Source organism: Myotis myotis, unplaced genomic scaffold (genome assembly GCF_014108235.1).
Source record: "Myotis myotis isolate mMyoMyo1 unplaced genomic scaffold, mMyoMyo1.p scaffold_m19_p_18, whole genome shotgun sequence".
NCBI classification, from domain to species: domain Eukaryota; kingdom Metazoa; phylum Chordata; class Mammalia; order Chiroptera; family Vespertilionidae; genus Myotis; species Myotis myotis.
In genome coordinates this window covers 32298033-32434959 of record NW_023416322.1, presented here as the reverse complement: position 1 = coordinate 32434959, position 136927 = coordinate 32298033, and the positions used below count along the sequence as shown (strand labels likewise).

The following is a 136927-nucleotide window of genomic DNA, read 5'->3' as shown; positions in this document are numbered from 1 at the left end:
TTTTTGAAAAACATTATCTCCTGTGAGGCAATTAAGAGTGGCGCTTTCTCAGTTCCCTTTGGCCAAATAGTAACATACATGTATAGGAAAGGCTATCATGGATGTGCCTGGGATGGGCCAAACTGACTAGCACCCAAGTAGGTGGAGATTCTGTAATGATCTCATTAGTACCCACACAAACCCACTGAGCTAACCAGTCATCATAGCTTGCAGCGGGGCAGCTAAAAAAAAGCTATGGGTGGGGGAGTGGGGTGGGAGGTAACAAGGAAGTCATCCTCAGCTGAACGCATCCCCCTCTCTATGCTTTCCTAGCCTGAAGTGGTGAGGCAGACAGAAAGGATGTTGGTTCTGGAAGTTGGGCAGGAGGAGATATGACCCAATGGAAGAAGGAATCTGAACAGAGATTTCCCTGCCCCTGGACCGCTACTGTCCTTTCACTCGGAGACAAGCACTGCCCAAAGTGGTGCCTGCACATGAAATTTTTCTTCAGTTTCCAGGTCAAGTCTTCCCCTTCACCATACTCTAAGATGAGGGATCGGTGTACCCAGCAATATGCAAGACATTGTGTATAACGAAAATAATAACATTGAGTGTCTGATCTATATATATATAATAGCCTAAGCGACCGGTGGACCGGTCGACCGGCCGATAGCTATGATGTGCAATGACCACCAGGGGACAGACACTCTGACCAGTAGCTATGACGTACACTGACCACCAGGGGCAGATGTTCAATACAGGAGCTGCTGAGCTTCGGTGACTTGGCAGCTTCGGTTCTCAGGTGACGCACCCAGAAGCAGAGAGGAGGGAGCCCAATTCCAGGTGCCTCACCCGGAGAACCACCCTCTTACAATCCAGGACCCCTCAGGGGATGTCAGAGAGCTGGTTTCAGTCCAATCCTCGAAGGCCAGGCTGAGGCACCCCACCAATGCACGAATCTGTGCACTGGGCCTCTAGTCTCAGTATATTATAGTTTAGTCAGGAAGACAAAACTTAAGCCTATATATATATATATATATATATATATATATATATATATATATTTGATTTTTTTACAGAGAGGAAGGGAGAGGAATAGAGAGTTAGAAACATCAATGAGAGAGAAACATCACAAGGTACATGCCCTTGACTGGAATCGAACCTGGGACCCTTCAGTCTGCAGGCCAATGCTCTATCCACTGAGCCAAACCGGTTAGGGCAAAACTTAGGCCCTTTTAAAACATGGTCAGTCCCTCACAATCTAGCAAAAATAGTCTTGCTTTGGAGGACACATTCACTCAGAAGTGGATCATGGAGGGGTTTTTTAACTAAATTAAGTATCCAATCCTTTTCGTACTCCTTTGCTTTATCCTTCTCAAACAATCTGTCCATTCATTCTACAAATATTGATCGAGGGCTGTCTGTTATGAGTAAGGCACTATGTTGGGCACGGGGGAAAACTTGGTAAACATAACACATCAAAAAGTATTAATACTGATCAATAATACCCCATGCAAAAAACATGATTCATCTTGAAGCATTCTAAACAAATGATTTGTTCCAATTTGGTCATTATCTTCCTTTTTCCTTCCTGACGTGCCTTTTCCTTTTCCATCCTACTATAAAGTACTGACAATATTTTGGTGGTGTGAGGCACGAAAAAAAACAAGTGTGTGTTGTAAAATAAATGGCACCGGCACTCTCTTCTGCCCCTGGAAATACGAGGACTCTGCTTGCTCTGGGGGTTCCTGTTCCTTAGGAAGCCCTCAGCTGGTCTTTAGCAGCAATGATGACATAAAGGAAAATTACATTCTGATGCAGAATTCAGCCCCTTCATCTTTCTCCTGTCTCTACAGCATGAGCCGGGGGCCCATAGAGGATCTAATATCAAAAGGAAGAGGGTAATACCACTACATGAAGAAAAAAAATAATTACCAAATTTCCTGAATAGTAAACAGCTTAGAAAAAAAGAAGAAGCTGAACCCTTTGATAGCTTGGCCCTCGGTCTGCCCGTGAATGCCTTAAGGATGATATCACCAGACTGACTCCAGCAGCCCGCGCGCGCTATTGTTTCAGAGGAGGAAACACGAAGGGGGCTGGGGGCAGAGGAAGAACGGGGTGGCTGGGAGCAGGTCCGCACCTTGGGGAGAGGAGAGTTTGATTTTGAAAAGGCAGTTATTACACGTCAATGGCAGTGCGGCTAGGAAGACAAATTGAACCATTTCTCAGCGTCTGTGGGAAGGAGCCATTACTCCTTTTCTCCAGAGATTAATGTAAACGTTAGGATTCAATAACGTCTACCACAGATGACATTGGCTCAAAAGGGAGAGAGAGAAAGAGACGGGAAGTTGCCCGCAAATGTTATTGCCGAAAACCATCACCTGGGGGCAGTCTTGTGACTGTTAAGTGTCCCATGCCTCATTCTGGTCCGGATTTTACTACTTTTTTCCCCCCTGGACGTGCCCAGTTTCTTTATCGGAGGTTAAGGTGTGAGAAAAAGTGCAAAGGGGGAAGGCGGTTTAGGAACCGAGCCGTACACCTCCTGTCAGCCGGGAGGGGAAGCCGCGAGACTGTGCAGGATTGTGAAGAGTCACCAAAGTCCTTTGGGTCTTTGAAAGGGAAGCCTCGGAAGCTGAGAGGCGGCGGGTGGGGGCCGCAGACTCGGGTCCTGAGATACTGTCGACCTCCGCGTGGATGGCGAGGCCGGGATTCTCCGCATTCCGGGAATTTACGGAGCCCCCACCCCTCGCCCCCCTGCGCCCCCGCCTCCCTGAGCTGCGGCGCGCGGCCAGCCCCACGGTTTCTAGACGCCCTGCTCCCGCCCACGGCCGCGCGGGGACTTCAGCACAGGGAGGCCGGGGACGTGGGCCCTGCAGGGCGCTCCCCGACTCCAGCCGGGGAGACGCGGGCTCCATCGGGCTCCCAGGCCTGGAAGGCGCTGCGGCCACAGTTCTGGGCTCTGGTTCCCAGGCGCGCGCTCCTTGGTTCGCTCTAGGGGGTACAGGGGTGCGAGGTGGGGTCCAGGCTCACTGGCTGCACCCCTCGCAGCCAGCCCGTGAGACTGCCCGCACCTTCGTGCTCTTTCCCACCCAAAGGGTAATGTCTTAGCAACGGGGACCCCAAGACCTTCCTGTGCTGTCGGGTAAAGCCCAGGAAATAGAAGGCTCCCGCGGCCTCCCCGGACCCGTGGGCGGCAGCGCTGCGTCCGGAAGGGTTTGTTCCCGCGTGTGCCCATGTCCTTAGTGTGAGCGCGTCCCTTCATGCGCACGTGCGCCGCGCGGCCCGAGAGCAGGCGGAGCGCGCGTGCAGCCCGACGGGCCAGCTTGGGGGGGGGGGGGCGGTAAAGCAAACCCAGCGACACGGAGCGCGCCCCAAACAAAGCCAGACCCTGGCTCCGCGAAACAGCCGCGGGGCTTCTCTCAGGCTTCACGAGGAATGACTCCCCAAGGCTTCGCCTCCTTCCCCACGGGCCGCCAAGCAGCAGAAGGGGCGCCGTCACGAACGAGGAGGAGGCTGTTTCCCCGCGGGGAACGTCGGGGGGTGAGGGGTGGGGGTAGGGGGTGGGGACGGACTTGGGGCAAATACGCGTTTGGAGGGCTCGGCCTTGGCTTTCACCACGAGCCCATTCGGAGGCCTCGGGCCCAGGGCCCCGCGCCGGGATGCCCGTGTGAACTGGCCGATTGGAGCGCAAGGCCAAGTTCCAGGGCATTCGGCGCGAGGGCCCATTTCTCCGGAAGTCGTGTCCTTCCGGGCAGGCCCTTGTTGAAAACGAGGGAGAGGTCGCTCAAAACGGCATTTTTTTTTCTCTCCAAGACGACGGAGAAGAGAACAATCCCCGGCTCAGGGTGGATGGCGAGCCCCTAGAAATAAAGGCGAGGGCCTTTGCCCGTCTCGGCTGCGGCTCACGCCCTTGCTCACGTGGGAATTCGCGGGGGGGGGGGGGGTGGCGCTTGGGAGTGGACTTGCCGGTAAAGCTCGCGAAGGGTCACGGGCGCCGGGAAGCCACGTGGAAGGCTCTCCCGTGGCCACGAACGTGTGAATCCGCGGGAAACGTCTCTTCCGAAGTCCGCGGGACCGGGAGGCGCATTTGGATGCAGAGCTGGCTTCCCAGGGGGTCCTGGCCCGAGCTCAGGCGCGAGGCCCTTTTTTAAAAAACGCCCCCCACTCCCCCTCCTCGCAGCCCCACGCGAGCTCCGCGCGGCGGTTCCCCGCCTGGGACAAAGGCAGCCGCCGGTCTCGCCTCTGAATATCGCGGACACGCGGGGTCGCGCACGGCGCTCCCGCGCTTCGCTGGTTGGGGACCGAGCCTGACCAAGAGGCCACCCCTCTCCTGCGCGACGGGCGGCCAGCGCAGAGCCGCGATGGGCGCGCTGGGCAGCGCCCGTTTCCTGCGCCGGAGCGGCGGGCGGCGGGGCTCCTTTCCCCTCCGGCTGCAGCGCGGGTGGGCGGCTCGGTCCTCGGCCACCGCCCGCTGCGGACCCGGCGGGAGGGGAGCTGAGCGATCCGGCGCTGCGGGGCGTGAGCTGGTCTCCCCCGCACAGGTGCAGTGGCCATGACTGCACGCGTTCCCGTCCGAGGCTACGTTTCCCAAGTCTACACGGGAAAATCAGAACGAAGTTCAGGAAAGGAAAAGCCGTTTGCTTCCCTGGTTCAAGGTGAAAGTGAAAATGTTTTCAGCTCGAGGGAGCGGGATGCTTTCCTCCGTTGTGCACGTCACTGGGCACAGCCCAGGTGAAGGGGCCTCGGGGAGGTCGTGTGCCGCTGCGCCGTCCTCTGAACGTAAAGGAAAGGCTCCGGGTTGCAGGGGCCTCGGCGTTGGGAGAATCGTACCCGCCTTGGCCGTTGGCCTGGGTGTGCCGGAGCGCGGCCGCCGCTGCCACCAGCACCGCATCTGGCAGAGTCGGCTGGCGTTCAATCCCCACCCCTGCTTTTGCCCCCGTCCCGACAGCGGCATTATTTTCCACTGCAGCTCTTCTCTCTTTGGGGTCGTTTTACCTTCCTCTCCATCGCTTTGTTACCCCTCCTCCAATTATACCCCCCACCCCAAGGCACTTATCCCACGGAATCCCTATATTGGTACCTCTCTGCTTGGCCTGGATCTTAGAATTCAAAGTCACTGCCCAGGAACATTCCTGTCCATGCAAATGCCTACACCAAGGCTGCTGAGCCCCAGTAGGTCTCAGAAGGTCTGAGCATTGATAGCAGGGAGTATAGATCTGATTTTAACCAACTGTGCCATGAAGCCACAGGCCACGCGATGATACACATCCAGGCTAGTGTCTGCTGAGCTGGGTCCATACTGATACAGCAGATAAGTTGGTAAGAGCACATGAAAATTGCTCTTAAAAAGCTGAGTGATGTTTTGAGTCTACTTATAGAGTGTCTTAATACAACCTCCTCCCATTCTACTTTTTTCTTGTAGGTATACTTACACTTGTAAATGAATTTGCACAGTAATGTGTGTAATCTGTGCATATGTGTCTGTGTGAGCATGATGTTGAAGTGCACACCTGGGGAAATCACCCTAAATCAATTCCTCTTCTCTGGCATATGCATTGAAAAGAAATCCTTTGGTTGCAGGGTTTGTGATTCCCAAGCTTCTCAGAAAGCTCCTGGAAGGGGAACAGACTTTAGGAATGGAAAGTATTATTTAAAAGGGTTTCAGCATACTCTGCTGCTCAGCAGTTCCCTTAAGGTAGTAGGACTGGACTTTGTGGCTCACGGCTGTCCCTCCCCTACTTCCGAGGAAAAGTGTGAACTCCTGCATACTCGTTACCACCTCTGGCCATGACCCAAAATGTGTATGCATCCTGAAGTCTAAGCCCCATCGCTCTGATTGTTCTACGCTGAAAGTCCCACAGACCTGCTATGAAGCCAAATCAGAGTTTGCTGGATGAATCTGTACTCAGGCACGCACGTGTTTGTTTGTTTTCTTTTACAAAGGAGAGCTTGGTAAAATGCCCTACATGTGGTGGACATTCAATGATTATTTGTTGAGAGAATGAATGAACTCATGTGTATATTTATTCAGTCCAAGGCAAGTTTTTTTCTCACTAAATAAGCTGGCACATGCATATGTAATATATATGTGACAATAAAACTGTGTGCTCAGAGTGTAGGGGAACTTTTGTTTCTGTATCTTTTTGACTTCAAGCTCTCCTGCGCAGCCTCCTCCCCCATGTCCCTGCCTGAGGCGCAGGTCTCTGCAAGTAGTTGGCAAACTTATCTAACCCCTACCAACGCCCATCAGTCAGCCAGTAAAAGCAAATGCTTCACTTTGGTCCTGTCCTTACTTCCCTCCCAGATCACACTCATGCTTCTATAAAGGTTCTTCAGCGGATTTCACCCTGCACACTCCCACTTTCCTTCATATTCTCTCTAGGTGGTACACTGCTTGGGTTCCATAGACCTCACAGACCTGCAAACAGGCAGGTCGCCCCTGTTAACTGACCTGCATTGGTCAGCATTTTCACTGAGTGGCCCCAGTTCTCAGGAAAGCTTGGGGTCTTGGTTTTGGAGAGGACTGCCAGTGCCAGGAAGGCTAGAAGACACTGTTCCCAATCTAGCTGAAGTTTTCTTTTACAAAAACATATTTAATCACAATAGAGTCTGACTTCAGAAATGACAAACCTCCAAGAAGAGAGTCCAGTGCCAGGACCTTGGAGCTCAGTGGGTCTCACTCTTGCCATCCAGTGGGTCCCCAAGTCCTCACCCCTTTGAAGGACTTGGAGGATCCTCTTCTGTGCCCCAGCCAGCTTGCAGCCACCTAGAGGATGCTGACACTCTGTTCCTCCCACCTCCCCAGACCCTTTCTGAGGGAAGGAGCAGCCCACCTGTCACTAATTCCTGCCCCCTCTGAACAGTCTGCTCAGCAATAAAGCTCCAGGAAAATAAGAACAAGGACTTTTTCCTTCTCCCTTTCCCTCTGTTTTCCCCTTCTTCATCTCCCATCTCTCCCCATCAAACTCCCCCTACCATTTGGGAGTCCGCAGGTCCATGAAGAGAGGTGTCTCTATGGCCTTCACTCCCAGGGCAGCTGCTTGCCTCATCAGGAAGGAGGGGCAGAGGCAGGAAAGGTACTTTAAAAGCTCCACTAAAGCCAAAGCTGCCAAAGAAACTTTGGGGCAACCTGGAAAGTTTCAGACCCCACTCTCCAGACCCCCAACCCTGGAAGGGCCAATATCCCTTCTTTAAATGAGATGAATTGTGATCAGGACTCTGAGTCAAGTGTGGGGTGGGGGCGGGGGTGGGAGGGGGTGGGAAGCAAACACCGCTGAGGTGGAGGGGAGTCTAACTTGTTTCTAACCTGAACAGCTAGTGTTAAACCGGTTTCCTCCGGGGCAGCTCCACGCTGGATAGGATCCAGGAACAGGCTTGACCCAGAGCGCAGTTCTCCTCGTGAGGCCTTGGATTTGGGACAGGACACCCATCGGGGATCCTCTGTTTTCTCACCTGTCTGCCCCACCTACATCAGAGGCTAAGGCCCACAGGGGCTTTGTGATTTGTTAGCGCTTTACAGTTTATAAAGAATGATAGTGGTGACAAGCCAAAGGCTAGTCTAACGCAGGGACCTCCACAGCCTGCTGACTGACGCCTTCTTTAAGTTCTCCGGGGGCTGCTTTCTGAATCACCTTAAAAAAATGAAACCAAGCTTTAACTCAACAGTGTTGAATCAGCTGTTCACTCTACCTAACCTGCCCCCATGTGATCTACAGCCGTGATTGCTAACGATCACCTGGGGACAAATTAAGGAATTGAAAATGCTGAGCTTGAGAAGCTGAATTCCTTACACTATCTGGGGTCGTTAATCACCCAGCAGAAACCAGTCCGGCAAGAAGGAAAAGTAGCTAAAGGGACAGAAAGCTGTGGGTCTGTGTGCTGGTGTTCAGGGGCTCAGGTGGCGGGACTCAAATGCAGATGCTCGTATGTGTAGGATGTGCTCAAATGGGCGCCGCAGATGACCCGTCCCAGGAACCATAAAGCTCCTCCTGGCTGCCCCAAACGCCCTAGTTCAATACATGAGAAATGTCGGCCTGGTAACCAAGAGACCTGTGCAAGGTTAGCTCATGACCCAAGACTCATCTCTCCCCCCCCCCCCACACACACACCCGTGAGTCGGGTCCACGCCAACATCCGGTTGCTTTCCAAGAGTAGGCTGCCGGGCATTTACCCAATGTGGTGAGAACAGAAGATTCTCGGTGAGAGAGTTCCCAGGTCTCGAGAATCCCTTCTAAGGGCAGGGTGGGGTGAAGGGCAGTGTAGGGAAGTGCGTGTTGGGCAAAGCCGGGTGCATGAAATTTGCAGGAGAGGAGAGCAAGTATCTGGGAGTGCAGGAGGGTCACTTCTTTGCAGACAAGGAAGGGAAGGCTTCACCACCAACAACCCCTGCAGGGTGGGGATCGCGGCAAATATTAGGAAACCTGGCGCTTGGGGTGGGTAGTCTGGCACCAGGTCTTCCACACCCTCGCTACCCAAGAGCCCGCCGCTGCCTGACTCCCGCCCCGTGCCCACCCGGAACCCAAGATGCCAGGCCTGGCCCGCCTCTTCCCCCGGCCTGGACCCGAGGTCTCCAGGGAGCACCCAGGCGCCGCGCTCTGCGCTCCCCGAGGCGCGGGGCTTCCGGTCACACTTCCCAGCGAGGAGGCTCCAGCCCCGGGCTCCTCGGGTACCCGCCGGGCCTGCGCTTCTCCCTAAACCGTGATCCGCTCTTCCCCGTAGCCCCACAGTTTAGGGACGATTTGTTTAGTGAAGCTCCGCAAACAATGGAAAGTTCGGAGGTTTCCTGGACGTGGTGTTGGGGAGGCGGGGCCGGGACCCGCTGACGGTGGCTTCCCCAACCCTGCTCCCCCCTCCTCTGCCCCCTCAGCCGCCGGCCGGGCAGCAGAAAGAGGCGGCCAGCCTTCTCCTGCCCTTCGGCCGGACGACCCGCGGCCGCCGCGCCCGCCCCCCTGCACCTGCCTCGCTCAGGTGAGATGCCCGGCGCGCCTCGAGAGCGCGGCGCCCCCTCCAGCCGCCGGGGCCGCGACCTCGTGCCACGGGCGGGAGGAGGGAGAGCGAGGAGGGGGGATCACCCCTGATGTGTAGGTGGCCCCGGGAAAAGCTCCTCACTTGGTTTCTCTGGGACCTAGGACCAGGCGAGGCCGTTTCAGGGATCTAGGTTTTCTTATGGAGAAAGGAGAACAGTCACACGTTGTCCGGCTCAGGGGGGTGACAGCTCTCGTCTGGGAGAGCCCCGCGGGCGGCTGGGCGGGGGGGGGGGGGGGGGGACCGCGGAATCCGGGGAGGAAACAGCGCCCTCGCTGCCGCGTTAACCCTTCCTGCCCGGGCGAGAAAACGTGAAATGAAAACCATCAGGAAGGGCCACTCGGGGACAACTCAGATCAAGCGCAGTGGAAGTGACTTGACGTGAGCACTGGGTCTTTCCAGGAAAAGGAATACCTCCGCGGGCAGGGAGAAGCCGGTCTTCTGGCTTCAGCCCCCTCCTCCGGGCCCGCCCCAAAGCGCGCAGGGAGCCCAGCAGGGACGTGGCGGTCCCTGACGCTCCCGGTTCTGGAGTGGCGGCCGCCAGGCTACGTGACAACCTCCGGGCGAAAGTGATGGGCGGCCGGCCCCTCCCCAGGACTCAGCCCAACCTGGATTCACGTCTTTGGCCGCAAAAACTCTAAGCCTGGCGAATGAGCGGCGCTCCCCTCGCGGCTGCGGGCGCCGGCGCCCCGGCCCATCTCCGAGCTCTCGGCTTGGCGGCTGCCAGCCCCAAACTCTGCTCAACGAAGCGCGTGGGGGCCCAGGGGGCGCCGGCCTCAGCCGCCGGGCCTGCAGAGCCGCCGGCGGGCTGTCACACTAAACCAGATCCGTCTCCCGGAGCCTCGCTACCCAATGCCTGGAAAGCCGGGGGCTGACCCGGGTCCCCCGAATCATCGGAATCCTAGCCTAGTCCCCAGTCCTGCGGGCGGAGCAGGAGTCACCTGGCAGCCTGGGCGCAGGGGAGGCTGGCAGGGAGCCTCGGGCAGGCACCTGAGGAAGAGCATAGCGACTTGGTGGCGTCTCCGCGGGTTGTTTGGGCATTTGGTGACTTGACGGTCCTGTCCTTTCCGCTCACCACGCCCCACCCCACCCCCCCGCACCGTCCAAAGTCAGGGTCTCAGCAGGAGCCTCGTGCTCTGGCCTAGCGCGGGCGCCTGGAGGTCAGGCCAGGCTGCCCTGCGCGCAAACGTCGGCTCTCCCCCACCACGCCCCCCGCGAAGCTGAAGGGAGAGAGAATTTAAAATCCACGGGCTAAAACGCACTCTTGAGAACACTTTGAAGTCGAGTAACTGTGACTGCGCCACTCTCCCCCTCTCCTCCCCCATCTCCCGCTCGGCCAGATGCACCAGAAAGCGGCACTTTGATCTTGCAAAGCAGCAATTTATATTTCTTTAAATTTTTTTTCTGTAAAAAGATGATTGGACCGGGGAGAAAATAATGTAATTCCGCGGACGCGGGGCTGAGGAGACGCTTTCTGGGCCGGACCAAGGGTGGGCCGGGGGCGCCAGGCACATCTGTTCGCCCGGGTTTGCAGCGCATTCCTCTTCGCTAGGGTTTTTCTTCTCCTTCCCTGGCGGACCGTCCTCGTGATTTACCCCCGGCAGGAAGCTGGGCATTATTTGTGCCTGACCTAGAGATGCTGGGAGGTGTGTGTGTGGGAGGGGGGGGGGAGTGCAGTAGGAAAAGCTAAGACTGAGGCTCCACGTTGGGTGAATTGAATTGGAAGACAGGGGAGGAGGAGCCCAGAGAGAAAAACCACCTCCCGCCTTCAAGCGGAGAACTCGCTACATCCCCCCTCCCGCCCCCCCTCCAGGAAAGGGGAGAGGGCAGCTGCAGACTTGGTGGGGGAGGGCGATATCCACCCGTTCCCATCGGTCTTTGCAGCCAGGGGACTTGCTGAAATAAAACCCACCGGTAACCTTTCCCAGCATTTGGACTAATAACCTCAAATTGGATTAAAATTTGGGAGAATATTAAACTCCTAGAGCGCCAAACTCCAGACTTTCCACCAACTCCTCCCACCCTCACACCCGGCTGAAAAGCTCTCCCTCCTCTGCCTGGGCGCCCTGGCCCAACTCCCGTCCCACTGGGCCTGAGCCCAGTCTCTGATTCCCTGAGGTCCTCAGCCCTTTCTCCTCAGAACTACGCTCTCTTTTCTGCTCTCTAACCGGAATCTCTTCCCTTTCCTCTCCCCAGACCCGGGGGTCCTATCCAACACCTCAGTGCTTGAGCAAGTGGTGCAGGAGACTTGCCCATCCCTGCCCTTCAGTCTGCAGGTCTGCAGGCTGGTCCGTCCAGGCCGTTGGGGTCTTTCTCTGCAGGAGTTGGTTTGTGCTAAGAACCGTTAGGTGAGGGCTGCAAACTCTAGGCGGTGGGCCATGGGGGGCTCTGCCGTGCTCAGAAGACCCATTCCAGGCCTCCTCCCTAAACCTCTGCTCTGACTCACCCCAATCCTACTGTGGGAAGATGGTTCAGAGTGGGGGCCCTGATTTTACACCCAGACCAGGAGTGGGGCTGGGTTTCAGGAATTGAAACAGTCCTAGCCTCTTTTCTTCTATTTTTCTTTCTCTTGGTTTTCTTTTCTATTTTTTAATTTTCCCTTTCTTTTCTTTACTTCTTCCTTAACATTTGTCTTTTTCTTCCTCCCTTCCCTTCCCTCTTATATTTCCCTAGCCCTTACTTTCTCCAACCTAGAGAGGGACTCGGTGGTCTTCCCAGCACGCCCTTTCCTCTTCTTTGCCTAACACCACCTCTCCCCACAGCCTTCCCCAAAAGACGCTTGTGAGCTCAACTTCCAATTATAACACGTAAGTCAGGAAAAGCAGATGGAAAGACAGCAAGTGGATGTCCAGGGCAGGTAGGAGAGAAGACTTGGTCAGCTGGCTGGGTGGAAAAATGCATCTGTGGCACTGAGGGGGAGGGACATGGATGGAGGTTACTAGTGAGAATGTGAGAAAGATCGAGGAACGCATGGATCTCAAGCCTGGGGCAACACCCCACTGCAGGCGTTTACTGTGGTGTTTGCGCAGAGCAAGTCTGCCAGTGAGACTGGATTTGCCATCAGGGGGAGAGAAAAAAATAGCCCGAGAAGAGAGGCTGTCAACATTCCACTGAGACACCAGCATGGCGAGAAGGGAGAGGGAGGCGAGAATGTCTTCTTCCATTTCATCTCTTTCAGGATCTCTCAGCTCCCTTAGCCATACAGCCCCAACTCCCCAGGCAAACCTTCCTGGGGTGGGAGGGCTGAGCTAGGCCTGCGACCTGGATGGAGGGAGGAGGCTGCAGCCACCCCTACAGGAAACAGGACCAAACTCAACTTGAGCCTCTCAGAGCCTGAAGGTGGCGTAGGACTTTGGGGCATCACTGCCTAGGGGCACCCTTTAAGAAATGGGGACACCGATGACAAGTGTGTGTCTCCTGTGCAGCCCCACTTCCCGGGCTGGCCTGTGGCTTCGCTAGAAGCTCTTCTTGGATCCTGGGACCTCTGCTTTACACCCTCTTCCCACCAAATTAAGCCCAAAGTGCACCCCCCCCCCCCCACGCACATACACACCAAGCCAAGGTTTTTCTTAGATGCTCCAGTTCTCCCTTCCCCAGGACCTGGGTATTTTCCCTCTCTACCCCCCCTTTTGCAACAAATCTGAGTTTGGAATCCTCAGCTGTTCTGAGGAATAAAAGTAAAGGACCCACAGATAGAAATCAGTGCTCCGGTCACAGGACCTGTTTTTTAGTGGCATGTCAAAGGAATCCGAGCTGTAGAACTAGAGATTACAACAGAGGAAGGACCTGGGAATCCAGCCCTGTGAATGTGTGTGCGGGTGAAGGAGGCAAGAGGGCAGGAGGGGAACTCCGTGTAAAGACATTGGAGGGCCATGGGGGGGGCGGGGGCGGGGCAGGCATCCGTGGATGCCGGGAGATGGCCCCCAGGCCTGATCGACACACCCTGCCCTCAGGAAGCTCCGAATGTGAGGGCGGAAATGGTCTGCCTGGCACTGACTACCTTCTGCGACCCCGAGGGCAAAAACCTCTGGAGGACAGGTGCTGCCAGCTGACCTGGATGGAATCGCTCATTTGCCAAGCGCACGTGTTGTGTGGAGGATTGGCAGCTTGGGGAGGGTGGGGGTGGAGAGAAATCAGGAAATATTCGTGAATAGACTGTTTGGGGGTTGAATCAATAATGGTTTGGAGCCCCGGAAAAAGCGCGCTTTACAACGAAGCAGCCCAAGCTGTGAGGGAGGGCCCGGCCGTGGCGAGTCCGAGGGGAGCGGCCAGCTAGAGGCGGGTGCCGCGGAGCCACGAGCCCAAAGGAGTTTTGCACCTAGATCTTAGTTGACAGTTGACGGAGCCCCCGCTAGGGACGACAGTTCCCTCCCCAGAAGCAACCCGAGTGGCTGGTAGCTTTCCCTCTTTCCTGCTTAGCGCCAGGCCACACCTTGCCCCGAGGCAAGACCATGGAACCGCTACAAATATGCCGCACTCACGCTGGGAACGTCTCCTGCGTGTGTGCATTTTACATGGAGGCAAACTGTTTTCTCCTGTATTAGACAATTCCATCAGTGCCCTCTCCCCAACTCCAGCCCCTCTGCTAGTAGCTTGTAGGCAGAGAGAGTGGGTTTGTGCCTAGAGCGACTGGAGGCATAGGGATGAAGAATTCTGGCTTTAGAGCTAGATGATCTGCATTAAAGAACTGTGAGACCCATATCAAATTCCATAACCCTTCTGTACCTCCGTTTTTCTCCTGTGTGAAATGGGACTGGGAACACTGGTTCTTGGTTCAAAGAACTTGAAGTGGGGGGAATGAGTTAGGGCATATAAAGCACTTGGCATGGGGCCTGGCACAGAGTATAGGCTTAATAATATTAGCTCCTCGTAAGTGGTGCCAACCAAAGAGAGAGGAGATACAGAATGGTCCTTGGTGGCAGGAGAGGAAGGTTGTGAAAAGAAACACTTATCTTTTCTCTCTCTGATCCTCCTGGAAGCAGGGGCCTCTGGATAGAACCGCCTTCTGCTGTCTTTTGAGGTGGATCAAAAGTTCTCATTTCCAGTGAAGGCAGCCAAGGAAAGCAATATTGGGGGCACATGTCCGTGGTACAGTTCCAGCCCACCGTGGTGCGCCTGCCCCACACCTTCCAGGCCCCTGTGCCGCAGACACCGCTGAGAATTAGGGGAATGGGGATTCACGCATTGTTCTGCCGAGGGAACGCCTTCATCTGCCTGGAGTTGTTGACTGTCCTATGAAGTCCTTGGAAAGTATGTGAAGTTAAGTGAATATTTTTCCTGATTAGGGATAGAGAGCTTTCCTCGCCCCTGGCTTTCTGGGGTACTTGGCTGTGGGCCAGAGCACAATGCCTTCTGCAGCTGTTTCAGTGAGACCAGTGTGGGGCTGCTCCCTTCCCCCACCTCTTCCGCAGCAGCGGGGCCCTGGAACTCGGCGATGTGGGCCTCTCCACAGAAACCCAGCATATGTCTTTGTTCTGAAAGACCCCGGTCAAGATATAAAGCTGAGATATATATGTTATATAATATTATATAATAGCTTTTTAATATATAAAAATAAATTTCGAGGGCTCATTTGTCCAGCCATCTGGGGCTCCCCTCTCCCCCATTAGTAATCTTCCTACCCCGTTAGTTTTGGTGTCCCTGGAAACGCCACACACTTCACCCAAGAGTTCTGGATTCTTTTTCACCCCCTTTCTTTGATTTGGTTTTGCCTAAGAAGGGTCAGAAAGGTGGCCTGTGAATTATGGATTGAAACTAACCAAAAGCCTCCCACAGCCCAGCTCACCTGCCCCTTGCCAGCTCCTCCCTCCCCAGTCCAAAGGCAAGTGACCAGCTACCCTAACCTCCACACACCAAGGATTTATTCCGAAGGCCCTCCTCAGAGCTGCTCGGTGGTTTCCACTCTCTTTGTATAATGGACAATTCGTTTCCACTCGTGGAGAGGGAGTGACTGATCCATAAGGAGGCTGTAAAAATCTACTTATTCTCGTTTGCAGCGGGCCTGGCCAGCTGGCATAGTTCTACCAAGGGCATTTTGCTCGTGGGTGGCCGATTTTTATTAGTGACAAGTGAAATCTAAACACTTCTGGAAAAAAAAAAAAGTCATCACATCAAGGCCCTATGCCTCAAATCATTTGACTTTAGTGGCTGGTCCTCGTGGCGACCCCAGAGCAGTGCTCTTTCCCCTGCCTAACCCCTACCAGCCCCTCCCCCGAACCTCAGGTACCCTGTTTAGGTGCCAGCTGGCTGTGTTAGACTTTGGGGCCTGGCTCTTCCTTCCCCCTGACCCCCAGAAACTTTAGATAATCCTTTCTCTCAAAACCAAAGAACTCTTAACCTTGTTCACCGAAGCACCTGCGAACCCAGCAGGAATGGGGAGATGGAGTCATGTTTAGGGGACAAACTTGGAGGACCTGGGACTCCCGGTGTCAAAGGAACTGAAAAGAATGCTCCGCCTAGATCTAGATCGAGATGTCTGGGTCCAGGGGTTTGGCTTTTTGGCTGGTGGCCTGCTGGCTGGAGGGTGGAAGGGGCTACATATGCTTAAAAACTAAAGGACACCAACCCCTGCTCGCTGCTCCTGCTTGGTGCCAGTATTTCTCGCTGTCCCGTCTGCCGGGCTTTGGAGGACAACCTGGTCTCCCTCAGGCACTGGATGGCTCTCCCAAGGGATGAGGTCTCAAAGCTGGGGGCTTAGCATGTTTCCTGTCTTTTGTCACCTAAGAGACCCTGACCTCACAGGTAGCTCTGTGCAGATGAAGGAGAGGAGGTTGGGGGACAGCCACATGGATTAAGTTTCAGGGGGCCAGGGAGAGCCCCAGGGAGCTGAGGAGTTGGGGAGATAGGAAGCAGGCTGTGGAATTCATTCGTGTACATTTCTGCAGGCTTTGGGCAGGTTGAGTGTGTGGCCAGGATGCTTCCCCATATGCTTGTGTGCACCTAGGTGTGTGTTGTTTCACTGTGCATGTTTGATTCTAGAAAGGTATGTGTGTGTACACAAGTGTAGCTGTACATGGTGTGTACATGCACGGGTGTGCAGCTGGATGGATATAACCATGGCTTTGTGCAGTCGGAAAAAATACATGCTGAACCCTGTGCTTACAAGCTTACTGTACAAGTACATAGTAGTTACTGATGTACGCACTTTTATTTCGGGAGGTGGGCACTTTGGTGGCTTCAAAAATCTGCTGACTTTGGGTTGAGTTGCCTGGGGCTGCCAAGCAACCCTGAGTTCCTGAGGGTGTGGAATGTCACCTTCCAGCCTAGCCAAACTGGCAAAGGAGAGAGGCGGAGGGCCTTCCTGGAAGCCCCCTCGCCTGGAGCCCAGGGCGACCTTTGCATAGCATCTGGGTGTCCAGAGCCAGGCTCCTCCCTTGCACTCAGTGGGCTCAGCGCAGGCTGGAGGTTTCGCTTCCTGCGAAAGCTGGCAGCGCCGGGCTGGCAGGGCTGGAGCTGGCTCCCAGCGGGGCAGGCGGACACTGAAGGCCACGGTCAGTCTGCCGGGTGGCAAGATTTGCCCAGGGGAGAGCAGCGGGGCCAGGGGGAACAGGATTTCCTTGCCTGCCGGCTGCACAGGCCCCCTTTGTGGAGGGCCCAGCTCCTGCGCAGACCCAAGTCAGCGAACAATAGCGCAATGTTGCTGCCCGCCGGGCCAGGCTCTCCCGGTTACACTGCGGCCCGCCGAAGGCGAGGAAACCGGGTGGCGCTTTTTTATAGTCGCAAATATAAAATTGGGGCTTTCTCCCCTTTCGCTGCCCCCTACTCCAACGCCGATAGAAAGCAGATAAATTTATGAAGGGCGAGCTAAGAGAATAATTACAGAGTGAAGGCCGTTAAATTTTATTTCCAGTCCCAAAGGCAAAACCTGCGATTTTATTGCAAACATCTGGAAGGACCGAGAGGAGGGCACGCTGCTGGTTTAAAATAAAAACAAAAGATTTTATTTCGCAAAAACAAAAAAACATCATTAATGACCCTTTTGCCCCCACGGACTTTTATTTTTGAAAAGTGTGAGGGGGTAGTTGAATAGTCAACGACTCACGGACCGCAGCCCCCCGCGACTGGAGATGCCATCTACAAAAGTGGGCCTGTGCCATCTCCGCATGACTGGCACTGGGCAGATGTTTCCAGAAATCGGCTCCCTCTCCAGTCCACCTAAAGACTCCAGGACACTTAAGCCACCCCATAACTGGGTGCCAATTTGGGATAAGAAGTGAAAAGTGGGTACTTGGCCTCACATTCCCGGAAGATTCAATTGCAACAATGATAAGATCCCGGGTCTGTCCAGTCTCCCACCCATTATCTTGCCTGCTTTGCTTGCTTATAAGGTATTTAAGGCCCCTTCCCCCGCCAACAGGGAGACTGAGGCACAAGCCATTAAGTGACTTACCTAAGGTCACAGCGTAGAGCTGAATGGGACCTGGCTGCTAGGCTCTGCTTGTCTTGGAGCCGCATGGTTCCCTCCCACACCATAGTCCTCTCAGTGTTTTATCCCTGCCCAGTCAGGCCGATTCACTGTAATTCCCAAGCTCCCTGCCCACGTGTTTAAGGGCAGCCTAACATGGCCAACTATTTTAAACTTTGTTTTCAATTACTCACTCAAAACTGCAAAAGCACAGTGTCTGGTGGCTCACCTTGAGGCATTAGCAGTGGTGGTATTTCGGGGATGTTTAGTGTGGAGAGAAATACAAAGCAAGGACAGGGGACAGGCATGGGGGGGGGACGGTTCAGGCTCCAGACTCTTGTCCCTGTGCTGTAGAATTCTGTCGGGGTTTCTTTGAAAACATTTCAAAGTGTTGGGACAGTGCCCGTTTTAGGTGAGCACTGTGCTGTCTTCCCTTTCTTGGTTTTCCTCCTATCAGGCTAGTCCTGGTTATCTATCCGGTGGGGGGCCGGAGTTCATCTTCCCCTCACCCCTCCCAGAACCCCCCCTAGATTTTTCAGAATGATTATCCTCTTTGGGGCCCTGCAGGGGGTAGGGTGGGGCATCCTGCTTGGTCCTTGTCAATGAGCTTCAGGCCTGAAATAGACCTGAACTGGATTCACCACCTACAGACTCTACTCAGGGCCCTAAATTGGAGCCTGTGGTTGGGAAACTCGAGGATTGCCTTGGGACATAGCCTCCTACATGGGGGGCTCCACTCTTATTCCTAAGAGTTAAAGGAGTGAGCAACTTGGATAACCAGAGGAGAATCTGAAAGCTCTTTGATGCAATTCGTGGAAGGAAAATGCATCCATTACTCCCAGATTTTTACATGTAATCTCCCAACCCTCTTTTTCTTCTCCCCAAGCACATAAATGTACACACCTAAGTCACAGACATTAAACCATCCTGCTTAATCTTTCTCCAGACTCTTCCCCATCAGCACAGGTCACACGCCGAGGGGTGCATGCCCCTGGGAAAAAAACTTAGATTGACCCCTATAGTCACAAAAAGAAAATGTCCCTGCCCCTTCCATTTAGCTAGAGCAGTGACTCTCAACCTTCCTAATGCCACGACCCTTTAATACAGTTCCTCATGTTGTGGTGACCCCCAACCATAAAATTATTTTCGTTGCTACCTCATAACTATAATTTTGCTACTGTTATGAATCGTAATGTAAATATCTGATATGCAGGATGTATTTTCATTGTTACAAATTGAACATAATTAAAGCATAGTGATTAATCACAAAAACAATATGTAATTATATATGTGTTTTCCGATGGTCTTAGGCGACCCCTGTGAAAGGGTCGTTGGACCTCCAAAGGGGTCGCGACCCACAGGTTGAGAACCACTGACCTAGAGGCAAACTCCTCTTTTCCTGATTGTTCCAAACCAGCCTGGCTTCATTACCATCTGATTTGTTTTCATGGCCTAACCTACTTTTAAGGACATGAGTGTACATAGAATGGGGTGGGGCGACCTATGTAACCTGAAGGATGCAGGGGCTCTTTCTGAACGCTCTCTGCTGAGTGAATGGTTTGGGGGTGAGGTGCTAACGCCTGCCCTTGAAGGCTGTGCTCATTTCTCTAGGTATGTCTCTGGGACATGTGTCTACGGACACCTACATTGAGCAGGCCTTCTGGACCTGTATGGAGGTGTGTGGATAACCCAAAATTCCTCTTTTTGAGAAGCTTTTACAGCCTCAGGGAGAGTGTGTGGCCTATGGTGCACCTACTTCTTAATTCAAATCAGGTCTGTGTGAGAAGGCCAAGGCAAGAGGCTGCCAGAGGGAGGAGATGTGAGGTACAGATGACGGGGACAACACAGGCCAGCCCTATGGCTACCCCACTGGGCCTGGTCCCACTGGGCAGTGGAGACCAGTAGCACAACCAGAATGTGGAACCCAAAGAGAGGTCGGAGCCTCAGGGGAACATAACTGAGAGCTCTCGGACTGTGTCGTCTCACTGAAGCCCAGGGGTGGTGAATGCTCTGTCACTTTAGGCAGCGGCTCCTGGAAGCAATGCCAGGTGGTGACTGAAGCGGGAGACACTGTGCCTAGCCACCCCCGCTCCTGGGGAGTTTGCTAGGCAGCGTGGCGGGAGACACTGAGGGGCTCAGCACCCAGCTTCTGCATCCCAGGGTTTTTAGAGAGCAAGTCAGAAACGCAGGCTCCTGGAAGGCCCGGGAGGCCAAGCCTGGATGAATCACACTCATCCAGTGGCTTTTCCATTATACTTTCTGCATTTGCTGTCCTGTTGGCTGATTCTCATCTGGGCTGAGGGGGCTCTGAAAGTGGCCTGTTTTGCTCTCCTGCGAAAAGGCCCAAGTACATTCAGGACACTAGGTTGTTCAGGACACCAGCTCCAGAGCACTTCCAAGTACAATAGCAACAAGGACTAGATTTCCCCAGCCCCTCCGCAGTCAGGAGGGGAATGTGGCTTTTCAGAGGACTTACAAGCCCTCCCTTCTCACCCAAGGGTGGGAGGATCAATGGGCACTCCTTCCAGGAGGGCCTATGACACGTCTGGGCCCCTCTGCCCTAGGCCTGCGTGTTCAGACCCTGCTCAAGGCCTGGCTGTCAGCATGAGTAGTCTGCTGGGCCTGAAGAGCCGTTATTCTCACACGGGGAGCTGACTCTTTCCTGCCCCTTCTTGGGGGGCATAGAAGTGTCTCCACCAGGGCTTTGGCACGGGAACATCAAGCTGTGGCGAGGTCGTCCTCTGGGAAACCCGAGACCCTTTTCCAGGTTGGTAAGATCAACTTCTGGACCCTGTGAATTTGCTCTGCGCTGGCCTGGGCCCGGGGTTTCCCTGTAGCCCTTGACCAGTAGCGCAACCTAGGAAGGGGTGTGGGAAATCAGAATAGCCAGAAGAATTGGACTTTAAGTTCCTTAGAAATCCCTAGCGACCGCACTGCCCTGAAATATTTTTTTTTTTTTGGTAAGGGTGGTGGGAGGATCAGGGGGGCGGGGAGAGCCGTACTCCCGAATGATCGGATTTGAAGGGAATTTTGAAAAAGTTCCTTCTCCGCTGTCCAAGTTCCCGGGCTGCACTCCTCCAGCCCCTCTCCGTGGGTTCTCCAGAACGAGCGCCCTGAGCGGGCGCAGCCCGGCTCAGCGTCCCGCGCCGAAGGCAAGAGGAGCCTTTGTTGCGTGCGGGCCCAGTCGGAATCCTCTGCAGAGCGCGCGGTAAGCCCGGCGCCCCAGCCGGCCTCCTGCTTTGAGGGGCCTACGTCTCTTTCTCCAACAGGTAGAGATTGAAGGAGGAAGCGGTCCTTAGATTTTCAACAAGATTCTGGATAGCCAAGGGGGGTTATAATTTGTTTCTTTCGTTTTGCGTTCACCAGCGTTGTTTAGAAATAGTTCAATCGGGAAATAAGAACCTGTGTGTCGAAATCCTTAGGAACCAGCGAATCTGCAAGCATCTATCTAGGCCCTAGATTCTAGGGGCAAGCGCGAGATTATTAGAGTCATTTTCTGGCGTTTTGGTCAGGTTGACATTTTGAGTCCCCAAATTCCAGATCTGTCATGAAAATGACTGCGGGCTTGCAGCATCTTTGAAACCTAGCAGATTTGGGAGGAAAAGGTACGGATTGGGGGCTGGCAGGAGTTTGTAACAGCACAAATCTGACCTCGACCTTCAGCTCCCCTTTCCCCCCCATGAGGAAGCCACGAGACACCGGGAAGCCAGGAGTTAAAGTCAGCCCTGGAGCATCTCAGGGACAGCGGGCGCTGAGCCCTGGCCCGAGCCTCAGTCTCTCCCCTCTGCTCATTGGCCCGCGTTCTCAGGGTTTCTCCTGTTCCCTCCTCGCCATTGGTCGGGGGCTGGCTTTCCCCCCCTACACAGTCTTTCTCTTCCTCCCCCCTCCCTCTCCCTCGCCCCAAGGACAGGAGCGCACAGCCTGCCCCCAGCTCCTCGGGAAGGGAGGAATTTAGAAAAAAAGTTTCCCAGAAGTTTGGAACAGAGGAAGGACGGGAAGACCGAGAGAGGAAGAGGGAGAGGGAGGAGAGAAAGGGAGAGGGAGGAGAGAGAGAGAGAATAAAAAAAAGATGAAGTCCAGTCTACACAGCCTGTGAGCGCCTGCCCGGGTGGGTGGGAAGCAGGACACGGGCGCTCATGCTGCGAGCGGGCGGCGCTCCGGGCGCTCGTGCGTAGCCGCTGGGGCAGCTAGGGGCGCCGGTCCCAGCCGGCGGCGGAAGGAGGGGGAGGGCACAGGGGGCGGGTGCCAAGTACCCGCGGAGCTGCCGCCTCTCCCGGGCCCGGCCCGGCGGGCGCTCGGAGCGTGAGGGCGCGGGCTGCTCCCTCAGTAGCGGGGGCGAGCGGGGGCCAGGGTGCGGGCGGCTAAGATGAGTGAAAGGAGAAGATCTGCAGTCGCCCTGAGCTCGCGAGCACATGCCTTCTCCGTTGAAGCCTTGATCGGCTCAAATAAAAAACGGAAACTGCGAGACTGGGAGGAGAAGGGGCTGGACCTGTCCATGGAGGCGCTGAGCCCCGCGGGCCCACTCGGAGACGCGGAGGACGCGGCCGCACACGGCCTGGAGCCTCACCCGGGTGAGTGCGTAGGGCCAGACCGCGGGAGGCGGGCGGCCAGCCGGCGGGCCGAGTGGTGAGGAGGGAGGCCCTGGCCGCGGCCGCCCTGCTCCAACGCGGCTTTCTGCTTCTTTGCACAAATGCCTTGAGCCTGCCCCAAATTCGCCGGAACCAACTTGGCAGAACTGGCCTAAGCTTTGCATTTCGTCGCCAACGTCAAGCAAGGAGGCCTCCTTGCTCGCATCCCCTTCTCCCGGAGCGGAGCGCAGCGTTCCTGGTGCCCGCAGCTAAGGGGCTTGCAGGGCCCTGGGGTGAGGAGGGGCGCCGTTGGCCGGCAACGACGGGAAAGGAGCGGGGCTGAGACTAACTTCTGAGATCGCGGAGGTCTTGGCCCGACATCCCCTCTTACGGAAATGCCCCGTTTATCCCATTTAGCTTTCAACCTCGGCCCTCGCCCTCCTCATTCCCCCACCAATTTTTCTAGGGCTTAAGTTGTCGAATTTCCCCTCCTCCAGTGACAAGGGAGCATAGTCATATTTCTACTTCGTTGACTTTTACCGAAAGAGGAATGTTAGACCCCTTACCCTGCGCCCTGGGTCATGCTTCAGGGTCCATATCTCCGTGTATTGGAGGGCATCGGTGCGATTGATTTGTATCTCGGATCCATACGCACACATCGCGTATAACACAGGGAGGAGGTTGATGTCAGTATTTAACACAATGGGGGGTAGGATGGGGTGGGGGAGACGACTTAACGTTTTGTATTAAGTGCCAAGATTTCAACTGTGCAAAACAGACGGGGGGAACAGCTGTTGTCAGAGGAATTTTGTGCGCGCACGCACACACGCACACACACACACACACCCGCTTGCAGCTGGGTTAGTGACTTCAGAAACTTTCCAGCCAGGACTTCTAAAACTATTCTGGAGGTGCTCCTTCTGACCAGCTAACGCTGGGAAGTGAACCTGGGTCAGCGCACAGGCCAGCGCGGGGGCGGGGAGAGGAGGAGGAGGCGGTGGCCTGCATAGGGATGGGGGAGGCCTTCGGCCCAGGAACTTGGGGGCTGGAAAACTGGCCGCCCCAAGGAGGGACAGCTGTCGCTTACATTTTCTCTTTCGGCAGTGACAGTTCAATTTCCATGCTCCCGGGGCTAATAATAACGCGATTAGCGGGTGACCTGCAGAGACAGAGTTTTATGAATTCTCCGTGTTCTTGTGGCCCGTTATGGTATTTGGGTTTAGTGTTGGGGAATTATTTTTATTAGTCGATGAAAAGAAAATTAAAAGGAGATTTATTTCATCCGCTCAAGTTTCCCCCTGTATCTGGATGCGGGTGCCTGCCTACGCGGATAACTGCGTGGGCAATCCAGAAAGAAATGCGCTGCTAATGTGTTTCCCATCTCTGGCCAGACTCACCACATTTATCTGTTGTCAAAATCTCGCTTGGGCCTTCACACAGTTTAGTGCAAGTTCTTTCAGGCCTTATGACAACGGACGATTTGGGGGGGTGGGTTTACTTTACTTTCCAAACGGTGGCAAAGGCACACTTTACTTAATTGCGCGTGGCAGATGCCCTTTCCCCGGGTACTTTTCTCTAGGGAGCAGGCCAGGTCCCCAGGAGCCAGCCTCAAGTCGCATGTTAAAAAAAGACCAACGTGCTGGGTCATATTCAGAGACTCAGCAGGAAATTTTCTTTCTTCCGGTCTTCTCAGCCATAAGCCAGGAGAAAATAGTGAGGGCATGGGCACGGAGATGCCAGTCCAGGGCCATGAACGCAGGGACCTGGTATCCAGAATGCTGTTCCCTCGCTGGAGCTGGATGGGAGTAGGTGGTGAGGACCCCACACCGAACTTTACATAACAGAGTTCAGTGGATCCGTTCTCATTACCTTTATCATTTTTTTAAAAAAGAAAAAAATAGGGCCTTTGGCTTAAAACAAAACGAAATATGTCTGTGGGGCAAAGTTCCGGGAGGAGGAAGAAACCGGAAACCAGAGCGCTGGCGGGCTTTCTGCCCAGTGAGCGGGCCTACCGGCGGGGCCTGGGCACATTGCGGGCTGAGGGGACTCCAACTTGGAGATCTCGAAACCCTTACAAATCTCCAATGTGGACAGTAGCCGAGATTTTCGCAGCAACCGGACAGAGGAGAAAAGGTCTCAGAAAAAGGGCGCGGTGGCGTGGAGACTCCGCAGTCAGGGGAGCAGAGGAGGCCGAGCTGTGGGCTCCGGTGCGCTGGGATGGTAGCAGAAGGCAGGGCCAGGGCTTGGGGTCCCCTGCAGGTCTTTTTTTTCTTTTTTGTCTCTAATTCAGCGCCCTAACAGTCGAACCCACAGGGCCTCATTTAAAGGAGTGTGTTTGGTGGTGGAGGTGAGAGATGTGGCCCTTGTGATTCCATTGTGCCCAGGGCCATGCCTCGGTCCAACCGGGCCTCACAATTCTGTTTTACCTCTCTTTTCCTAATTAGGACCGAGGGGAGGGGGTTTGGACCTGCTGCGTGGCTCGCCCCTCTGTCTTGATAAGAGCCTGGAACAGAAAACAAACAAAAACTACAAGAAAAACAAAACTGCCACGGGGCTGGGGAAGGATTAAACGCTGGATCGCGCACACACGCGCGCACACATACAGGACAATGACTTAGCGCAATTGTATTTGTCACTCTCTCCATCCCCTCTCTTTGACTGATACCATTCTTTCCTGCCCTCCCTTTCCGAGCCTCAAAAACCCGGGAACCTCAGGCAACCCACGGAGCAGATTTAATGTTTCACTTTTATTCAAAGACGTGGCCTTCGCTTTTTCGCAGCCCGTTTTTCTTTCCTTGTCTGGACAGAGCTGGCTTTAGTTGGCGCCGAGTGCCGGCAGCCTGAGGCGCCAACCTGCGGCAGCGGGGGACCAGCCCGGCCTGCGCACTGTAGGCACTCACACATCAGAGGGCACACAGTATGCATTTCAAAAATTTCCACCGAGCCTGGTGGTCCCGAGAACTCCCTGAGACCTCAGGGCTTTGGAGAAGGGCCTGCGAGGTGCTTTCACTATTACATCGGGGCCAGCACTCCGCGTCTTTTGGAGAAGCCGCCAGGCCTTGGCCGCCGCGATCTGGGGAGGGTCTCAAAACCCATCGTGGAGGAGCGTGACTCTCTAGAGCCTGCTCGCCCCCCCCCTTACGCCGCCCCCCCACCCCCAGGGCAACGGAGGAAACTTCTCCAGGAACAGCTGCTGGGGCTCCGTGGCCTTGGAAGTATATTCCAGGCACGTGGCGGCGCCAACGGCGCTCTTACCGCAACCCCGGCTCCCCTGTCTGAGTTTGGGCCTTTCCCGCCCAAATCCATAGCCAAGTGCGCTGAGGCCCGGTTTCCCGCGGAGCGAAATAATTTAAACCTTCTGCGGGGGCATTTCCCCGCTACAGAGCCCGCAGACTTGAGTCCTGGCGGTCTTAGGAGGTGGCGAAACATGCGGGTGGGCACACAGAACCGCACACGCGGGTGGGTCGGCACTTCGCGCATTTGCACACACGACAGGCGCCCGCGCTCGCTTTCTCCCACGCACCGGTCTACACAACCCTAGTGAACCAGACAAGAAAAGCCCTCGCGGGGCCCCAGAGCATTTTATTCTCTGGAATTATCAACTGGCCCCGAGAATTACTAGTAATATGCCAGTTTATGGCTTGTTTGCTCAGAGTAGAGCTCCAATATTTTAATTCTGACACCACCCCTCTACCTACCCCCAACCCCCAATAGGGAAACACTGACCCTTTACTGCCATTTAAGTAAGGGAGAGAAAGCGATCAACGAAAAGTCGGAAGCCAGTGGGGAGAATGTGCTTAAGCGGGGAAGCACTAGCCAGGTCCAGCTGGGACCGCAGTGCAAGGCTGCGCAGCGCGCGAGGTGAGCGGCGCAGGGTCTGCCTGGTGTACAGTCCCCCGATGGTGCGTGTGCCCCCGCACCCACGTAGGCCTCAGGGGTGCCTGGCCTGCGCCCCCAACGCGCCCAAGGCTCCTCCTGCTTGGTCCAATAAGCGGCCTTTCTCGGTGGCTGTCCCATTGGTAAGTAACCTTGCGTGAAGGGGAATGGGGGGAGGTTAGGCAAGATCTGAATTCTTCTTAGGTGAGGATGGTGGTTTGCTTGGGATGATGGCCAAATAATTTTTTCGTGCGCCCGTGGGATGGTGGCTAAATCAGATGCCCTCTGGCTGTGTGGGCCCTGGAGGACGCACCCCAGTGGCTTGCAGGCGTGGGGAGGGCTATGAAGACGGCCTGTGTAACAGTGCGGCCCTGGCGCTGTGGCACAATAGAAGTCACTAGGAAGGAGATAATTCTAACTTCTTCCATCCCACAGACGGAGCAAATTGTGGGAGACCGGTGGGGAGGACAGGGAATGGGGAGAACCTTGGTGCCCAGAATTTGGACTGCAATGGAAAGAAGGTGGTGTGTGCTATGGTTTGCACCACCTTAGGTCCCGGTTCCCCCAGCGGTGTTCAGAAATTCGTGTGATGGGTGTGAGGTTAACAAGGGAGTGTGTGTGTTTGTGGGGGGAAGTCTTCTGATTCTTGGCCAGAGCAGCCCCTGACCCCCCACTGACACCCACCTGGCCCCTGGGAGACCCGTCCAAGAGCACAAGCCTAATAGGCAACAAATGCTGTCCTAGACAGAGCAGCCCTCAGGCTAGGGACACAGCGATTCTGAATTTGTGACTCCATGGCCCACCCAACACTATTTCTCATTAAACATTTTTTTGGGGGGTTCAGAGTTGGCCACTTTGGGTTTCCCGATTTTATAGAAAAAACTCCCAGAAAGAAAAGTTCACGAGGTGACGCTCATGCAGACGGAAGGGGACTTCAATTTCTTACAGTGGAGTTTGGACTGAAATTATATTGACACGTACCCACTGTTGTTTTCCTGCCCCCCATATCAATTACTTCAAATGGTATCATAAACGTTTTTAATTATAAAAATTGGTTTAACGCCTCTTTAGTTAGCACACCCCGCACATGAGTGAGTGAAGAATGGTTTGAGATGCCTGACCTGGGAGCCAAAACTAAATGATGGGGACTGCTGGTTCGTATCCCTTACTGATTTGTATAATTTCCTTTGCGTGTGTGGACTAGAGTTTAATGGAAGCAAGTCCCTCATTATTAATCCTTCATATTAGGCCACAAGGAGAGAGGGACAAGTACGTTTTGGCTCCGAAGACTGAAACATTTTGTTCATCCAAGCCTCTCCAAGGGCATTGCTAGCATTATTGAGTGAAATATTCCAGGTCTGTCACAATCATTCTCTCTGTTGCCAAAAATATATTAAGGAGATGAGAACCCTTTTTGAGATCCTGATCATGGACTCTATTAAAAATTTATTTCTCGTACTAGGGAGGAAAATGATTGCAGCACTTCTTAAATCTAAGTTCCTTCTCTAGGTGACTGTAGGGTTGTTGTTTTTATTTTTTTTATTTTGTGTGTGTGTGTGTGTGTGTGTGTAAGAGCAAGGCTGAATTGTGCATATTCCACAGGGATAAAGAGCAGACTGGCATTTCACTTTCTGGAAATACAAACATCCATCCAATGATTATTCTGGGGTGTAGCTGGTTATTGCTTTCTTAGCCCCAAAAGACAAAGGCGTTCAGCAGGAGAGAATATTTAAGTGGTTTTTGAGTTTTGACCTTTTGGGGATACTTTTCCACAGAGAAAAGTAGGGAGCTGTTGGAATGTGGACTCTTTCCCCCTTCTTTCTCTCTTCCATGTGGTTTATTTTTGTTTTGCTTTTCCTGGTTTCTAGTGAGCTTTGAATTTTATATGTGCACGACTGGGATACTCAGGGGTCTGCACTGGGAAGGGCAATTAGCAAATTTATAAATTAGGGTCTGTTTACACTGCTTTGGGCAAGGATAATCATTAGTTAATTTAAGTGAGGCCCTGGCTCTAAGTGTCAGGGTGGAAAATGAGACTCAGTAGGGAGGACCGGAGGTGAAATGGGAAGAGGTGGGGAATTCAAGCGACTGGTGACGACAAATCAACATTTATTCATTGCCATTAATGGCCTCACTTTAAGGGAGGACATTTTGCTGACTACAAACTGATGAGGAGCTTTTGATACCAGAGTGAAAATAGGTCTTGAAATCATACATACGAGTATAAAGTGTATTAAAGCGTCTATACACAAATGTAATTGTTTATGCACAAATTTATGTGGGAATACCAAGTTCTGAATGGGACGTAGATAATATTTCAGAGAAAGAAACTGCCGTGTGTGTGTGTGTGTGTGTGTGTGTGTGTGTGTGTGTCCAGTTTAAAAAATTGGGAACACATAAAATTTGGAGGCGAATAATTTTTGTCATTTCTAGACATTCTTTGACAATTCGAGAAAATCCCAAATTTGAAAATTCCAGTTATTGGGAGAAAACAAGACTCTCATAGATGCAATTTAAAAGAACAGGGTGAGTGGGAGTTTTCCTACCTTCATCTGGCATTTAATTTTGTGTAGAATACCATCATCATTTCGGATGCATTCTGCTGAGCAATTAACTCACTGAGAGAAACTCGGATAATAATAATAATGGTTAATAGAAGTAACCAGTAAAACAATATGATTCGGGGAAAATAATTTTAGAACGTAGGCGACATATGCAAAAATATAGTTGCTGAGGCTCTAATGGGCTGTTTCCAAATTGTCACACACTTTAGCGGATTAAAAAAACAACCCCCTAATTCTGGATTGCACACGTAATAGCCTAATATAGTCTCCTTTTAAAAACCAACATACTAGAAATAACATTAGAGCTCCCTCGAAGGGATGACTAGAGGTCATTACCATACACCCAGCCTGCCTTGGAGTTTTAGCGCCTAGTTCACCGGGTGAATCGAAATTCTTATTCTATTCGGAACTCCTGCTGCCATTGTATTGCCAAAGCGGGGCCACGGAAAGCAGTTAGCCCCCCTTTTTCTTCGTCCCCCACCTTCTTCCCCTCATCTCGACATCCTGTTCCCTTCCCCCAACCTCCTATGCACACATTGAAAACGATTGAAAACACCCATATTTTCCCCCACTCTCAAAAAAGCGTCAGTGACATTTCACCGAGGAGAAGGAATCCGGATTACATCGTATCCCCCGAAACCGTGCTGGGGACAGCGGGTAGCTCAGGGGACCTTCACGAGTCAGGGCAACCGGCTGCCCGCGCCCGGGTCTGGCGGCGGGAGTGGTGGCCAGCCTTGGTGCGCACTGGCCCCGCGCTCCTGCCCCGCACAAGGGAATGGTGGGTGCCTTTCTCAGCCCTGGAGAAATGCGGGGACACAGGGGTAATCGGGAAGGCCTTGGCCCCCATTCCCCCTTCCCCCAAAAAAAGATCAGGGGAAAAACCCTCCAAGCAACCAAACACCAAGTGGAACCCGCGGGTCCTACACCTCGCGCCGGAGGGGAGTTTGAATTTTTTGCTTTCATCAGGCTGAACAAATTTTCGAGGAATCAGATTGACTTCAAACATTAGCAATTAGGAACCAAGAATCCCTCGGCCAAAGAACTTTTAATCCCTAACCATTTCCAAATGGGTAATTCTAGGGTCAGTAAATATCTTAGCCCGGCGTTAGAAAGGAAAGTCGCAGAGGTTCCCCGGGTGCTTAGGATCCGGAGAGGCAGAGGTGTCCCCGCCCAGAGACCCGCATCGCCAGCCGAGACAAAGGGACAGCAAACAGTTGCCCTCCATGTTCTTATGGAGATGAAAAACAATGAAGTGATTCACTTCTTAAAAAAAAAGGAAGAAAGGAAAAGAAAGAAAGAAAAAAAGAAAAAGAAAGAGAAAGAAACCACGCAACCTTGAAAGGAGATTGAGAAATGGCTAGTTCTGGAAGAAGCAGGGGGGACTGGCTGAACACTAGCAAAGAGGGGAGTGCAGCCTCGAGGCATCCTTGCTTCAAAAAGTCAGTCAACATCAGAATTGTAACCTAGGGGTTAGGTGATTTGGGTGGCTCAGGGCTTCTAAAAAGTACTTGATTTTCACAGTGGGGAGGGTCAGGCATTTGTGCCAATAAGTGTCTATGAACACTGCAGAGTTTTCTCTGGGTTTGACAAAACTTCCTTAACTCAGAAGCCTAATAATTTGATTTCTTTCTTCTTTCTCTTTCTTTCTTTCTTTCTTTCTTTCTTTCTTTCTTTCTTTCTTTCTTTCTTTCTTTCTTTCTTTCTTTCTTTCTTTCTTCTCTCTCTCTCTCTCTCTCTCTCTCTCTCTCTCTCTCTCTCTCTCTCTCTTTCTTTCTTTTGGCAGTGAGCTAGGGAAGGGCTGTATATAGGAGCCATACATCTATGAACAATTTAGAAAAAGAAGGTTTAGTTAGAAAACAAATAGTATAAGCAAGCTAACAAAGGAATACTGAATTGTAAAATATTTTGGAAACCGCAATTGCTCGTGTGTGTATCTATGAGACTTCACTATACTACAAAGCTTTCAAATTCTAGATTATATCCATGTATCCTGGTAAGAAGAGGGCTAGCCCTGCTTAAATTAGACTTAGATTGTAGCTTAGCCATTGATATTGGAACCAGGGATGTTTGTTTTAAAGGCAGACGTGTAAATGTTGAAAAAAAAAAGTTTTAAAGTTGCTGCATAGCCACTGATGGGGCCTCGATGCCTGGTTTGTGAAATGAGGGAGAGCGGCTCAAATGACACCTGAGGCCCCTTCGGCTATAAGAATCCGTGATTCTGTTAATTTCTTAAAAAACTACCATTTTCTTCTAATGCGCCTTGGCCATCACTTGGCTCATCTTTACTTTGTTGCAATGAGGAAAGCTTTGCTGCGGTTGTAGAAAGTAACAGTGCAGCAATACAAAGCCAAAAAAAAAAAAAAAAGGATTTTTACAGCTAGAATTAAGAGCTTTCATAAAGCTCTTGAAAAGTTTTTAGATTAATATCACATGTTCAGAAGTCCTGGATCTGTGATTCCGAGTCCTTTGTGTTTAATGTAACCTGTTGTTGCTTGTGTGAACGCCCAGGACCTTCTTGCCAAAAGAATTCCATGGCATTTGTGAATTTAAAGGAAATGTGCGTTATTTTATGCTCTCACCATTTTTTTGTGCCATTCCCAAGAAAGGCTGGAAAAATTCTGTGGATTTGAAAAGTGGACTGAGAAAAGCAAGTTCATCACTGGTAAATTGAATTGGTGGTATTTCTCCCCCACCCCCCCAAAAAATCAGTTGCCCCTCATTACTATTGGAGCCTAATGGAAAGCCCTCATAACTATTTTCCATGTCTAGTCTGCTAAGCCGAGACCTTGATCTGGCAGAGAGTGAGAATGCTAAAAGGATGACTTAGTAACAGGCAAAACGCTTGTCAACAAGATAGATCAGAAGACAGCTTAGCATTCAAGACCTCTATTCATAGCTGCTGAACTTGAAGGCAGGGTCAGACAGAAACACTGGGCCCAGCACTCACCTAGGAGGATTTCTCATGTTTTTATCTTGTGGGACTTTATTTCCTCACCGACTTCTACAGCTGGGCTTCAAACCCCAGTGACAGCTCCCCACCCTCAGTGGATGCCCCCCCTTCTCCGCAGCCTGCACCCCTGTGCAGGACCCTGTCAGCACGGAGCTTGTGGAATGACTGGTTGTCCAATCTCTCTACTGCCCTATGAACTGCTGTGGGGCAAGGACCTTGTCTCACTGCTTTTGTATCTCCAGAGCCTAGCACAAGTGGCTGGTATAAACACTTAGTAAATAATGAAAATATAAGGATCATACAACAAAAACAATGATAACTAGTAACATATATTGAACACTATGTGCCAGCCAGTGTACTGTTATATGTATATATAATGCTAATTATATATAGTGTTGTTATATATACTAGTATGTATATATATTAAAAATGTGTACACATATAACATATATCCTAAATACTAATATGTAACAATTATATATTTAAAATAATATGTAATTCCATGTATTTATATATATATTATATACTACATATCATTACTTATATATAATACATAAAATTCCAAGACACTCTAATGAGATAGATACTCTTATCATTTCTGTTTGGCACGATGCATGAAGGAGTGATATAGGATAGTGATTCAGGTTCAGGTTCTTGGGGTTAGACTGCTTGTGTCTGAGTCTGGGTTCCAACGTGTGCTAGTTGTATGACGTTGAGCAAGTTTCTAAATCTCTCCCAAGCCCAGTTTCTGCATCTGTGAAATTGTACTAGTAAACGTATTCATCAAAACATGGTCGTGAGGATTCAATGAGATAACGTACATGAAGGAACAAAGGATTGCGCACCGTGCCTATTATTCCTATACAGTCGAATCGACACTGATTACTCACCTCAGTGACTAACCTGGATAAGAAGCTGTTGCAGATTTCATGTCTAGTGGCACCGTCCATTCCTCCAGCCGTTTGCTTTCAAGGAGATGTTGGACTGTGAGTGGGATCACACCTGGTGTATAGCCTATGGTTAGAAACAGAACACAGAATCTGAGCACACGTGCTAATCAGGTGAAATAGGACGTTGAGAGCTGCTGCTATTCAGGGTTTCACTGAGGCAAAAAGCCAGTACCCGAGGGAGCACCTGAAGGAGGAAGAGAGGGCTCCCAAGGGTGGGGATCAGCCTCTGATATAAGGTAGGAAGAGGGGGCGGGCAGAGGGTGGGTCTGGGGAGCCCCAGCTTTACCAGCTCCCCAGCTTGGCTCTAGCAGAAGGCAGAAGGGCCTTTCTGAATGCAGGGAAGTAAAATAACACACCCATGTGTCTCTGTGAAACATGGTATTTCTACCTGAAGCCCAGAAATCCCCAAAACGTTAGGTTTAGGAAATAAGGAAGATTCATTTGTATAAGGCCATATGGACCCTAGGATTCTGGGCAAGATGAGCCAGGTGTATCAATTAGTTGGGGCTACAGTAAAGGATACGTAGGTGTTGCATGGTTGTTTTTTGTTGTTGTTTTTTTCCTAAGTGTACGGAAAACCTCTAACTAAGCCGACTGATTAGCTGGGAAGAAGAGGTTGGGAAGTCTTTTTAGGGAAATAGCAGAAGCCCAGCCATCGCGTTAGAATTAACATCTGGCCACACAGTTTTGTAGTTTTCTTCCAGAAAACAGAAGCTTGGATTTGATCATTTACTATTTTAAAAATAATAAAACCAGTTACACCCTAGATTTTGTTTAAATTGATTTCTCCATTTGGCAGTGGAGGACGAAGGTGCATTCCCAGGGGGAGAGGAACAGAGGAGGGGTCCTATCGAGGCCTCCCCCATTCAGGGAGCCCAGGGCCCGTCATCACAGTGCTCAGCCCTTGCCTGACCATCCAGAGGAGCAGGGAGCTGCTCGGCACTGGCTGGAATCCAGGCCTCAGTGTTCAAAACAGCCTCTCTGCCCCCCACTTTATTTTCAGGACATGTTTCTATACCTCCCCAGCATCATCTTATCTCAGTGCCCACAATGCCATCCAAAAGAACTTTCAAGGATTGAGGGTGCATGCTGTACCAGGCACGGCACTGATGTTTTTATTCACATTCTCTCATTGCATCCCCCCAATAGCCCTCAAAGCAAGGTCATTGTTTCCCCATTTTACAGAGGAGGAAATTGAAGCTCAAACATATTAAATAATTTGCCCCCACACACACAGCTCCAATCCACTTGAAGTGGACTGGCCAGAATTTAAACTCCAGAGTCAATGTCCTTAACCACTAGACTATATTGCCTCCCCCTGCAGATGGCTCTTCAGTGCTCCAGGGAGAACTATGAACTTGTGTAGATGGAACTTTATGCTTGCTGTTCATTCTGCCCTCACAAACAGAAATTTTTAAGTCATAAATGTGAGAGAGCTGGTTATAGTTTCTGGTCTCTATCTTCATTTCCTATTGTTATTTAAATGTATATACTTTTATTGATTTCAGAGAAGAAAGGAGAGGGAGAGAGAGAAAGAAACGTCACTGATGAGAGAGAATCATTGATCGGCTGCCTCCTGTGTGCCCCACACTGGGGATTGAGCCAGCAATCCGGGCATGTGCCCTGCCAGGGAGTGGAACCGTGACCTCCCGGTTGATAGGTTGACGCTCAACCACTGAGCCACTCGGGCCAGGCTCCTATTGTTATTAGTCTCTCCAGTCCTCAGGTGCCTTCTCCCTACCAGCTAGCAGAAGCTTCTGTGACAGTGATATAGGGTTGAGTTTCTAAGCCATGGCTTTGGATTGGCACATGCACAGCCTTCCCAACGTGACTTGCTTTTTCTCCAACTGTAATGCACAGAAATCTCAGTGTCTGAAATGCGGTGGCTACATATTGAATGTGATCTAAAACCTCCTCATCCTAAATCTCCCTGTGCAGTGAAATGCAGTGAGCTCTGTTTTACCCATTGCCTTCTCCATTCACAAGGGGATGGAAAGAATCTGATTGGTAATTGATTCAAAATGGAACAGCTTAGAAATGTATCAGTTGCAGTGACGAGCAATTCGTGCATTTCTAAGTATGGTTGATTTTTTTCAAACTCAGCAATCACAGCTGAAATCCCTTTGCCATGGATTGAATTTACAAAGGAAGAGATTCTGATTTCCACAGTGGCTTCTTTTTAATGCCCAAGGATTAAGAAACCGCCTCGAGGACCCACAGCAAGTACACCCGCTCTCAGAATTGTGGCTTTAACTTTAACCTCTGAGTGACTGCTCTGAGTCATTTATTTTGTAACAGCTCTATTTAGAGTGGCCTTGTTTGGTATGGGATCAGTTATTTGCAGAAATCTCTCATGCCATCAAACACTGACACCCCTTTGCTCTTCTGACATGGTAAGTGAACGTGAGCCCAGCAGTGAGTTTTAGGGAACTTAACATTGGTTTTCAGGGGTTCTTGGTCCACCTGTTCACTGTTTCTCCATCACTTTTCCTCCCACTCCCACTAAGCATCCTCTCTTAGGAAGTCTGGTGTCTCCAACAGGGATTTGGAGAAAAACTATACCCTCTGCTTTTGGTGGGCGGACTTCGTCATTAATGCACTTCTTGGCTGTCGGACTGTAAGGTCTATCATATTCCTGTTCGTTGTGCCCAGTGATAGAAAAGTGGCTTTTATAACTAAGGAGAGAAAGATGTAAAATCCATGTCTGTTTTAAATCTTTGCTTTCTCCTATTGCCCACCCCACTCTGCAGGCAACGATTGATGGGATTTGATAAGCTCTTGTAGCAACAGAAGCATATGAATCTCTGGGCCCATTTCCTTTCCCAAAGAACCCAGGTGGAGCCAAACTCTTGAAATATAGAGTGTGGCAGAGGATAAGGTGAATGCTGCAATTTTGGGTGATTTATTGGATCTTACCCAGGAGGTCCGTCCTATGAAAAGTGTATATTCTGCAAGATAGGAAACCAGCCAGGCCTGGGCCATTCGTTTTCCCTCCAGTGTTCAGAGCACTAGTTGCATGACCAGCAGTAATCCTGTGAGTGTTGGATCTCATCTGGTGCAAGAGCGAGTTACCCAGAGAGGTGACACATCTCTGATATTCTGATGGCCTGGTAGGGACTGCAGGAGGCGCTTCCTGAAGACACAGGACCACTTAACTGCTATAGGGGTGAGCAAATGGCAAACTAAGCTGTAGGGGTGAGCAAAAGGCAAACCAAGCCCAGGAGAGAGAGAGAGAAAGAGAAAGAGAAAGAGAGAGAGAGAGAGAGAGAGAGAGAGAGAGAGAGAGAGAGAGAGAAGGAAGGGGCGGGCTGGGGCAGAGGCCCCAGGCATGTTATGAAGGGCTGGGTGTAACGGTTCCCCAGCCTGCGTGGGTGAATTGGTTCCGGATGTTAACATTTTTTTGCTTGGGGCTTGAATACATTCTCCTTTTTCTTTGCCTGTTTTCCTGCCCAAACTGTTAGGCCTCCACAGCTGTGTGGCTCATTGCTGGCGAACGTTGAGAATGACAGATCTGGCTTTATTGCTGGGCCAGTTTGGGGGCATGTGTTTAGGTAGACTTTTGAGACGTTTTCACCCACCCACTTTCCTGAACTTTGAGGCTTTTTCTGTCCATTTAGTCGGCTGAGTACCAACTCTCTACTGCACTGGATGGCCTGTGCTAGGGAAGGAGTATGACATGTTATAGAAAGCAGATGGTCCTTCATATCCTAGAAGCAGAAGAAATGGCTGGTGTGGGGAACTAAGACAACAGAGAGCTTGGGGTCCGGGTCAGGGAGGCCTGACCCAAGCACATAGTTCTGGCTGTGACCTTGGATAAGTGACTTAATTCTGTGCCTCAGTCGTGTACATGTGAAACAAGAGTAACGATACCTCCTGCCAGGCTATGGTGAGAATTAAGTGCAAAATGCGTGGCATGGTGCCAGGCACAGAGAAAGTGCTCAGTATTAGCACCTGTCTACCTTGCTCATAATTAGGCTTTTGGTAAAGTGAGAAAATGCAGAAACTCTTCAGCGTTCTTATGAGAAACTGATCAGTGTCGGACACAGGATGGTCCAAAACTACCCTTCTTAGCTTATCCCACTGATGCCCTATTTATAGCACACAGTCTCTGTTTATAATTGACATGTACATTGTATAAGTTTAAGGTGTACAATGTATTGATTTGGTACACTTATATTTTGCCATATGATTACCACCTCTTATGGTGAGAACATTTAAAATGTAGTCTCTTGGCAACTTTAAGGTATTGTTGACTGTAACCCATAGGTTAGACCCACAGAACTTATTTAGCTTCTAACTGCAAGTTAGTATCCCTGGATCAACATCTCCCATTTCCCCACTCCCAGCCCATGGCAATCACAAGTCTACTCAATTTCTATTTCAGCTCTTTGAGATTCTATATGTAAGTGATAGCACACAGTATTTGTCTTTCTCTGTCTGACTTATTTCTCTTAGCACAATACCTTTGCGGTCCATTCATGTTATCACAAATGATAGGACTTCTTTCTTTCTCATGGCTGAATAATATTCCTGTGTGTGTGTGTGTGTGTGTGTGTGTGTGTGTGTGTGTGTGTGTGTATCTATCCATTTATTCATTGATGATCACTTAGGTAGTTCTTATATCTTGGCTATTTTGAATAATATGTAATAAACACGGGAGAGTGGATACCCTTTCAAGATCCTGTTTTCATTTCCTTTGGACACAGGCTGACTTTTTATCATCCTCCATGCAGTGCTCCTGCTCCTTTTCTGTTTGGAGTACTTTCTCCTTTTCCTCCCTTAAGTTCCTTCTGAAGAAATTTTAGCCTATTTTCAAGACCCAATTTAAGCACCTAATGTGTCAGAAATATTCCAAGATGAAAAAAGGGCGATTTGGTATAAATAGTAACTGATAGGATGTACAGATTCAAACACGTGATGACTTCAGAAGAAAACTGCCTATGTCTATGCAGAGCTCACAGACAGTCTGGGTATTGCCACGATGGAAGAAAGTCCTCAGTTGTCACCAACTTTATTTTCCCTTAGAGCCTGCTAGAGAGAGATCTTCTTTTAGGGGTCTATCTATGGTTTCCTAGCACTAATGGTGCTAGTGTGCTTCTGTGATTTTATAGTCCCAAGGGAGTCTCAGCTGGGTAACCTGCAATGCTGAAAGGTGTAGCCAAGATGGTAAAAATACAGGGGTCCTCCAATGGCGACCTTCATCAGAAAGCTCCTCTTGAGATGATGTCTTCCCTAAGTAGCCTGATTAGACTATTTCTGAGCAAGGCTCCTGTCCTTCCCTTAGCTTCATAGCGTTCCCACAGGCTTCATATTACCAGCAGTCCAGTAATTCCACGTTAGTCCTTTTTTTCCATGGCAGGAAATACACCTGTTCTCTTCTAGTTGTCTTATTGGATTGGCATTAATCTCTAGGCTCTTGGACAACGGATGCCTGTAGCCAAGGAGAAAGTGGCTTTGGCTGACTCTGTTCTGTGGCTCTCTTTGTGCACACGAACACACCCAGACATACTCACACAATGCTTTTGATTGACCTTTTCTACATTTTTAAAGTTGGTCACAGAAAAATGGGTTAAGTAGAAGCCTATACCAGTGTAGTACATTGTACCTTTCTTACATTCAACAATGAAATCTTTTTGGAGGGTGCATTTGTTTTATAAGTTGATGAGATAAGGGAGCCCTGGAGAGCATTGTGTCTTACTCATCTCAGAATCCCTGTTAGCACTCCGTGAACATTTGTTGAACTCAATTGGTATTTGTCAGAAGTTAGTGATGGGTTTTGTAGCCACTACAGCCACTTTACAGATGATTTGGCTTCAAGATGGTCCTGGAGGCCTGGTAGGAGGTGTCTGCCAGTTGCTTCTAGGTGTGATCTTGGATGTGTCAATTGATATCTTCATACTCTCAAGTCTCTATCTCTAATGGAGATAAGACCAGTGGGTTTTAGTAAGAAGGAAAGGATAGCAAATTATACTAATGACAAGGCATTTTTGTAGCTAGAAACTGCTGAATGCTCTCTGCCTGGAGTCTTATTTCAGAGCTCTCTTATGTCGAGGTATTAGCATTTAGAAATATAACGAGTCTGTGAGAATAACTGTACCGCATCTTTCCCTATTTGTTTCAGGTCTTATGTTCATGGCAGCCTCGGTTTTCTGCCCAGCAAGGAAGAAAAAGAAACAGAGTAGAGGCAGTTTGAAAATCCCCAGAGTTAAAGAGAAGTGCAAAAATATCTCTAAATGAAAGACAGATTGCCTGAGGTTGCCTAAGAACATGGAATTGGGTTAAGCTGAAGCAGAATGATAGAAATTCTTCTTGCCTTCCCATGAGCAGTGGGAAATATGCGAGTAAACTGATGGGGGTGGGGGTTCCCAGCTCCAGGCTCAGCCCCATAATGGGGGAGAAAGCATGTTGTCAGGAGAAAGCCCTCTGAAACACAGGTAATCTTTGAGCAACATGGTGGGCTGAGGGAGGCAAGACAGCTCCTCTATGGGAATGCATTCACAGCGACAAGTCAGGGATAGATGTACAAAGTGCCAGGTAATTTTTGGTATCCATCAAATTACTTATGAGATCCCTAGTACTGTCCTGGATCTGGCTCAGATGGTCAAGGAGAAGATGAGCCTCACTTTGCTATTTCCATGCATTCTTTGTCTTCTGACCTGCCTGCCTCCTGCTCTGTGTGGCTGGAACTTGCTTTGGAGGAAAAGGCTCTCCAAACTCGTTTGTGTGGGCTCTCAGCTACCATGTCCACATTTATACTTTTCAAAAAATCTGGAAGCACCTAAGATTGAGTTTGAAGCCGGGTGTCTTAATCTGATCAAATAGGGAAGCTCCCTGTGCCTGGCTCAGGGCCTGTGTTCATTGCAGACTGAAACCCAACACCCAATCACATGTTTCTCTATAGATGGGAAGTATGAACCACCAGCCCCCAAACAAATTTCCATGCTTAGAACATTTAGGTCTGTCCTTCTTAATTGGCATTAGGTAAACAAACCATCCTGTTTACCTACAAGTGCAAAATATTTTTACCATTACTTCTGATATCTGAGTAACCTATGTCAATAAATTTGTACTTAATTTTAACCAGTGGTAGGACTGTTAACATTTAGGTAGGTGCTGCTATACCTCATTTAAAAAAAAAAAAATATATATATATATATATATATATATATATATATATATATATATATTATTGATTTCAGAAAGGGAGGGAGAGGGAGAAGGAGATGGAAACACCAATGATGAGATCCCTAGTACTGTTCTGGGTCTGGCTCAGAGAATCATTGATTGGCTGCCTCCTGCATGCTCCCTACTGGGGATTGAGCCTACAACCTGGGCTTGTGCCCTGACTGGGAATCGAACTGTGACCTCCTGGTTCACAGGTCGATGCTCAACTATGGAGCCATGCCAGCCAGGCTATACCTCACTTTTTGGAGTGTACAGATTTTCACCAAATATGTACATTGACTCTTTGGGCGCTAAACTTACTTTTCACAGTACAAAGAGTATTTGCTGTTTTGGGGTGTTCCAGCATGAAATGCTATGAGAGAAAAAAAATCCATTGATAAAATGAAGACTAATTTTGTCAATGCCAGAGTTTCACATACCAAATTTGCTAAGATGAAGTTATGGCTTCCTGTATTTGTGTTGGGACTTGAAAGCAGACTTGTTTTGAACACTTGATGACTTGGATTTCATCTTCTGCATTGCCAAGCTCACCAATTCAATGTAATTCTAATTGAAAACCAAAGTGCCTAGTTTCAGGGAATTTCTTAAAGAAAAATTCAAAATACTTTATAGAGGTCAACTTCTAAGACATTGCTTAAGTCATGGCTCGGGAAAGGGCCCTGATTCCATTTGCAGAGTAGACTACTGAAAGGAAAGTCCTACAAGGGAAAATGTCAGGGGCTGCAAGTATCAGGTAACTGGCAATACAGGGCAATCCTCTACCCTCTCTGCATCCTTGTTTCTCATGGAAACGGACGAGAACACAGTCTTCCAACCAGCTATCTTTCAGAGGCAGTGGAAAATAGCCTTGAATGGCAGAGACAGGCTCTGGTTATTACTGTTTTTCTCTTTCAGACAATTAAAAAACATTTCATTATGAAAATTTTTCAACATGAAAACACCATGAACCCTGATGAGCCCCACCATCCACCTTTCAATACCATCTATATTTTTGCTGCACGTAGCATCTCTCTCTCTCTGTCTCGGGAGCACTTTACAACAAACCTCAAACTTTACATCATTTCACCACTGAGTACTTAGGGTCGTTTTGTGACCTACATACAATGCCATCATATATAACATGATTAATACTAATCCTTAGATAGCATCGTAGTCAATCATACAAATTTTCTGATTTGTTCAGAGCTGTTACGCCCTCATTGCTACCAACCTTTCTCCTCTGATTTGCTTATTTGTGTTTTTCTTTAAAATTGATTTTTAGAGAGAGGAAGGGAGGGGGGAGAGAGAGGGAGGGAGAGGGAGAGGGAGAGGGAGGGAGGGAGGGAGAGGGAGAGGGAGGGATGGAGGGAGGGAGGGAGAGAGAGAGAGAGAGAGAGAGAAACATCAATTGGCTGACTCCTGTACCCCCCTACCGGGGATCAAGCTTGCAACCTGGGCCTGTGCCCTAACCAGGAATCAAACCGGCAACTTTTCAGTGCATGGGACAATGCCCAATCAACTAAGCTGCACGGGCCAGGGCAGTTTTTTGTAAAGGATGCCTCACACCAAACAAGAGTCTCTACTAGGTTGACTGCCCAATGTACCTGAACAGTACTTTACCAGGATGGATTCTGGGGTCCCAACCTGGAGACCTGGACAGGGAGGAGGAGGTGAAGTCTGTGCTTTAGAAAAGTACTCAGATCATTTTGATGGGCAACCAGGTTTGGAAACCACTATTCTACATTGCTGTTTGTTTTTTTTTTCCATAGGGAAGTCTAGGAGACAAGGAACGAGTTAGTCCATGATTGGGGTATGATACTAGTAAGAGTGCTCTGGAGCTTGTATTTTAAAAATTATTATAATAGTTCTACCAGCACCTAAATAAATGCCACAACTGAGAACATTACTTACTGTAGCAAGGCCAGAAAATTACTTTTTGCTTTAATAGGAATGACTTGTGGCCACTGAAATAACGTGGGGGCAATAAGTAATATCTGATTCCTGGCTCTCTAGGCGAGTGAGGCTCAGGATGTTTCTCTGGTTGTGGCGAATACAACTTGTTATTTTATAGAGGTCACGGAAAATGAAACTCCTCTAGGGTTTTCCCATTCACAACAGAATACCATTCTGGAAGTGAATTAAATTAGAATGAAATTTAATTTTATGCAGGTTAACTCAGGGAGTTTTGCCTAACATTGGCGACTCAGAATGATATTTAGACATAAATGAAACACCATGTTGAACAAAACACAAGTTTAAAAGTGAAACATTTGGTTAACCTTTTCTTTTGCCTACATGGCTTTAAACCACTGTTTTGTCTATTTTATCTGTACTTATCCCTTTCTTTCATTTCATGGATGGATGTGATCCACCAAATCGGTGGAGAGCTGTTGTTTGGATGGAATACAGCTTATGTTTGTCTGGCACATTGAGGAATAAAACCCGAGCTTCATGCTGATGACATAATATTTGAAGTTATCTTAATTGAAATATTGCCTAATAATGCTGCCACATACAGGCCATTTAGTTAACTACCAGTGTTCATACCACTGTGAAATTTGAAATGACCACCAATAATGGGGACATTTTTGGTCCCTTAGATTTGAAATTGTTTCAATGAAAAGGTTGACTAAATCAAAACAATACTAAACAAATATATTGACTAATATGCTGTTACAAAAGATTACTAGGAATAACTTGCACATTTCCTTACAAAGAAATGTACAGTTTAGTAAGCATTTGTTATTAGTCTATATACACTGGTATTTGGGGAGACTGTATTTGAAGGTTGGTACTGATACTATAGGTATCACAGGGTCAACCCTATTGTTTTTCTCCTTGGCATTTTGCTGGTACCCCTAAGAGAGTACTGTAGGGATGATGTTCATGTGTCCCTTTGTCTAGACCAGACCTGGCATTCTCTATAGGGCAAGAGTCTGTCTTCTCTATCTCTGTATTTTCAATTCTCACACCACCCCTTGCTTTCAATAAGTGCTCAATAAATGTGTGTGGTAATTAATGACTTAATCCAAGATTGCGTTTGTGTTAGACTCTCAATATTACTGTTTTGACTGAACCAACTGACTGGACAATTTATTCAAATTGCTGAAAAGTTCACCTATATAATACTGCTCATATTTTACATTTGTACAGCAGTTTATTTTTTCAAAGCACTGTGTGCCTTAGGATGGAATATCATGTTGAAAATCTCATTCTTCTCTCAAAACCACACAAAATGGAGCCAACAGTCATCTTATTTTAGAAGTGGAAAAATAAATGAAGACAAATGGCCCAAGATCACAGCCAGGTATGAGCACTTGTGGACTTCCCATGTCTCAGTACACCCCACTTCCCTTACCCCGGGCAAATAATGTGGTGGTAGGTTGGAGGATGTGCTGGAGGAAGGCAGAATACTGTATTATTTATTTATTTATTTATTTTTAAAATATATTCTTTATTGATTTCAGAGAGGAACAGAGAGGGAGACAGAAACATCAATGATGAGAGTGAATCATTGATTGGTTGCCTCCTGCATACCCCCCACTAGGGATCGAGTCCACAACCTGGACATGTGCCCTGACTGGGAATTGAACCGTGACCTCCTAGTTCATACGTCGACGCTCAACTACCGAGCCACACCAGCCGGGACAGAATACTGTTAGATTCTGAGGGCTTCTGGTTGTGCAGTGGTTTTCCTTTAGTTCTTGAAGGATCTAACTGAGGGCTGGGCCAACAGGCAGGTGGTAGGAATGTGGAAGGTTTCCTTTACTTTTTTGGAGGAGCCAGTGGTTCTGGGCCCAGAATGTCTGCTGTGTGTTCCTCCAGCTCTGCCCAGCAGGCCCGGGAGCACTGCCCTGCACTGTTAGCTAAATCCTTGGTGAGTGATAGTGCTCCTTAGGTACCTCCTTTTGGGGATGGGCCTCTGGTTACCTCTACACCTGTTAAACCGCTGTCTGCTTGGCAAGTCATTTAGATTTTCCCTGAAAGACTGAATCATACCCTCTAAATCACAAGATGGGTTCTATGCTTTGTTTTTCCTTAAAGTACCAGGCCCACCTCTAAGACTCAGGTGATCATATTGATGTGCAAGATTCTGCCCTCTAATAGGCTCTGACAGTTGTTACTTAGTCTCCTCTTTTACTTACAGTTTTTAAAAAAGTCAGATAATTTGTACACATCCAAACAGTTCAAACAGCACCAAGAAATCGCTGAAAAGCATCAATTAAAAAGTAATCTCCCACCCGTAGTCTCCTAGTTATCATCCTGAGTCATTGTATGAGTGGTGTATATGAATCACTATGTATGTATACAAACATTAAAATTAAAAACATAAATTGTGGCATAATAAACAGTACTTTGGACTTTATGACTTCAATTTCAAACTGTTATACTGGAGATTGTTAAATAAACATACTTATAGGTTCCGCCTTCCTGCTGTTTTAAAAGAACCAAATATTCCATTGTGTGGATTTGTCATAATTTTTATTGAACCTATTTTAACAGACATGTAGGTTGTTTTTAATCATTTGCTTCTATAAATAAAGCTCCATGATTACTTTTGGACATGTTTGTGATAGCATTTATAGAATAAATTCTGGAAGTAGAGTTGTAGTGGAAGTTGTATCACTTAAAATTATGATGGAAGTTCCAAGTTTCCCCCCAAAAAACGTTGTTCAATTTACACTTCCACCCATAGGGTATGACAACCTATTTTCCTACCCACTTGCCATCAATATATTAGAAAATGTTTCCACCTTTGCTAATATCTTTGTCTTTGAAAAATGTTTGCAAAAGTGATCTTGTCATAAATCATCTTCAGCTCTGCCTCCACTTCCCTATGCTTTGCAAGTACAAAGCTCAAGTTTATAGGTCTGTGGGGCAATTCTTCCCTTTAAACAGGCATAGTGTTTTATTTAATCTCTCAGGCTTCTCTGCTCCTCCATTGATTACCAATCTATTTTAACTTAATTCTGTTAGGATCCCGGGGTGCAAGTCATCAGTGCCAGAGGCTTTCAAGGTATTGAGTAAATAAGATATGGCAGCAAACATTTCTTGTTAGTGAGGGAGAGAATAAAAGGCATGTCACTCAGGGTTTCTGGGTGCAACTTTGGTTCAATTATCTTCAGATGTTTAAAATCAAGGCTGTTTCCAGACCATTTCAAAGAACAGCAGGGCAACCTGCTGAGAACTGTGTGAAATGAACACCCTGTTACAACTAATTAGTGTTACTGTTTTCCTTGCAGTCGGGGGTGAGAGGAAATATATGAAGGGTGTTTATCCCTTCCTGTAGTAGGAAAGAATTGGAACCGCTGGAAAGGCCTGGAGGGGGACCTAGGGGAGGTTTGTTCCCATCTTTCTCCAAAGAATGGCTGAGAGCAGTTATGATCATGTTGCTGGTTTGATTCCAGTGCTCATGTTTTTTTTGGAGCCATACACCAGCTCTTCTGGTTGTTTTTACAACAAACCTAAGACAAATAGTTCCTTCAATGAAATCCAGTCACTACTCATTGAACACTTAAGAGTATGTAGATGAGTAAGGAATGAGCTCTTCCCTACGGTTTTTAAAATCTAGGCACAAAAAAATAAATGTGTAGGTAGGTATTTGAGCCCCTGTAAGATTGCGAGGAGAATAGTGGTCATGGGCTTAGACTGGATTTGAATTGTGACTTTGCCCCTTACTGGCTCTGAAAAGTTGGGCAGGTTGCTTAACTTCCCTTGACTTCAGTTTCCTAATCTCTAAAGGTTTGTTATAAGAATGGCATAAAAGTCATCCATAACTTGTGATTAATATTAGTAGGTGTTTTGTCATTAGGGCTATGCCTCAGGAAGATTCATGTGACAGTAGTAACTGAGATGATAGAGTTCATTTATTTTTAAAAATTGATGAGAGAGAGAGAGAGAGAGAGAGAGAGAGAGAGAGAGAGAGAGAGAGAGAGAGAGAGAGAAGAGAGAGAAAACATCGATTGTGCCAGACCAGGGATCAAACCTGCAACCTGAATATGTGCCCTGACCAGGAATTGAAAACACCACCTTTTTGGTGCATATGATGACACTTTAACCAATAGAGCCACACTGGCCAGGGTGGGAGATCACAGTTTAGTCAGGATAGGTTGTGCAGCTGTGACAAACATGTCCTGAGCAATGCTCCTTTGCTCCAGCAAAGATGGCCACCTCATCCCAACCAGTGTTGTGCAAACAAGGACTGCTCTCCAACATAGCAGTACCCTCTCCATTTCAGGGGAGGGACCGACTCACACTTTATCATGGCAGTAGTTAACTCACTCATTCCATAAGCGTTAACCTAGGCAGACAGGCTATTGGGTGCTGGGAGGCAGAGAGGTGAATAAAGAATCCCTGCTCTCAACAAGACAGATATGCACACAGGTAAAGGAAACACAGGGTGATGAGTGTCCCAACAGCGTATGCACAGCCTGGGGGAGCACAGGGCCAGGACACCTGGCCCAGCCTGGGTGAGGAAGGAGCCAGGAAGTCATTTTTAGTCTCCTGATTCCCACCAGGTTTCCCAGAAGCAGGGCCTGGATGAAGGAAGACCTGGCATTAATGTCCAGTCCCTGTGTGGTCACCCCTTCACTGCTGTCCCACAGCCCAGTACCTCTACCACTCCTTCTTCTGCTCTCAGCCTCGCCTGCTACTCCTGTCTGTGGGTCTCTGGCTATGGCTCCCCAGTGTCCATGACCACAGCAGTAACAAATTGTCCCTCCCTCACACCAAGAGGATGGGTTGGGCCAAGCCCAGGATGATTAAATTGCACCACGAGTCACTGCTGGGTTGACCAGACCTTGGTTCCTGCCCTCCTTCCTCTCCTCCTGACTTCAAAGCAATGAGTAGCAAAAATTCTGTCTGATTGAGTCAGAGTGGCCACTTGTCTCTATTTCCTCACACCCGCTTAGCTTCGGAACATGAAGGCACAATGCTGAGGGGAAGTCTGCCGGCTCGCACGCTAGCCTGCTTGCGAGGCTGTGTCATGTCCTATAAATGACAACCCTGTGCTTCCTGCCCTGACATGCATTCCCTCAGCCCTTCCCTTTATTCTCCAATATGGCTCCTGCTCACCAAAGCCCAGACTTGGGTGCTTCCTGGGACTGGCTCCCTCTTCTGGGGTCCTGAGAAGCTGGCAGCTGTGGACACAAAAGCCCAGAGATGCTCAGTTGTTGAATCTGGTAACTCAAGCTGGTCACTTCCAGGGTTAGATGGGGGAGCTGGTGACAAGTGCAGTGACAAGCTACAGATGTTCTCTAGGTCTGATTTGCACTGTTTCCATCTGATGGCAACAATGCATTGGGCTCTTGAAAGCAGAGCTTCCCAGTGTGAATCCATGAAACCTGAACTGTGTGGAAGGTGGTGTGTTTTCCAGAGCAAGCCCAATGAATGTACTTGGGTGGAAAGTCATGTTGGGCCTGTAAACACAGCGAGATGGACAGACTGCCCAAAGCAGGAGCAGAAATATCGGAGGGTCCCCCATCCTGTCTGCCTCTCCCTAACCCACCAGCTCCTGCCAGACATCCATCTCCCTTATTCCTTCTTTCTCACCCTTGTTTTTCTTTCTCTTTCAGCAGTTGTCTTGCCAATCTCTGAGTTGCTAGAGCTTTTCTTGGGGTGCAGGAAGACACAGGGAAGCTGTCTTCCCCAAGGGCGTCTCCTCCCTGGGAAGCCACAGGAAGCATGCATTCTCTGCTCCACCCCAAGGCAATATAGTCCAGGTATCTGGACAGGAGACGGCATTGGCTCCCAACTCAGATTATAATTAAGAGTGTTTTTGGATGTGTTGAATTTGCTGCAGATAGTTGTGCTTATTCTGGTTTTGAAGTCAGATTTCATCTTTTTCTCATTTGGTCTACAGGCAGCTCTCCTTGCACACTGAACTGAGTTCATTCTCTATTCTTCCCTAATGATGAACGGGGAGGCTGGAGCAGGACGGACACCGTTCTGGAGAACAAAGCTCAGTAATTTTGCTAGTGCTCCGAGTGTTAAGGAGACTTCGGGAAATGGGTAAAAAGCAATGGGAATGAAATAGGTACTGTACGCTGGCAGCTCCAGGGAGGCCTCAGCTCAGCTTGGCAGGGATGGTGTGATTTTTGCAGTTACAGAGAATGGAGCCCCTGCAGTGGTGACAGAGGTCGTGCACTGGCAATATCAAGGATCATCATCTTTTAGACACCAGCCCGAGACATTTTGTACATTTCATGTTCTGATGCAAAAGGCCTTGTACACCTGGCAGACCACAGCTTTCTGCCTTCCAACAGGGAGCACGGGTGGTCTCTCTTGCAGATGTCTGTAAATACATACTCTTATTCGCCTGAAAGCTTTCAGGTATCAGGCAGAGTGTACCCTCCATAGCCTGGCGCTGAGGTGGGAGGGTTCGGTGCGGTCATGTGGGAAGGAGCACCTAGCACAGGTCGAGGTGCAGAGCAGGCACATCATCACTGACCTTTCTTTCTCTATTCCACCTCCCTTTTCTTCCTTCTTCCTACCTTCTCCCTCAAGGAAAGTTACCAGAACATGCATTTAATTTCCCACTACATATATAATGGGAGATGTTATACTCTTTGCTGTCTGATAAGGCATCATCTCAGTCAGACTTCCCATGAAAGAGTATTGATAATACTGGGACACTAACCATGATCTACCATCCTTTATCAATTTGCCATCTCACTATTCTGATCTCTATCTTTGCCCCTCCCAGGGTAAAGACATCTGTTTAATATTTTCCTTCTTTGGAACCAGGCCATTGTAAAGCAGAAGAGGCAGAGCTGGCCAGGTGGAGTTGCCTAACGAGGCAAGACATTGCTAAAACGCAGACCAGAAACCATGGGAATGTGGCTACTTCGCTGTGGGAGTGTGGGCTGGTGGCGATATGTGAGGATATTGTGGTGGGAGCAGAAAGTAAGCCTTTGACTCTATTTCCTAGGGCGGGCCAGGACTAGGGTGAGGCAAAACTTCCTTACTAATCAAGATAGGTAATATTTAGGGCATTATTTTTATTTTTTAGCATTTATTTGAGAGAGTGGAAGGAAGGGAAGAGAGAAAGAAATATTGATGTGAGAGAGACACATGGGTTTTAGGGCAGTATTTAAAAAAAATTAAAGTTAATGTAAAAAATAATCTATGGTTAACTAAGTATAAGAAGTGCAGAGTAATACTGGCACCTGAGGCCAAAGGAGAAGTTAGCAATACTGATCTTGTCTGTATGAGTGGGCTTGGGCTGCCACAGAAAAATATGGTAGACTGGGTGGCTTCAACAGCAGAAACTTATTTAGCACAGTGTGGAGTCTGGGAAGTCCAAGATAAAAGTCCAGCAGAGTCGGTTTCTGGTGAGATCTCTTTTCTCAGCTTGCAGGTGACTGCCTTTTCACTGTGTCCTCATATAGTGGGGGTGGGGGTGAGAGAATTAATTCTCCAGTGTCTCTTCTTATAAGGGCACGAATCCCATCAGGAGAGCCCCATCCTCATGACCTCATCTATCCCTAATTATTTATCCCAGAGGCCCCATCTATAATAATAGAAGCATAATATGCTAATTAGACCAGACAGCCCAATGACCTTCTGGACATCCTTCCTGATGATCTTCCAGACAAAGCCAGGGCTTCGAGGACCAAGGCAAGCTGCTGCAGCTTCGAGGGCTGAGCCCCTTGCCCAAATTTCATGCACTGGGCCTCTAGTTTTCAAATAATATCACATGGCGGGGGGGCGGGGGGGGGGGAGACAAAGACATTCAGTACATAACACTGTCTTTATTTAATATTTTATCTTGAAATTTTTGGTGCCTCCTTAAATTTTGCACTCCAGGATAGTGCCTCACTCACTTCACATTAACCTTGGACCTGCCCTAGGGAAACCCCAACTCCTGGGTCTGGGGTTGGAGCACTGGGCCAAGGCATTACCATGAGCTAAAGGATCAAGGTCTGACCTCTCATTGGATTGGTCCAGTGCTGACCAAATCCTTTATTTCCTTTTCCTGGCTTGATTTTTGTCAAGTACTTGGTTGCATTTTCAACACTTAATTATTTTCATTGTTTCACAGTATTTTGCATTCCATCCAACACTGCAGTAGTCAACTATAATATTCCATAATCAAGTCTAATTTCCTAAATTTCTCATTTGAATGGAGATAGACAGGAAGTAGAGAATCCATCGGAAACTCCAGCTTTGTTAAGTAGACTTTTGTTAGGACTTCTGTAGTTTGGGTGTGCCAGCAGATTTCATCTAATCTAAAGAGTATGAATGTCTCTTCAGCTCTTTGATAATGTAGTGACATTTTTCAGTCTTTGATATTTTCTCCAAATTAAACATTTTTTAAACTTTTGGTTTTGATATAATATAGTGTTTATAAAAAAGTTATAGGAACTGTATAAGAAACTTCTGTCTGTATACCCCATACCAGTTTCACTTGTTTATATTTTGCTTTATTTGCTTTATGTATGTGTATGCTTATATGTATGCTTATATGCTGATATATATACTTATGCATGTACATATACACATAAGCATACATAAATAAGCATATACACATAAATGCTTATGCATGTGGGTATATATATCTTGCTTACGGGAGGAAACCCATTGATGTTTCTCTCTCACATTGAGTTTTCTCTCTCTCTCTCTCTCTCTCTCTCTCTCTCTCTCTCTCTCTCTCTCCCCCACTCCCCTCTGTCCCTCCCTCCCTTCTTCTCTTTCTAAAAATCTGTAAAAACATATCCTTGGGTGAGGATTAAAAAAAACCCTATGACTGTGTCCCCCTAGAGTTTTTAACTCTCAGATTTGTCCATGTGGAGCCTCAGCAATTCATCGGTTTCAGGTCAGGTTTTCCTACCTGGCTCTGGTGCCTGTGGGGCTCTGTGCTCATGGGTTTCTTCTCCAGTAAGTCATGATTCTCAGGACCCTGACTGTCTCTTCAATTTTTGAGAAAGTGGTTTGCTCTATGATCTCATTTCTCTGAGAAGAGTTGTTGATTTTCCAGTTTGTTTGGGTTTTTACTTGTTGCTAAGATGGAGTGATGACGTCTAAGCTCCTTACATACTGGACCAGAGACTGGAAGTCCATTGACGAGAATATTTTCATCTTCATCATCCCTTCTATATTTATTAGTTGACCGTCTACTTTAAGAGCTTTTATTTTTTTATTAATTAAAATATTTATGTATCTTTATTTACCTAAGTATCTATTTAAGTGAACCAAGGGACTCATGGAGTCAGATCTAGTTTATTTAATGGACTGTAATCTGTCCTTACTATTTATTTTGATACTCGTATCATTCCGATTAGCTTCTGACATGTTCTCAATACTTTGGAGCATTTTCTTACTTTCTGATGCAACAAGATGTTCCGGGCTGGCCTTGCATTTTTTCTGCCCCAGGGCTAAAACAATATGATTACATTTTAATTATTTTCCTTCTGGGGGAGGTTATTGTAGCGGAGGATGGAGTTTGGATGTGGAGTCCAAACTGGATGTTATTTGTTGTGTTCACTGTACTTGTAGCACATTCTCTGTGCGATGTCATCAGCATTTCCAGTGCAAAGGGGTCATCTGTTAGCCTTCTTTGAATCCCATTCTCCTTTGGTTTGACATTTCAAGCCTAGGTGTGATTCATACAGGTGCAATGCCTTATTATTTTGATTTAGGTGATTGATTTATTTGGGTACATTTGTTAAGAACTGCAATAAGTACCCTAGTTAACTCAATATGCTTCTTTCTAGTGCTCTGTGCTTAGACTTTGTTAATTCTGTAGAGCATAAAACATGGTCCCTGCCCTTGGTCACTGTGGCTAAGTGGTTGAACTTTGACCTATGAACCGGGAGGTCACAGTTCGATTCCAGGTCAGGGCACATGCCTGGGTTGCTGGCACGATCCCCAGTGTGGGGTGTGCAGGAGGCAGCTGATCAATGATTCTTTCTCATCATTGATGTTTCTATCTCTCTCCCCATCTCCCTTCTTCTCGAAATCAATAAAAATATTAACAAACAAACAAACAAACATGGTCCCTGCTCTCATGAAGTTTTATATACTAGCAGGGAAGACAAAAAGAGCATCCACTAAGCCATGGCAAATACCACACGAAAGTATGTAAATCATCACCATCTTCTATGGTGCCAACAATAAGTCTACTAATTCTAAGGAGGAGGTTATGGATGGGACAGAGAAGACAAGCAAGACCACACAGCTCATAACTGTCAGGCCAGGAGGTCTTTGCAGACCTAGGATGAACTCTGTGCACATTTACCTTGCCTGAAAAGACAGATTCTTTTCTAGGCCACCTTTTCACACCTGAGCTCTACATCTAATGGGATGCATATAAAGAGGAATGGGATGCTGCAACCAAGCCTTGGGTCTCACTAAATTTCCATACCTGAGCATTCCTTGCAGCCTAGAACAGGGTCGTGGAGAAACAGGAGAGCATAACCTTAAGAGATTCTCTTTTTTCACTCCCTGATGGGTCCCAGAGCAGGGAGCTCTTACTTTTTGTACAGTTGTTCTGCGAGCTGTGTTTCCTGATCCTCACAGAAAGAGTATCACATTGCAGAAAAGCATGCCAGGGTTTTTTTCTGGCCCAACAATTTTATATTTCCATGGTGTCTACAGTCTAGTTTGTAAATGCCTTGGAAGCAGGGCCCTGCATTGTACACATTAGCACCCACCCCTCCACTGTACGTACTCAGTGATAGATTTGTTCTCTGTAACAACCCTGGCTGCTTTGGGATGTGTGAGATGGGAGATAGATGATGAGATTTGTTAATTTGTATAAATACAAAGCGTCTGCGGTGTTAGCTTAACCTTATGGCCCTGGATGGCTCTAGACTTTCACTCGTAGAAGCAAAATCACTCTAGCAGATCCAGACCTCACTTTTCCTAAACATTTTTTTAAACCACATTGTTCCTTATTTAAAAAGCAGATGGCCTTTTTAAAAGAAGGGGGCTCCTATACATTGCAAAGTCTCTTTTAAATAAAAATAAAACCATACTCTAGATCAGCGGTCGCCAACCTTTTGGACCTCACGGACCACTGGTTGCCAACCGATGGTCTAGATGACTTCCAATGTGGAGTTGTAGGCAAACTTAGGGCAAGAGCAGTCTTCTTGGCAACACTAAAATGGCACCGTGTTGGTGACTTCTGTGCTGCCTATGAAGACCTCTTCTGGAAAGACTTCATTCTTCTGACTTGATGTTATATTGGGCCTTCCTCTTGGGCCTGATGATACCCCCGCAGCTTGGTTTTGAGTAATTCTTCCAGCCAAGGAGGTGCTGGAATTCTGTCCTCTTAATGGGAGGGGGCAGGGGTAGGTGCTGGTGGAGCTTGAAGGCTGTACTGGACCCGTTGGATCATGTGGTACTTTCCAACTGGGATGTTCGTGAGCATCACTTGTAAAAACCAACAGTTGGATTAAGGAAATCCCTCAACCTGAAATGAATATTGGTTTGAGTTATTAAGCCCAGAAATATTTCCTGTCTGAATTTGGTAGGCCAAGCTCGCCTTAGGTTAAGGGGTTGGATTTTCCCGTAAGCACTTGAGCTCTCTTGCTATTTTGGGTAATCACCTCTCTGCATACATATGCTTCATCAGGAGCCGGGGCACAGTGAGTTTTGTCGACTTTGTTCTGTGCTGCATTAGGGTCTCTTCCTTGGACGAGTGAATGCTCTCGATGAGTTTGTTCCCTTCCGTGAGCAGGTTGTAGGGTTTTGGATTAGACATTGTTGCGTGTAATCCATCCCATGTTAACAGGCGTTCCTCCAAGTGACGACAAGATCTGTCTCGTGGTGGATGACGGCTCTCCCCTGGGATCTGCTGGGGACAGACTGGTGCTTTTAGAACTGCCGTGCGCCTTGATCTTAATTTATCTGTTGTATTCAATATCATTGGAAGCCGGGAAAAGGCCACATACCTGACCTCTGTTCCAGGGCTGTGATATTGCACCCACTCCAAGCTCCCTTTGATTCCTTTGATCCTTGCCTTGGCAAGCTAAGTAGGGGAACTCCTTAGCTTTCTCTGGTCCCCAAAGATCCATCTGACTCTGTTGATTTGTGACATTTAGTCTTCAGATTAGAGTTTGATTTGACTGCAGGCTGCAGAGAAAGAAGGCTTTGACCCTATACTGGAAAGTAGCTGATCGGACTGAGGCTTTTCCTTGTGTCCCCATGAAGATCAGTATTTCTCTGTCATCGCCTGGCTGTCATGTGACAGTTCTTGAGGGAAAGGACACTGGGCTTTATTTGGGCTTCCTGGTTATGAGAGCTCAGAAGGGTGGGCAAGGGCGACTATAGGCAGCTTACAGTATTTATGTGAAGTCCGCTCCCATTCTAAATAAGGACGAGTCTTTGGCCCTGTTTATTTTAGAATGTTTATTTGGGATGAAATCAACTCTACTGAAATATTATCTACCTTTGTATGGGGGGAGAGCAAGAAAATACTCACTAAATATTTTCATGCAGTAGAGAGGAAAATTGTTGACTTTCTTGAGCATCAAGACCAATAAACTTGAAAAGAAAGAAGGAAAGGAAGAAAGAAGAAAGAAAAGAAACTTGAAACACCGTGTGTCAAATATTAGTGCTGGGTTAGGAGGACATGGGATTCAGATATAGTTCCCATATATGTAACATTATACATATTATAAGCACACAGCCTTTCTCATGTATTTTCCATTCCCATCTGAAATCTTATTATGTGAACTGTGAAATAATGAAAGCGCATTTTAAAATGTGTTTTATAATTAGAATCAGCGGCCTTAATGAATTTTACCACAAAATAAAGTCTTATAGAGAATATCTTCAGCTATCCCCAGGCCAGAAACAAGTCCATGACAATATAGAAAAAGGTCAGAATTTGGGTCTATATATTTTTTAAAAATACCCTCCTTTTCTCCAGCCTTCTTTCATGGCTGCTTTCTCAATTTCTACACTGCTTTAAGAGGCCTGAGCTGAGCTTAGATCTAAATATAGGATGCACCATTCCTTCAAGTGCCGAGGGCTTTTTCTTGGTGGTTTCCTGCACTTGGTTTCTGAGACATCAGCATTTCAAGTAAAAGAAGTACTTGACTTCTGTCTTTTATGGGCTCTAGTGAAGGTTCTTAGCCCAGAAAAAAAGTCTTTGTCAGGCTTCCCAGAGCAAAGAGTAGCTCTAATTCTTTTGCTGAGCCTCCTTTGGCTAGTCCACTGGGGAAGTTCAGCAATACTTCACGAAAATGCCGTCTGGACATTGGTGGGTGTTTAAAGTTATGTTAGGGCAGGTTGCCCAGGAGATGGAGGGATTAAATACCTGAAACTGATGGTTGGCTCCAGGATTGTAAAAAGTCTTATAGAAAGAGTGGGCCTAACACTGTTGCCTCTCAGTGAGGGCCTTGGGTAGGGAGAAAACTCACACTGAAAATAATTGAGAATGGAGTCTTGGTCTCAATCTGAAAACATGGTTGGCTTTAAGCACAGAAATTATTTTAAAAATTACACTGCTTGCTGTACACTCACACCATCTTCCACTCCGGTGCTACATTCCTGTAAGCTGAAGGCACTGCTAGAGTCACATTCCTATCCGTAATAGGGTGGGACAGGGTCCTCTCACATCTGTGGTAGGGATGGCAAAGGCGAGAGAACTTTGTAGGGGCCATCGGTCTGGAGAAGCAGTGAGGAGGGTGTAGGGACAGGGGACATCAGACGGGTGACCTTCGGAGTGAGTGCTGCAAACTGGCAGGGATGGGAGCAGATCAATGGTGCCCTTCAGGTCTCACCCCCTTCACCCCCCCAACCCCCGCCTCGGGGTCAGGAACAATGGGGTATTGCAACCAAGGCCAGGAGATGAAGCATAAATGGCCCCTGTGGCTGCAGCAGGTGAACTTTAATGACAGAGCTCAGGAGCCATTTGGAGACCTGCCAGGCAGAGGGAGGACCAGGGCCTGGGATTCCACATGTCTCCTGCCCTGGCTAGGAGCCAAGGACTGATGTTACTGTGAGTGAAAACCCCTCCAGGGCCTTTCTCCAGCAGGGAGAAGCAGACCAGCACAGCTCACCGCTGTTCCTTAGCAGCCACACGTCCCTGCTTCTCATTCTGCGCACTTGCTCCTTAGCAACGACTTGTGTGTGGCACAGCACAGAACCCAACGGAAGACTCGGCTAAGAATTTACAATACCACATCAACTGGGGACAGTGCCTCCTACTGTTGGGAGATTAAACTTCTTCCCCATTATTTTGTTACCCTTCTGATAGCTGGAACTTAGACATTCTAGACTTCGAGGAAGGAGAGGCAGAAAAGGTAGCACCTGCTTCTGTTGTGCTCAGATTCAAAGGCCTCAGCTGAGGGCCTCCCCACCAGGTCCCTGCCAAGGCCTTTTGCTTTCTTGAATGACTTGATAGCACACTGATGTTTCAAGGCTGGGTGCTCCCCAGCTGGAGCCCTGGAAATGCCTGCGTGGCACGCTAGAGAAAGGAACTAACTTGAAAGAAACTCCCATGAAGTAAATCACCAGGACCGGATGGTTTTCATCCAAGAGTGGAGGAAGGAAATGAAGTGTGAAATAGCACAGATACTGATGAAGACATTAGTTCTCCATTAGATCCACAGACGTGTCAGAGCAGAGGAAGTTCGCTAACATGGTGACCTATTGCTACAGGCCAGAGATCAGTGGCCCGTCTGCTGCCTCTGGAAAACCTGCCCCACCTGAAAAGAATGACACAAAATATAAACAACGACACAATAGCTTTTGTCACCTTAAAACAGGTAAGAGGTACGGCGTGGCTATTCATGCATGGCAGCATTTTAGTACAAAGCTTGGAAAGAGTAAGATAGTGAGTATATGACATGTGGGGTGCTATCCCCTCATCCTGTGCCCATGGCAGACATCACTAATCAATCCCATACTCTCCTCTCTAAGCTTGGATCAGTCTTCATACTTTTTAATTTTGTGCTCTCAACTGCCACCATCCAATGACCAGAGTTGACATATATGTTAAAACTCACTCACCATTCTTGCCTAAGAGGATGTATTTTATCATGGACCATATTGGCTTCTAATTAAATTGTAAATAATGGCACAAAGGAAGCCCTTCACAGGTAGTTTGGTTTAGGAGCATGACAAGAAACACGCCACATTCTTTCTTCTAAAGGCCGAGTTAGCAGAACATCTATCTCCAGGGACAGCAGTTTTGTGAGAACTGAATCCAGATGTGTAATCTCCGCCCCAAACCAGGGGAGGGTCTCTGGGAAAGCAGGGGAAGTCACTTCCTCTCTGAGGCAAGGAGCAGTCTGCTTCAGAAGGTCCTTTTAACAAACGAGAATCAACAGCAACATTCTTCATTAGCTTGTCCTTGTAGAATTTAAAGAAAGTTGTAAGCATGGTTGAAGAAGTACATGGAGAGAGAAGAGACAGGAACATTGGACCCTGGAGAAGCTGAATAACTTTGTGGAAAACTGGAGGTTTCACTGGGACTGGCCTTTATTTCACATGTAGGGAGCAGAGGCCAGGGACTCCCAGGGGCTATGCGCACAGCACTTTGCCATCAAACTGATCAGAGCCTCCCGTCACTGGTTATGATTAAAGTGACTTGGCTATAATCACTATCCTACAGCCTAGTAACCTCCATGTTGAGGGATTTGTGATGGGGCAGATCTGGAGTGGACTGAAATCTGGCCATTTGAAGAATGAACCTGCCTGCCCCATTAGGGGATGGGCTGTTTTGCTTCATCAGTGAAAAGATGCTACATAATTTAATTAACAGAGAATCCGAATGCAGTAAAATTCACTTATCATGGGCGAGACCCTCATTGTCCTGTGATTTCTCATTGATAATTCAGGATCTTTGTGCCACAGGTTGTCACTGGGGGCAGGGAAGGTGCTGTGGTTCTGAGGCCATGGCAGCAATGATAGGATGGCATCCAGTTGGTCAGCAGACCTAGGTTCTAGTTCCCACTGCACCCGTGACCTCGGTCACATCCAAGTGGAGTCATAGGTCATGGGACGAGATGCTGGGTGACTATTTTGTCTGGATCTTTGCCTCATGGGAGCCAGGGATTATAACCTTCATCTTTGGGACAATCAGTAGATGAAGTGAGCAGCATGGGGAGGCGTGGATGAACGAAGAGAAGAGACTTCAGGCCCAGAAAGCAGGTCTTCTCACTTCACCGCTTTGCTCCTGAGTCTCAGTTTCCTGTCTTTAAGGGGTGCTGTGAAGTAAGCTTGGGTTTAGTGAGCTCGATGTTTACAGCCCTGGGAGAACTCTCTGTGGGTAGATGATTAAGTGTAGTGCTGATAACGTACATTTCTAAGGCACTCACAGTTTTCCAAGTGCTTTCATCTCCATAATTTCACCCTGCTAAAGACTCACTGAGTTGGGTAAGCAGTTGGATTCCTTAACTGCTTTCCACAGATGTGTCAACCGGGACTCAGCTGGATGAAAAGGCTTCCTCAAGGTCAGCACCAAGGCTCAAACTCCTCCTACCTTGTGATTCTGAATCCAGGGTTCCTTTCCCCATAGAATGATAGAGAATGGAGAGTTTACTCTAATTATTTTGACAGTAGAGTCTTCGGCGTCACAGTGTGGTAAAAATAGACTGTGAGGACAGGGAGGATCTTGGGAGCAAACAAACTGAGCTCACCAAGGTGTTCTCTCCAGCAGCTCGGTGGCCATGGCCTTTAGGAAAGTCTTGGCAGTCTCGCCACGGGCATTGGGCAGCGGGCACTGGGCAGCGTCACCTTCTCACTGTACCCAGCTTTCCCTGGGGAGCTGTCCTGGAGGCCCTGGGGCAGGGGTGGGGAGAGGAGGACTTTTTTTGAGGTGTGGGGACCAGGGATGAGACTACATCCCAGGTGAAGGGCCTGAATTGTATGTTCCCCAATAGCCAACAGGCTGTGGCGGTGGCACATGTGGGGAGAAACAGCCTGGGAGCCCCAGTTCCTGTGCCACAGAAGTTTTTCTGAGAGGCAAGGGGATGGAGGAGGAGAGTCTGGAAGAGTTTATTTAATGCAGTCTCATTTTCATTCACATAAAGATAACTTCTATTAATTTTTATATATTAATGAATTTATTAATAGCCATTATTATTAATTCCCTACTCCCCAAAATGATATGGTGTATAGTAAAAAACAAACCCATCTATACATACATATATATGTGGTTAAAATAAAGGTAAAAAGGGACTTGGAAGCACACAGAGGAAGTTGGGGCAGTTCCATAGGGCCATTTCACAGTCATAGAGAAACACAACCACTCTGTCTCCGTAAGAGAGACAAAGGATAGATTTTTATTAAGCTGCAACTCTATATTCTATGTCGTATTCTTTGGGATCTCTCTCCCACTGGAAATATCTGGCTGAGGGGAAAGGCTTTATACGACAGAAGAGAGCTTGGCGAGTGGACGTTTGTCCCACGTGAGGAAAACCTAGGCTGCCAGCAGTCATCTTTTTCAGGTCTTAGATTCCTTTGTGAATGCCATAAATACCCTCCTCTTCCCAGAAAAATGCAAGCTCTTACAAACATGACTTAAGATATTAGGTCACTTACGAACTCCCAAAGCCCATCCATTGACTTTAGGTGCATAAACTCTTCATTTAAAAAATGGGAAATGAAAATTTTATGGAATAATTTTTTTCTTTACAAAAAGGTTTATTGCATGCAGGTGAGATGATTGCAATGGAAAATGTTCTATTACAAAATATTCTGAGGTCTATGAAATTCCCTAGCCTATAACATTTACATTTACATATGTAGTCATCATACATTCACTTATAATTTTTTCTTAGTCTTTTACTGGTTCTTTTAAAGATGCTATATAATGTGTACTCCACTGTATTTGTATCTGATAACATGAGCAATATTTGGTATAATAAGGAAAATCTGCCTTTATTGTTAAGTCCATTTTGATTACATGTAGAGTATGGCATATAAAGTAATACTTTAATATATACAACAGCCCACACGCCATCAATAAGATTTCATCCTCCAGACTTGTGAATTTTTGGAAAAAATTACTTCCACATGTTCTTAAAACTACTTAAGATTTTTGACTGGTTGGTGGTCTATTGATTCTAAATATCTGACCTGTCAAAACGCCATCTTTAAACTTCAGTGATGCATAGAGGTTTGGAATTAGTGGGGCTGAATTTATTACAGAACAAAGGGAGGCGATGATTAACACACCCATCTGAGCAGTAGGGGAGAAAATAATCCTTGAATGGATTAGATGCCATGATCCTAAAACCACATTCTCTGAATGTTGGGTCCTTGCCCAGAAATGGGGAGAAGCCAAACACTGATGTCTTTTATATGACGGGGTAAATCCATGGAACTCTGATCAGGAACACTGGGGCTGAGAGTGGGGGGATCTAGACCACTGTGTGTGCAGTGACCCTCAAAACTGGGAGCCCACTCATTCAGTGTCGTGCAGTTATCAGTCTGCCTGCCAGGTGGAGGTTACATGAAAATGTAAATGAGTGAGATTTTTATTTTTTTATTTTTATCACTAACCAGGAATCACAATTTTTTTTTTTATTCCAGTAGGCTATTTCCAAGGCTGGCACAGGGGCTGCCAAGATGAAGCCAATTATTTTTCACTGTCCGACTAGGAGCCAAGAGTCACAGGCAGGCTCTCTCTGTTTACTGGCAAATTCTGGTAGATTCTGAACTCCCAGGATATAATTCCAGGGAAACTGATCTTTGTAAGAATAGTCCATGAACAGAGAACACTAAACCCACTTTCTGGTGGACTTTCCCCATTATTTTCTACTGATTCCACCATGTCTTGCAAGCTTTACAGAAAGCATGGCTTTTTCAAATATCATAGAATGGCATTGATGGAGACTGACTCTCTGAGAGAGGTCTCCAACAGATAGGTACCTTCCCGAGAAGAAAACAGACCATTAGGAAAGTCACTGTGACCCCCATTCCCTGGGAGGGGAAGAGGAGCATTTGAATCACAAGCCCAGGTGCTCAGGAAATCTCCTGTCACTCTGAGATGGGCTGGGACATGGTGCCATGTCCGAAGTTTCTAAATACAGTTCAGGCTGGGTCATCATGACAGATGCTGAACTGGCACCACTACAGGGGCCGGAGTGGGAACTCTGACAGCACTTAAATGCCACAGCCCCTGGGCTTGAAGTCTTCCTGGGCTGGGACAGGGACAGGGACAGGCAGTGCAGAGGCTTATGGGGAGGCAGGCAGGAGCCGCTTTGGCAAGGAGATCCTGCTGCTTCGGCAACACCACTGCTCCTTCCGAAGGCCATGGACACCCAGCCACGCTTCAGCTATTTTAGAAGTGGTCAGTTTCTGAATTGCTGGCACACTTGGAGGACACTGTCTCTTCCATGGTCATTCTGACCCTTCAAGGTAGGTAGGCCTGGGAAGAAAGAGAGGCGTGCTTTGTATGGCCAAGGCGGTGGATGAGGAATGAGTGGAATGAAGTGAGCTGATCAAGATGACTCAAGGAGTCAGGAATGGAGGTAGGAATAGTATGTTGACTTTGGGATTCCCAAATCAGTCTTTAGTACACAGAAGACAGGGTTAGGCACTTCCTCACCTCACTCAACCCTCCTCTTTTTGGCCATCACCAAAAATCTACCCTGGGGTTAGCTTCCTTTAACAACTCATTCTCTCCTGGGAAGGGCTTTAGAGGAAAGAAGGAGACAGGAGAGACTCGAAAGATAGGCTTTTGCTGGAGGGGGGTGGGGGGTGGGAAGAGAGTCTATGACATGGGATATGAGGGTGGGATTCTAAGTTTTGTAGGCGTCCCAAATGGGTTGGTGAGATGTAAATATAAAGACATTGCTACGAATACAATCAATCCAGGGTATTTGTTTCATTCTCAATGCTCTCCCCGTGCCCCCAAAGTGGATCCCTTTCTGTTGTCAAAGCATTTGATTTTAGGGTTACTGAAGGTAGTGTGGGGTGGTGAGTTCAAGCCTTAGAATAAGACCATGGTTCTTTTCTTCTCTCTGATGCTTCTGGGTGGGTGTTGCTGGGCATGCTTGTTACCTTGGCTAAGTCTCAATGAACTCACTTGTCAAATAGGGTTATAATGCCCAGGTCTCGGTCAGCCTCACCCTCATTACTTTGGAGACCCCCTTAGGCACTAGGCCTTTTCTGCCTCCTTACTGTGTACTTTTCTCCTCCCGAGCCACAGGGTGAATGCTGTTGACAAGGTTGCCAATATGGAGTCAGGGGACCCTGGAGTCTCCCAGCTGTCTTTCTGTATTCCCACCTCTCATGGAGTCTAGGGCTGCTGCTTCTGCTAAGGTTGATCTCTCTGCTTCTCTGTTCAAAGCCCCATTTCCTTACTGAAGATCCAACATATATAACTTTTCAACGGACTACCCTGTTCTCGCTTCTTTCAGATTCTAGTCACTTTCCTTCTCAAATAGTGTGGCTGTCAACTTGGGCCAGGAGAAGCAGACCCACTGAAGTAGACCCACACAGAAACAGGCTCTCTCAGCTGCATGTTTGCTGTTTCTTTGCTTTACCTCCTGCCTTTCTGAAATTTCTCTTTCTAGCACCATTGAATTTTGATAGTTTTTGCTTGGGGCCCTGGAATCTTTCCTTCACCAAGCGACTGATCGCTTCCTGTTCTACATTAAAATTTTTCTTTATTAGGATTTGCTTTTCTCTGCTTGAAAGAACACAAACCTCCTTTTTCCCTCTCATATATGGTCAGAGAAATGACCAGGAAAGATCTAACCCTTGTGGTCACCTCCTTTGCCAAATGATGGAAGGAACTAACATTTAAAATACTTCTATGTGTGAGCCATCAGCATTTCTACTGTTTTGATGAGGAGATTGGCTCAGATAGGTTAAATTGCTTGCCCAAGGTCATGGATGGGTATGTGTGATTCTAGAGGACCGTGCTCTTTCCCCTTCCTGGTGGCTTCTCTGGAAATCCCACTTCACTGCAGGCAGTAGGAACACCAAGGGTATAGAGGGTGCAGCAGCTGTCTGTGCAAGAGCCATTCTGTTCTCAAAGGGAAGGACATCTCCACTGTCCTTCCTGCCACGCCCAACAGCTTCTCTAGCTCCAGCACTTGGGGAAAGAGCTTGTTCCTGCCCCCATTTTATCCTCAGGACCACAGGCACCTATCTGAGTTACTATCTGAGAATTTTCTAGATGACTGACCTTGACTCCTACTCATAGAAGTGACTGAATTCATTGAACTCATTTGATGCCCCTGAAAGATTTGATGCCACTAAACTCATTTGATGCCCCTGAAAGTTTTAACACAACTCATAGTTGTGGAAGGAAAACCTAGTTTCCAATAGTTCAGATTGTGTGTGGAGATGACATTTCTGAGATTCCACTGGGAACATGGCAATCAATGAAGACACCTTGTTATTAGGGATATACTGGTCTCCTAAAGAAGATCAGAAGACTAGCATTCCAGGTTGTACGTCTGGCTCAGCTTACCCTTCCTCCCAGCCCTTCTCTGGACACACCTCTTCTCTTACTTGGTTACATATACAGCAATTCATTCATCCATCCATCCATCCATCCATCCATCCATCCATCCATCCATCCAACTAAAACAACATTTTATTGAGTGCATAATAGGTAACAGACCTTGTCACAGGTGCTGAGGCTACGAGAGGAATAACACAGGTGTGTCTGAATTACTTGCTGTTCTCTAATCTGCTAGACTTTACTGCCATGCCTTTGCCATAAATTTCCCTTTTCCTGAAGATCCTTCTCCTTTCGCCAGCTCTGCCTTTTCATCTTGCAAACATCTCTTCATTAGGCCCAGAAAAGACCTCTGGGCTCAAAGAGGTGCTTTTCCCATAGCATTTGATTGATACTACTCTTAGATAATAATACATGGAAATTAGCATTTATATATTCCTTTTATTATTGATAAATATTTACATGGACACACTTTGTTAGCGATTCATAAAAATTTCACAAAGTGGAAAAAATAATTTCCTTATTTTACAAATGATAAAACTAAGGCTTAAAAAGGTTAGGTGACTTGTTCAAGATTAGACAGTTGAAAAAAGAAGAGGTAAGCTTTAGAACTCGGTTCTCAATATGCTATGTGCCATGCTGGATTTTGACTATTTTAACTTTATTAGCTTATTTATTGACCTGTCCTGTCTCCTGAGTGATTTCTCCAGGTTTGGCTTGATAGGTGGGTGGATTTAATTTTTTTATTATTATTACTTTCCCCTCACCGTTTATCCTCCATCTATCCTCTTCCATCTCTCACTTTCCCCTCTGCACTCACCACACTGTTTTCCGTGTCCATGAGTTCTTTCTCTCTTTTTTGTTCAGTCAGGTTGGGTGGATTTTAAACCTTGAGTAGCTGGTGGTCTCCCAAGCATAATTTGAAAGGCATTGCATATTCCTGGCTGTACTCAAATGTCCTACTTACATGTTTGTAATTGCCACCTCCAAAGGGGACTGCCTCCAGAAGTCATCGTTAAATTACACTTGTTGCTTAGAAGTTGGCGGCTTAGTTCTTCCCTTTTAGATTACTAGCATGAACTCGTTTATTTATCAGTGCATAGTGAGAATATCCTAACAAGGTATAAGGCAAGTTCTTCTAGGGCCTTTGGGGGAAGGCTTCCTTTCACTTCGTGGACATTTAAAGACCAACCAATGTGGCACACGTCTGTCAGTGGCGGTGTTGGGAGGTTGCAAGTAGTTGTGGTTGCAAAGAGCAAACAAGCGCTGGCTTGGGGATGAGTGAATGTGTCATTTCTCCAAGGAAAAAAAAATGCCAAGAGCCTCAGGAAGGGCCTATGTTGACAGCTGCTGGCCTAACATCGACTGGTAAATCTTGAAGACCACCTAATCAGAATCAACTTTTGGAGGACCTCTGATGCAAGAGATATTTAGATTGAATATTGCCATATGGCTTGAGACCAATTGTTGATTATTCCATTTATGCATTGTTTGTGCTTTCATCAGGGATATTTTCTGAACCAAAAGTTCGTCTCAAGAATTTTAGATCTAGCTGATTTGGCTCAGTGGTAGAGCATTGGCCTGTGGACCAAAGGGTCCTGGGTTCAATTCTGGTCAAGGGCATGTATCATGGATGCAGGCTCCTCCCCAACCCGGGCCCTGGTCAGGGCTCGTGCAGGAGGCAACCAATCGATGTGTTTCTCTCACACTGATGTTTCTCTCTGTCTTTCCCTATCACTTCCACTCTCCCTAAAAATCAATGGAAAAATATCCTCGGGTGAGGATTAACAACAACAAAAAAAGTTTTAATTTTATGGGGAGAATGGCATAAAATATTTGAAATTAGGACCATTCTAGAAAATCCAGTACATGTAGGTGTCCTTATTTTTTCTTGGTCTTCCTGATTAACTTGGTTATTGGCATATAATCTTATATGTTAATCTGATATATTGCTATTTATAAAGTGCTTTCAGATACATTATTATTAGATGAATTATCTTCAAGAATACATATCCATTTAAAATCAACAACTTTGGGTCCTAAACTCTGACCCGAGTTAAGCCTAAAGAAGCCAAATTTTGCACAAGAACTATTTCAGTTGCCTTTTATGTCTTCCAATGCTGTCATTACTCATTTCTTCAAGTCCAGACATCTTCCAATGTTATTTTGTACCTTCTAATGTTATGTTGCTATGGTCTAGGACCATGGTCAGCAAACTGCGGCTCGCGAGCCACATGCAGCTCTTTGGCCCCTTGAGTGTGGCTCTTCCTAAGCCTTAGGAGTACCCTAATTAAGTTAGTAACAATGTACCTACCTATATAGTTTAAGTTTAAAAAATTTGGCTCTCAAAAGAAATTTCAATCGTTGTACTGTTGATATTTGGCTCTATTGACTAATGAGTTTGCCGACCACTGGTCTAGGATAAAGCAAAAGAGTACTTGACGTTGACTGTGATCTTCAGTGGTCTGTCACATTTGGATGTTTTACCCAGAGGGTACTGGGGACAGGAAATAAAATACAACAAAGAGGGCCTTTACCAATGTACTTACTTATTAAATAATGTTAAGTTTGAGATGAGACCTAAAAGATTCATGAATGTAACTACCATGCTACTGAGAAAGACAAAGTCCCATATGACCTTGGTTTGAATATTCTCCTCTCCCTAAAGAACTGACAATGTTTTAGTTTCCATAGAGCTATCTTCTGACTGAGGCTGAACATGAGTTCTGCATTGCCAAGATCAGAGTGGGAAGCACACAGCTTTTCAGGCCTGGTTCTGAAAATGGGCAACAGTGTCTGGTAGCCAGAGCATCACCTCTAATACCAGATTAACTTAGGTTCCACTCTGACTCCTCCCAGTTATGTAATGTGAGAAAAGCCCCTTCATCTTGTCAAGTCTCAGTGTCTCCATAGCAGCAATGATGCCTACTTTCTAGGGTTTTCTGTGAAAAATTGTGTGAGATGATAGGGATAACTATCTAGTGTAGTGCTTGCTACTTCTAACCTGCTTTTTTGCTTCCACCTTCAAAGCATGCTGGAGCCCTTTAAGGCTGAACCTTTGATGACATTGGACCTTTGATCAACAAGAAATAGATACAAAAATTACTGCTGCCACTTCTTTGCAAAGCCTCTTTGCAGAGGCTTAGATCTCAGGGATGACTTTGGGTCCTCACCTCTGGTTCTGTGTACCACCAAGAGAGGTGCTGGTTGTCGGGTGGACAGATATGTGCTCTTACTCTCCTTAATTGGCTTATTGGCATGAAAATTGCAGGCTTCAGGTTACCTCCCCCTTTCTTCCAAATAGAACTTGGAGGGCATGGATTGCTTAGAGACTTCATTCCATTACTAATCATCTAATGGGATCATTTGAGTGTTTGCTATCATCATAATTTTATTTTAATCCAACCTGGGTTATAGTTCATTCGCTTGAAACTCTGGACTGGGTATCAAATTTGGGCTCAGTCCGTACTCAGGTCAATGCCAAATGCTCTGCTTCTGCCATATTTAGAATTACTCTATGAAAACTTTCATCACCAGATTTCTCTAAGCTCCCTAATAAAATCTGACGTCCCAGAACCAATTTCCACTGCAGAGGTCCTCTGGAAATAGGAGTTTACTTGAGCCTGGTACAGAGAGTACTGCCTGGGTTATAAGCTACTGATGTCTGCCCTGGTGTGAATGGGGAGCCTAGAGATGGCTGTGAGTGTTGGTTTAGAAACTTTGGGGCTTAGGAAGTAGACCAAGGAATGGTTGCCCTACCATTATCAGATAGGAATTACCACTCAATATAGTTGTGTCCCAGTTATTGGCAGGAAAACACCCCAAACAAAAACACCACAATTGTTTGATTATCAGATGGGTGGGCTCTTTCTCCTTCGTTTCAAACTATTTTCTTCCTTGGGGTAAAATATGATAGCTGAGGTGCAGTATTATGGAAGTGTCACTGTGCATCTAATGTAAGATGCACATCTCTTATCTACATCTCTTTTTTTTCTAAATATATTTTTATTGATTTCAGAGAGGGGAAGGGAGAGATAGAAACATCAGTCATGAAAGAGAATCTTGATTGGCTGCCTCTTGCATGCCTCCTACTGAGGATCAAGCCCACAACCCGGGCCTGTGTCCCCAACCGGAATAGAACCTGGGACCCTTCAGTCCCCAGGCCGATGTTCTATCCACTGAGCCAAACCAGCCCGGGCTCTTATCTACTTCTCTTATCTGACTATAGCAGTCTTCCATCACTCATCTCCAACAATGACACCAGGCTATCATAGCATACATCATTCATTCAGGAAAGGACCTACCTTCTAGGTCATATTATTTTCTGTTTTTCTTAGTCTCAATTTTCTCATTCACAAAATGGACATAAAAATATATGTCATGGCTACCTCATCACATGGAAGGGCATATTAGATAATGTACAACATATAAATTAAGAAATTATTTCAAAAATGCTAGTGTTTTGCATAAATTGAGAATTGAACTTGCTCTAAGCTAACCCCCACTTTTTGTGGGAACTGAGTATCCATTTTATCCACACAAGATAGGTAGAGATAGAAAGTGAGTAACACTATGAACTGATGGTTAGAATTTCTTTTTTAAGGATTTTTTCGATGGGATATATTGATTTGACCCTATGTCACACAGTGTTCTTCAGTGACTTGTAATTGGCTCAGTGCAGGTTCCCTAAGTTTTCTCCTCTAACTTCCTTAGTTATGTGCGATGTTATCATTTATGCTCCTGATTTCCTGAAATTCCCCTTGTTAAAGTACTATGCACAGGAGACATCTGATAGCCAAGAAGTCTTTCCAAGTCATTCAAATGAGTTTCTAATGATTATTTTTTGAAGGCAGGAAGTCACAAATTGCCAAGAATAAAAGAACTTGAAAACACAGAGGTGTTTTCTGATCTTCAAGGGACTGATTATATTTCTGAATGGAAGGCCTTATTTGATTGAAATAACCTGCTGTGCATTTCTTATGTTCATGACTTAGGTAACTCAAGTATACATTCTGATTAATAGCTGAAATAATTGATCTGATTAGTCTATTTTATATAACTATGATTTAGAAATGTATTTTAAAAAGAAGTAAACTTTATTTTTACCTAAGCTGTAGATCTTGACTCTGAGATTACTATTTTAAGGATATTATAGGTAGCTTATATTGCAGGTAGCCCTAACTAGAAATTTATATATATAGTGTCCCAAAAATGTATACACACACATTGAATAATTATAAAGGAAGTGTTTATTAAGCTACATTTCATTTTCAAAATTGAGCTATCAGCTGTTAAAGTGTGTATACATTTTTTTTGGATACCAGTGTATATATATAATATGACATTAATTTTACTTCCAAATTATGACATGTAAGAAACAATTGAGAATGGAAAATTACATGGTACCTTCATGTTATTGCAAGTGTGGGCCAGTGTCTGTATTCTGTATATAACAGTCACTGGGTTCTATTTTGTGGGGGATTGAGAATCTAGGAGCACCAAATATTTCCAGGGAAACAAATGACTGTCTCCGGAAATCCTCTTCATGGGCAAATATGACCTGTGCCTCCATAGACTTGCCCATTTCTTTTCCAGTAACCATGGGTTCCCCAGGACTGTTCTCAGATCCCTCTCTTTTCTGGGTTCCTATAACATATAAGACTGTATATAAAGGTGTGGAAAACTGTGTGACAGCATTTGTCTTTGTCTCTAATTATTTGTGGATGTGCCCAGTTCCCACTTGTACTGTAAGTACCTTTAAGAGGAGCCCCATTGTGTACTTCGATATTTCCCAGGATCTAGCACAGTACTGGGCACATAGTAAGCACTCAATAAACACGTAGTTAATCAACATTAACTGGGAAACTTCTCAAGGTCTGGGATTCTGTTTCAAATTACCTACATGGTACCTAATATAAGGCCACGTGCTCATAGGTGCTTATTGATTGATTTGATTGAAACTATAAACAGAATACCCATTCAAGTCTTTAACTCCTGTGATGATGCAAACTTGGGCCCCCAGTCTTTTCCTCATTTAACTTATCTGGCCCCAACAGTTTTAAATTTAATGCTTCTATCTGAGATTGCCTCTAAAAGTTGCATTAGAGAAGATTCTTAATTCTTCAAGTCATCAGAGGTAGAAGAGATTAGAAAAGTTTTCACTTCAATCCTTCTAATGGCATGATGAGGAAATCAGTCATTGTGGTTAAGTAATTTGTCCAAAGTTATCCACTCATCCATTTAATGTTACATTTGAGTACCCATTTTATTCCAGATGACACGGTGAGTTAAGAGTAGAGACTCTTATTTCCTAACTCTCCAGCCATAGTCCCTGTTCCAATCCCAACCACAGTTTGGCTACCATTAAATATTTAGCACTTAGTGCAGTGAAATCGTTCCCTCCTCTCCCCTTTCCTAAACACACATTAGAGAAATCATATGTCTAAGATTTCTGCTGGGCCCTACTTATGATGTCTATTTCCAACTTTTTCATAATTACAGCAGCCCTTATGGCAAGGAGATTTCATAACAAAGGTAAGACAAGACTATTTTTTTTTTAAATCTCGCCGAGAAGTTTTTGAAAAGTTTACAATGTTCATGATAAGTGAGGAACTCTTGGCAAATCACAGAAACAAAATGGGATTTGGGAATCCAGGTCTCAGAGGATTGGAATGACTGTTTGGCTGAGTATGTGATGACTTAAGGGCTCTGATATTGACAGGCTTACAGGACCGGGCTAGGAAAGAGATTTGTCACTCCACAGCAGTTCTCGTCTTAGATAAGTAACTTCACTTTTCTGTGCTTGAAGGAAACCAAAATTAGTAGCTCCTGTTAAGTCCAGGCTATAAAATTATATGCTTAGCCATGTAAAACTGTCACAATTTTTTTTTTTTTTTTTTGGTAAAGATGGTGACTGGAATAGTGATTGTAGATACACTAAAGATCATGGGCAGAGACTTTTGTGTGATTTAGGAGCTTGGTTGAGTTCTGCAGCCCCCGGATGCCTTCAGCAGTGAAGGGCGAGGAATCAGGGAGGATGCAGAGAGGTGGCACTTTGTTCCCTGTGGCCTTTGCAAAGCTGTGGGATATTCCTGCCAGAAATGCTGCCTGGGTTTGTGAGAGGAACACACCAGGGCTACAAGAAATGGAAATTAAAGGCATCATGGGCAGGGTTGTTCCCAGGCCTAGAACCTGCTATAGGTAAGTGAACATGGCAGCAAGGTGGCCTGGCATTCTGGGCCATCCTTCCCTCTCCCTGCTGGTGTCAAGGACTGATGCCCAAAAGATCATAACCTCTAACAGCATTGCAAAGTTAGGTGCCAGGGTAACACACCGCTGTTTCCAACCTTTATGTATGTACCTATTTCCAGGGGAAGCAATCAGATGGGTGGCTTAGAGAAACAGCTTCTTAGGTTTGGCTTGAAGTATCATTTAGCCTAAGAAAATTGTCCTAGCTAATCTGAGCTTGGAAATTCTTAGGAGATACAGTTCTTGGCACTGGGGCTCTGAAAGTAAAACAGTTAAAAAATTACAGAAAATACTCTGGCAAATCTGACACTGGCCTTCTCCATCAGTTTACTTGCTGCCCCCTCCTCCCCCATGGGTACGGAAGACACACAAGGAAAGGACCATCTGGCCCAGCATGCCAGCTTTTTATTTGGTTGCTCTCAATCCTACCTTCCTGTTTGGATCACCCCTCTCCTCTGCCTATACTTCAGAAACCAATCAAGGTGTCTCCTGAGCTCATTTATTCCCTTTGTTTCAGCCGCCTTCTTGGGTAACTTTTTCCATATGCTTACATCCTTGCCTCACAACGGATTCTTTTTTTTCTTTCTCATCCAAAATGGCCTGATTGAACTCTTAGAAAAGGCCATGTACTCGGATATGGGACAAAGTGCTTCTAAAGATCCCCAAGAACGTTTCATTACTTTTGATGACCAGGATATATATGGGGGGGGGAGAAATTGCTATGTTTAAAAGTAATTGACTGATGAGCAGTGATGCCAAGTAGGATGGAATTCAAGAACACGTTGTTGTTAGCATTGAAACCTCCCCCTCCCGCCCGAAGTGAACGAGTCCAATCTAGGTTTGAAGCTAGGGTCTGTTGTTGTTGTTGTTATTACTACTATTATTAAAATGTGGTCTTTATGTACTTTGTTGCCCCAGCTTGGCTTCAAGCCCTTCAACATGGTGACATTAGTATTCTTTATATTGCCTGTTGTGGACCAATTTTCTTCAGCTGTTGCTAAAACTTACTAAAATGCCAGATGTCATGTTGGAAACATGAAACCTGAAAGAAGGTCATAAATCACAAAAACAAACCATAAAAAAAATAATAAAATACCCTGAGTGCTGTGCTCTGGAGCTTCCCAGCTTCAAGTCTCCCTTTGTTCACCTCTCCCCCTCTCCACTCTGCCGCTCTCCCCACCTCCATCTTTCAGGGTTGGGGTGTTGAGGGGTGTCCAGCAGTTTCTCACCCAAGGCTTGATGGTGTGTTTTGCAGATTCTGAGCAGAGCACGGGTTCAGACTCGGAGGTGCTGGCTGAGCGGACTTCCTGCTCCTTTGACACGCACGCTGACCTGGGCCCGGGTGCTGCAGGCGCCGTGCCTGCTGCCATGGCTTCCATGGAGGAGATCCAGGTGGAGCTGCAGTGCGCTGATCTCTGGAAGCGGTTCCATGACATTGGGACTGAGATGATCATCACCAAAGCGGGCAGGTAAGAACACGTTCCTTCGAATGGCCACATTTAAAGAACAGAGGTCAAAGCAGGAGCTGTTCTATTTCTTCCTTTCACTTATTGGTGGTAGGTAGCACTGGTGAAGCCAAAGTCACATGCACTCATGTTTTTGCATCTGGACATCTTGACGGAATGATCTTGTGTTTTCTGTGACTTTGCTATTTTTCTCCAAGGGCCACTGAAACCTAAATCACCTCTATCCTCACAAACATTTCTGCCTACACGTGTTTCCGTTAATATTGGAGATCCATGGTATGTAACAGCCAAACGGATTGCCAAAGCAAGTGTTTCTTCACCATCCATCGTTCTCAACAGAACAAGTTTGCTCCCCAAGCAAAAGCTTGCATCTTCTAAGGCATTTAAAGCAGCCAGAGGTTTTTGTAAGAATTTTGGTTCTGGTACGAATTGGGCTTGGCTTATCTTCTGAACTACTGATCCATTGTATGTATTGAAAGTATTACAAAACTTTCATGCAACCTGATGGAAACTCTTGAAAATATTTATGTAGGATAATAAAAGTTTTTAAAACACAATTTCTCTTGAAATACACTAAGCTATTCCTTCATTGGTATCTTTCAATTTTCTTGAAGGACACTGTTTTGTTAGTTATCTATTTGTGCTGGACACTCAATGTATATTACATTATTTAAAATCCACAGGAATTCTATGAGGTCAGATATGATAATTCCAAATATGGGTGAGGGTGTGAAGGCCAAAAGAAATTAATTTGACTACAGCCACATGGGCAATAATGGGCAGCTCCAGAATTCTACACAACCCTGTCTGGCTCTAAAACTATGGTCTCAACTATTTATAACTCTGCACTGTTAAGAAATGGTTGCAGTTCTTGCCCCTTGGGTTCAAAATGGAAATGATTTAAATAAAGATAAATTGGGGCTACACTTCTTGAGTACATAGGGACAGTTCACTGAAATAAAAACAACAATGCTGCTTTCATATTTTCCAAGCCATTCTATGCATATATACTCCATATGCAGTCTCACATCATGGAGACCAAAAAGACCCACCTCATTGATCAAAAGCTGTCTACATGAACATGGACATTTAAAGTAAAATAATATTTTGATTGGGTCCAGTTCACTTGAATGAATATAGTGAAACCTCCCAGTATAATAAAACACCACAAAAACATGAGGTTAAAACGAACCTGAAATATTGTTCATTTTCTTTCTCTTCCAGAACTAAGTTTTCTTTCTCTAAGTTTTAGCAGCGAATAAAACTATTAAAATGCTTCTTAGGAGGCACATCTTTGAAGGATAATTACTTTCCATACCATTTCCTTTTTGTTGCTTGGGTTTCAGTTCTACATTTTGAGATGTTATGTCGTGGAAGGAAATAGAACAATTCAAGGAAAAAGTGTTTATTCTTTTTCTTAGTTTTGGGCAAGAGGCTTGATTGGAGAGCGAGGGAAAATTACTTTTTTTGTCTATAAGATTTTCCAGTTTTTATCTTGGATTTTTACCTTCTACTATTGAGTCTGTGTATTTTGGTCATTTTTGTTCTCAATATCATACCATTGTTTCCTGCACTTCACTGAATTCAGTTCATCTGAGAACCTCACTGACAACTCTTCTGTGACCTCCTTTTGTGATTTCTTCTGCAGTGTTTTCTTTTCCATATCTCTACCTTCACAGATTGACTTTGATTCCTGAATCTATGCGGATAGTCACAGGACAGACATACAGTTTGTTCTTTAGTTGTACCCCTTTATTTAGATTTATAAATTACATTAATTGTTTCTGCACTGCATTGCCTCAGGTGTTGCAAAGAAGGCTTTCTCTCCTGTGAACTTTGTTTCCTCCCTCCCCATTCCCACAGTTGTTTTCTTCCTTTTCACTTCCTATGTAGTATCCTTTTCAATTTCCATTTTCTTAGTTAATGTTAGTTATGTGTGACTCTCTTTTCTTTTTCCTGCTCAGGAGGGCTTAGTTACCATCTACTTCTCACAACCAAACTATAATCCTGTTATTTAGAACCACTGTTGTCTACAAAGCTCTCAGTCTTTGAATATAGCAACATAATCTGTGTAATCAGCACCACGGACAGAGGTGCATGTAGGGATTAATGGCTTTAGAAGACAAAAGAATTGGCCTAAATTTAGTCATAAAAATAAAACCAAACATATCTCACTTTGTAAATCTGAAAGATTATTTTTTTCTCTAGGGTGTTATGACTTCACTTGGTATTCTGTAATAAAATGGTGACAAAAAGAAAAAGCAACTTTTGATACATTTTAAGAAGAGAATTAAAATATAGTCATAGAGATTTGAAGTAGAGGGCACTTCGGAGATGATCTAGTTCCTTTCATTTGTGTTATAAGGGATGGGGTTAAAGGACTTATCCAAAGGCACCCAGCTCATTCATTTTAGAACTTGGATACAGGGAAGAGACAGGTAGCTTTTCTTTTCTAATTTTATATATATATTCATATATATTCTTATATATACACACACATGTGTGTATATATACATATACATATATACACATCTATATTCTAATATATACACACACGTGTGTATATACACATACACATACACGTACACATACACATACACATATACATATACATATATATTCCAGACAGGGAGAGAGATAGAAACATCAATGATAAGAGAGAATCATTGATTGGCTGCCTTCTGCAAGCCCCTTACTGGGGATCAAACCTGCAACCCAGGCATGTGCCCTTGACTGGAATTGAACCTAGGACCCTTCAGTCTGCAGGCAGATGCTCTATCCACGGAGCCAAACCAGAAAGGTAGCTTTTCTACTTTAGGTCATATAAAATGTTCCTGACAAAACAGTTAATCAGTTGAAAGACACCTAATCCCTTTTCTTAAAGTCACCAGAAAATAAATTAATCTTTTTCAATTTAACAAATCTCTATAGGTGGTTGAAAGGAACCACATTTTCTTATCACAGATTGCAAGTAAGAGGACTTCCTCTCTATCTCTGGCAAGATGCCTTCTAGCCACTTACACATACAGGACAATTCTAAGTCATTGGTATTAAGAAGGGAATTACTAATCTATATTTAAATCTATAACCAAGGTTCTCAAATTTTTGGAATTAGTGTGGAACAAGGTGCCTAACAAATGTTAGATTTAATCATTATGAGTAGCCCACCATCAAATTTCCTTAGTGCACTATAATACTAAAACATAGGGTTTCCTAATTAAACTTGTGAGGGCAGAGGGAGAAAATCTAAATATACTAATAGAAGCTTCTGAAAAATTATAAAGTGGAAAAGAAGGAACAGTTATATATATATTCTTTGAAAATACTTAAGAATTAGCCATCATCCCTGTTGTAAGGACTATGGTCTCTCTTATGCTTTCCCCAAATATGATTATGATGTCACTGATCTCATACAGAGGACGTTTGCTTTTTGAGTTGCTTTTGTTGGAATGTGTGACTAGAAAGCCCCTCATATAAACAACCAGTGCACATTTGCAAGATGGCTGTCTGGGGCCAAAGTATGGTCTATGGCCGTGAAATGAAGCAAAGCCAATTAGGCTGTATGTGGATCAAACCTGTGACCTTGACCTCATTAGCACTGTGCTCTGCCCAGCTCGACTAAATGGCCCCAGATGGTTAAACTTAATGTAGCATTTTGTGTACAAGTACCCTACAGAACATTCAGGCAATCCAAATTTTTGAACCGAGCACTTTTTATGTCTGGCTCCTAAATGAATGACATACAAAAAGAGCTTGATGTTTTTCTTCTTTCTTATGGTTAAAGAAGAATGGTGAATTTTATTCTAGACTCCTTGAAACACAATACCTCTTTGGGTTGCTCCCTCTTCAATTATGAGAGTAGTTGTAAAGTGCCATATCCTGACCTCGCTTGCTTTGGCAAGTTTAACAAGCCATTGTGGTAGAAACAAGGTATTGCCCAGAGGCCACTAGAATTCATTTGGTATTTGCTCCCTATTCCACAGGGTCTTTCTCATGACACACATGTTGACAGCCTGAGAACTTGCAGAAATTTTTCTACATTTTACCCATTAAAAAAACACTTTGGTGGCCCTTTGTTTGGGAATGGTAGCACCTTCCTTCTTTTTTTCCTTAAGACATTATTTTTAGAGTGGTCACTTTCAAATAGACTCAGCCAATCAGAAATATTTTATGATCAGCAACTAACAGCTGTGATAAGCTACTTGGAGAGTAAGATGATTATAAATTATTCAAGTATGGTAAATATATGAGTATAAGTATATTCAAGAATGTTATAGTCTAATAAGAAATGTGTATGTGTGGATTCATACACATCATCCATCTATCTAATTAAAATGATAAAGCAGGGCATTGTATGTGCCTTTTGTGTATATGAATCATCAAATAGTTCAATGTAAGTTAAGAAGAGGTGCTATTTCAGCAATATAAGTCCTCAGCATATTTTATAGTGATAATTCCCAAAGTGAAAAAAAAAAAGCTAATTTTGAGAATTAGAGGACACTGAACTTTGGCGTGCTTAAAGTGCCTAATGAGAAGAGACTCTTACCTTTTACTCCTGCTGCTTCTTCCCCTCTGATTGCTCAGCTTCCTACTTTATTCCCCTTCACAGGAGGATGTTTCCTGCCATGAGAGTGAAAATCACTGGTCTGGATCCACACCAGCAGTACTACATAGCAATGGACATTGTGCCTGTGGACAATAAAAGATACAGGTAATGAATGACTCTGAAATGTGGAATTGTGGGTATCACTAAAATTCCAGAACTATTCTTTAAACTCATTTGATGAAGCATTTTAACAGTGCACTGTATAATGCTCTGTATAGGGAATAAGGATGGAGAATATGCCAATGGCCTGTGGCAGAGCACTAGGCAGGAAGGAGTCACTAGAGGCAGGAAATCAGAACTCAGTAATGGTTGGGTCTGGAATCCATCTCCACTGTATCTCTGGAGAGAGTGGAATTGCATATAGTCTGCCAGGGTAGCAAAAATCCAATCCAATGAAATTAAGTCTAAAATTACTTCTGTTAACATAGAAAGTAATTAACATATTGAATGATTTGGTTTATGAAATGCTGAGGTAAAATGATTGATTTTGAAGAAGGGAAAGAGAAGTGGACCTGTACAGTACATTCAATCATATATTTGATGGATCACCCTGTGGATGATGGAGGAAAAGAATAGGAGAATTGGGTGAGACCTCAAGAAGAACATCTAGTTAGGGAGAGTTTTAATTCATTAATATGGGTTGCGAGTTTACTAAATATTTTTCCTTCAAAGTCATGAAAAGCTAACATAGTCTCCATGTCTCTTGGATTGCTCACATGGAGTTCTTGTCTGAAACAAGTTGGGGCTTAATTGATCTCTTGAGATCTCAATCCAACCAGTGAATCATGGCTGATTTTTGAAATGCCTGAGAACTTGGCCCTAAATCCATGAATTTGGAAGAGAGAGAGAGATGAGTGGTGAAGACCAGGACTAGTGTGGTGGGTCAGAGAGTTGGCCCAGAGAGAAGTGGTCTTGAATGCAGGACTTAAGAAGGGAGAGGCTTTTAATCTTTTTAGAGGATCTTGGGAGTTGAGATTTGGACTGAGTGCCTCTGTTTGCCAGGACCCAGGGCCCACAAGCTCCTTTACTAAGAAATAGGAAGTATCAGATCCATGGAGAGCACCTTTCAGAACTACAGGGCAATTGGCAAAGTCTGGAAAACTGACCTCCTTTGCTACCCAACAGCATCTCATTTCCAGTGGCTTTGTGGGAAAATAATGTGGGAGATGATGACGTTCAAGATAGAGTTCATCAAAGAAAACACTGGGAAGACTTGGTGTTGTTTCTGGGGATGATTGCACTAAGGCAGAGGCCCTCCATTTTCCTAGAAATGCCTCAAAATCAAGATCCCTGGCAAGGAAATGGTTAACAAGTGAGCTGCTTGGAGGGTCTCTGCACATGGCGGTGTTTTATAGGACGATATGGAAGATGTTTTTAATAAGGAACCAAATCCTGAACAAGTGGCCAACGGATTATATGGTTTGCATTTGAAAGGTGAAAGGTTGCAGTAAAATACCTTTTCCATAGCTAGGCACGTGGGTTAAGGATGCCTGTGTGCACACAGGGGTGCAAGGCAAGGAGAGGGAGAAGAAAGAAAAGGGACTGTGAGAATGTTTTTCTTATGAGAGCTGCAGCTTTGATCATTAACCACAACGCCTTTTTGCTCTCCCCTACCCCATCTCATTCTCCATTTCCCCTTATCTTTCCTTCACTTTTTCTTTGTGTACTACTTCTCCATTCTTGTCATCTCTTTGCTCCTCTCTCCTGTCCCTACTTGCTCTCTGGACTGCTATTCCCTCTCTGCACACATCTCTGAATTCTCCTCTCTCCTCTCTCAGATACGTGTATCATAGCTCCAAGTGGATGGTGGCTGGCAACGCTGATTCCCCTGTGCCACCAAGAGTTTATATACACCCTGATTCTCTAGCTTCCGGAGACACTTGGATGAGACAGGTGGTCAGTTTTGACAAACTCAAGCTGACCAACAATGAACTGGATGATCAAGGACATGTGAGTCAAAGAATCCCATCTCCCACTTCCTCCTCCCTGCTCTTCCCCTTTTTGCTTTAGAGCTGATTAGCCCCAGGCTTTTGCAAACAGGTAAAATAAGAATCTCCATGCCACTCTAAGTCATTTTAAGAAAATAAGCATAAAGTTTTTTTTTTATTCCTGTGACATTTCATTTATTACAAATCTAACATTTAGCAAACGTCTGCTATGCATCAGGTTGTGTTTATTAGAAGTCTTGTGCTCCAGGTACGCATAGTCTAGTCAGGGGAGAATTCAGAGACAGAAATACAGGACAAATAAAAAAAATGGTGAAAGAAATCACAACATTCAGTAGAACAATGCACAGGGAAACAACTGAAGTGACAGTTTTGGATGATTGTCAAGAGAAGAATTTATAAGAGAAGAATAGGCCCTAAGGCTTTCCAGGTATAATTAGATCACCTGATGCTATCAATTTACCTTTTGCAGTAAAACATATACTGAATTTTCACTGAATGCCATGATCCATATTGGGTGCTATGGGAAGATTGAAGGAGCTAAAACCCTGGCTCCTATCTTGAAGGAAATGACAATTTTCTGAGGAAGGGATAATGTACTTACACTACTCACTCTCACGTGACATAAGAGAATGTCTATAAATTCAGTAACAAAGTGCAAATAATAGCTTGTAGAATGTTAAGACAGCGTGAGCCCATGTTGCAAATTTGAAGCAGGAGGGAACCACTGTTATGTGGCAGAGGTCTGGGACCTTTTAGTGGAGTGACGTCTTCTGGTACCAGAGCAGTCATTCAGCATTTACCCAGTTAAAGCAAGCATCCACCGCCCATGATCGGGACAATCTGCTATATGGTTCCATGTGATGCTTTCTAATCACTTAGTCCTGTCTGTGGTGGGCAAGTATACTGATTTCTGGTTTCTTGTACATCCCGCCCCCTGATTTCTGGTTTCCCACCCCCAATCTGTACTCTTTCTAAAATGCTTCTACTCTGTGATTTTATTTGCATGAGAGCTTGAAAAGATGTAAGTACCGTAGAGTCAACCCTGGCTTAATGTTTCTCCTTCTCATTCCAGATCATTCTGCACTCCATGCACAAATACCAGCCTCGAGTTCATGTGATTCGCAAGGATTTCAGCAGCGACCTGTCACCCACAAAACCTGTTCCTGTTGGGGATGGAGTGAAAACGTTCAACTTTCCTGAGACCGTGTTCACCACGGTCACAGCCTATCAGAACCAGCAGGTAGGAGGCTGCCTTGAGAATTCCTAGTGGTATCTCCTTTTAAAAGAGCTTATTCAGGAGGCTTTTGGTAAGAAAGGCTTTGTCCTTCCACATGGTACTGGGGAGCATGGAATGAGAGACAGCAGGCTTGCAGGGCACACAAGGCACCCATGATGACAAGGCAGGAATGCCTAGGAGCAGCTGGCATGGTCTCGATTTAGATCAGAGACCAAATCTTTGCCCCGGAGGAGCAAACCTAAGTCATCTTCATGTCTCTCTGTATGTGTAACCATGTTCATAATCTCTACCATATCCTGGCAAGTGTTTCTCATTTGCAAGTTCTGAGGTTTGATTCATTCCTTCCCTCTTATCTGCACTTTTCCATGTATCCCAGCACCTGGCTACATTAGAGTCAACAGGCATCTAAAATTCCATTTAAGATCCACGGCTTCACTTACACTTTCAGATGAAACTTACCTGTGATCACCAGCTACACCCTAAGATCTGTATGTTTTAATGTCAGAAATATGTCCATTCATTCCATACATATTTAGTGGACACTGATGAATGAACTCATTAAGATCAGTTCTGGAGACCGGGAGGGTCACTATCATAACTCAGGCTGAACTTAGAAAGCCACAGATCACTGTGACAATGAAAGGAAACTGAACACGGGTACCTGAAATCCCTTTCTCTTCCTCAAACTTCTCTCATAGGCATTGTCCTGTGTCTGAGTACATTCTCACTGTATAAATATTTTGTCTATATCTGGACTGGGGTAGGGGCTGTGGTGGTTTGGTAGGGGTGGGAAACCATAATTAAGATAATGAGATTTGACAGCAGACATATCTGGTTTGATTTATGACTTTTCTATTGATGAACTGTATGACCTTGAACACCTTTCTGACCCCCTTTCAACCTGTTTCCTGGTCTGAAGATGTTCTAGCTTCACAGAGCTACAAAGACTAGAAGAGGTAACATGTCTAAAGTCACTGACACAAATCTGGCGTCCAATTAATGGCAGTCAGACATTGCTAAATGACTGGGTCCATAGACATGAAGAAACGTGGGAAGTAGAGGTCATTTTAAAAGAATAAATTGCTCAGCCCCGACCAGTGTGGCTCAGTAGTTTGGAGCATCATCTCATGCACTGAAAGATAGCAGCTCAGTTCCTGGTCAAGGCACATGCCCAGATTTCAGGTTCAATGTCCAGTCAGGGCGTGTTCTGGAGGCAACCGATCAGGGCGCTCTCGCGCTCTCTCTCCCTCCTCCCCATACCCTTCCTCTCTCTCTACAATCAATAAAAAACATATTCTCGAATGAGAGTTAAAAAAAAAAAAAAAAATTGCTCATTAAGGAGAAAGGGGATTGTTGGGAACTGGAAGAGCTGCGTTGGCTCTTCAAGATATTGTAATCAATAGGTAACTACTTTGATCTCTCTGTTCTCGTGTCATGTTCGTGAATTCATGATGTGCTGACATTCAAAATAGATGAGTCATACTCAATTCTGCCTATTTTGAAGTCAAGATAACAGCTTTTGCCTTTTTAACAAGCCTCCAGTCCCTGGATAAATCAACAAGCACGATTGTTTAACATTCCCTTTGGCTGCATAGATATGATTTAATATAATGCAGTGACTTACAATAAAGCAAACTAACCTCAGCTCTTTCCCCCAGGAATCTTGAGGTTTGCATCCTGTAAGAGAGCTGTGAGCGAACAATAATTTTCAGACTTGTCTCGAAGATGCTGGGCAGCATAAACGGTTCTCTTTTGTGAGCTATATGCACCTATTACTGTGTTTTTATTGCCATCAACCTTCCAGAATGAGAACAATTAATATTTTATGGCCAAACTCCTTATATTTCTTTTTAAGAGAATGGTTAGGAAGCCTATCAGAGTAAAGAGGAAAAAAATGAGTGGTAGGTTTGTTGTTCTCAGGAGCTTGTTTGCAGTAACACAATGAAGAAAGTAGGAGAGCAGAATTGAAATGAAATGTTACCCAGTTTCCTAAAGAAGGTGTCTTGTCCACAGAAAACAATGGGCTAGACATTTGGAGACCTGGGCTTTAGTCCTAAATTTCCCACTAGTTACCTGTGTCACTGGGCTGTGTCTTTCTGGGCTTCAATTTCTTCAACAAAATGAGCAGTTGGCTTATGCTTTCTAAGGTTTCTGTTAGCTCTGAATTTATAATTTCTCCCTCCTTTCCCCCTGCATGTTTTTTTTAAATGAAGGTTGGGAGCAATTTATCGTTATCAAACAGAGGCAATAGACATATGATTTTCAACTATTAAAAATTATGAATGTTTATGTTTGTAAACTTGTTTAAATCCCCACAATATTTTAGACCAGTGTAGTTTTAGTAAGTCCATCCTTGAGAGGTGGGAACATGGTGTTTTGATGCTGGTAAACAAAACACTGTAACCTATACTATTCATTTGTGTCTCCTCCCATCCTCTCCATTGTTAACAATGCTTTCTATTGACTTCCATCTTGTCACCAAGACTGGACACCTGACTCTCCCACATCCAATCTACCATTAAACTCTGATGCTTCTACTGATGCAGTATTTTCTTCTTTCTAATCTCATTGCTTCTGCCTTTGTTCTGGACCTGCCCCCTTTCTCCCAACCTTGGGGTATTGTGATAGCACCCAGCAGAGTCACCTGGACTGCAAGCTCAATGTCTCATTGCCGGATGGATCTTCCAAAAGCACAGCTCTCACTGCATCATTTCTGTGTCAGAAATTGTCAATGACTCCTCAGTGCCTTGGGAGCAAAGTCCAGGATCCCAAGTCTTTCAATTAAGGTCCTCTGTGCCAATTACCAACTACATTTCTAAGCTTATTTTTAATTAATCCTCATTAAGCATCCACAAGAGTTCAGCAATCTAGTTAGAATTTTACTATTTGTACTTTGCAGCTGCCTTACTTTTGCCTATGTTCTTGTCTTTGCAGAAATGCGCGTCCCCCTTCATCTTTATCTGTCTAGCGTCCTTCTATTCTTCAAGTTTGGTGCAATTACTATCCCCCACCACCTTCCTTACTTTTTCAGGTACAAATGAGCTTTTCCTCATGAAAGTGTTAGTGAGTGTACCTCTCTTATGACCCTATCACTTGCTGACCTGTGTATGTTTGTTCAGTCTTCCTCTCAATATCTTAAGCATTTTAAAAACAAAGGTTGAATGTTCTACAAAGAACAGTGAGACATGGTAGAAAACACCAGGTTGGTAGTTAAGAGACTTGAGTAGTAGACCCAGCTCTGCAGCGGATGAATTGCACTGCTTTTGACGAATCCCTCCACCTCAATATTCTCATTTGCAAATCGGTGGTTTGATCTGAATCAGTGTTTCTATGTCCTCAAGCCAATGGAGAAGGTTTTTATGGTCCATTGAAAGGTGAGAAAAATAGAGACAGTGTAGAGATTTTTCATACATGTAAACATTCATTTTAATAGACTGTACAATTTTTATTTTTGTCCTTTCAACTTTTTTGATGCTAGAGTGTCAAATAATGATGGAAAGAGATAATGGACATTAACTCCCTTCACTTGGTAGAATAAAAAATTGGAATATCAATGTTGATCTCTCAAATATTGGAAGGGGGAATTAGAATTGTGAAGCCCAGAAACCACTAATTTAAGATGAAGGACAATTCCATCTCCACAATTCTAAGACATTTGTGTCTGTCCCATAGTGCAGAGCTCTGAATATTTCCTTGGAAAATGGCTGAATGATTAGTCAACACCATTCTACTACCACTGTCTTTATATATCTGTGGTTCTGCTTTTTTGGATAGAAATAGTAGTGAATTGTGAAGAAAGAGTTTCTATTTCATGAAATATCTCATGCTTTTCTTTCCCCTATTCCCATTCCCCCCCCCCCCCCCCCCCACGGACTGACCCATAGACTCCTGGGGCTGCTAGCATACTGGAGTTATTATTACTGCTATTTGCTCACAGTGTGCCAACTTGGCCAGCCTGTGGAAGAGAGAAGGTACCCCATGCCCAGAATCTCATCGTGGAGAATAAGGTGGTAGAGGTTGGAATAAAGGTGACTCCACACTTTATGTGTTTTCTTGGAAGAGGCTGATGCCAACATGTTCTCATGGAATTAGCAGGAAATTTCCATTACAGAATCTGTCTTCTCTAGGGGAAAAAGCCTGCTGAATCTAGAGGGTTTTTTTTATTTTTCCCAAACAGGAAACTAGATTTCCAAAAAGATATAGCCCCATTCTCCTCAGGTAACACAGTCTTATTTCTTGATGAGAATTGGCTACAGGAACCAGCTACGAAGTCTGCAACCACAGCCAGGTTTGTGTAAGCAAATCCAATAGGATTTCTGAGTCACTCATTATATATTAAACTAGTGAGCCAGTTTTACCGTAACTTTCCAATCAAATCAGTGCAGAACTTTCTTTTTCATACAGGCTAAGGTTTAAAAAAAATCCCAGTGGAATACCCTTCAAGCAGTACGATAAAAAATAAGCATAACTAAGAGAGTGTTAATAAGGGCAGGCCCTGTCCTGTAAAAATCATACTAAAGATTAATTTTCTTTGTAGGTTGTGTTATTTATGTCTGCACTCTGCATTGTGAGGTATATCTCATTTATTAACTGCCTCTATGTTACTAGGCAAAAAAAGTCAGTGAAAATGATTAAAATGAATGGTGGCAGGCCAGCAACCACTCCCTCATGTGCCACAGCCTTCAATAACTCAGACTGCACCAATCAGTATAAGGTTATGGAAATAAAATCAGTGAACAAAAATTCTTCCATAACCTCTGTATTTTCCATGTCTCCTCATTATCACTGGACCGAGTTTGCATATAACTCCTGTAGAGTAGCTTTGGCTGCACGGGAAGCTACTAATGGATCTTGTTCTCACTGGAAGAACATTTAAGACTTTTGTCTGTAATGCCTGCAGTGAATGCAAATAGGATTGAGGGAATTGTTTGGTCTGTAGTTTTTAAGGCTTTTTATGGTGTTGGGACTGGTGATCTATCTTCCTTCCTCCCTCCCTCCCTCCCTCCCTCCCTCCCTCCCTCCCTCCCTCCCTCCCATATTCACTCATTGAACAAATATTTTACTGAGCATGAATAGCATGTCATATTAGATCCTGCTTAATAAAATGTATATAAAATAGATAGGGTTCCTACTTGTAGAGCAGGGGGAGAGATAAATAGTAAGTATGTGAACAAAAAAAAATGTGTAATTGCCAACTAGGTTAAGAGTAAAGACTGAATTACAGAGGGTGCAGTTAAAGAGAGTAGCAGGCCCTAGCCAATTTGGCTCAGTGGATAGAGCATCTGCCTGTGGACCCCCAGGTTTGATTCTGGTCAAGGGTACATGCCCAGGTTGTGGGCTTAATCCATAGTGGGGGGCATGCAGAAGGTAGCCAATCAATTATTCTCTCTCATCATTGATATTTCTCTCTCTCTCTCCCTCTCCCTTCCTCTCTGAAATCAACAAAAATATATTTTAAAAAAGGAGTAGAAGCATGCTATTTTGGAGGAGTGATCAAGGAAGACCTCTCTCATGAAATGACGTTAAGAGTGAGACTTAGGAGGAGGAGTTAGCTATGTGAAGAATACAGAAAGGAGCATTTTTGTCTGGAGATAGAGTGAGTGTGAGGGGCTTGAGCAGGAAAAGTTTGGCACATTCCAACACTGACAGTAACTCAGTGGGCTTGAGCCCGTGAACCAGGGGTAGCAGAGTGTGGGTGGGGCCAGGCATGGAGTACAGTGGGAGTCACTGAAGAAAATGACATGATCCAGTTACATGCTAACAAAGATCACTTCGTTTGCTGTGTAAAGAAGAGATTGGACAGGGAAGAAGGAAGATCAATCTGAAGGTTAGAGTAGTTTAGTCAATAGATGATGGTGATCCAGTCTAAGGTGGGGTGATACAGACAGACAACCATATTAGGGTCTAATTGATAAATGTAATGATGGAGTAGGGTTGAAAATGAACCAATCAAATGCATCTCACATGTTATCTCCTAGTGCTCTGAGGAGCACTTCAACTTGTAATAATCCCTACATTCTCTAAGCACTCACAGCACTCTAGCTTTATGGCAAATCCAATCACTTTCTGTTTTACATTGTAATTATTAGTGCACGTCTGCTTTCCTAGATTATACGCTCCTTGGGTTGGAAGAAAAGACAGTAACAGCCATGTGCTGACCACCATTCTGCCACCTGCACTACCTGTCACAGTGCTTTGCACACAAAAGGCACTTGATAATAAATCAGTAATGAGTAGCACAACCACACTCTTCATGAAGTTCTCTGAATCTCACATTAAAAACTTTGAAACAAGTATAGAGATGTTGCTTTCCCTAACATTTGGTAGCATTTGTCTATTAAACTTCTGTACATGCCCCTTGGCCTGAGATCCAATGAATTGTGTGAAACAGGTTTTCAACCATTTCTACCAGGCCCATGAAATAGAATGTCGTTCTATTTACAAAGGTCTTTGGAGGTCCCTGAAACACAGCAGCACAATCATATATCATAAACCCCTATCATAAATGGGTCGGACAGGATAAGCCAACTTGAAAGAGAAAATAAAATATTATAACCCTGACTTGAAAAGAAAATATGGTGTGTGGTTTATTGCTGTGGATTATGGAGGAAGAAAGAACTGATTTTTAAGTCAAGAACAGAATGCAGTGACAGTCTTTAAACTCAATTCAGTATTCAGAGTGCAGACAGTAGACGCTGGAAAGCCGAAGCTTCAGGCTCCTGCTCTGGTCTATAAAATACATGTAAAATTGTTTTTGCTGCATTTTTAGTGCTACATTATTAGTATGTCGTTCTAGAGGCAAGGAATGTTGAGGAGGGGGAAAATAACAGGTACTTTCAGTTTTTTTCCATCAGAATCTCACATTGCATTTTAAAGTCCTTTAAAGACTGTGGCTTTGGGAAATTCTGCTCTGATGGAAGAGGGTCTTGAGTATATTTGCAACACTGGAAAGAACTGGAACTATCCCAGCGATAAGTTCTGCAATTATCAGAAAAAGATATCAAATAATGAGATTCTCTTATTTCTAGAATGACTTTCCATTGAGCATGCCTCCCCTCCTTTCCTGAGCTCCCCAGCCTCCACCCCTTAGTCTCTATTGCTTCAATATAGAGAATCATTCACATCTGGTTCAGACATGAAGGTATCAAAATGCGACCCATGACCAAGGCTGAAAGCAGAAACATTAGAGCACATATGGAATTTGTTGGTCAGGCTTGTTCTAGTCTAGAGGCACAAGGACAATGCATACAACCACTGCAGAGACTGACAGAACTAGGATAGGATATGATAGAGAGGAGCTTATACACTAAGTGGAGGTTGACCAGATAGCTCCTAAGGACTTGTTTAAGCTGGGTCACATGGTTGTTTTGCTGCGTGTGCTCAGCCTTATGAAACTGCCTCTCTATTTCTTCTGATTCTTTTATAAGCCTTGGAGATTGAATGAGATATGTTGCATTCTACCCCCTTCAAGTCACACATTTTTAGCTTTTCCTTTGGGTGCAGCCTTGACAAAAGAATAGCTACTTCTTGTGTCTTTTATGAGACCATTTCAGGTCATCAAAGGAACAATCCCTAGTGGCTCGAAGACACAACTTAAGTAAAATGGGTAATGCAGCCAATTATTTGGATCCTTCAGATGAGGCAGGTTGTCTTGGTGATTCCTCCTGATTGGCTTGGCTGAATGCATTCATTCATTATTCATTCACTTACTCACTTATTCATTTACTCACTCATTCAATAACCACTTTTTAGGGGCCTCCTGTGTATCATGTACCATGGACCCAGTTTTCCATTTCAATACCTTTACCACCATTTTGGGGCAACAAAAGTGAATGAAAAAGAGTTTATGGAGTCATACTGGGAAAAACCTTGTTTTTAGGGAGAAGAGGGTCAGGTGGGTCGGACATCTGTGTGCCAGGCCTTAGTCCTATATCAACTTCATTTAAAGCTCCAACTAAAAGGAAATGAAATAAAAACACTAGCTGTTATTAACAGAGTGACTTTTCTTATTTTTCTAGGAGCAACCAAAAAAGAAGTCCATTAATGAAAATATAATTCATGCTTCTTTGTTTGTTTCCAGATCACCAGATTAAAAATTGACCGAAACCCTTTTGCTAAAGGATTCAGAGATTCTGGAAGAAACAGGTAAGAATTGGGAAAGAGACTCACTGACTCTTCTTTTATATGTGATGTTATTCCAACCACACCCCATTGGCTCCTGCTTTTTGGAAAACACTTTCATGTCACTGTGTAAAGACAAATAGATAGCTGATCCAAGAATGAAAAAGCTGCCCTCTAAAGGCTGAATTATCCAGATTGGTTGGTAAAACACTCTAAAATACCAGATCAAGTCCTTCCTCCTCTACATCATACTTGGTAATTCAGGCACTTAAAACAAATTTTATGGTGATTTATTATCATCAAAAGATTACTTTTTCTGTTACACATTTATATGTGGCTAGAGAACCTACAGTGATATCTCATCGATTTTTCATTATCAGGAAATAAGGAATTGTGGACGAATAAAATTTTTCACACAATTATTACTTTTAAGAGGTAAAACGGTGTTAAAAAATTAACCATTTTTCTGAAATGATTAATATGAAAACATATGAGATGTTTCTGATTTAATACATAGAGTTTATAGAGCAGCACCTCTCTGGGTGCCCTAACATCACCATTGATTAGGTTGTTATATAGTGAAACTCTTAGGAATTATTGACGTTTATAGAACTATTTGCTCCTGTTATAAACGGCCTTGGAGACTCTGGTGTTTTTCTAGTTAATTCTTTCTTCTCTCTAAATACCTCCTTTCTAAAATGAAAACCTGTTATCCACAGAGTAAAGAGAGAACTGAAATTGCCAGGGAAACCAGATTGATCTAAGGTTATTCTATCAGAAAATGTCACTTTACACAAACCACACTGAAACAGCAAGTGTGACATGCATGTCTCATAAAGTGTGTAGGCTTTGCGATCACTATTTACTTTAGTGTTAAGACATTTTCCAAATTGGGGGCATTTCTTTACATCGGAATGATGTAAATTGTCAGGAGTTATCTTTGCTATTTTCTATGCAAGAGTTTTCAGATGAACTAGTTTTATATTTTTCACTCCATGAACCACATAGCTAGCACATATTAGAATCCAGATTTATGCTAAAATCAGTGATTATTTCCTTTACAAAATGATTTATGAAAGTTTTTATGAGATCCTTATCATATATGTAAAAACATTTAGATTTCTATATAATTTACCTCAGAATTTTTTAAGGTCTCATCTATTGAATAAAGTAAAAGCTACTTAAACTTCCAGTTTGCAGATGACAAAATTGAGTAATATGTTTTAGGTCAGGCAACTAGTTAGTGATACAGCTACGTGAGAACTCAGGCATATGGACTCCAGGCCAGATGCCTTCCTGCTCAACGGCTCTTTGTTTAAAATAAGACAAAAGCCTTTGTTTTCAAAACATAGCCAATGAAGAACGAATCCCTATTCATTTCAGTTCAGAGGGATGGTCCTCTTCCTCACAATGAGTTTCTAGACCCTGTTCAGGTCACAGAAGATGCGTGGGAGCTATTTCCTGTTGCCTCCCTTCCTGGGCTGGCTCTTTGGGCATATTGAGGACCTTGTTAGTGATTGGAGCTCAAAATAGAAGCTGGCCCTTCAGAAAGAAGCCTAGGGTATTGGAGATGTTTAACTTGGATTCCAGGGATGGACATCATGGGTTCTGTGTGTTTCCAAATATTGTAAGTAATATCGTGTGTGGATGAGCAGATGTGTGTTTTTCCAGGGAGAGGTCTACGGCTTTCTTAAGATTCTTGAAAAGGTCTGTGAACAGCAGTTAAGAATTTCTGCTCTAGACACAACTGTATTTGCCCAGGGCCCAACCAACCCTACCGTCTTTAGTTATTCAAGTACTTTTCTTTTCTTTCTTTTTTTTGCCTCACCAGTGGCATTTATTGTGTTTATTTTCTTCTTGGAGATCCAGAGCTTTTCTTTTTCTTTCGTTGCTTTACTTTCCTAGTGGAATCCTTGTTTGTCAGAGACGTGACCTGAACGGAGAATCTGAGTAGATAGGCTGTACTGACCAGCACTAGAGCTAGGCTATGGGGTTGGAGCCACATTTTAATGGACTTAAGAATAAGGCCATGCACCTTGAAGCATTTGCCTCTGGTTATGAAGTTGTGATGACATCTCAGTTCAAGTCCTGAGGTCCCCTTGCCTCCTCAGTGGGCTGGAAGGGACCTTGACTCATCATGGGACCCTGGCCTGTGTCTGCTCTTATGGCTGGTAAATGTCTACTGTTCAGTAACTGCCTGTCTTGCTTGGGGAACTGCTCTTCATTGTAAGGACTCCAGAAAAACAGAACTACAGTCTTCAATCGCCCGTTTCATTGCTTTATCTATTTACTAGAGGCCTGGTGCACGAAATTTGTGCACTTGGAGGGGGTCTCTCAGCCCGGATTGCCAGAGGATGCAGGCCAGGTCAAGGGACCCCACTGGGGCATGATGGGGGTTGGGGAGGGACATGGGAGGTTGGCCAGCTGGGAAGGGACCATGGGAGAGCTCCAGGGCCCGATCTGCTGGACCCCAGCAGCAAGCTAACCTACCGGTCAGAACATCTGCCCTCTGGTGGTAAGTGCACGTCATAGTAAGCGGTTGAGTGGCCTTAGCATATCATTAGCATATTATGCTTTGATTGGTTAAATGGATGACTGGACACTTAGCATATTAGGCTTTTATTATATAGGCTTTTTCTCATAGCCTGGAAATATCTTAAGTCCCATTAAAACCTGCACGCTGTTTTAAGTAATATTAGTAATTATAGAAGTTATCTGTGATTGAATGCTTACTGTGCTCCAGACCTTTTACTTACATTCCTTCTAATCTTCAAAGCAACCTGTATTTTACAAATAGGGAAACTGAAGCTCAGAGAGTTTAAGCAGCTTTCCTAATGTCACACAGTAGAGCTGGAGCAGGAACTAAAACCCAAGTCTCCCTGACTTCCAAACCCGTGCACTTTCTGCTCTATGAGGCCAACGATTGAAACTGGACTTATTTTATGTTCAACAGGTATGGAGAATAGAATTCTTTTTCCAAAAAACCTTTACCAATTTAAAGATAAAGAACCTCCTATTTTCTAAATAAAACAACCTTTATATACTCTGCCCATCTTTGTCTACTTCCCCAGGACTCTGTCATCTGCTTTCTGCACCCCTGTAAACAAGGGGCTCCCTAATAGAGGCAGAAAGTCAGGCTGAACTTTGCTGGCAGGTGAAACTGCGATACAATGACACTAAAAACCTGTGTCATGATGGGGCAAGGATGCTCATTAAAGGTAGAAACCATTTTTGTCTCCCAGCACTCTGGGAAGCTGAACTAAAATACACTTGTGGCCCTTGTATTCTCTCTTTGAAAAGCTACAAATTATCCGGTTATGACAATTTAATTATCACTAGCTGCCTGCAGGATCTGATGAGGGCGAGAATGATTAATGCCATTGTGCAGATGGGATGGATTGATGGGAGAGGATCTAGAGGATTATCTGTAAATCTTCTGGTGGTTTGTGCCAACATCAGAGCCCAGTTTGTCACCTTCCAACCGGTGCCTCATCTGTTGCCTTTCTCCTGCTAACAGAGTTCTTATGATCTGTGATCCTCCCCAGGCCTTTTAGACATTGAATGACTAATACAGACGAGCATGGTTTGACGAGTTGCATATAAATGTACCCCAAACATACGGATTACATTTCCTTTCAAAACACATGGGCTTAAAAATTAGGGGGAAAAGTGCTCAGCCAATGTTTTTTGGTTTTGCAGAACACAAAACATTTGTGGAATACTTTGGAGTCCCAGAATTTGCCAAACCTCAAACCAAAACACGTTCAGGTTTGTTGATCTCAACCCATCCTAGCGCGACGCAGAGGCCCAGGAAGGGAGGAGTGTCAGAGGAAGGATGAGGAGGACACAGCCACTTGGTAGTCTCTTTAGATGCCTCGTGCCAGTCTCTGGGCCAGTAAGCCTTTCATTGCAGCACATCGTCCTGTGGCTGGGCTGACAGCAGTGCCCGCTGAGGGTAGTCAGGATGAGGATACTTATTTCCCATTCTTCCTTTTTCAATGTAAAGAGATATCCATGGAGAACTACTTCTGGCTTCTTGCCCCATCGCTTCCTCCTTCCCCTCGATGGGAACCAAGGTAACTGATCTGATTGCTGAGTCTGGGAGGAGGAACCCTTCAGGACCTGCTTGCCTGCAGAGAGCTGGCCTTTTGGGCTCTTTCCATTGTATGGTAAACCCAGCAGAAGAGGCCCACAGTTTGGGAGAGTAGCTTATTTCAGTGGAGTTCTAGCCCACTGATTCAGCCTTCATGCCTGTGCCATAGTCTCCAGACACCTTTGCCAACAGTCAAACAGGTATTTTGGTCTCCATTGCATCAGGCTCCTAGGTCTTTCTTGGAAATTATTCTGAGTTCAAATAAGGATAAGAGGTGATATTCATGGGGTCTTCCAGAACCCCAATGGGAGCCTCAGTGAGTCCACTGTGTCAGTCCTGTGGCGTCACCATCATTGGAGCCTGTCGTGGTTCTCCTGCTTCTTTAGGAATCGTCATTCACACTCTGGTGTGAGAAGGTCATCACCCTTCAAACTCTACTTACAAAGCTTCAACTTTTTTTCATTTGCATGTAACTAGGTCCCTGATGAGAAGTCTCCACCAGAAAGACATGTGTGTGTGTTTGTGTGGGTGCATGTATGTGAATGCATGTGTGTGTGTTTGTGTTGTGGGGAAGAGTAGTAGTCATCTGGGCCTTTCAAAGTGGAAAGCCTCACTGATTTTGCTTCCAGACATGGTCTTTGCAATGGGTAGAAGATTTTATTTACTTCTATTGTTCCTTCTCCTAGATTTCTCAGAAATTATGTGGTCTAAATCTGGCTTTGGGTGGGGAGTGGGTCAATACATGCTTACCTTTAATCTGATCTAGCCCCAGGACACAATTTCCAGTGTTACCTCTGGGTGGAAACTCCTCCTGGGAGGAGACAGTAAGACCCTCCTGTTTGGGGGTGGGGGGCGGGAGGTAGATTCCTTTAGCTTGAGATGACTGTTGTCTTTTGTTCTGGGTTCTAGGACTCTGCCCCCTGCTGGAATGTAAGCTCCTTGGAATAAGACTACCTTTTTCAGCTTTCTATTTTTAGATTTTTTTCCTATAGTCATGTATACAGAGTAAAATAATACTTGTTTGTTTAGTACAAAACAGTAAACACAGCTAGGGAGTAGCAGAGAAATGAAAACCAGGAACTCTGGAGCGAGAAAGCCTTACCCCAACCAAGGCCGATGGGGAGCTAGCTTTGGACCAAATAAGAAGGGAAGAGAGAACGAATTTATAAATAGGCTTATTTTGAAAGACTAAAGGCAATTTTGGCTCCAACCTGAGATGGACTGCTGCTGTGAGACACTGATTTATCCTAATTATGGATTAGCCACCCCTCTCACTCCCTGCCCTTCAGGCCAGCTGAGCTGGCTCTGGATTGTGGGGGCGTGTCTGCACTGCCTGGCTCCCTGGAAAAGGAGGACACCCAGTAGGTTTCAGAGTCTGTGAGCCTCAGGGAGGCAGGGGTCCCAGGGGCTGAGCCCAAGCACAGTACGATTTGGTTGAGAAAGGTCAGTAGCAAACTGAGAGGTAAAATTCCATCTTTGGGGGTTTGCCACACCAGTGGGAAGCCTGTTCCAAAGAGAAGACAGAGGTCATGGAACTGCAGAGAAGAGGCTTCGCTCTGAGTGTCATGGCCCAGAAGCAGCTGTAGGAGGTGCGTCCGTCAACATGCCTGGACAGTCCACTATGCTCAGCTAGAGGGAGCATTGTAACCACAGACCTTGCGCTGGGAGGGGGCAGCTGGAGGAGAAAAGAGAGGGCTCCTGGGGCTCTCGGCACACATCTGATGTGAGAGCCTCTTTGTTGTTAGGGTGGCTGCCAAGATTTTCCAGAAAGCCCAAGTCAGCTTGGGAAATTTCATATAATTCCCAGGGACTTCATCCAAAGCAAACACATACATAAAAAAGGAGAGGATTGAAATTTTGATATGTCTGGGGACTGAGAGGTTCTATGAACTTGCTTTAAAAGTGCCATGAAGTCCACAACTCTGGGTCCTCCTCTGTCAACAGCCTCCATCCTGCCTTTGACCTTGTACTTTACCCTGACTTCCAGGCTCATTGCGTCTAAGACAACTGCAGAGGGGGGCTCTCTTGTGACGTGGTTTCCTCCACATGCTCCTAGCTGGCCTGGTGGTCCAGAAGCTGTGCTGTTGGTACCACGAGACATCCCAGGTGGAGTGGTCCTTCTGTAGTTCAGGGAATTGGAATACTTTAGGAGAGTATCTTTTTTTCTAAGGGGTCCACTTTTGGAGGCTTGAACCAGGACACTCAAGTTCCACATCAGAAAGGAGCTGGTGGCAGGCCCTGAATGATGGGGAGGTTGATTTATTTATTTTTTTATTTTTTATTTTTTTTAATAATCTGAACAATAAAGATTTAATTTAAAAAAACACAAAAAAACAATAACATCAGCGTTTATTGCTTCTCCTCAAGACAGCTCAGTTGGTTAGTGTGTCTTTCTCCTAGGTCAAGTTTGCAGATTCCATGCCTGGTCAGGGCACAGACAAGAGTCAACCAATGAATGCAATGCTAAGAGCAACAACAAATCTCTCTCTCTCTCTTTCAAAAACCATCAATTAAAAAAATATAAGATACAGCAAGTCCATTGGTAAATTATAATCACTATTTGGTCATAATTCTATAGGAAAATACAGAAAACAAATATTTACACCCTGGAATTCCATGGGATTTAATATGTTGTAAATATCAAGCTATAATTTCCCCCCACCATTTCTACTTTGTTCCAGACAAGAGACAGCACAAAAGAATCCTAAGAGAATTAAGCTTCTACAGATATTGTTTTATTGTAAAAACTCACTTCCAAACCCCAGGCCTCGGATGCCCTCACCCCACTCACCGCCTCTGCAGCGCCCACACCCGCAGCTCCTGCAGCCCGGACTGGAGAACTCTGTGGGGGGGAGGTTGATTTATATGGGCAAATAGTTTTAATAGGTTGCCCCTCACTGAAAAGCGACAGGGTCTGCAGGATGAGGTGTAGGAAGCAATCTGAGTTCGAGCTAATTGTTGGCCAGCACTGTTGTTTGCTGGGAATGTGACTGGCTGGTGGCAGTCCGTCTGGGTGCCTAACATCCCTTCGCATATTGTTTCAGGGGATGGTGATCTAAAAATGGAGCCACTGAATGCATTACAGGGGTGAATGTATTTGTTTGCTGGAAGAGGATGCAAAACGAGGCTCATACTTAAGCCAAAGAAAGGAATCTCTACTGGTGGTGAGGAACTATTTGGGAGTAAGGAATTTTCCGTGCCCCCCCTTAAGCAGCTGCTATCCTAAGGCCGTGTTCATAGAGGGAGAGACCATCTCCCTGAGCATAGACAGGAACCCTTGTCAAGGTCTAGTCTAGCCCCTCCTCATAGCACCCACTCAAGGTCGAGTGTACAACTAGAAAGAGATCTGTGAGATGAGGAATTAGAGTGGCTGAAGTTCACAGACAGGAAAAGAAAAAGTCAGCTAGAAATGAGCCCTGGGCCAGTTCATCTTTGCTTATATCCTGCAAGAAACAGCTTTTCTTTGAGAGTTGGGGGAGGAGGGGTGCAGGGCGAATCTCCGTTACAACTGGTTAGTAGAGTTCTCTATTATAATCAGGCATCTCAAATCTTGTCTACACTCTTAACTATTAAAGTGAACATACAAAGTTACTATGGTAAAATATCAGCAATTTTATACAGTTCAACCTCATGCATTTATTTATAGTCATATAAATAATAGTAATAATCATTTCATGTAGTATCTGTGGTCCAAGTCATCCACTTTTATCTCTGAGTTGATCAGTACTGGTACAGTGTTACCCATTTTACTGATGGTAAAACTGGGTACAGTAAGATAATAGCTTTTAGAATTTGCAAATCCAGCAGGGATAGCATCCAGAAAATGTCACCCTCCTCGCTAGGCACTGCTTGCCAGTCAACAGACAACTTCCCCCTTGTCCACCTCTAGTCCCCTGTTGCTCCTGAAGGCTCACGTAGCCAGCATAGAGCCAATGAGCTAACCACTTGCCTACTTTCAAAAGCATGACTTTCCAAGTGTCTCACTTTCAATTTCTGTATTTTCATTTGTCCTCCCTAGAGCCATTGGCTGTATTTTTTTTCCAGCCAATCTCCTCCTGCTCTTTCCTGGCAATCTTTCTAGCCTCCGTAGATTTTGCATACTCTTTTGTTATCCCTGGCAAGGGTAACATTTAGCTGAGCTATGGGAGTAATCAGTACTGGACTCCCTCTCTGGCCAGCGTGGCTGCATCTACAGTTCAAGGTAGCTGGCCCAGCACTGGACTCTGGCAGTTGCCTCCTGCCAGACTCCTCCTAGTCACCCAGGCCAGAGCTGTTCATCATGTCCCCTGGCTTACGGTATTTAACAATTTTCTCTGCCTTGTTATTTGTTCCCCCTCCTCCATCATGAACCTTTTCCACCATTGTCCTCTTGGCCATGTGGATTTGCCAAGGAAGGTTGGCAGCTGTTTTATTATCTATGGCTCTTGCCCAGCAATGGTGTCATCTAACAGAGTGACGTCTTTTTAATGGCTAACATATTGGAGTCTGAAATATCTGCAAGATAATGAGGCCTACAGAGGCTTGAGGGACACGTTTTTGGTTCTTGGAGGAGAGAATAAGAAATGGGATTAAGTAACACACAGATCCTTCCACATTCAGTCCAGAGCCAGAGGGCGGACACAGTTTTGAATTCCAGTGAAGTAAGAAGGTTTTCTCTTGTTTCAGGTTGTAACCTAAGCAGTTGGAGTGATTTCTTTTGCTTGATTTAGACCAATGGTGCTCAAGCTTTCATTGTTTTCTCTCCTTTTGATATATTTTGTCTTTAATCAATCTGCATTTATTAGGTAACAATTAGGAGAGAGTAGTATCATGACCTCCATTTTACAGATAGGAGACTTAGGCATGAAGAGGTTATGTAATGTGGCCAAGCTGGCATGAATAAGCAGCAGGGCTGCAATCTGAACCCAGGCAGTCTGGCTCCAGAGCGTGTGTTCTTAACCACGATGCTAACCTGCCCCTCATGTGATTTAGTATTACCAATTTTTTTTTTACCAGTCATCTTTCATTAGGTGTTCATTACAATATGGAAGGATTCAGAGGTGCTGGGCGAAGGTCATGATCAGGGATGTGGACTCCACATTGGGCCCTCTTCAGTGGTACTTGCTTAGTGCTCATATTTGAGTTCCTTATAAGAACGGCAGTAGTTAAAAAACACATAAGCTGCCAGTACCATAGAAAGCTCAGCAATGTTCCCTTTCTTCTTCTGGTAGTAACCTCTTTGAAACACTCCAGCAATGCCTTCAGGGGTGGAATCCCACATCAGTATCCAGCTCGGCAGTTCCTGTATTTTGATATCCATTAGTTTCTTCTCCTTCAATTGTATGATTGACACCATCTTGGAGTCCAGGGTCAGTATTACCAAAGTAAAGTTAGACCATTCCAGTCAAATGCAAAGAAACTTAGTATTTTAGTTAGCTTGCTGTATGTTTTCATTGCTTTTTATTGTACTTCTTGAGGCAGTGAAAACTCTCTATGGACTGCCACTGCTACTTATTCAGACTCAAAGGGGACAGGGTTCCCAAGTTGAAATCACTGTGTAAGAAACACTTTTAACTCAACTCCAAGCATTTGTCCATTGGACATCTACCTGCTTTTCCAAATCATTATAGGGCACATCAGTGACAACCAATTCATCATGTAGATATACTTTTTGTAGCATTTAAAGCCCAGTTTTGAATTTTGGCTTGTTTTGTTATGCCAATTTGCAGACCTCTAGTTGGGAGGTCTTTTAAGATTATCCCCACACAACAAATACTCTGAGGAATCTATCTAGGTGTCGGAGCTGATTCCAGATCCAGCAAAGGAGAAGGATGCGTGGAAGGTTTGACCTCACCTTGGTGGACCAAGGGAGGATAAGAAAGTTGAGATACAGTAATGAGATCTGAAAGAACAGTATGTTCTTGTTTTGTGTCTTTTCAAATGTTGGAACAAGAAGAAAAAGGAAAGGAGCTCAAAGACACAGTACTACCCATTAGATAAAATCCAAGCACTTAACATGGAATAATTATCTATGGTTCCCACATCTCCCCAACCCCCATCTTGCTGAATTATTTTCAGTTCCCAGAACATGCCTTCTTTTTCATACTTCCAAGTCTTTGCATATATTGTTAACTTCACTAGGAAAGCTCTTTCTGCCTCTTGTCTGTGGAGAAAACTGTTGAGTACCCTTTAACATGAAGCTTAAATAACTGGCCTTTTATGGATTCTTCCTTGAGTTTTCAGGCATATTAAGTATTTCTTGCTCAGAGCTCCATGACATCTATATAACTCCAGTGTAGGTAGCATTTATCACAGTTCAGAAATAGTCATTTATGTGTGCTCTTTTTGTTGAAAAGAACACACCTAAAGGGTAAAAGATCTTGTGTCTTTTTTACCTTAATATCTCCGAACTTAGAATAATTGTTTCCTGGTTGATAACTTGTTTATGTCTTCAAGATCCTGATCAGTAGACTTCCCTTAGCTCTTGACTGTCTTCTATTGAGAGATAACCAATGGTTTTATCAAATTCCTAGCATATGTTCCCTTTGTTACCAGCAAATAGGATGGGGAAAGAGTCAGAAGGAAGAACTACAGAGGAAATAAATAGAAGAAACATAAAAAGCAGCTCTTTATTTCAAGAAAAGAAGCAGAAACCATGCACTGGTGTGCTACCTAATAGGCTCATGAATGTAGTTGTAATTGTTATAACTGTCAAATATTTGCTGAACTCCAAAGGGATGGCCCCAGCATTTTTTTTTTTTTTGAATGAGAAGGTTGAAAGAATATTTCTTCACAGCCTGGCTATTTTTCCAAATCAGTTATCTCAAGGCATAATCAATGTGGAAAGGAGCTCTTTGGCTTGCTTCCTCTCTTTCCCTTTCTCCCTCCTCTTCAGCACATTCTGTTGGTTTGGCCAAGGAGCAGACTGAAAAGTCTAAAAAGACAAGGCCTGGAAATCAAAGAGGTAATTACAGCCAAAGGACTAAACAAAGAGGATTTGGGTATGGCCTCTGTTGTCACTGGAGCAAACAGCGAAAAGTAAGCAAGAGGGCGACACTTGCCAAGTTGATCATCTCTGATTGGAAACCTCAGAGATGACATCAGTCTCCAGTGTGCAACAAGCCCAGAGTGGCTCACCATGTGGAACATGTTAATGATATGTGGTTACCTAAGACCACTTTTTTTTTTTATTTGTTAGACAAAGAATTCACATTTAAGAACCTTGAGATAAAATTCTGCAAAAAATAGGGTTTACTGATGATGAATAAGTAAACAATGAGTTACACAGGATAAACTTTGAAAAGACATCCAAATGGCTGAAGGTGTAAATAAGTGGTTGGCAAGGACTCTTGTAAGAGATGATGAGGGTGGAACTATTGGCCTCGGCTAAGGGGACTCAGACTCTGTTGAAGGTTAGAAATTCCATGACGGGAACGGAAGAAACCAAAGGAAACCAGAGTCAAGAAAGGCATAATCAATAGAAATGACTCCCAAATCTCCAGTGCTAGAAGATTCCTTCTGTCTTCAGAGTTTTGATTTTACATCAAGTTTTTCCCCCTCAGTTTTAGGCTTTGAAACTGAATGCGCGTTAAAGTTCATGAAATAATGACTCATACCACTGAGATCTTGCCAAGTAACAGGCATTGTGCTAAGCACCGGGACATAAAAAAACCCCATAAGATCCCCAAGTAAACACACCAGTAGTGAGAGAGGTGAATTATTTAATACTCATCTTGCCACGGCACGTCACCAAATCCTGATATATAGAGCTATATTTTCTAACAATTAGATCTAGCCAACGAAGCTTAATGATGAGGTTTGAGGACAAATAAGAGGTGGCATACAGTAAACAAATATGATTAATTTTTCTACAAAGAGATATACTTTGAGTACATAAATAGATTCTAATAGATCTGTTAAAAAACTGAATATTTCCCTTGGGAAATACTCCAACAGAGGCTGGATAACCATCCAAATGGTATCATAGGGTGACACCCAACATCCCTCCGATTTATTTATTTTTAATATATTTTATTGATTTTTTACAGAGAGGAAGGGAGAGAGTCAGAAACATCGATCAGCTGCCTCCTGCACATCTCCCACTGGGGATGTGCCCGCAACCCAGGTACATGCCCTTGACTGGAATCGAACCTTGGACCCCTCAGTCCGCAAGCCAACGCTCTATCCACTGAGCCAAACCAGTTTTGGCTCCCTCCGATTTTTAAATCTAGGATTCTGGAACTCAGTCTTTCAGGTGGATTTTAGATTTGGATAAATGCTAAATGGTCACTATCCTATATACAGTTGATTGCTTTAAATAAAAATATCAATACATTTGCCACAGGTTTTTTTGCCTGTTATGAAAATGAAATAATAGTTAATTTTCTATTTTTTTAATAAAATAATATTGGAAATATTATCAGAGTGTTATTGGTACTTCACAGTCTTCTATCACCTTATTGTGAAATGAAAAGGGACTGTTTCTTGTTCTTGAGCTAATATTGTTACCATCATTGATACATGTTCTTACAAAGAATGAAATAGAGGAGGTCAAACAATAAATAGCTCATCATTTATAGTAAGCCTCCCATGCCACCAAAGGGAACCCTAAGATATTCTGATGGGCCACAACATTCCAAAGCAAGGCAGTAAGACCCAGCCTGTCCTGTTTCTTAAATTCAGCAAGGCTCAATGTGGCTGTACCTGCCTATCCCCTTAGTATTCGAATGTCCTAATTGCTTGGACTCTTTCTCTCCACAAATAGTTTCATGTACTGTATTCAACATTAATGTAAGGTGACTATGTGGAGATGTCTTCTATTCCTACTTTTAGCAGATTAACAGCTAATAAACACCATGCAACACCCTCTCCTCCCCACCTCTTCTAAAAATACAGTGTTTGATTTGCCAACATTGGTGTATTTAAAGCCTCCAAGATTCCAGAGAAGACTTGAGAAAGTTAACTGTGCAAGTAAGGCATGTTCAGAGAGGAAGTTCCAATACAAAAAGCCAATCAGTTTATCAGCAGCTCATCTGAGAAGAACCTCAGGGTATTTTATAGTGATTTTTAAGAAAAGGATATTTGTTCTCACTTAAAATAAAACTTCTCACTTTCCTCTTGGGATACAAGACAGAAGAGAACTCTGGAAATGTTTTACCTGGGGAGATAAGTTTCATCTCAAGCGGGAAAACTTGTCTTTTCCAGGAAGGGACACCATGTTATATTTCAGTGACTTATGCCATTTCTCTACCCTCCTCCTCCATAGTCCCCAAACTTCCCTTCCTCCACTTAGATAGAAGCAGTTAATTCTAAACAAAAGTCAATAATCAGAAGCTGTGTTCAAAACTTTAAATGAAACCCCATCTAATACTCTGTTTTGATGATATGTAATATCCGCAAAAAAAATGTCTGAGATAACCTGGATAGTTATGTTAAAATGATGTCCGTCAACACCTCATATAAATGATACAGACTTTACTGAAGGGTAAAGTAGCTACTCTCTGCTCAACTCTACTCATGATATTTGTGACCCTGACCTTAACTTGTTCTTTTTCTCATGCAGACCAAACCTCCTTTGAAGGAAGGTCAGGGTGAAATCCCATTACAGTTATGACTTGCTTGCAAATAATCTTCTTCTTCCTCTGGCCACCCAGTGTCACGTGTGCCTTGTGCTCTTCCTGATTAGTTTACTGGTGTTGCTGTCTCTCAGTGCTTCTGTATATACCACCTGCCAGAAAAACCACCCAGGCCCTGTAAAAAGTCAGTGTGTTTCTTGGGATTACTTACGACTTCCTTTACTGGCTTTTCTCTCTGCAGAACCGGACTGGAAGCCATCATGGAGACTTATGCGTTCTGGAGACCCCCTGTACGCACACTCACCTTTGAGGATTTCACCACCATGCAAAAGCAGCAAGGTAAAGCCCTGGGAAAAGCCTCTGCTCAGAGGTAGGGCCAGGGAGGGGGTGGGAGCTGAACTAATATAGCACATCTAGCCTCAAGCCCAGCCCAATTTTCCTGGAACGAAGATAATTTGGTAGCTCTGTAAAAACCAGAGCATCAACACTTGTACAAACAGGCCAGTTCCAGCTTTTCACCTGGCACCCCAAATTCTCTCTCCTTCCCAAAGCAAGGTTATACATTCATGATTATGATGGTGGTGAAATCATTTCCATCACTAAGCATTCATGAAGCCCTTGGCATTGGAAGAGATCTTCAGAATTACTTCACTTATTCCTCATGGCAGCCTTATCAGTTCTCTTGTTCTAGCTTTGTGGATGAGAAAAAACTTAGCTTTGGCTTCAGCACTGACCTATGAAGCAGGAGGTCACGGTTTGATTCCTGGTCAGGGCACATGCCTGGGTTGCAGGCTCAGTCCCCAGTTGGGGCGTATAGGAGGCAGCCTATCAATGATTCTCTCTCATCACTGATGTTTCTCTCTCTTTCTCACTCTTCCTCCCTTTCTCTAAAATCAATAAACATATATTAAAAAGACTCCCAAACTTAGCTTTGGACAATGGGAATAAATCACTCCAGGTTTGAAAGTAAGGAGAGGGCTGCCTGAATTTGTAGCTTGTGCTCTCTCCTTGGCTTATGTGGGACATGCCCCTCAAGTTGATGTGGTAGGTAGAGTCCCCTTCCCCCACTGCTTTGTGCTTTTCACCCAGTTTCGAATATCCCTTCCCTCATAGCTTAGGTTCATAAACCTGTGGCCACGTGTATAGATGGCTCCTGGGCTGATTTCACCTCCTTTTCTCCATCTAGTCAGTGACTCTCCCAGGAGCAACACTCATTCATCTGGGTACCAGAGTGAAAGCTTTCCACTGTGTCAGACACCTTATGAGTCTCCCTCTCCAGTCTTTTCTTACTCAAAAGTGACCAATCAAAATGATAGATTAAGCCTATTCTGTTCCATCAACAGGCCACCGTTCACAGAATTCTATCTTTGAACTTGTGGCTCTGTGATATGGGAGGCCATTCTAGGACTTGACAGTTCATTATATTACATTCCCTCTCAGGGGAGCTCCTGGCAGTTTATATACTAAAAAGGGTTTGTAACATAAAACACTGAAATGTCTCAGGTTTTACGATGAATAACAGAGATTAAAAATATAGGCTCTGCAGTCAGACAGTGTGGGGTAGGCTCTTCTCACTGTTCCTTCCTAGCTTTACAAACTTAGTCAAGTCCCTCATCTTTTCTGACAGTTTTCTCATCTGGAAAAAGGGAGAATATAATAGAATTCTTATAAGGACTAAAGGAAATGCATTTAAAAAGACAGGAAGCACTCAGTACATGCTAGCTCTCATCATCATCATCTCACCACCACCATCATCAAACCTATGTCTCTGTATATGGATACCTAAGAGGAAGATGAATCAGGGGCAAGAGATGTCGCTTTTCTAATGATTATTCAAAACATGATGAGCCCATTCATCTTTATCGGCATCTAGTGAGGCAAATGATCCAGAATTCCTATTTCTATTTTTATAAGTGGAAGAGAAATGGAAGTGACTTCCATTTCATATGAAGTGACTTGCTCCCCATAAAGCTTTAGTAGAAGCAGGTCAATAAATATTCAGGGTGTTATACTTCTTTAAAAATTCTCACCCAAGGACATGCTTTTATTGATTTTAGAGAGAGAAGAAGAGAAGGGGGGGAGGGAGAGAAACTTCGACTGGGGATCAAACCCACAACCTGGGTATATGTCCTAACCCGGAATAGAACCTGTGACCTTTCCGAGTATGGGACAATGAACCACACTGGCCAGGGCCAGGGTGTTATACTTCTTTTAGTCTTTCATGGCCCGTTTGAGGCATAAGTTTTTTGGGCAGGTGCAGCAATGGGAAACTGCATGAGTTGTTTAGGTATACAATATCTCAGGTTTCACGGTGCTTCTACTAAAAATTTATCGATACAAAGACTTATTGCTGATACTTTGCAAACAATGGTTTAAGAGAAATTGAACTTTTGAAGTAAAATGTCACACTTATTCAGTGACTCCCTTTTTCATCAGTGGGGGGAGAATGAGCCTGAATTATTGGATACATATGGCAGTGGGATGGGCTGGAGGAAAAGCCAAGACTCTATTTAACTGAAATACATTTTTGAACCATACACTGAACTTGATCCAGATTTTCATTATTAAAATATGTTAGTTTCTTGACGTTAACAAAGGACGTAAAAGTAACAATCCCCATTTCCTCTTCCTTTAAGAAGTAAGAATTTCAGTAACTGTGGACAGTATCACTCATAAAATGAAGAAAAGAGTCAGAGCCATCTGTGTTGAACTGTTTTTGTGTCTTAGAAGAAGTACAGAGTGGTGAATTTCTAGAGGAAACTTCAGTGGCAGACCGATTGTGTAGCAATTACCTTTTAGTGAGAATATTGACAGTGTGGGCACTGAATCTAACATCCAAATGATGACTGACTCACCAAAGTGTCCATATTACCTCACTGCTTCAAACACATGACTCTCTGGCATGTCACATACATGGCCCAAGGCAGTTTTGAAGCTGCTGCTGCTACACCAACCTAACTGCTGGATGAGGTCAAGGGTGCTTTATTCATTCTGCCCTTGCTTAATTTTTATTATGTTTTATTAAGATCCACTTTTGATAAATTTCAAGGAAAGCACTTAGTTGAATTAGCCACAGGTTGTAAACCTAATCCTTCTGTTTTTAAAAACATAGTGAATGGGCGTCCTCATTGTTTTCTCTTATAAGAATGCATGGGATTCAGTGTCCTCTGCCTTTTGCACAAAAAGAAACCGAGGCATAGAACAGTCTAGTACCATATCTGCAGTTAAGTGGTGGAAGAACTGAGTTGAGAACTCCAAAGTGGATCTCCTACTTGACAGGACAGTTTCCACCAGACCACATTATCTTTCCTCATTCTACCTTAGTACAGCTTTAATTTTCTATTACAAAATGTAGTTTATTCTTCCAGTTGATGGCTTATTGTTCAACAGCTTATGCAATAACTCTCAATAGGTCCATATTTTATTTTAATGAAGTCAAGTGCTTGGTCTAACCTTCAGACATATTCATGTAGAATTAACAAGGGCGTTTATATTTTTGGAGAGTCTGGGGGTAGAAATTTCATTTCAGGAATGGCTTCTTGTTGAACACTGCTAGTGACAGGGCCAAAATGAACTAACCAACTAAGTTATGCTTGGGGAAGTTGACTGAGACAATACAGAGACAGAAGAAAAGAAATAACAGCCCAGGTTAGTTACAGCCAAGTCCAATCCTGTTTTCCCGATGATGTTCAGATATTGTTCTGATAATGATGTTATAATGACATATATGATGGAGCTATTTGTATGGCCCAAACTGAGAGTACCTTTGTGAGCAGTGTCTCCAGGTATATCTGACAACTGTAGTGCTAAAAGGAACCCTCCCGGACCAGTGACACCGGAGCTACAATATGTCTCCATCTGTGGAAGTGAGGAGAACTGCTGTTGACAGAAGCCCTCCCTCTCCTCAACTGATAGCAGACACCACTAGGCAGATTTCAGCACCATTGGGTGTTTTAATGTTTGTGAGGTAGCTGAAGTTAGGATTATGAGGGTCTCTGTTGGTTTTTGGGATTTGTTTTAATTAGAGGTTGGTTAGTGAGAGGAATCAGTTACTGAGCAAATTTATACTAGTAAGAGATTGGGAAAGGAGAACAGTTGAATGGGTAGCAGCCTTTGAACTACCGTGTGATCACTGTAATGATTCAAAAATAGCTGATTTAATTTATCACCGAGATAAGGAATAATGCCCATGAGGAGCTCATGACAAGGATTGGAGAACATTTTAATTATCACTAAAACCAACAGTTATTGGTTACATTTTCTATTTTGTTCCAAAGTCCCTTATACTCAGTGTGTCCAAAAGTGATTCTATGATTTACCTCACAGATTTGGCGCCCTCTCCTGGAGGAAGGACACCACCATCCATTAATCCCCCACCATATCCAAACATTACCAAGTTCTTAGATCCATCCACATCTTAATTTCCCTTGCTACCACCCTACTCCCAGGTGTCATCATTTCTCATTTGACTTTATTCTCAGGCTCCCAGGGGTGGTAACCAAGCTGCCAGCAACCCTGGATATACATTTTTTTTTAGGTTTGAATCTTTTGGGAAGGTTATGTGCCTCCTAACATTTCTAGCCAAAATCCCACTGAGTCTCATGGACTCTAATTGAGTCACCTGAACCAATTGCTGAGGCAGTGGGGGCGGTGAACGTGATGCCTGGATTGCCCAGATGCAAGTCACGTGCTTTTCCGAGTCATGTGCTTTTCCAGGAGGCTATGCAAAGGTCAGATGTACACTGCAGCAAGGAAGGCAGTAAAATAAGTAGCAGAGAAAAAACAAGTTTATGGAAGGTGAAAAAAATAGGGGCAGTCCACCTAGGGAATGTGGAAGGCATAAAACAGGCCATCTAAGAAACAGAAGGACCAAGGTGAAGAATGAGAATTGGGCAACTATATAGAATGCTGTTTTTAGGGGAAGAGGTTTGGATCTGTGCATATCTTTAAACTTTATAGAGAAGGATAACTAGGAGTCTTTCTAGACTGAAACCACACAATTCCCATTAGTGCTCTAATGTTTCACCTTTGCACACTGAGTGGGGTCCTGATTTCCACTAAGGGTAATTCCTTGGTTGGGATGAACAGGGCTGTGATCATTAAACTTTATGGCTACTGGGTTGATTCCCTGGAATCAGTCCACAGGATGCTGACATTTTACCTCTTACCTGTTTGAAAGCCTCAAAGAAAGCCACTCAAGGACACATAGTGAATCAGCACTTCTCAGGGACAGATGCCATCGAGTTCTACGAGAGGGGTGCCTGGCTCATGGAACCAAGTAATTACATGGAAATTTATTCTTTACTAGCTCAGATGGGGTTTTGTTTTACCATTTTTAAGTTTTATTTTTTTGGGGGGGATGGGGAAGCACAACAAATTGAACCCAAAATGAAGCTGTATGTGAAAGCCTCCATATTACAGTCTGGAAGTGATCAATTTAAAGATGCAAAAGTCAGCAGGTTTGCTATTCAGGATTTTCACGGTCACATTTAACTGTCTTCATAGTGCACAAGTATATTCTGGGCTATTGTCTTCATATGGAATCCCTGCTACACATGGATTCTTTTTGGTTATTTTGGCTGTTAGCCTTGAATATTGGAGCAAATTAAAGTCGAGTTTGAATGTTAATGAACACCTCCTCACTTTGGTCAACAAACTAGGGTGCAGAAAGGTAGAGTGGGTGGAGGATAGGTCTTGGAATGCCAGAGGCTTTTTGGTTACTTAGGACATTATGTTTTTAAAAACATTATATTAGTTTCAGATGTACAAAATAGTGATTTCACATTTATATACTTTACAATGTGATCACCATGGCAAATCTAGTCAATATCTGTCCCTATATACAGTTATTACAATATTACTGACTATATTCCCTATGCTGTACAACCCTGTTCATTTATATGTGGAATCTAAGAAACAGAACAAACTAACAAAACAAAACAGACTCACAGAGACAGAGAACAAACTGATGGTTGTCAGAGGGGAGAGGGATAGGGGGATGGGTAAAAAGGTGAAGGGGATTAAGAGGTACAGACTTCCAGCTATAAACTAAATATCATGGCCATTACATTTGAATCACCTCTCAGAAGTGGATTAAGTCCTTTGAGTAGACTCAGTGGTCTTCATCCACTGGGAAAAGTATCCATCTATCTATTTGAGTTCAATTCTGCTTTGCTTGATCTGAGAAGAGATGGCGACATAGGGCATCTAGTGTCCATAGGGGCAGAGCTCATTGGGGAGGGACCAATATTCAGAGAGGAAACAGAGTTGGGAATATGGCCCTTGTGAGTCCATAGCTGTCACGTGCCCAGTGATCTGTCTTCTAGCAGTTACATCGGGGCATCTATCTGTGACACAGTGCTCACCAGTGGAGAGGCCGAGATGCTCAACGCCATGGACAGAGGCCAACATCTGTGAGCCATCTCAACAGAACCCAAATGCACCAAGATTCCCTTCTCCTTCCTTCATTCCTTCAATCGTACAAGGGAAGAAGAAAGGAAACAATTATTTAATGCCTATAAATACTTTGTAATATATATTATCCCATCTATTTCTTAAAACATCCCTACCAGGTAGAGATTCATAATTCCATTTACATGGAGAGGCTAACTTGCTAAGCCAGAAAAACATCTGGAATTGGAACTGAGTTTGTTTGACTCCATAGACCATGTTCATCATTAAGTAAAGTTTAAATCAAGACCCTAGAGCAGTTGGACCTGGCGGGCAGAGAGGGGATGAGGGAGGCACGCTTTTCTCCGAGAGGCAGTTCCGACCCCTCTGTATCAGCGTGGCCTGGCCTCCCACTCTGCCCAAGCTTCTCTGCGATGAGAAGTGTTGAAATGCACAGGGAGGGTGGCCTGCCTCCTTACACTTACTTAGCACTTGGCTGGCACTCCCAATCTTGTTTAACAGCTGACAAGTTGTTAGATCATAACAGTAAAGACTTCTCAGTATCTCGGGTTGGTTCTCTGCAAAATGCATACCATGGTCTTCTCTATTGGACTTTGAAAACTCGCTACTATCTGTACTAAGCACATTGGAACATTTCTTCAAAGCCAAAAGAAGCATCCTGACCTCTCGGACAGGTTTGCTCTCCCCACTTCAAACACTAGTTCATATGGGGGGCTCCCACCCCCTGAAGCTCAGCAGGCCACCAAGTCTCATTTCCAGTTGAGTGTCGTTTAAAAGCCAAAGCAAGCTGACTACAAACTTTTTAACATGTGCCTCTCATCTGCTCAGCAGAAATCCCTGTAACTTGTTAATAGTTCCCGTCTTATTTTTTTGTAGTGAAACCAATTGAGGGCTTAAATCAGTACCATTCGTTCCATCTCGGGTCACCCGAAAAAACCATTAGAGTTGTAAAAAGTCATCTGCTCCATCCTACACTTCCTGCTGCAGGGTGAGGGCCAGTGCCTGGTGAAGCCTACCTGTAACAGGACAGTGCAATGCCCTGCACAGGGGCTCTCTGGGGGGACTGCATAAACACCAGATCTGGGAGAGCAAGGACAGGCTTTCAAAGAGAGGAGACCAGATACAGAGCCCATAAAACACAACTCTCTTTACAGCTGGAGTCGAGTTTCTCCATTTGTGCTGTAGCAATTATTTCACAGAAGCTCACAGCATTTGGGGTGAAAGATAAGGAAAATGCCTCTAAGAGGAACTATAGGCTTACAGAAAACAAATTCCCAAGCTTCCTGTAAGGCCCTGCAGGCTAGGCATTCAGAGGTACAAAGACAAGATGCACCAGAGGTTTTTTCTCACTCTCCCCAGTCTTCCCTTCCAGAATGCCTTCGTTTTATTAAAAGGATTCCTGGAAAGGATTTGTTATTGGCTATTCGCACTTTAGCACCAATTGAATTCTCAGACACAAATGTAATTTTAAGAAAAACAAACTGAAGTCTATCAGTTCAAGCCCCTCATTTCACAGGTGAGAGGAATGAAGAGGTAGCCCACCTCGCCCGTGGTCATGAGCTGGGTAGATGGAATCAGGCTTGGTGCTCTTCCTACCATGGTCAGCTGGCTGATGTCTTCCAGAAGTAGTTACCATATTGGCCTTATCTCAATTTATGGAATAAAAGTCTTTGTTACCTCTCTTAAAGGAATTTAAGGCATAGACAAGAAACCAGGAAGGTGAATTTCCTGAAATGACTTTAAAATCAGCAGCTATTTATAACTAAATACAATTCTACCTTAGAAGCTCATTGGGGAAATTACTAGTATTTTGGCCAAGGAAGAGATATTAGTTGGGCTCTATAAAAATCTGACACTGACATTAAGAACTAAATTTGTATTTTTACATCCATCACTATTACCATTTCTGCATATGTAGGCTGAGGCCTTTCTTTTCTTGTTAAAAATGAACTTTTGGCTTCTCTTGGAGGTATCTGCCTCTCTATGTGCAAATCTGGGCCGTCCTCTCTGGTACCCTATGGGTGGTTTCTTTGCATCCCAATATCTGGAATCTTGCTGGTCTTCTTCACATTTCCCTCACTGATAAAAACTTTATTTCTGCTTCTTTCCACTTAAAATGTCCTTGATCCTTTTATAACAGCCCAGGTTCTTAAGAGTCCCTACATGAGTTGTGGGTGACCTTGGAGAATCATAGCTCACTATCATTCTGGGAAACTCCCAACCTTGCCCTGAAGGAGGAGCTCCACCATGGTAGATTCCCTATGGAAGACAAAGCAGCCGCTCATTCTAGAGAATTCAAAGGAAAGGTCCAACAGCCCCAGAACCCAACCACTGTCTTGAACTTCCAATGGGGAGACAGGAAGTGGAGGCTTGAGAAGGTCCTTTTTGGTCTTCTTAAACTATCTGAAGGCAAAAGCAGGTTGTGTTGAACTGGCCCTTAACCTGTTGGTGCATCTGCCACCAGTCCAGTTCTAATATCCACATGTCACAAGAGCCCTTTCAGATCCAGATCCAGGGGCTTTATGAATTGAAAGGGACCAAGAGGCCCTCTAACCCAATATGTGCTCCCTAGACCAGCAGCATCAATATCACCTGAGAACTTACTGGAAATGCAAATCCTCAGGCCCTGCCCCAGACCTAGAGAATCAGGAACCCTGGGGGGTGGGGGGTGGGGGTGGTCAGTGATCTGGGTTTCAAGCCCTCCATGATTCTCAAGCACACTTGAGTTTAGCAATCACTATTCCAGTACTTAGAAATAAGGAATTTGGGTTGTATCATTGGTTCTTAACTAGGGCTGCACATCAGAATCACTTGGGGAACTTTAAGGCCATATGAATATGGAGGTTCCATGCTCAGAAATTCTCATTTAGTTGGTTTGAGGTGGGATTCTGGAACTTAAGAAATTTTTAAAGCTCCTCCTACCTTGAGAACCACTGATCTAACTCAAGTTATCATCTTCTAGATAAGGAAACTGAAACTCAGAGGGGAAAGTGATATGCCTAGGGTCAGATGGGGGGGGGGGGCGGGGAGGGGTGGTGTAACCAAGCTGAGATCTCTAGACTTTACTACCTGATTGGCTCTTGTCCTGGTAAATATCCCAAACCCAAAGATGGCATTTGCAATATTTGTTCCAGGCTTTGAAACTGGGCAGGCTTTTATAAAAGGAGACTTTGTTTTGGTGAGCTTTGCTTTATGCTTAATCTCGCTCTTGCAATTGTGCTCATAATGTATTTCATGACAGAACTGCAATCCCATACCTCAGTTCCCACTACCTGGGCCACTCTGCTCAGCCCTCCCAGGCCTCAACCTTGACTTGGCCCACCTTGCCCCAAGTACTACATTTCCTCTAAGATTAAGACCCTGAGATTTGGTATCCTATATTTTTTGCTGGAAGTCTAAATATGGTGAAGCAAGCAACAGTGCCTGATTAAAATACATATATAATGCATTTCCACTGAGAATGGGAAAAGTTGAGCTACTGCATTTCAGTGCTGATTACCAGAGGTCTTACTGGAAAATGAGGTTGATGGTAAGAAATGGCAAAGTGAATATTAGAAGGCTTATTATTTTTTCTGAAAAGCAAGACTTCACAGAGAAACAAAAGAGTTTGGTATTCTTTTCTGTCACCCTCTTTGTCCTCTTTTTTGGAGAGGACACGCGCGCACACACACACACACACACACACACACACACACACAGGTGTTATCACTTACCATAAGTTTGCTGAGCTAAGAGAAACCTGGTTCTGTAAAAATCAGCCCATCTTGGACATTTGAGGGTACCTCCTGCATGGCTTGCATCTGGCCTAGACAGACTCAACTTAAAAGGCCTCTGTCTCAATGGAATTCATGTTTTATTTTTCAGGGGGCAGCACAGGCACTTCCCCGACCACCTCCAGCACTGGCACACCATCCCCTTCAGCTTCTTCTCATATTTTATCTCCATCCTGTTCTCCTCCAACTTTTCATCTGGCCCCCAACACTTTCAATGTGGGCTGCCGAGAGAGCCAGCTGTGCAATCTGAACCTCTCTGATTACCCGCCCTGTGCCCGAAGCAACATGGCTGCCTTGCAGAGCTACCCAGGGCTGAGTGACAGTGGCTACAACAGGCTGCAGAGTGGCGCTGCTGCAGCCACTCAGCCCTCCGAAACCTTCATGCCTCAGAGGACTCCATCCCTGATCTCAGGAATACCAACTCCTCCCTCGTTGCCTAGCAACAGCAAGATGGAAGCCTACGGTGGCCAGCTGGGGTCCTTCCCCACTTCCCAGTTTCAGTATGTCATGCAGGCAGGCAATGCGGCCTCCTCCTCCTCCTCGCCACACATGTTTGGGGGCGGCCACATGCAGCAGAGCTCCTACAATGCCTTCTCTCTCCACAACCCTTACAATCTGTACGGATACAACTTCCCCGCTTCCCCTAGGCTGGCTGCCAGCCCAGAGAAACTGAGCGCCTCGCAAAGCACTTTACTCTGTTCTTCGCCTTCCAATGGGGCCTTCGGAGAGAGGCAGTACCTGCCCACGGGGATGGAGCACAGCATGCACATGATCAGCCCTTCGCCCAACAACCAGCAGGGGGCTAACACCTGTGACGGCCGGCAGTATGGGGCGGTCCCAGGCTCCTCCTCCCAGATGTCGGTACACATGGTTTAAAGGCCAGTCCAACTAGCAGCCAAGGCCCCGGAGTCTCCATGGGCACCTCCTCCTCTTTAGGAGCCCAAGGCCCTTGAAACACAGGAACTGCATATATATGTATTTTTTTTTCTGGAGGAGGAAAGCATATGCCAAGAACAAGAGACATTGAAGCCACTGAAGTACACTCATGATGGAATCATCTTCAACCCAGTGGCCATGCTCCTGCCTTCCCAAAGCTGTTTTATAAAGCATCGTCTACTCCAGAGTGTTCTTTGAAGAAACTGAATAATCATTTTATAATAATGTTAAGGGAGATGCTAGTGTCTTGCAGCCATGAAGTTAGCCACACACACATACAGAATGACCCATACATACATACATGCATGCATACACACATATGTTCACACAGACTCATACACACATACATATACATGCACATAGACTCAGAACTGGGTGAACTCTGTGGAGGGAGGCCCGCAATGGGTATTTTCGCCGAGAATTGTCTGTGTATGACACTAGATGGACCCGGCCGGCAGTATTGCCCACCTTTCTCCCCTGCAGCTGTCTCTGTTTCTGGAATGAACCATGTATCCTGGAACCCCTTCCCATCGATGAAGGTGGGAAGACATCAGAACTACAGCTGGACTTGGCTTCTTGAAGAAAATTGTTTTTAAACTTTGGTTGTCTTCAGTCAGTGTGATGTTCCCAGTGGTGCCGTGAAAAGATGGAGAGAGAGAAAGAGAAAGAATAGAGGGCAAGAGAGAGGCCGAGAGCAAGACTGACAGAGGAAGTGTGAGGAGTGATGAGAGTTTCAATTCACCAAGGAATTGGTTTTGGTTTGTTTCCCTAGTCCCCCTACAGGTTATAGAAGGAATCATGGTGTTGTTGAGGAGTGAGCTTCTCTGGGACACTGTGCCTGGTAAAGGGCAGTGGTGAGAGGGACCGTGCAAGGAATGAGTCTTGATCCCACAGCTCTGACCATTGTGATCCAGAAGAGGGTGCACCACGTGGGAAGTGTGGATTCTGGAGCATGTAGCCTGGTGTGAGAAGGGATGTAGGGGAAGTGTGAAGATGGAAAAGTATTATAACCCTGGCAGATGGAACCAAGTGCAGAGGGGACAAAAGAAGCCTGGTCTTCACAAGTCAGATGCAGACACCTGGCAGGAGAGATCCTGTCATGTCCCAGGGAATTGCAGATGGGCCTTCTACATCCTTCCACCTGCCCTCAGATCTCCATTTTTATCAAATAGCTCATTGCATTTTGATGTTTTGGGTTTTTGCCTTCATCTTTCCCTTCCCCTTCAAATCCTTTAATGATAAGAAAAACAAGTGGGGTTTGGTGCAAGCTCAACCTTTTAAATGGTGTGGAAATGCAAATAATACCAAGTAAAATAATACAGATACTATTAAGATTTTTGGTTTTGAGGTGTTGTAGATAAGTGTATTTATGTGCCTAGTGGGGAATTCAATATTATGAATATTAAAAAAGGGGGCAATAAAAAGGGTATGTAAAATATGTATGAAGAAAAGGTGTATAAAAATTTGCCCTAATGCACGGAACTCTGTTTCTAAGTGCCAAGCACAGAAAGCCGCTAAATAAAATCTTTGCCATTGTTCTCTGTGTGTTTGTTTCTATGGCAAATGTGAATAGCAGCCTATGCACATGCCCTGCACTTTACAATGAACACGGTGCTCTCATCTCCAGTACTTTACATGACCTTTATTCAGATCCCATGAAGAAAATATTACTGTCCTCATTTTATGTTAGTGAGCTCCAGAGAAACTGAGCAAATTATTCTGACCGAATCAGAGTCCATCAGAGAGAGAGGTAGAACTGAAACCAAATCTGATTTCAGTGGGACATGCACTTTCAGATTAGCCCTAGAAGCCTTCATGAGTCTAAGAGCCTCCCTTATCACAGTCATGTGCTAGCTAGACATTACATGAATATCTCACCGAATCCACCCACAATTCTGCAAGGTAGCAATTATTTTTAGCATCATTTTATATACAGTAGGTCCTTGGGTTACGTCGGAGATCCGTTCCTATGGTGCGACGTAACGCGATTTTCGCTGTAAGTCAGAACCCACCTACATAAGCACCTACGTCACTCACATGGAGCACATACACAGCAGTAATGAAGTGAAACAGTAAAAAAAAAATTAAGTGAAAGATAAAAATTCCTGACCTTTACTTGTGGTAAATAATAAAAAACATAAAGCACATATGTACATACATCAAAATGACAGAACTTTTTTTTTTATAAACACTATAAATGGGAGATGGTGAAACGATGCACATAGAGTCCAACTACCTGTATCTGGAAATAAGCTTTAAAAAGGTTAAGTACTTGACCAAGGCCCTCAGGTGGTAAGTGGTTGAGCTGGTGGAATTTTGACTGTAAGATCTGCGCAATTAACACTCCCCTGGAGCCTCAGCAGTCCTGTGAGGAACAATTAGGAAGGAAGACATAGCCTAAGCAGTGGTAGGCAAACTGTGGCTCGGCAAACCGAGGTTCGTGAGCCACATGTGGCTCTTTGGCCCCTTCAGTGTGGCTCTTCCACAAAATACCGGCTCTTCCACAAAATACCAACTTCTGCTCATGGGCCATGAAGTTTCAATCGCACTGTCCATGTGCGCCTGCACGTGGTATTTTGTGGAAGAGCCACACTGAAGGGGCCAAATGGCTCGCGAGCAGCGGTTTGCCGACCACGGGCGTAAGGGGTTGAATGAAGACTGCCTCTGTGGCTGGATTTACTTGGAATGTTTAATTGTAAATATATGCGCTCTCCTTTGAATGTACCACCACAGCATGGGAGGGGTGATTCTGAGTTGTCATGCACTAAATAATGACTTCTAAGACACTAATGTGCCTAGGGCTCTTCCACATGTAAGCACTTTCCCATATCCCATTTGAACTCTGCAAGAGCCATGAGATGTGGACAAGGCAGGAAGTACTGTTTTGTAAATGGGAGATCAGGATGATAAAGGTTGTAACATGCCTGTATTTAAATGGGCATGGGAAGCAGCAGAGCCAGGACCTGAAATCTCCTGCCCTGACTGTTCCCTGGTGGACAGTTACACTGGGAACCCACTGACCATTTCACCAGGGCTTGATTGGGGGGTGGTGGCAGGTTGCCGACCATCACACTCATTAACTAGATATGGAGCTTGGATTGGGGGAACAAAACCTTAATTAATCATCACTTTGGTTTTATAAATAGCTCCAAAGAGTGGCATGCCGGTTAATTCCATTAGCCACCAGACCATTTCCAGAACAGCAGGGACAGTGGCTGACTGAGGGCCTTGTGGTTTGTAGGCTCTCTGAGCATGACATGTCTCAAATTATATTAGGTACAGACAATTTCTGTAATTTGGATGAATTACAACAATACAAATCAGTTACATCTGAATCATGGCATATGTTTCTATCTGTAACTGAGAAGTAATAAAACTATTTATTTTTAACCAAAACTGGGTAAATACTCAAGAATATGCTCTACCCTATTCTCTCCAATGCAATCGTGAAAATTCATTGTAATTGGTACACTGGTTACATACAAAGTGCTACTAGACGTTATTATATACAAAGGCCTATAGAATTATATTCCTCCATAGTTAAGCTGCTCCTCCTTTGCTCCTGTTTCTTGAGGAAAGCTATCTTGTTCCTCTTTGCATCCTCAATGCCCAGGACAGCTCCCAGCCTCTTACAGAATCTCAATACATATTTATTCTTATTGCTGAATTTATCAACCAATCCCATTTGTCAAGGATAGTGCAAAATGGTTGCATTCACTCCAAATTAACGGGGCCTAAATTTACAAGGATTTATTGTTCTTCATGCTGTATTCTTTGACAGATTAATGTGAATTTAATTTAGATACTAGCTTGTCAGCATCCTTACACATAATGGAGAATAAAAAAATGTTTCTTGGTTTCTTTCCTGAAAGGGTTCACTTTTTACACAGCCAGGCACGTGTGAGGCAAATGACAGAAGATGCTCTCTGCAAACTCAGAGAAGATGCTCAGTGTAAAAAGGTGAGGCTGGGGAGAACTTGATTCAGCATTGAAGGATGCTCAGAATTTTTATAGAAGGAATGACAGGCTAAACATAAAATAACATTTTAAAAGTCAGTGAAATAAGTTTTAGAAGAAAAATGACAGCATCTCAATTCAAACCTAGTAATTTAAGAAAATGAGACATTCAGAAACTTCTTTCAGCCTACAGACCAGCCGTTCTCAACCTGTGGGTCGCGACCCCTTTGGGGGTTGAACGACTTTCACAGGGGTCAACCTAAATACATCCTGCATATCAGATATTTTCATTATGATTCATAACAGTAGCAAAATTACAGTTATGAAGTAGCAATGAAAATAATTTTATGGTTGGGGGTCACCACAACATGAGGAACTGTATTAAAGGGTCGCGGCATTAGGAAGGTTGAGAACCACTGCTATAGACTAACATCCTCTTTTATGCAATACTTTGTCATTTGTGAGAGAATCAAGGGCTGAGACTGGAGGGAAAAGAATCGAGGGCTGAGACTGAAGGGAGGAATCAAATGTCTGAGTCATTATTGAGCACTCTGAGGATTTCAGAAGCTCTGCTGTACCAATTTGCATTTAATAAACTAAAGGAGAGAGGTCTTCCCAAGGAAACCCAGCCACAAAGATACATTTTCACCAAGCTTATCTGCTTATGATTGTCATTTGGAAATCTGATTTTATCTGGACATAACTTCATTGTAAGTCAAAGTATATACAGGGTTTGGTACCATCCCCTGCTTCAGGCATCCACTGAGGTCTTGGAATGTATCCTCCTGGAACAGGGGGAACTCCTGTCTCTAGCAAACAAATGGATAGTATAATTTTAGATTGCAAAAATCATTTTGAGTAATTTAAAAATAATAGGATGAGAGAGACTGATGGGGGAGTAAGGATAAAGGCTTATGCAGACATTACCTTAGAATCTGCATTCTCCAACTTATGTTGAGGATGGCGTGTCCTCATGGGAAGATGGGTTCTGCTAGCCTTGCGTCAGATGAGGCTGGGCATTTCTGTCCTCCCGAGGGCTTTGTGGCATTGACACTTATTTACTAAAGCCCTGCTGCTGACCTTCTGGGACTGGGGCCATTTAGGGATGCCTCAGATCTCTATCTACTTCATGGCCACAGTGAAGTCCTATTTTCATGACTCCCTTGGCAGAAGGATGAGAGTCATTCCTTCTATGACTTCATTAAAAGGTTAAAACTGATGCTCAGAAAACCAATTAATAACAAATTACTAATGAGTGATAAATAATAAGAAAAATATTAAGTACAACTTGGTATTCTACAATGTTCTCAGGATTATTCTATGTTGTTTGGGCATGTAGAAAATTTCTACCTTGAAGATGTCAGCCTGGTTAAGAGGAGTAAATATATAAGCATATGAAACAGTGAACAATAAAAGGATTAAACTGCTGATAATGGCCATGCAGGCATACCTCCTCTTATAGTACTTTGCTCTACTGCATTTGCAGATGTTGAGTTTTCATCAATATGCAGGCAAGACCCTACACCAGCAAAAAATTATGACTTACTGGAGGCCCAGGTAATGTTTATTTTTTTTAGCAAAGAAGTATTTTTAATTAAGTTATGTATATTATTTTTTAGACAAAATGCTATTGCACATCTAATGGACTACAGTATAGTATAAACATGACTTTTATACACACTGGGAAACCCCCCCCCCCAAAAAAAAAATCATGTGACTCACTTTATTGCGATATTGACTTTATAGTAATGGTCTGGAACCAAACCTGCAATATCTCTGAAGCATGTCTGTATATGAGGCACAATTTTAGAAAGGAACAAATTTTTATTGAGTGTTTATTACATGTTACACATTATGCAAGTTATCCTATAATCCTTGCAACTACCTTGTAGAACTTGTATTTCAGTCTCTATTTTATAGATGGTGTGGACGAAAGGGGCCACATGCTAACCTGACAAACTCAGGGAAGGCCTGCATAGCAGTCTTGCAAACTCAGAGACCTAAAGTAACCACAAAGGATGGTGTGAAATTAAACTTTAACTAAAAGCAGTTATGGTGGGTAGTTACATCCTAGGCCGGTATCTTCACTGACAAGGTCAACCTTTACCTTAACTGAGCCTATCTGTGTTTTTGCATCTATAATAACACTAGTGGCCCAGTGTGCACAGGAGGCCATCCGCCACTTCCATGGGAGCCCGTGGGAACATGCTGCTTCCGCAGGAGCTGGCAGGAGGGAGCCATGCTGCCTCCACGGGAGCTACACCACGTTTGCAAGCCGCTGGAACCCATAGGAGCTGGGAGCAAGCTGTGCTGCTTCCACAGGAGCCGGGAAGAAGCCGTGCTGTTTCCACGGGAGGCGGAAGTGAGCCAGGAGGGAGCCGCGCCACTTCCGTGGGAGGTGGGAGCAAGGCACTGCCACCTGCGGGAGCCAGGAGGGAGCCACACCGCTTTGGGAGGTGGGAGGGAGCTGCCGCCGCCGCCTGTGGGAGCGGGGACCTAGAGGTGCTCCATGCATCTCCTGGTGACCAGTTACACATGCAGCCCTGCTCCTCACCATGCCCAGCCCTGCCCCTTGCCACACACAGCCATGCCCAGCCTGTTGAACGGTCATTACTGTGATGCAGTAACAGACAATTTGCATATTACTTCTTTACACACACACACACACATACACACACACACATACATACTAGAGGCCTGGTGCATGGAATTCATGCACAGGTGTGTGTGTGTGTGTGTGTCCCTCGGCCCAGCCTGCACCCTCTCCAATCTGGGACATCCCTCTCACAATCCAGGATTGCTGGCTCCCAACTGCTCGCCTGCCTTCCTGCCTGATTGCCCCTAACTGCTTCTGCCTGCCAGCCTGATCACCCCCAACCACTCCCCTGCCAGCCCGATTGCCACCAACTGTCCTCCCCTATAGGCCTGGTTGCTCCCAACTGCCCTCCCTTTCAGGCTTGGTCCCTCCCAACTGCCCTCCCCTGCTGGCCCGGTTGATCCCAACTGCCCTCCCTTTTAGGCTTGGTCCCTCCCAACTGCCCTCCCCTGCTGCCCTGATCGCCCACAACTGCCCTCCCTTGCCAGCCATCTTGTGGCATCCATCTTGTGTCCACATGGGGCGGCCATCTTGTATGTTAGAGTGATGGTCAATTTGCATATTACTCTTTTATTAGACTACCCTTTGAAATGTCAAGGTAACTTGTAACTTCCCTTTTTCTGGAGCCCCTTGGGGACAACCTAATGTGCTGGGTGCCAGGACAGATGCCACAAATTCCTTCATTATCATGTTAATCGTTCCTGCACCCACCTAAGTATGTGTCTATCATTTTACCTTTTATCCAATCCCAGGGGTTTCCTTACTTTGCTTTCTCCTGCCTCTCTAGTCTGTCACCAATGGATTTCATGTAACTCACCTATATCCCTTTCTTTTTATTGCAGTGTATAAATACAGATATAACCTGCCATTCTCTGGAGCATTATCTCAATTCATTGAGGTTCTACTTCCTGGCATATGTCAACACTTTGGCTCAAATAAACTCACAAAAATTCTTTACAGGTCTCAATGGTTTTTTATGTTAACAATGGGGAAACTGAAACTCATGGAAGTTAGTAATGTACACAAAATCAGAGCTTGCAAGTGACAAACAGGCACCAACCCAGGCCTTTCCCCCACCATATTCTTCAAAAAGTGAGATTTATAGGGACTATGATAGAGATGTTTTCATAGAGAAGGTTGAACTTGAGTTTTCCTTTGAAGAATTCATCAAAACTGCATAAACTGAGGAGAAAGGATGGTGTAAGGATGGGAAGCAGCACAGTTAAGAAAAGTATGCTCCATATGGGACAATGAAATATGGCGGTGGGGTTGGAGGAGAGCATGTTCACTCTCTTAAGTCAAATCTCAAATCTCTTCAGTCAAATGTTCTCCCTGCTGTTCCTGACACCATGACTCTGGATTCTGTTTTTCTTATGTGAGAGTCCTAACTTTGTAATTTAAGCAATTCAGGATTCCATTGTATCTCACTGGGAACATTTACCCTGGGAAGGACCAGTGGGGGCTAGGAGGTGATGGCGGAGTCATGCTACATCCCCTGCAACACTGCCACACATACCCCTCTCCTGGCCAGGGCCTCAGGGATAGGTCGACTGGAACCCTCCATGCGAGCTCTGCACACAGCCCCTTGCTTTCCCCAGCCAGGCATGCAGTGCCACGTGGGATGGTGAAAGGGGACCTTGCTACTTAAGGCTGAGAAACACTCATCATGCTTTCCTTCCTAGCTCATTTTACTGCACAGAGCACTCATCTTTTATGGGCCAGTCTAATGGCCTTTCCCACTTCAGATGCCTCCTTCTCACACTTTCTGCTTCTATTAGACTTTATTACAGGTCCTGCAGAGGCACAGAAAAGCAAAGAGGTTTTGGGTCTTTTTTAGTGTTTTCATCCAGTAAAGCTGAAACAGACAAAGCGAACTGCCAGAGGATTGCCAAGTCAACCCTCCAGCAATTCCCTAATCTAGCAGAATTTTCTTGACTCCATGAAGAGTATTCTTGGAGTTCTCCCCATATTTCCACACTGCACACCTTCCTCCACTCATGCAAAGATAAAGCTTTCCTAAGTTTGTGGAGAGCGGCTACAGTGTTTGGACAGGTTCAAGCCTCAGACTAATGAGAGGGCACAGTCCTCTCATGGCCACGTGCAAGTCCCAGCTTGGAGGGCAGAGCCCTCCCAGCACAATTATAGCCAACAGCTATAGTTGTAAGCTTGAACCTATGGTCCGAACACATGGCCCCTCGTGTCTGAGTAATGTGGGCTTGATAGAGTTCAAGTGCATGTAATTGAGTAGATTAGAACAGTGTAAACATCTTGACCACACCCTTATTTTACCTCCTGGAATCTGGCTATAAAATAAAGACTTGGCTTGCCGGCACTGTCGCTGTCTCTCCATCAGAGAAGCAGCGTCCCGCTGAGACCCAGCTTTCATTCTCTTGTCTGTCTTTTCTAAATCCTTCACCGCCCCTACTCAGGTTCACCCTTGGCTGTGCTGGCCCGGCACAAATTTGTCTTTAGATGATGTAACATTTTAACTCCCAAATATTAACACATTAATGTTTATTGAGTGTTTATCTCACAGTCCAATATGGGCTTCCTGGTAGGATGACTCTTCTCAAAGCAGTGGTTCTGGGAACTAGTTTCCTTCCCAGATCCACTATCTTCAACACATAGTACATACGGTACCTCTCTATTCAGGTAGCAGAGGAAGAATAGAAACTAGTTCCTCAATCTTTCATCTAGAAATGGTTTTCAGAAACACTTAGGCAAACTACCAGAGGTTCCAGGTCCCATTTCCAGAGTCTAAGGAGAGTTTCATGCTTCATCAATAGAGCCTTTTTCCTAAGTGCTAGTTTTGCATCTTTGCAATGTGGGCTTATGTACATCTTTTCATTAAAGCTCTCCAAGCATCTAACATGGGCTCATTTTCTTGGGCCAGGGAAAGCCTTCCTCAGTCAGAGAAGATTGAGGCCTAAGTAAAATAATCAGTGAAAAAGCCAGAAGATCCAGAATGGGAAAGACTTCATTTTCTGCTTAAACCACCATGATGCAAGACTCCTCATCACCCAGCGACACCCTTTAATATATAACTGAGCAGAGATATCCTCAAGAAAACTGACATTGTTGAAATTAGCCAAGAATATCTCTGGGACAGCCAATCTGTGTCTAAGATAGAGCATGCTGTGTATTGGGGGTATGGCTGGAAAATTGATACAGAAGGTGAGGGGTCCATATGTCATATCAGATGGTTTGATAATGTCCATGAACCTCATCAAAGCCTTTTGGGAGGACTTAAGGAAGATCAATTAGACAATTCTGACTTACAGACCAAACCAAAGGCCAATCCAAAGTAGCTGCTAAATTTGTCTGTTACAAGGTGAAAGCAAGGGGGATATCAGTCATCCCCCTCCATGTGACCCTCCACAGAGCTGGTAATTACCCTTGGAGTGTTAAACTACTTAGTCTTTCTGTGGTGACAACTTCATCTAGTTGTGTGTTCTTCTATTAGAGTGTCAACACAAGCTATACGTAATATTTCATGACAAAGAAATATTGGCAACAAAAAGTTTTTGGAATAGAATTAATCCACAGGCCTGGAAATAATATTACCCCAAACTCATTCAACCAAACCTTCAACAATGACTCATGGACATGTACTGAACATCTATTTTGTGCAGGACATAGTACTAGCTGTCGGTAATATGTAGATAAGTAAGAGATGGTCCATATCATTTAGGACCCCACAGTCTACTATGGAGACAGCAGAAACAAAAACCATTATTGTAGTGAGGAAATTCTATGATACAAATAAACATGGATGCTATGGGAGTAAAGAAAAGAAGTAGTTGGGTGAATCCAGAATTTAAGGAAGACTTCCTGGAGACAACGATGGTTAAAAGCAAGACTGCTTAACACACAGAATAAGCTAAAGACTAGGCTGGTCTGTAGTAATGCTCCAAGGAAATGCAGAACTCCACTGCCACAAAATGCAGTATGTCTGTGGAATTCTGGGAAACTTCCTGTAAGAGGACATGGCTCTGGAATGTTAGGAAATAACAGTACATGCTCTAATATTTAGAGCACAAGGGACTAGGTGCCATTAGATATGTGTAAGCTCGGTTTTATTTTTTTAAAAAATGTACTGGCTAACTCAAGGAGATCCAAGAGGCAGAGTCATAGAGACATGGAGGGCATGCGTCATCTTGCCATATCATTTTTACCCATAATTATTCCAGAAAGAATTACAGGAACCCAAGCAGAGCTCCAAACCTCTTGCATGTCTGGAGAGCAAAACCATGCATGACCACGTCATCTTCACACCAGGAACCTGATGATGAGAATGTGTGCAGGCACTTAACCCACCACAGAAAAGCCAAGCACCGAGTGAAAAGGTCACTGTGGGAAGGTGTGAGATGTGTAGGGAAAGCCAAATTGCAGAAGAGTTACCCAGGCAAGGGCCAAGTCAAGCAAGATTCAACAGGGGCCGTCTTGCCTGTTCAGGCATTTCATAAGCCCACACTCAAGAGTGCTAGCAAACCCAGAGATCAAAAATTATGAGTTATTTAACTTGGCCTCCAGCATGACTAGCTCTTTTGTGACTTGGCTGTTCTTGGGGATGTCACACCTTGATTTCTACTGGGTTTTACTGAAGAATATTTTTTTAGGTGCATTTTATACTTTCAATGACATAGTGCTTTTCTGTTTAGAGAAATAATGAAAAAAGAATCAGTAGTAGGGATGTATTCATTCCAGTTCATTCTTTCAGGGAAAATGCTGTTTTGCAAAGAGTTGTACCACAGGCATACAAGCTCCAATGGGACCTGCTGTTGAACACAAAACCATCCTTATTCTCTCACCACATCTATCAGTAGATATGATCAGAAATAGGAGACATTAAGAAGGAGATCAGAGGATGGTAGACTAACCCTTAGACTTACATGAGGAGCATCTATTTTTGGTTTCAGTTCTCCTGAATGCCCACCTCCAGCAACTCAGAGGAGGATGTTTGTAGGATGTTTAAGCCTAAGACCTATCGTCTATTCCAGTGGTTGGCAAACCGCAGCTCGTGAGCTACATGCGGCTCTTTGGCTCCTGGAGTGTGGCTCTTCCACAAAATACCACGTGCGGGTGCGCACGTACAGTGAGATTGAAACTTCGTGGCCCATGCACAGAAGTCGGTTTTCAGAAAGGAGATAGAGGAAACAAGTATACAAGACGAGTGTGGATGGGAGAGTTGGAAGGGGTCGACCTCAGCGAACGTACCTCAATCAGATTGAGGACTTTTTTAGCAAAGGCCAGTTTAGGAGTACCCTAATTAAGTTAATAACAATGTACCTACCTATATAGTTTAAGTTTAAAAAACTTGGCTCTCAAAAGAAATTCCAATAGTTGTACTGTTGATATTTGGCTCTGTTGACTAATGAGTCTGCCGACCACTGGCCTATTCCAAGGGAGCACAGATTTCACAGTGTCCAAGCACAGAATGGAGTGCTGCTGTGATCAGCAGAGAGCAGGAAGCTGGACTGAAAACAAGATCCAGAAATCTGGAACAAGAGACTTTTGTAGAGCCTGGAGGCAGTGACTCTCCAAGAATCGGGTCTTCTAACTCACTTTTAGAGGTCAGGAGATGACAGAGTGAAATTCACTCTTATTTGATTTCCATTGACTTCCCTGTGGAAGCAGGCATTTTATTAGTATTAGTATGTTTTGCTTCTAAAGAAGCTACAGTCTTTGGGCCATATCCATTGGTTTTCCTGCTACATACACCATGGAAGGCACCACACAAGGAGCCCTAGATATTTTATAAAAGGCTTGGATTTGAGCCCTTGATTCTATCAATTTATTAGCTGTTAAATGGAGATCATAATCCACCTCCTAGACCAGTGACGGTGAACCTTTTGAGCTCAGCATGTCAGCATTTTGAAAAACCCTAACTTAACTCTGGTGCCGTGTCACATATAGAAATTTTTTGATATTTGCAACCATAGTAAAACAAAGATTTACATTTTTTTAAATGTATTTTATTGATTTTTTTTACAGAGAGGAAGGGAGAGGGATAGAGAGTTAGAAAAATCGATGAGAGAGAAACATCGATCAGCCGCCTCCTGCACACCCCCTACTGGGGATGTGCCCGCAACCGAGGTAGATGCCCTTGACCGGAATCGAACCTGGGACCCTTCAGTCCGCAGGCTGATGCTCTATCCACTGAGCCAAACCGGTTAGGGCAGATTTACATTTTTGATATTTATTTTATGTATTTAAATGCCATTTAACAAAGAAAAATCAACCAAAAAAAATGAGTTCCCGTGTCACCTCTGACATGCATGTCATAGGTTCGCCATCACTGTCCTAGATTGTTAAAAGAGTATGTCATCACAAGTCCCACTCAATAAGGGGTGTATAATAGGCACTTGATAAATGCTAGTTGTGATGGTGTTTGTCCACCTGTCTTCCTGATATAAAAGAACAAGTTAGCAAAAGCTGTTTCAAAAAAGATATGAATGGCATGACCGCCTGTTCCATTAAAGCTGATCTGAGGAACTCTGAACCAGTAGAATCTTGCCTAGGTCAGATTGTAATTAGTGGGAACACCTGCCTGGTAAACAGGGTTACCTAGGAATGTTAGTTAGATGTCTCACTGGATCTTTCATGAGAATGAGCATACCACACATAGGCCAAAACGATAGTAGATTCAAGTTTCAGCCCTGCCAAGTTCCAGACGGCTGTATTACAGTCTTCAGGCCTTTCTGGACTACAGTTTCCTGTCTTTACACTAGAGATATCAGAGGGGTGATTTCTAGTGTCTCTGTCTCCTCTGATGCTCCATGAAAAATAGCTGGGTTGTGTCCATGATCTTTGGTCAATCTTTGAAATAGATTCTGCTTAAAGAAATAAGTGAAAAGCAAGATCAGCAATAATGTGACAAATCTTACTTGTGTAGAAAGTCAAACTGGAAACTTGGGTATCTCATCTTCACCTAAGCACTTCTGAATGCTTCTTACCTAGTCTGTGCTGAAATATCCTTTCTTCTTCACAGCCATGACACTCCAGCAAATATGAAACCCAAAGAAGACATTTACTCTTGAAGCATTTGATAGTGAAGATCCCCAGATTAGAACCAGAACCCAGTTCTTTCCTTTGATGTCATTCATCTTCTTTGAACCTCAGTTTCCTTCATCTATAAAATAGGAGTAATTACAGCTTTCTTACTTATGAAAGGGGAAGGAGTGGATTACTTGAGTTAAGCAATATTAAAAAGTATATATATCCACGATGGGAGCATAAATACAGGATGGGGCAAAAGTAGGTTTACAGTTGTTCATATGGAAAATAATTAATAAATAATACAAAAAAATCTGTTTTATGTCCTCACAACTGTAATCCTACTTTTGCCCTAGCCTGTATATCTATCTATCCTATATAATAAAGATGTAATATGCAAATGGTTTTTATGCTGTGAAGCGTAACGACTGAATCACGGATCAGCAGGAGGGTGGGGCAGCTAGCTACAAGCGGGCAGCAGAGAGCTACAGGAGGGGGCAGGGCAGCGGGCCAAGAGCTACAGGAGGGCGGAAGCGAGCTACTGGCAAGCTACTGGTGCATGGATTGGTGCACAGGGCTACTAGTATATGTATAAAAGCCTAAACGACCATCCGACTGTTCGACTGTCCGACCAGTAGCTATGACGCGCACTGAACACCAGGGGCAGATGCTCAACATAGGAGCATCTGTGGTGACTTGGCAGCTGCGGTTCTTGGGTGATGCACCTGGAACCAGAAAGGAGGAAGCCCGATTCTGGAGTTCGTCACCCAAGAACCACCCTCTTGCAATCCAGGACCCCGTGGGGGATGTCAGAGAGCCGGTTTTGGCCTGATGCCCACATACATATGTGGATTATAATACTCAAAGATAGGAGGAGTTTTTGTTTTATTTTCTTGATGGGATATAGCACATTATTGAACTTACAATAGATGCTAAATTAATTATGAGTTAACTTTATCTGATAGGGATTAAGTATTTTACATATTCACTTTTAAAATTTATAAAATGACTTTTTGCTTGTTGTAAAAAAATATATTCAATAAAAATAAAAATTTTTCCTGGCATACTATTTTTTGGTATGTGTCTTTCCAGACTCTTTTTCTTTTTTTTCCTTTTTTTAAAAATATATTTTATTGATATTTTACAGAGAGGAAGGGAGAGGGGATAGAGAGTTAGAAACATCGATGAGAGAGAAACATCGATCAGCTGCCTCCTGCACACCTCCTAATGGGGATGTGCCCGCAACCAAGGTACATGCCCTTGGCTGGAATCGAACCTGTGACCCTTCAGTCCCTAGGCCGACGCTCTATCCACTGAGCCAAACCGGTTAGGGTCCAGATTCTTTTTCTAGCTTTTTTAGTCCACATACCGATAATCTACTTACATTTACACATATATTCACATAAGGTTTTATTTCCATTAAAAGTTTTTAACCAAAAATGATAATACCATACATTTTATTCTATAGACAGCTTTTAAAAAGTAATTCCATTTATACCATAGCTGGCTATATTTGTTTCATAGATGTGCTATAATTTTTATTCAGTTCTCTAGAAATAAACATTTAGGTCCTATCTACCTATCTATCTATCTATCTATCAATTATGCTAAGCCAAATGATGTTGAAATAAAAATTTTAAAAATACATTTTGAGCACTTGTAGGCATTAAATCTTAGCTTACCCTAGCTCTAGCCTTTATGGGTTAAATCTGTTGGAAAATTATGCTTGTTTCCAAAGATAGACTTTGGCTCTTAGCAATTTATCAAAGCTCCTTCAGCTCCCTCATAATGCTCAAATGAGCAAAGCTTACTCAACAGCTGCCACCAGCCCTGCTATCCCCAGATGGATCATCTTGTGGGCTTCAGCAGACTGACCGTGACACAGTGGGTGCTGGCTCCAATAACCTCTGCCTCGCTTCCACAGATGCGGAGGGCAGGGGTGGGCACTCCGCTTCTAGCCACACAGACAATTTTAGCAACAGCTTGCCTGGCATCTGTTTCACCAGGTTCTTAATCTCAGCACCATTAGTAAGTGACACCATAAATAAGATCACCGGTGAGTGCCTGGAATCTTGGGATGGGCCAGGAATTTGACCTGGAGATTCTGGGGATCTGACAAGAGCAGTCCTGTGGTAAATTAATATCTGCGACAAAAAAAGGGTGACTCTAGCACATAGCTGAGTGGACACGCAGGTTTCCCAGCCTGGAGGTGCTCCATAAATAAGATAAAGTTTCCTGACCTATCTCTGGGATTATTTGTAGTCATGGTTACAGCATGTGGTAACAAGTCCTTTCTGTGACGAGAAGAGTGGGGATTCAGACTTTAGATTTTAGGCTAGGGGTTGCAAACTGATGGTATGTTGTTAGTAAAGTGTTAAAGATTTAAAATATAATTTACCAATATTTAAAATTTGGGAGATTTTACAGGCTTTGGGTATCTCTTGGGAAAATTTTTTAAAAAGATTTGTTAATATAGAGGCCCTGACAGATATTAGAGGAAGCAAAGTACCTCAGTTTCTGACAAGTTCCCATTTTCTTCACCAAGGAGAAGTGTCTTACTACTATAAAGTGTAGAGCAGATAAAATTAAAAAGGAATTGAAGGCCAAGGTAGGTGAGAAGACAGAATGAGAGTCCTAATAACAAGATAGCTATGGCTCAATGGGCAGGCAGAACCTGGGTTTGGACTTGGACAGACTTAGGTTTGACTCATGACTCAGCCTGACTCTAGTTGTATAACCTTGGTCAACTTTCTTCCCTGAACCTCAGTTTTCATGGTTAGGATTAAATGAGTTATGTGTGTTAAAGGCCTGGCACATAGCAGACCCTCAGCACATAGCTGAGTGGACACGCAGGTTTCCCAGCTTGGAAGTGCTCCATAAATAAGATTGGGTTTCCTGACCTATCTCTGGGATTATTTGTAGTCATGGTTACAGTATTTGGTAGCTGCAAGTGCTTTTTGTGACTTGAGGAGAGAACTTCAGACTTCAGTAAGTTCAGTTCTTTAGATCCAGATGAATCAGACCCTGAGTACCAGAAGAATTTATAGATGAATTGAGGACACTATCCTTGGTAATGATTAAGAAATCACAAATATTGAGAAAGGTCCTAGAAAAAGTGAAGAAGGGCAGATGTCATTATTTTGAAAGAGGAGTTGAAAGGAAGAGAGTTTAAATATGAGACTTGGTGTCAAACCCCGGCAACATTCTGGAATATATTAATAAGCAGATGGTTTGAAAGAAAGACAGCAAATGGTTTAGAAAAAGCAACAGATGGTTTAGAACAGCCAACAGTGATTACAAGGTGTCAGCCCAGGATTGTTAAGAAAAAAGTTATTCTAATCAAATCCCATTTTAACTTTTTGTCAGAATTACTGAACTAATTAATTAGAACACTTTGGATTAGCTAACCACACCATTGGTGTACATATGACAAAGATTTCAAAGTATTTTGTTGACAAGATCGTGAAGCTTGGGTTGAATGCAACACAGTCCAGGCTTAAATAACTCAAATACTGTTCGTAAGTAGACCACTCTCAATTCTCAAGGGAGCCCCCTGGCCCTGGGCTATGACACAGGATTCTCTACTTGGCCTTTTCCATATCAACCATTAGGATGAAAATAGATTGCATGTCAGACAAATTCATAGTTCATATAAAAGCTGAGAGAGTAAATAATACACTGAAGGAGGAATCAAGATCCAAAAATATATTGCTAATCTTAAAAATGGGCCAATGACGGAAACCAGCAAACTCACCAGAGGTGCTTATTTATTTTTAAATTTTAGAATGTCCAGTTCTTGAAAGTACAAAAAGGAGGAGAATTATATTGAAAGAAGCACATGTAAAAAAAAGACCTGATTTTCTCTATTTGGAGTTGTTGAATGAAATTTTAATATAAGTCAAGTATATTATGACTCCCAAAATGGTGGATTCAATTTCAAGCTGAAGTGAGATAATAAATTGGACTCCAAACAGTAGTTGTAGTGATTGAGGTGCTGTTAGTGGTCAAGGTGCTAATATTTATCAAGTACTTTATACCTGGCACTGTGTTTTTACACAAATGAAATTAGCTTAACATACACAGCAGTACTAGGCTAATGGCTGAAATAACTCTAAAATCTCAGTGACTTAATATATAAAATTTTACTCTTGGCTATGTGTGGGTCAGGGGAGAGGGATAAGGAGATGCAGTCATACAGAGACTCCAGTTCTTTCTATGTTTTGATTCCCTCTTCCTCTAGGTCTTCAGTAGACAGGTGAAAAAAGAGAAGAAATATCATAAAAGAACACTATTGGGGGAAGAGAATAGATCTGAAAGTGGCATGTATCACTTCTGCCCATCTTTCATTGCCCAGAACTCAGCCTCCGCTGACTTCAAGGGAGACAGAAACATGTACTCCAGCTGTGTGTCTGAGAGAATGAATAGAACACAGATACTGGTGAGCATTCACAGCCTGGATTATTTCTTTTAATATTCAACACATACCTGTGAGGTAGATACTTCTATTATTCCCTATTTTAAAAATGGGAAAGACAGATTCAGGGTGACACAGTTTGGATCTATGTATTATACTTAAAGAATAATGACAAGTTACATGTTTCAAAGAGATGGGACCAACCTCTTTATAGATGTTATGTGAGTTTGCAGAATTGTTTATGAAAAACTTGGAAAGAAAAAGACAAATGGATGTCTGGATAAATATCTTCAAGTAGTTGAAGCGCAGATTTGAACTTGAAGTAAAAGAAATGATTTTCTAAAAGTTGAAGTTATTCCATAAAGCCATGATTCTGGCATTGCTTCTAAGAGCTCTTTGTCCCTGGAGAGTTCCCGTGGAGACAGAAGGAGTATCTTTGAAAGAACTCCCAAATTGGGTAGAAGCTTTGGTTCTATAATTTTATGAGGTGGGGGAAAAAAGACACTCTAGCTATTTAATATTTTTGCGATGGGCCTCCACTTTCTCATTTGGCATCTTGGATGGAAACAAGCTTCTACAAATTTATTGTGCAAACACAGTAAAATTTCTTCAATTTAGATGAACTGAGCAGGGTGTGCATGTGTGAAGTTGTGGGGGTGGTGGTAAAGAGGAACTAGTAGGATATAAGAAGGCTGCTTTGAATTACATATTAAGAATTAATAATATTTTTAAAAGAAATTTGGTTTTATTCTACAATTTTCAACTCAACTAAATCTTACCTCACTTTATATGTTTTTAGTGAATAAGCCTAACTTATTATGTATGTTCCTTTTTAGGCAAATAAATCAATGTTTATAAATGGGTAAATGGTTTTCATTTTTTATTCTTGAGTTAATAGTAAATTCCCCATATTCTTGTATTTTTCCTCCGCTAAATGGTTTAGACCATCTTTCTTAATATGTACTAAAAATGCAAACTAAGATTAAGGCCCGGGTCTAAGCATTAAAAACTGACTTTTAGGACCATTTGAATTAGGGCCATTTGAGTGAATGAGAAACATATAAATAATTTCTGTTCCTCAGGTAAATCTTTGAAGGATTCCTACTAAAACTCCACTTAGGTGAAAACAGTAAAGTAAAACTGAATTACTTTGAAAACATCCTTTATTTGGATTCATGCTAATTAGAACTAGACCTCGATTCTCTTCTTCCTTCCTCTTTTCCTTAGCCCACCATCTGCTCACTCTTGATTAAGTCTGACTGTGTGGTTTTGTGATCTTCCCTTCTTCCCATGAATGGTGGCAGTGATCATATATCCTGGGCTCTAGAGCCCTAAGAAATCCTGGGGAAGGTACTGAACTGCCAGAATAACGATTTGCTGAAATGACTAACATTTTCTATGATTCATTTCAAGAACTTTATTGGTGTTGTGTAGACCCAGTCTTACTGGAGGGAGGCAGAGGCCTGGGCTAGAGTTCCAGCTCTGCCTTTCATGAGCTATGGAAATCTGGGCAAGAAGTTTAACCTTTCTGAATCTCAATTCCCACATATTTAGAATGGGAATAATAAGGTCACCCAACCTATCTTCACATACTTCTCAGAGTAATGGGTCAACATTGAGTGTATGTGAACTGTCTTTGTAAGAAAGGAATTGCTTTCCTCCTCCCTCACCCCCATATCTCCTTCTTTCTTTTTATTTTCCCTCAATTTCTTTAAAAAATATTTCATGCACAAAACAAGAAAGCCCACTGCATGGGAGAACGTATTTGCCAATGTTATCACCGATAAGGGTTTAATCTCCAACATTTACAGAGAACTCATACAACTTAACAAAAGGAAGATAAACAACCCAATCAAAAAATGGGCAATGGACCTAAATAGATACTTTTTGACAGAGGACATAAGGAAGGCCAAGAGACATGAAAACATGCTCTAAGTCACTAATCACCTGAGAGATACAAATCAAAATGACAATGCGGTACCATCTCACACCTGTCAGATGGCTATCATCAACAAATGACAAGTGCTGGCGAGGATACAGAGAAAAAGGAACCCTCGTGCACTACTGGTGGGAATGCAGACTGGTGCAACCACTGTGGAGAACAGTATGAAGTTTCCTCAAAAAACTAAAAATGGAACCCCCATTTGACCCAGTGATCCCACTTCTAGGAATATATCCCAAGAAACTAGAAACACCTATCAGAAAGGATATACTGGTATGCACCCCTATGTGCATAGCAGCACAATTTACCATAGCTAAGATTTGGAAACAGCCTAAGTGCCCATCAGCAGATGAGTGGATTAAAAAACTGTGGTACAGCTACACAATGGAATACTATGCTGGGTAAAAAAGAAGGAATTCTTACCATTTGCGACAGCATGGATGGAACTGGAGACCATTATGCTAAGCGAAATAAGCCAGTCAGAGAAAGATAAATATCACATGATCTCACTCATTTGTGGAATATAATGAACAACATAAACTGATGAACAAAAACAGATCTAGAGACAGAGAAGCATCAATCAGACCGTCAAACCTCAGAGGGAAGGTAGCGGAGGGTGGGGGGTAAGGGGAGGAGATCAACCAAAGGACTTGTATGCATGCATATAAGCCTAACCAATGGACACAGACACCAGGGGTGTGAGGGCATGAGTGGGGGGTTCAGGGGCAATGGGGGGATAAGAACACATATGTAATACCTTAATCAATAAAGAAAAAAATTTTATGTACCATTACAGCCAAAAGATACTTAACCTTTGAACTATTTCCCCAGTATGACCATAATGTATGGAGTCATGTCTTCATGACTGAATGAGTCTCCTCTCTAAGGTTCCAAACCCCAGAGTTGAGTTCAGCAGTGAGAAAAGCATTCTATGGAAATGATTCACTTCTTTGAGAGACAGGACAAAGGCATCTTTAGCAGACAGACCCTTCAGTGTCCAGGGCCAGGCAGAACTGCCAATTCAGAAAGCTGAATGTTCTTTGACAAAACAATGGCTCAAGAACAACTTCCTTCACATTCCAGAAAGATGTTTGACTAACTGAATTCCTTGCAGGTAAGAGTCAAAAGAGGATCTGGCTTTGGCACCAATGCAAAGTTAAGTTTGATGTGGTGGTCATGAAAATGAATCTCAGAGCTTTCCAAATACAAAGAGGATGATTGGCCAAGGGCCTACATGCTTTGCCCTGAAATCCAAAGCCTTGTTTGCACCTACGCCATGCTTCCCATGGGCTGCTGTAGCTAATAACTGAGCATGACTATCATATAAGACCATTCCTGGGAAATGTGGGACTCAGTTGTCAGCTGACTAACTGGCTGAAGGGTTCCCTTGCACTTCTTCCTTAGATAGCACAGTACTCTAGGACACTTCCGTCTAATTTTCTCTCACTCTCCCTTTCATTCAGAGTCAGACTTGCTCCTGATCTGAGGACCACTTGGTCTGATGGCTCATCCATCTTTTTTTTTCTGGCTCCCTCCCATTTCACTCACACAGGCATTTCCCTTAATAAAATCTTTGCACATTTAATCTGAGTTTGAGTTTTGCTTTTCAGAGGACCCAGAATAATACACATGGCAGATAATTTAAAACTCTCAGTTTTCATTCTTACATCTTAAAAATTAGGAGAGTTAGGGGGAGAGAGAGAAGAGCCAGAAGAGGAGAAATACTTATTCAGTGTCTACCATGTGCCAGACACTGTCACATATATTACTTTACATAATTATCACATCAACTCTACTGTGGCAGGTAGTACTACTACGCTGCAGAAGAGGAAGCTGAGGATCAGAAAAATTTATTGAGAATTTCAAGATGCACAGCAGAGAATTAATTAAGCCAAGTGTGGGACCAATGAAGCCAGCCCTGCTAACAGAATTGTGAATACAGGGGCAATCAAATTAAGGCTGTAGAAAATTTTCTACAAGAATAAATCAAGAAGTTAATTTTTCAGAGAGATAATGTATACAAAAATTCCTATGAGCTATGGAAATCTGGGTAATGTCACAGAAATTATCTTTGGCTATATTTGGGAGAAGCCACCACACATGTCAAATAAAATAGAGACTTCAATAATGTTTATGAGAAAGCATGGGACAGAGGGCAAGATGTGTCTGTAGCAGTTCCTTACCAGGTCCCGTGTTTCTGGTGCTGGATGTCTAGATTTCTCCTGAAGACATCCAGGGGCCTCTGCTCCAAGTTTAAGCTCATGGAAAAGCACAGGTCCAGCTCCCTTCCCCACTGAGCTCTATAGAGCCCTACCTGCTTAGTTAGTTCTGGGCTCAGTTTTTGAGGCAGCTTGCTTTCTTGAGGGCAGTGTTGCTTTCTTCAAATATGGAGCAAATTCTCTTTTGGGCCTGGCAGAAACTCACACTCACTCTGCAGACCAGTAGCACCATGGTTCTGTACTTTAGATTCAAGCAGCCTCATTAAGGGTCTCTGGATGTAGTATAATTACGACATTTTAAGGTAGGCAAAACATCGGTATGATTTATCCCGGTATGTGGGTAGGGGTATAATGGGTTGGATCAGGTATCCATTTGTCAGGAAAAACCCACATGAGCCTGCTTCTAAGTCAGTACAGGAGATACACACACACACACACACACACACACACACACACACACACACACACACACTATTCTGTTCCTTGGTATGGTTAGTGAGCACACGGATCCTCTTAAACTGGGAGGGAAATCCATCAGCATTGTCCTCTCCTGTTTAGGTTTGACCTTCCACTTTGAGCTTCTGACATGGTTAATAAGACTACTCTATCATTTTGTGGCATAAAAGCTGGTGACAGCCTAGAGGAAAATAGTCATGAATCTTAGTTATTAAATGGCCAGGACCTCAGTTGTCCATCCCTGTGCCTTTGGGCAATCTAACACTAGCCTTCATCTCTTACCACTTCCCCATTTGTTCTTTGTGCTAACTAACGCCATACTGTTTTACACTTGTTTACTCTTGTGGATATAATGCAATTGGGCTGGAGTGCCCTTGTCTACGTTGTTCATATGAAGAACAGCTACTTCTTTAGGATGTTGCTGAAAAATGTCAATTGCTTGCTTCATCCTCTGGGGTCTCTATAACTCACATAGAGTCATCATATAGTCATCATTAATTTACATGTTGTTGTCCCAATTAGTCCGTGAGTATCTAAAGAACTGGAATTGTTCTTCCTGGTCTCCATAAGCTTGAGGGCTGCAGTGTCCAAACCATAGTAAATTTTAATTAAGTGATTAATGAATAAGAAGTGAATAAATCAATCAGCCTATCCAAAGGTTCTTTCCCAGCATCCTTCCACAGAACCAAATCATTTGCTAGTCCCACTTCCTCTCATTCTGGCTTAGCTGTCCCTTAGTTGCTGGTCACTGCACAATGGGATAAGGCTTTAGCTCTTTCAGATACCAGATTTGTTAAATGTACCACAGTCAGGGGTTTGTTTCTACAGCAACAATTGCAAGGTGGGTAGGCAAGATCTAGTCATTTATACATCTGTCCTGTGAATCAGAGAGGAGGCTGATATGACCCACAGAGGGAGGCCTCTGAAAGATGTGTGAGCTCCCTTTGTGTCTGATCACCTGGCCTCTTTGTGGCTGATTTCTGTGCAGTAGGGGAGGAGAGGCTGGGGGAAGAAGCAATGATACCTCATGATTCCCCTGAAGAATTTCAGGTTGGACTACATTAGTGGCACTAACCTCATAGGTTTCTCATGAGGGGCTAAAAATCTCTCCTGTGGCTGACCATGAGGGAGAATGAGGCAGGACTGTGTACAGAAGGCTCAACTTCGTTTAGATCTGTCCCGATTTCAAATCTCTTGTCTTATTTTTAGACTATGTGTCAGATCACATTGTCTGATTTTCAGTTAAGAAAATATGGTTCTGACCAACATGATCAGGTGCTTCTCCCTGAGGGAGCTCATTGAAATTAGGTATCTGAGAGGACTAGCACACTGCATTTCTAACACTTCCGAGAAGCACTTTCCAATAAACTGTTAATAGGTGCTTATTAAAATTCAGAGCTGTGGTTTAATAATTAGGGACATTGGGTTAAACAAAGTTAAACAGACAGCTTTATTCAGGGACTTCTCAGAGCCCTTAATTTGCTAACATAAACTGTGAGTATGAGAAGATGTGTGGGAAATGCAAACTTACTGCCCAAGGCAACTTACTGCTCTGGGCACCTTTTGCTACAATCATTTAAAAGAACCCTCTTTAGAAATCAGAATTTGTAATGGAGTGTCTTTATGACTTGTCATTCAAGCCAGGTCAATTTTGAGAGAAAAAGTGGTACTATTACATCAGCACAAGTATAACCTAAAACTGTCTCAGGTCAACTGGGAACATCTGGTCAGCCTCTAGGCGTAGCTTCTCCCAGAACAGTCTGAATGGCATGGCTCTGGTGCATTGGGATTTTTAGGGAGGAGGTAGAATTGATGGAGGCTCTTGCCAAGGATGTAGGAAGCATAAATAGCAAATCCAGCGGCTTAGAGATTCTCAGTGTACAGTGAAGGAGGTGGACTTTGGAAGGCACCTTGGCAGAGCTGCAAACAGAAGCCATCAGTAACAAAGGTTGGAAATGCATTGCCCTCCTTGGACCTGGCCTTTTGCCGCTCAACTAACCCTATCCAAGCCCTGTATTTCAGTGAAATAATGTGGTCATGAGTGACATCAGTCCTCCATGTGAGTGCCTGTGACCCTTCCTTGTAAAATGGCCAATTGCA

The 136927-nt window shown here is 44.6% G+C and overlaps 2 protein-coding genes across 9 annotated transcripts; one reads left to right on the top strand and one right to left on the bottom strand.

Moving 5' to 3' along the window:
• Positions 1-21664: 21664 nt before the first annotated feature.
• Positions 21665-118621, top strand: TBX15 (T-box transcription factor 15). 8 transcript variants are annotated; one of them, XM_036343268.1, is made up of 10 exons: positions 21875-21978; positions 42633-42786; positions 71357-71570; positions 76177-76278; positions 77952-78123; positions 79195-79362; positions 87440-87504; positions 101369-101466; positions 106307-106405; positions 111403-113786. In XM_036343268.1, exons 2-10 carry the CDS (start codon positions 42756-42758, stop codon positions 112185-112187), a joined length of 1734 nt encoding a protein of 577 aa, XP_036199161.1. In that variant the 5' UTR covers positions 21875-21978; positions 42633-42755; the 3' UTR covers positions 112188-113786. The 8 variants fall into 8 exon arrangements, with proteins under 8 accessions (XP_036199157.1, XP_036199164.1, XP_036199165.1 ...); XM_036343264.1 differs by lacking the exon at positions 42633-42786 and having other exon boundaries at positions 21665-21978; XM_036343270.1 differs by lacking the exons at positions 21875-21978; positions 42633-42786 and adding an exon at positions 60563-60797.
• LOC118673185 (ATP synthase subunit f, mitochondrial-like) lies at positions 96678-96908 on the bottom strand. Its single transcript, XM_036343714.1, has one exon. The coding sequence runs from the start codon at positions 96906-96908 to the stop codon at positions 96678-96680; it is 231 nt and encodes a 76-aa protein (XP_036199607.1).
• Positions 118622-136927: the final 18306 nt, after the last annotated feature.

Bases quoted from the DNA above. Each gene is read 5' to 3' on its own strand.
- TBX15 (XM_036343264.1), top strand. From the start codon at position 21,774: ATGAGTGAAAGGAGAAGATCTGCAGTCGCCCTGAGCTCGCGAGCACAT. The intron at 21,979-71,356 runs GTGAGTGCGTAG...TGTGTTTTGCAG, and splicing joins CGGCCTGGAGCCTCACCCGG to ATTCTGAGCAGAGCACGGGT. The intron at 79,363-87,439 runs GTAGGAGGCTGC...GTTTGTTTCCAG, and splicing joins CAGCCTATCAGAACCAGCAG to ATCACCAGATTAAAAATTGA.
- LOC118673185 (XM_036343714.1), bottom strand. From the start codon at position 96,908: ATGGTGTCAATCATACAATTGAAGGAGAAGAAACTAATGGATATCAAA.